This window comes from Hippocampus guttulatus, chromosome 13, assembly GCF_054856545.1.
Source record: "Hippocampus guttulatus isolate MCC_2025c chromosome 13, RoL_Hgut_1.0, whole genome shotgun sequence".
Classification (NCBI taxonomy): Eukaryota; Metazoa; Chordata; class Actinopteri; order Syngnathiformes; family Syngnathidae; genus Hippocampus; species Hippocampus guttulatus.
Window position 1 is genome coordinate 2530494 of NC_141273.1, and position 127898 is coordinate 2658391.

The 127898-nt window shown below is 42.1% G+C and overlaps 2 protein-coding genes and 1 pseudogene across 3 annotated transcripts in view; all 3 read left to right on the forward strand.

Annotated features, from left to right (window-relative positions):
- Positions 1 to 3754, forward strand: part of LOC147195941 (neurexin-3a pseudogene) — a 17196-nt pseudogene extending 13442 nt beyond the window's left edge. The window contains exons 2-3 of the transcript XR_015102705.1: positions 1760 to 2893; positions 3657 to 3754. The product of XR_015102705.1 is annotated as a neurexin-3a pseudogene (transcript). The remainder of the gene's footprint in view (positions 1 to 1759; positions 2894 to 3656) is intronic.
- A 34632-nt stretch (positions 3755 to 38386) lies between these two features.
- LOC147195942 (neurexin-3a-like) lies at positions 38387 to 94528 on the forward strand. The gene is given in 23 exon segments (XM_086126605.1): positions 38387 to 38688; positions 43686 to 43847; positions 53273 to 53566; positions 53935 to 54082; positions 54599 to 54982; positions 57469 to 57672; positions 59693 to 59719; positions 60945 to 61064; positions 61323 to 61443; positions 63497 to 63757; positions 65723 to 65913; positions 66127 to 66300; positions 76598 to 76717; positions 78753 to 78934; positions 80248 to 80419; positions 81671 to 81760; positions 82785 to 83086; positions 84168 to 84261; positions 93762 to 93804; positions 93806 to 93980; positions 93982 to 94033; positions 94036 to 94199; positions 94201 to 94528. Coding segments are annotated over 22 exon segments (3483 nt in total). The 5' UTR covers positions 38387 to 38688; positions 43686 to 43745; the 3' UTR covers positions 94264 to 94528.
- A 9881-nt stretch (positions 94529 to 104409) lies between these two features.
- dio2 (iodothyronine deiodinase 2) lies at positions 104410 to 112770 on the forward strand. Its single transcript, XM_086127455.1, has 2 exons — positions 104410 to 104803; positions 107161 to 112770. The coding sequence occupies exons 1-2, from the start codon at positions 104579 to 104581 to the stop codon at positions 107749 to 107751; spliced, it is 816 nt and encodes a 271-aa protein (XP_085983581.1). The 5' UTR covers positions 104410 to 104578; the 3' UTR covers positions 107752 to 112770.
- Positions 112771 to 127898: the final 15128 nt, after the last annotated feature.

Sequence of the window (127898 nt, forward strand, 5' to 3'; positions counted from 1 at the left end):
GGATCCAACCAGATGTAGTCAGTCTTGCCTCGATACACGGCTTGGGCGCTAGGAACGGTCCTCTTGAGAGGCAATGGACACCTTTCCATTCTGGTGTTGCCTTCAGTGAGAGGTGCCTAGCGAGTATGGGCTGATTTATTAATATTGCCTCAGTGCCTGTATGTGGACACTCAGGTAAAGACAATGACAGTGCTGTCAATTGAGTACCACCTGGTGGTGTGTTCATTTTAGTAATGTGGGAAGATACCGGTCAGACCTGACAGACCCATACTTATTTTGAGTGTCTGTTGGGAACTGGCAGATATGGCAGAGTCCTCCATGAGAAAACTTTCAACTCCCACTTCCAGCAGAATTTTGACTACATCTCCAGGGTGGTGGGGGATATTCAGTCTGAGTGATGTTCATGTTGTATGCATCCATTTTTGAGGCACCCAGGAAAAGGTGCTCCAAGGTGGTGCCATGGCAGCAATTCCCAAATCAGTTGGTGGACAATGCTGGTGAGGGATCCTGCCAAACTAGAAAATGAATCCTCAGGCCTTTTTTTTTTCCAACGGTGGGACTTCGGAGATAGCTGATGGGTTCCGGCAGGCCAAGCAAAATGAAAGCTTTGGTGGTTACTGAGGACAGAATTAGGGTGTAGGAGGCATTCAGTGAGGCCGTGGAGTTCGACTTCAGAAGGCTTTAAAAAGTTCAAGTCCACTAACCAGCATCTCAAGAAGTGAAAGGAGTACAACACCAACACAGACTATTGTGGGGATGGAGTGCTGCTACTAACCACGACTCAGGACTTGGGATGGTTCGGGAGAATACTTCCAAGATATTCTCAATTCCACCAAAATGCCTTCCTTTGAGGAGGCAGAGTCTTGGGACTCTGACATGGCCCCCTCTATCTCTGAGGTTGAGGTTTGCCGAGGTGGATGTAAAGCTCCTCGATATCATGGCTCCTGGGGTGAATGAGATCTGCCCACACACCCAAAACAAGCTCTGGGTGTGTGTGTTTTGAGATAGCGTAAAAAGCCGGGTTATCCAGGAGAGGCTCAGAGTACAGCCGCTGTTCCTCCGCATTAAGAAGAGCCCGAGGGTGCTCTGCATCTGGGTAGGGGGCCGCCTAATGACCCACAGGGAGGAGGCCCCCGGTTGATCAAGGACACCCTGGAGAGACTATGGGGTGCAGTGCATATTTGAAAATGGCCTGTGCTCGTATTTCGCTTATGTATTATGTTGGATGCGAACAACCGTCGAGAACCATTGAAACATTTTTATTTTCTTTTTGTGGCCAAATGCATTTGAAAAATGACAGCCTAATTTCTACAACAATGCCATGCCCTGTTTCTGTGATATCAGGTTTAAATTAGACAATGATTTTTAATAAAAAATCTGAAGATTGTTTTAGCATTGTGTGTGTGTGGGGGGGGGTAGAAAGTCGGAATTAGAAAAAAACCCGATAACAGTCATTATCTTTGCACTTATATGGATAAAATTGAAAGATTTGAATGTTCTTTTTTTTTTTAAATGAGAATTAAAACACTCCCTCAGTAAAAATGTCATACTGTACTGTATGTAGATTTGTGAGTTTTTAATCATTGTCTTCTAAATTGCACTTGTTTTCTTTTGGATAATTCATTTCCGGATGAAAAACGTACATATTTGAAAACATCTGACCGAACGTGATGGTTATATGATGAGGTTTAGAAGCAAGTTTGATGATATGTGCTGCTTTTGACCCTGTGTGACCTCCACTTTTTCTCTGTTTTGACAGTAATGGAGCAAAGAGAGACGGGCAGATCCCACGTCTGCTTAATCTCCCAGGGTGAAACATGAAGGAGAAAGTTCTGCTTCATAGTATAGCCAGCGGAGTTGTTTCCACCAGGGACCTTGCACCATGAATCTTGAAAGTATGTGCACAGAAGTGTAAAAAAAATTTTTTTAAATAAAGAAAAAAAATAAACATTACCTCCTCTTCCTGTGTGGACCCTCAGGAGGAAAACAAAGACCAATGTCTGCCAGCTACTCGACAATTTCCCAATGTGATCGGCCTCAAGACTGTTAACCGCAACGACTGTTATCCTGTTACTGCCCTTTTCCCTTTAGATACATTTTTTTAATAGCGAGACAATATTTATTTGAATATATCAATAAAAAAAAATACAAATCAGTCCAACCAATTCCAATCAAGCATCCTATTGGATTACTATATTTTTTGCAAGAATGGATCTCCTAAGTTTTTCTATCAAGCTGCAGTTGTTCCTCAGCACATGTATGGGACTGCAATTTTTAGGCACACCAGGTCAGTGGGCTCGTTACCTCCGCTGGGATGCCAGCATCCGTGGTGACCTCAGCTTCCAATTGAAGACAGAATTCTCAGAGGCGCTCCTGCTGTACTTTGACGATGGGGGCTACTGTGACTTTCTGCAGCTGTCTGTGGTCGAGGGTCGACTTCAGCTCCGTTTCAGCATCGACTGTGCCGAAACGACGGTTGTGTCCGACAGAAGGGTGGATGACAACAATTGGCACTTTGCGACTCTCAGCAGGTGTAACCTGCGCACCGTTCTTGCACTGGATGGACAGGCCAAAGCGGATGAAGTGCGGCCTCAGCGCCAGTTTATGAAAATCGTGAGTGACCTGTTCCTGGGTGGAGTGCCTCAGGATATCCGCGGCGGTGCGCTCACACTGCCCACAGTGCGAAACATGCAGCCCTTCAAGGGCACAATCACAGACCTGAAATATGGCAAGTCTCAACCTCTGTTCCTGGGAAGTCTTAAAGTGCCCTTGGAGTCTGAGGGGTGGTGCACTGTGAACCCGTGTGAGAATGGCGGCACATGCACAGTGGTGGACGGACAACCAGTCTGCGATTGCTCCAAAACAGAATACAAGGGCCGCTTCTGCACAGAAGGTAACAAACCTTACTTTTTAGTCTGTTTTTTTAACATCACCTTCACCATGTGGCCAGAATCCATTAAAAATAATGATGATATTTAGAATTCTTTGTTGTATCCACTGTATTGATGAAGGAATTGGGAAAACAAGTAACCTCACAATTAAATGGGTGGGGGGGGGGGGGGGTGCCAAGTCAAATCTGGGAGCGGGATGCAACCGGGTTGATTCTATTTAGATCAGGGGTGTCAAACTCATTTTTGTCACGGGCCACGTTGTAGTGACTGTTTCCCTTTGAGGGCTGTTTTGACAGTGAAACCCAAAAAGGATAACGGTTGAACTCTTTCAGGGAAAGCGGTTACTACAGTGGACATCTTCTCATGGGGGCATGAAAGGGTTGACTTACTGTAATGAGGAGTTTGATAACAAGAAAATGCTAACAATACCTCTCCAACTTATTATGTAGGAGATTTTGAAATGTTGGTACAGCTTTTAGCAAGCATCATGGATGTGGATGTGTTTGATTTGCTTTCGTGGGCCACATAAAATGATGTGACAGGCCAGATCTGCGATTTAGATCACCGGTGTCAAACTCAAGGCCCCGGGGCCAGATCTGGCCCGCCACATCATTTTCTTGTCACCAAGCCCCTCATGACAGTAACTTAAACAATTGTTGAATCAACCATGATTCTTGACTTATTTAAATGCTTTCACAGTCATAAAGGAAAACGGTCACTTCAATGTGGCCCGCGACAAAAATGAATTTGACACCCCTGATTTAGATGATGACCACAACTACATCTACCACCGCTACTACTGCTACTTTTATTCCTACCACGACGCTGTCTTCAAGCACCACCAACACACAGGACACACCTGACATTCTTCCTCATTAAATATATCATTGTGTTAATTTTGGATGCGGCTGTGCTGTAACAAAAAATGGAATTCCCCAAACAATTTAAACACGTCTGTCGACGAAATAAAATTTAGAGAGGAAATTAGGCGGTTTGCCAAATCTTTGATTGATTAACCGTCTTCTTAATGGCTTGTGTCCTTGCATCTGACCTTATAATGCCCCTGCACTATTGAGCGGTACTGCCTGTAGCTTTTTTGGGTTATCCAGGGCTTATCATTTGAGAACAAATAGGCGAGAAGTCAAGTCCAAATAATCAACAAGAACACTCTGTCCTTTCACAGTATGTATTTGTTGCGGCACCATCACAACAGAAATGATATGTTACAATCACAACACTTCAAATATAAAATAAAATAAAATAAGTCATTCAAAGGATTGTTTCAGCTAGTGTTACGGGCGCGTGGGTTATTTGACTTTGTGGGCTTGCCAGGATCACACTGTGATTGTCCCTCATGCATGCATTTGTGTAAATGTGCGCGTGCGCGTTTGCGTGTGTGCATGCGCGCGCGAGATGCAAAATCTGAAAGCTAATCTAAATACTGCTAGCCAGTACAACACACTCTCATGACATTGCTTCTGCAGTCACTGATAAGGATGCCTCTTGAGAGAATGGAGCTCACCAGGCCCCTTTTCATTATCCAATCACAAGATGTCAGGTGTTTTATATCACGTTCTTTTGTGCTGGGAATTGCAGTGGTGCACTGCTGAAAATCCCCCCTGCTCCCAGTTTCCTCAACAACCTCACCTTCCCATGTGATTTCTCCCTGCAGTCCAAACACAAAACACAGTCGCTTGCTTACACCGACCAGTCAAAGCAATACGAGCACTTTGCAATTTATAACTCAGGAGCTGCCTAAGATATTCAGCAGAACGGTTGCTAAAATAATGCAGCAGAGTTCTTCAAGGTACAACCCAATAATAGACATATTAATGCCTCTCTCACAACATTGTGAAGGCAGGAAATATGATACAGCTATTGTATTTTTATTGGATATTGTGAGGTTGTCCTTGGGTCCATTGAAAAGTGCTGCATGAATTTGTTTTCCATCCATCCATTCTTCTTAGTGGGATTATTTATTATTGTGTTTCCTATTACTGCGACTATGACGACTACGACTACTACTACTTCTAATTATAATTAATCAAAAGGTGGCATAGTTAATTCACCTTGCAGTGCAGAGGCCGTGGGTTCAAATCCAGCCCCGGAGTTTGCATGTTCACCCCATGCCAGCGTGGGTTTTCTCCGGGTACTCCAGTTTCTTCCCCATATTCCAAAAACGTGCATGGTAGCAGTGATAATTTCACAGTTTACCCGCAGCGAGTCCCAGGGACTCGCTGATCAGAAAAGTATGAGTCCCATTATGCATTTAGAGCATAGGTGTCAAACTCAGGTCCTGGAGGGCCGCTGTCCTGCATGTTTTCCAAGTCTCCCCTGTTGCAACACACCTGATTCAAATGAACAGGTTCAATATTAGGCTTCCTTGCTTGCTGGTGATCTGATCATTTGTGTGTGTGTGTTGCAACAGGGAGACCTGGAAAACATGCAGGACAGCGGCCCTCCAGGACATGAGTTTGACACCTATGATTTAGAGAGTCCCAAATTTCGAATTCTGAAAGGGTCTACTTATTCAATTGCATATGATAATAACACAAACAACAACATATACATACAATTTTAAACAAATGCTGCAAAAATTTAAATAATTCAGGAGCAGGCCTGAGGATTTCGGAAATTCATGGTAACCGTTTTTCGGTTCCGTCGGATTACCCAATGGGAAACCACGGTAACTAATTTTGGGTTCCGTAAACGTTCATCATGGGAACCCATTTTTCTATTTTGACTGATATTCATAATCACGAATTCTGAAACTCAAAAGTATAACGTTTCAAGGGTAAATGTTTGAAAACTATGCATTAACAATGAACATTCCATCAGTAGCTGTGTACTCCAGGTTTATTCCAAAAAATAAATGGATCAAAAACTGGTGTAGTCATGTGGCATCATCAGAGTATTTTTTCCAATCTCACACTGCAAAGATTAATTTACTGGTAATCATTAATACAGGTATGTATTGATGTGGCTTGACATCCTCTTCCCAAGACGATGCATGTGTAATCTACGATCAATTTGACGAAAGAATCTAACACTTTACCTCACTGAGCTTATCCGCCCCTACACACCTGCCCGGCGCCTCAGGTCTGCGGACCAGACATTATTAGAAGTACCAAGAACTAAACTGAGGCTCAGAGGGGATTGAGCCTTTTCTGTTGCTGGTCCCCCTCTCTGAAATGACCTCTCACTGAACATTCGGCAAGCCTCCTCACTGCCCATCTTCAAAACCCTCCTCAAAACTCACTTGTATTCTTTGGCATTCGACTCAGCATGACTTAGATTTGTGCTTGGTTTTACTGTTTGGTGCTTTCTACTGCCTTTATTACCGATTTGTCTTACTGTTTATTGTGCATGTTAAATTGCTCCATGTACAGCACTTTGTATGCAGCGATGGCTGTTTGAAAGTGCTCTATAAATACAGTTGTGTTGAGTTGAGTCATCATTAGTTCTACCAACATTAGCATTACTACACCTTGTGACCAATATTTTATTCCTAAAATTACCATGCTACAACCAGTAAATTATAGAATAACCAATACTGTTTCATAATAAGGGCGGCCCGGTAGTCCAGTGGTTAGCACGTCGGCTTCACAGAGCAGAGGTACCGGGTTCGATTCCAGCTCCGGCCTCCCTGTGTGGAGTTTGCATGTTCTCCCCGGGCCTGCGTGGGTTTTCTCCGGGTGCTCCGGTTTCCTCCCACATTCCAAAAACATGCATGTCAGGCTGATTGGACGCTCTAAATTGTCCCTAGGTGTGAGTGTGGGCGTGGATGGTTGTTCGTCTCTGTGTGCCCTGCGATTGGCTGGCAACTGATTCAGGGTGTCCCCCGCCTACTGCCCGGAGATGGCTGGGATAGGCTCCAGCACCCCCCGCGACCCTAGTGAGGATCAAGCGGTTCGGAAAATGGATGGATGGATGTTTCATAATATTTTTCATAGCGATTAGCCTATAGATCTAATGACCAACCTGCCTCGTAATCGTGCCTCCCGTCGTATCTCGCTCTCGTGTTCTTTGCATACATCCCAGGTGAGTTTCGTGATACGCCCTTTGGACGATTCATATGAAAAATCAGACTGGCATTTCCATTTCTTAAATGTCGTAATTAGTAGACCTTTGTGAGTTTTTTTTCGCCGCCATCTCAAACTTTCATCCGCGCGATTCCTCAGTTTGCAGACTAAAATAGCAACCCGCATGCGCACATAACATTATCTGTTGCGCCCCCCCCCAACACTGAAAACAAAACAAAACGAAAGTAAATTAGAAGAAACACACAAACACACTTACAGGCACAGTGAAATAGCGTTGATCACACAGGAGACATTTGATCGTGTACAGTCAACTTGTGTGTGTGTGGTGACTTTTATGGTTAAACAATTTTTCGGTACCGTTAAAATGACGCCACGGAAATCGTTACCGTGAAATCCTCAGGCCTGCCGTAGTTTTTGTTGTTGTTGTTGTTGTTTTGACCGAGAAATTTCCTTGCGTCCCAAAAACGCACATTATTTGGAACTGTGCGTCCCGCAGGATAATTATGCGTCTAGGACGCGGGACGCAGAGGTAACGAGATGGCTGTGGTAGATTAATGTAACACTCGAAATTGTCCCAGGCTGTGAATGTGAGTGTGAATGATTGTTAGTTTGTGTGCCCTGCAATTGGCTGGCAACCAGTTCAGGGTGTCCCCCGCCTACTGCTCGAAGATGGCATGGATGGGCTTCAGCACGCACCACAACCCTTGCGAGGATTGGCGGTTCAGAAAATGGAAGGATGGATGAATAATTTTGTTCGGGTTCATAATGCTGTGGCTGGTGGTGTTTGTCGAACTCAACATCTTGAGAGACCATTTGAAATTGATTCAATCAGCTCTGGGGTTTTTTTTCCTGTTTATATTAAAAAAACCTTGCTTAGTCACAATCAATAGACTTTGTTACGCATCTTTGAGTCAACAAACTCTTTCCTAAAATAAATTGGATTGGATTGGATTGGATAAACTTTATTGTCAAATGTACTGTATGTGTAACATACAGTACAGATAAAATTTCTTCCCGAAATCATCAGCAACAAGATAATGATTTTTTTGAAGGAACATTTTCCACTTGATTAAGAATGTTTTCTAAACTCATTTTGACTCAGTTCATCTCTTGAAGAGGTCTTTCAGTGCAGACAAATGAAAAATGTTGGTAAGGCAAACGATTAACCTCAGTTTTATTTCATTTATTTGGATTCTCATTAGCTTTTCTTTAGTAGGTGTTCTTCCTCGAGTCCACTTTGACCATGGGTATCCTTACACTGCAATACACTATTTCTTTACAAACCATAAAAATACAAAACTTAAATATTCTTGTTCTGAAAGAAAACTCGTACTGCTTTGCATGTATGAACTGCATGTATCCAATGAAGTTGGAAGACATGATACAAACATTTGTAAATCCTTTTTAACTCTATCTTCAACTGACTACTCTAGGAAGACAAGATATCTTTATTTTTTTTTGTTTTATTCTTTCAAACTGAGGACCCAAATTGTTGAAGCTTTGTCGGTGGAATTCTTTCCCATTCTTGTTTGATGTACAATTTCAATTGGTCGCTAGTCCAGGGTCTCAGTTGTCATATTTTTTGCTTCATATTATGCCACGTTTTCAACTGGAGGCAGGTCTGGACGGCTGGCAGACCAGTCTCGTACTCGCTCTCTTTTACAATGAAGCAATGCTTATGTAACCCAGAAGCAGAATGTGGCTTGGCATTGTCTTGTTGAATGAAGCGAGGATGTTTCTGGAAAACGCATTGCTTGGATGGTAGCTTAAGGATGTTGCAAAACCTTTATGAACCATCCATCTATTCATCCATCCATTTTCTGGTCCGCTTTATCCTCACAAAGGTCGCGGGGGGTTCTGGAGCCTATCCCGGCTGTCTTCGGGCAGTAGGCGGGGGACACCCTGAACCAGTTGCCAGCCAATCGCAAGGCACACAGAGACAAACAACCATCCGCGCTCACACTCACACCTGGGGACAATTTTGAGTGTTCAATCAGCCTGACATGCATGTTTTTGGAATGTGGGAGGAAGCCGGAATACCCGGAGAAACCCCACGCAGGCATTTCTACACTCATTCCTTCATTTCCACCACAGTTTAATCCACAAACAGGACACCACACTATTCCCACTTCCCTTCCAGATTCGGTTGGCGACATCCTGATCGCTCCATTCAGGAAGTCCAAACATGGCCGTAGACTAGACATTTTAGTGTTTTATTAAGGGGTCATATCATGTTATTTAAGCTTCCCACGGCATAGATATGATTATCTATTGCCTTTGGCACAATGGCGACATAATTCTTGGGTAATATGAGTTATTTTTGTGGCTATTTTCTCCTTGTATGTCTGCCGCACCTCTTTCATGATGTTGTCCGAAAGCTAGTTGCTGCGCGAAACACCCACGAGACGGTAATGAACAGTTGTTATCACTAGTCCGACGAGTGGCAATTTTCCATGAATGCCAAACAGCTACACACAAACCACACCATACGGACTCTGTTGCTGATGGGAGTGTGCTTGATGGTGACACTTGCAGGTTCTGCCGTAATAGTTCACATTCTGAGTCTCGGCCACTAAACTATGAATTGCCTTTTGCGCGATGTGGCCACATCACAAAATAAAGTGCATCAAATGCACAGAAGGAGAAGCTTTGTCCACGAAAGTTCTATTTCTGGCTTTATGCCAGTGAGACCTCATCCCCTTCAAGACATTTACAACAAAATTTAACCGCGGGAACCATATTGACAATTTCATATGTTCCATTGAGGAAGCCGTGTGATCGAGATTTCATTGGTTGGGTTTGGCACACCATTTTTGGCTGGTGCAGTCCTAACCAAGCCTGAACACATGAAGGCTGCTTTGGATAAGACGCGAGAAGCCTTCTCAGGCAAACATTCCAGTTGCAACCCAATCAAAGCCATGGAAATGAAATTACTTGAAATTTACTTTGCAAGCGGCACGCAAAGCTTACCGCCAGCGCTCAGACATTCTGAATGGAGGGCTCGTTGTCATTCATCGGAGTCAGCGGCTCGTGGTCTTCACTCTGTGGTGTCCGAAGCCAGCCGATGAGTGCTGAAATCCACCATCCCCAAGCGGTGTTGCTCCGCTCTGGCGGCTGGAGACCCCTGATTGGAGATCTTTGTTTTCAAATCTCTAAATGACCTCGCGCCACCTTACCTCTCTGAGCTCAATACAGTAATCTTGCTTTTGAAGCCCCTTGATGTTTTTTTTATTTTTTTTTTATTAAGCAAGCCTCTACAAACCGCCAGGTACATTAATCATGTTCCGTTCAAGCAACATTCAATTGGAATGTACAGTTGTACAAATTCTCTCAGTTGATAACCTCATTAAATGAGATGATATTCAATGATGAAGTGGTTTCTTTTAAAAACAACTCATTTAGCATTGTGTCTTGGTTAGATGACACATGGAGTAAGTGCTGTGCATGCAGCTCTGCCGTGCAATCTCGCTGCGAAAGCAATATCCGATTAGGACCAGTGTGAACAAGATGAGCTCTGGTACTCTTTAATCAATGATTAATTAATGAAGTCAGAAAGAAGAGGAAATAGTAGAAGTGCTGAACTGGATAAGTTGATCAGAGAAGAGAAAGCCAGTGATTCAACTCCAGATTAAGTGACTAAAAGTAACAGAAAACATTTGACAGCACCACATACATTACTCAATGCTGAGGGACAGAGTATTCGAGTATAATGTGCAAAATTAGCAAACATTAGATTTTATGTATTTATTTTTGCGCTCAGCCGAGTGGTACTGGTCAGCGCATTGGCCTCACAGTGCAGAAGTGCAGGGTTCGATTCCAGCTCCGGCCTCCCTGTGTGGAGTTTGCATGTTCTCCCCGTCCCTGCGTGGGTTTTCTCCGAGTACTCCGGTTTCCTTCCACATTCCAAAAAACATGCATGGCAGGCTGGTTGAACACTCTAAATGGTCCCTTTGTGTGAGTGTGAGCACGGATGGTTATTCATCTATGTGTGCCCTGCGATTGGCTGGCAACCAGTTCAGGGTGTCCCCCGCCTACTGCCTGAAGACAACTGGGATAGGCTCCAGCACGCGCCGCGACCCTTGTGACCCGCTCAGACCTGCTGCAACCATAGGTGCTTGCAAGGTCCCTCCAGTGTTCCGATGAATTTCTCCTTGCTTTTCCCAAAACCAGGATAAAGCTCAGGGAGGACCGAGCTTTTGCAATCGCAGCCCCAAAGCTGTGGAACGAGCTGTCCTTTTTTTCAAGCCCCTACTCTGTAGGGATACAAATCATGCCTGATGGCTTATTTTCACTCTTTGGCCTTTCAAACTCAGTCGTTACTTTCCCCTGTTCCTATTTGAGACCACGTGCTAAAGATTTTGGTGGCAACTTTTCTCATCTTTTGAATAGACTATATAAATAAAGTGATACCACTCCCAGGTCAAGAGCGCAGGAGCGGATGTCACTGGACAACAAGAAATTTCGTGAGCATTGAACTCCTCACCCGAGTAACTAAAAAATAGGGAAGGGAATCTTTTTTTCAAGAGATTACAGCAGATTCAGTTACACACACACACACACACACACACCTCACGGATGACCATTTGACCAAGTAATTTGACACCGTTACACTAGTTTTCATTTCAAAACTAATGAATAGTTAATGCATATCTGATTGACTTCCATCTGCTTGTGTTCATATTAAGTCACACACACCCCATTCGTCCCAGCCAAGGAAATTAAATGCATCTTTAAGAATTACCTTTCACATTATTTTGAAGCAACTTGATTTACCTGGAAATAAATGTATTTTGACCGGGGTATTTTTGTTTTTTGTTGACATCACAAGCTTCAATGCATGTATGCACTGTATACTTATTCATATTTTGCAATCATCTTAACTTGAAACAATGATGTTTCGTCCTTTATTTCGATTTTTTTTTTTACCTTCCACTTCTTTGTCAGCATAATTGTTACGAACTCTGATTCATGAGCTGAATTGTCTGCAGCGAAAGACAGACAGAGGAAAGAAAAGCAAAAGTTTCACTCTTGGTATTTTCACCCAAATTATGAACACTGTAATTATGATTGAACTGCTCACTGCAATGTCTTTTTTTGCTGGGTACCAAACATACACATGGCTGCGCTCACTGCCGGCCATTTGTATGGACGATGAGGAGTGCTGTTATTTGCATGACAGTCAACATGCAAGTCATATAAGAGTGTGTCTAATTCTTGCTTTGTTTTGCTTGTCTCTCTATCTTTTGTTTCAGAGGGCAGCAGCAAAACACCAGGTGAGTTGGAATGGGGGAAAAAAGGATTATTAAAAAAAACGGAGTGATATAGGCCACTGATGGAGGGATTTTAGTAAAGTATATAGTAACCTACTGACATTATTAAAAATCCGGGTAGAACATTTACTGTCTATGCATACATCCATAATAAGAATCTGTAGAATTTGTAGAACTGCGCCGCACACTCGTGGCGCTTTTCCATGAGCCCGCTTCCACACCAAGATGGTCTTGCTTGGCCACGAGTGGTCGCTTTTCCATTCGACTTCTGGCGGTCTAATGTGGATACAGAAAAAACGTTTTTCAGAACTCTGAGGTGCTTCGAAAGCGCCGACCATCTGGAGCAGAATAGGGCCATGTCGTCATTGTCATTTGATTGGTTGACAGCGACGCAGCATGCCAAATTTATACATTTCATGAAGAGGTATTTTTCAAGGAGAATTTATTTATTTAGTTGTTTATTTATTTTCCCGCCTCCAGGGTTCACTGGAGAACACAGTAAAATTCTGTAATTAAACAAGTTGATATCCCATTCAGTTTCACTGCAGGTTAGTAAAATCGGGGAATTGCAACTTATCCTGAACCTTCAGATGTTTCTTTTGAAGAAGAAACTGGAAACTTTGTGTTAACTGTCAGTGTGTCCTGATGTCATGCTTTCCCTCTTTGGAAAAACATGTCTCATCACAATACCGAAGTGTATTGAAAATGTGCTCAAGTGTTCTCTTCCACTTTTTTCCCCCCCTTCCTCTCTCTGTGACCTTTTCAAGGCCTTGCACACATGGTGGCAGAACAAGGTATGACTCTTTTTTCCCTTTCCCTGTCGTGATCAGTGTTTGTTTTAACTGCCGTAAGACGGTTACATGTTACATTGGTACGATAAAATTCTGGGCATTAAATACTTTCTGCATTGTCCTACAAAGTTGAAATGCAGTCATGCAGTCTTTTGTTTTTCAAGGCAGCAACAGAGCACGTTATGTTGTGGACCATGCACGATGTTACATTACATGATGTTACGCTACGCTTAGTTTACTCCTGGACTAGTTAGCTATAGCTGACTGTTCTCGAAGCTACAGGTACATACAATAATAACCAGTGTGTACAAAACCCAATTCCAATGAAGTTGGGACATTAAAAATATAAATATATAAATATAATAATTTTCATTCCTCTTCAACCTATATTTAATTTATTATACTACTAAGACTTCGTAGTTCAATGTTCAAATGAATAAACATTAAACATCCCCCCGCAACAGCAAAACCAGCACAAAAACATAATAAAACCATACTGGTTTACCGCATTCTTTTTTCTTTTTTTCAGTAGGGGCACCACACATTTTCAATGGAAGACAGCTCTGGACTGCTGGCAGGCCAGTCGAGAGTAGTAGTGACACTCTTTTACTACAAAGCCACGCTATTGTAACACGTGCCGTCATCAAACAAACACAGTGAAAACAGTAAGTGAATAACCCAAATTAATACATTTTAAATCAATTAACAACCTTAAGCAGTTAACTAATAAATTAACCAATCCATGAATCAAATAAGTTATTAATTAATTACTACCAACACAAATACAGCACACATCATAAAACACGAGAACAATACAGAGTCTCATGCTGAGTCCAAAGCCAAAGAATAAAAATGTGTCTTGAGATGAGTTTTAAAATTGGACAGAGAAGGACCTTATTCTGTCACTCTGTCATCGTTATTTGTAACGTGCTTCCTTCATCACAAAATTATATTTCATCACCACAATTTTATGACCGTCAGTAAAAATAAAAGTGTTTACAAGGCTAACAGCACACAATTTTATTCATTTCGAAATAGTTTAGACCATATATAAATTGGACCATATATAAATGATTTTACTTTTGCTGCTCCTCATCCTGCCTGTTGTCCCAAAAATGGCGTCTTTTTTTTGTTTCGGGTTCGTGGCGGTCCAGGGGTGGGTCGAAATTGCTTCCATCGGCGCTTATTCCGTCAGTGTTTCAAAGTTAACGTCAGTTGTCAGTCCGCCAGCGAAATATTCGTCATTGGTCAGTGGTCTGTACATGCTAAAATAAAAGAAATGAGAAGTGATAGCATCTCTTTTGATCGGGTATTAGTTCTACCCTTTTTAGGGAAGCACACCATTGAAAAGTGTGTGCTCTGTTGCTCCGAACTATGCTTTAATAAGTGGTGGGTTGATGTGGTTGCATGTTTGAAGTGGTTTTTGATGTATATCATTTGATGCAAATGAAAGATGTTCTCATGAGCAGAATGTACAATATGGGCACAAATGAAAGCCATGTAATAGACGAAACCCACATAACAATACCATAGGTGTAACTGAGTATGGGGCGGTCCAGTGGTTAGCGCGTCGACCTCACAGTGCGGAGGTACTGGGTTCAATTCCAGCTCCGGCCTCCCTGTGTGGAGTTTACATGTTCTCCTCGGGCCTCCGTGGGTTTTCTCCGGGTGCTCCGGTTTACTCCCACATTCCAAAAACACGCAGGGCAGGCTGATTGAACACTCTCAATTGTCCCTAGGTCTGAGTGTGAGCATGGATGGGGGGTTTTTTTGTCTGTGTGTGTCCTGCGATTGGCTGGTAACTGGTTCAGGGTGTCCCCCGCATACTACCCAAAGACGGCTGGGTTAGGTTCCAGCACTCCCCCGCAACCTTTGTGGGGATAAGCGGATCGGAATATGGATGAATGGATGGCTAAATGAGTATGAAATATTGTTTACATAAATGTGCTCCGTGATTGCCTGGCGATCAGTTCAGGGTTGACATGACCTCTCACCCAAAGTCAGCTGGGATAGGCTTCAGCACACCCTACAACCCCAGTGAGAATAAGGATGTTTATCAACAAACCGGATTTTCAGATTTTTTAAAAAACAATGTCATATGGAGAAGCAGGATGTTCATCATCAATCTAGCCATCAATCCATCCATTTTCTAATCCACCTATCCCATCGAGGGTCGCGGGTGTGCTGGAGCCTATTCCGCTCCTCATCGGGCAGTAGTCGACCGCTGTGCCACCTAGGCGGCAAGGTGGTCGACTGATTACAGCGCCGGCCTCACAGTGCAGAGGTGGACGGTTTGATTCCGCATCTGGCCTCCCTGTGTGGAGTTTGCATGTTCTGCCAGTGCCTGTGTGGGTTTTCTCCGGGCACTCAGGTTTCCTCCCACATTCCAAAAACATGCATGGCAGGTTAATGGAACACTAAATTGTCCCTAGGTGTGAGTGTGACCAGAGATGGTTGTTCGACAATGTGTGCCTTGCGATTGGCTGGTGACTGGTTCAGGGTGTCCCCCACCTACTGCCCGAAGACAGCTGGGATAGGCTCCAGCACTCCCCACCCCCGACCCTTGTGAGGATAAAACGGATCGGAAAGTGGATGGATGTATGGGCATGTTGTATCATGCTTTGGGACAAATTACATTGTTAATATTGCTGCATAGCCACCGTTTTTCCTGTTTACTTGTATTTTAGACTATTTTACTGCTGTATTTCAGTAGAACTGATGAACGATGGGTTTTTCCAAAGATCGTCTTGTAACTGCTCATGAGAATGCTACTTATTGACACGTATTCACCAAGAAGAAAGACAATGTTACGCTGTGTGTGATAACTCACAAAGTCTATTTTACTGTTCCCCGTTTGTGTGTCTTGGCTCTGGCTGTGGACTCTTCTCTCTCCACCTCCACCTGCTCTTCTAGCTAAAAGCAAAGGTACAGCTTTTTCGAAATCTTTCCTTTTTCGGCTTTATGAAAAGCAGCGCTTGCACTGTGAGTGTTTGAGAGGACATTATGCGTACATGAATGTCTTTCGACGTTTAATGTGTTTACATGTCTGTGCTCACCTTTTCTTCTCTAATGGCTGCTCGGCGGAAGATTAAATGAGTAATTAAGTCAAACTTAATTGAAGCGGAATGAAAAGAGTGTTCATTTGCTTTTCCTCTCTTAATGTTTGCTCATTTTTCTGAGGGTCACTTCATGTGTGAAGTGGGACCAATAGATATTTTTGACAAATCCAAGTGAACAACATTCTTTTACGAGAAAACACTTCCGTTAATGTTTCCTCACCTCAACAGTGGCATAATAAACATGACAGAAGATTAAATCAAACCATCAAAACCTTAAGGGCCATTGTTCAATTTGTGCGCGGACAGGATGCTGTGTGAGGGAGGCTGCACTTTTTCAAGGTTTTTAAAATGATTTAAAAAAAAAATCTAAACCTATCTGTCATGCATGTATAAATATGTAATAATGTGTAAAAGTGTATTTAAAGAAATACATTTTTACTGACCAAAAATGTACATGCTCTTTCTCAAGGATGAAGATTATTTGTAATTAGTTTCTTTCCATATTTTCGTCAGAGACTTCAAACTGATTGATGAACAAAAGCGATTTAGTACAGCCTGAAATTCATATAATGATATCCTGTACATAGAATCGCTTCACAGTCATGATGTGTGTCAAAGTGTAAAAAAAAAAAAAAAATCATAATGAAAGTATTTCTGAATAGTAATTTGCTGTTCATAGCTGGTGACTCTTCAGCCTGAAGCAGTTTGAACCAGATTTATTTGAAAAGTCTTCGTGTTCCTTTAGGATTAGCATTAGCTTCTCCATCTTCAATGTTATCTCTTGTTGCTTGGTGCGTTTGCATGCTTAGCTATTCGTCTGCATTCAGTAATAGCGCTCGTCTCATATGCACCTTACTAGCCACTGCAGAGGCAAGGATTCGGACTTCCACACTGCATAGCCCATGGCAGCTCGAAGTGGGCGGATTGGCTAGTCGCTGCTGCCCATAAAAGTGCGGTGCAAATTAGATGAGCACCTAGCGTTCGCAAGCAGCCGTGAAAGTAGGGACAGGATGGGCTCCGGCCTCTTGTATGGAGTTTCAATATTCTCCCCGTGCCTGTGTGGGGTTTTTTTTCCCGGGACTCCGGTTTCTTCCCATATTCCATAAACATGCCCGGAAGGTTGATTGAATACTGACTCTATGGGGAGTCATTATGCCGATACAATCCAAAATATTGTGGCAAGTGATTTTTGATATTTTCAGAGTTTGAAGTGGGCATGAGATCTACAAATCTACATGTAAATTTTGCTTACAACTGGTCATATTTTTTTGACATTAATCACTGTTAAGCATTTTTATATTAAGCATACAGTGGTACCTCTCCTTACGCAATGAATTGGTTCTGGAAGAAATTTCTTAACTAGATGATTTTGTAAGCAGAGTTTTCCATTTAAATGCCCTAATCCGTTCCAAAATTCAGACATAAATGTTTCCTAAAGCATACAAATGCGTCAAAATATGTAACAAATACATGTTCAAATTAGATTATTGCACAATAAATGAGAGTTGTGCATAATGTCAAAAAACAAAGAATAAAAATGATGGTCATTTAACTTTTAACTGAGTCCTCATCGGGTTTTTTTCCCCTCTTTAGTTCATGTTCTCTCTCAGAAGTGTTTTTTTGTCTGCCGTTTTGTCAAGAACTGATCCAAGGACGTTTGCTTTTGTTGGCTTTTAATAATCCTTCGAATATGTCCAAGGCACACAGCTTCACCCGACTGGTGAACACTTTTTCTGAGTGTTTCGCATTTACGTAAAACTATCGGAACGGCTCATGGCCAGCGGGGCAAATGACGAGGACGCTGCATAGACACACGTCTATCCCACAACACACATAGACACATTCGATAGAAGTTCCTCTTAGCCAATGAGATGCCGGGATGATGCTCAGCAATAGCCAATGACAGAGAAGCTATAAGTATGTTGCGTTCGGGAAACTCTGAGCTGCTGCGAGTGGCAGCCCATACTGTATTTTTACCTTTCGTATCTTGAAATTTCTTTCGTAGCAAGAGGCATTATTTTCCTGTTGAGGCGTTTCGTAACGTCAAAATTTCATATGAAGAGATGTTCGTAAGTAGAGGTACCACTGTATTACTGTCCCCATATTAAGTTCTGAGTCAAAGAGGAACGTATGACCTGTGAAAAGTACCCGTGTGCATTTGTATGAGCGATTGGTCAAGGCAGTGCAATGTCCGTGAGTTTTCCCCAGTGTAGTTTGTTTACTTGTGTATGACAGGGAAAAACAAGCAGCCCAAAGCCTTGCTGTCGCTTCACCCTTTGACTTGTACAGTCCGGCCAATTTCAGCATCTCAAATGTAGGCATGCAAGTGGGTCACATCCAAGTCCTTCCAACTGTCCCCATACACGGCTTCCCCTTTAAATATGCCATATACAGTAAAGACTTTTCACTTCAGATTATTGTGAAAAGCTCAAATGTTGATTTTTTTTGTCTTTGTTGACAGCATATCTGGAACCATTTTAGTTACGTGTAGTTTAGTAGTACTAAATCTATAATACCTTTCTATTTTTGAAAGGTATTGTCACTGGTGCGTTTGCTGGTATTGGAGAAACAAGTCACTGAGGGTGTCATTGTCATCAGAGAAGGATGCCTTATTATCTCACAACACACATTGTACTCTCTGTCTCTTCCGTGGTCAGAAAGAAAACCTTTTCTTCACCCTTTCGGAGACAGCGGTTACTACAGTGGACAGCTTATCATGTTATTTGGTTACTGCCTACTGCCCGAAGGGCTGGGATAGGCTCCAGCAGCCCCCGCGACCCTTGTGAGGATAAGCGGATCGGAAAATGGATGGATGTTATAGTGACCTTAGTAGCGTTCAAAACAAGCCGAAGAATTCCATGTAAAATGCTGATAATTGTGATATTTTGTATACAGCTGTAAACAGCAGAAAACAATATTGACGCCACATGACACAATTGTATGTGTATAGGAGATTGAAAACGAGTGAATTTAATCTTTAATCTCTTGATTCGGAAAAGTAAGTGTATTTGAAGCAAAAACAAAAAGTAATATATCCTTTTTCCTCCGTGTAGGTAGTTGCATAGATAGATAGATAGTAATTCATGTGTAACATCCATGCACCACAAATGCCTTCCAAGTGTCATTTGCTGCCATCTGGTCGCAGAATCAACTCCCCAGTCTGGAAAATAAATGGCCCAGTGTTGTGTACTGCGATTCAACTCTGACTAGATCACGCTACTGTATGTGTGTGTCTTAACAATGGTTTTTTCCAAGATTTTTGAAAGACTTTCATCCACACTCACTGGGAAAATATTGACACACTTTTTTTAGTGTAATTCATCAAGCCTACGCTTGGTTCGCTTCTCACACCTACTGTTTGACAGAAATGCCATATTGTGGGGTGGCCTGTGCAAGCAAGAATCGTGTGCCAAATAACAGCGGTGGCATCATCCAGACACCGGAACCAGACACAGCAGAGCGGGCAAAGCCCTGACAAATCATTCTCTTCACTGATTCCCTCTGCCATAGCTTGTCCCTCTACTCTTTTTTGAGCATACTGTATCGTGTTTTCTAGAATGATGTATTAGCGTGGCCAAAGGAAAACACAACATTGTGGGTCTGCATCTGTGCAAGCCAGTTGGCCAGGCAAAGCATACGATATATAATCAATATCATGCCTGACCCGCATTGAAAGTAAACACACACACACACGCGCGCACACATGCGCACGCCAGCACGAGACCAAAACTCAGCAGAATCCATCCAGTGACTTGTCAATAATCACAATCGCACAATGTTTAATAAAATATATCCATCACAATATTGGCGAATGAAAATGACGCTTAAGCGAAGCCAACTAAAACAACTCACAATAAAACAAGCCTGAAAGAGGACTCATTAGGACCAACATTTAATAATATTGGGCACTGTAAGGTCTTTTTGTCATTTTTGGGGAACAAAATATGCTAAATGTAAAAAAAAAATTTTTTAAAAAAGCTTTTGCATCGAAGGCATCCATTTGCTCAATGTTGTGGAAGACAAACTAGAGATCGTCTTTTGCTCTTACAATTGGAGTGCTACACGTCTGACCTCAATTTAAAATCCTTTCATGCACAAATTATGATAACTGACATCTGGATTTTTTTGGGGGGTGTACGTTCATGTAGGAGAGGGTAACTTCTGAACCACTGTCTCGGAAAGGGTAAACATAATTTTATATATTGAAAGGCACAGTTAAAAATTGTCATTATTACGGGTATTATGATGATGATGATGATGGTTATTATAATTATTCTCTTGAGTGAATTGCATTTTCGAGGGCCTAAACATGAACAGAAACTCACTCAACTTTGTGCAGTCATCGTACCAAAGAGAAAAAAAAAAGGGGTTGTAACACGTCCGATAGAGGTTTAATTATTGTTGTTCCTAAAATGTCCTTGCCCCCCAAAAGGAGTAAAATATATATTTTTTCGTCAGCTTTTGTCAGCCATAGGAACAATAAATATCATAAAATTGCCAAGGGGCAGCCCGGTGATGCAGTGGTTAGCGCAGTGGTGGGCAAACTACGGCCCGCGGGCCGAATCCGGCCCATTGGTCTTTTTAATCCGGCCCGCCGAAGGTTGGTCCACAATTAAGGTTCGATGTGAATGATTGCATTCATTTCAATTGGACTTGTAATGACAGGTATTTCACCGCCAGGTGGCGCATTGACTTGAAGTTGCAGAACACGGGGGGGCGGGGCAATATTTTCGACCACCGAGTACCTCTGTATCGCTCTACTTCTACTGGTCTGATCACAACCCATCTGCAGCGATGCACAGGCTAAAATAGGTCATCAACAACACTTTTGTCATTTAAAAAAAGTATATTAATACCGTACTTTCATGCTTTTGTTCTGTTGATGTTTGATATGGACTGTCAACAAATGCAGTTTTTTTTTAATGTACCATAGCTCGTGCATGTTCTCCCCATGCCTGTGTGGGTTTTCCGCGGGTACTCTGGCTTCCTCCCACATTCCAAAAACATGCATGGCAGGCTCATTGAACACTCTAAAAATTGTCTCTAGGTGTGAGTGTGAGCATGCATGGTTCAGCTGTATGTGCCCTGCGATTGGTTGGCAACTGGTTCAGGGTGTCCCCCACCTACTGCCCAGAGACGGCTGGGATAGGCTTCAGCACCCCCGCGGCCCTTGTGAGGATAAGCAAACTGGAAAATGGATGGAAGAATGGATGGAAAATTGCCATGATGCCTTATTCGCTACAAAGATGAAAGCGAGAGTTTATATTTTCTCATCAACTATATCCACACGCGGCATGCTCTTTAAACGCGGACATATGGACTTTTGAGCTAAGAAAATATTTCTCGAACGAATATTTTTTCATCAAATCACTGCTTTAAATTAAATGGAATTTTATGAGGTATTAATTGTCATTTAATGGCTAATTTCAGACATCATCATCATCTGAAGCACCAAACTATTGATCCCTGAGAAAGGCCCAACAGAGAGCGCCATATGATGCATTGGAGCACGTTTAGTTGAAGATGGCAGCCCCAATAGTGCAATTGCCCCCGAGCAAGTACATTTGAGCTTTAGAACGCTCCCCAGACGACATTTCAAAGAGGAGGTTGGGGCTATGGCGCGGGGTGTGTGTGTGTGGGGGGAGGGCGAGAACATGCTTCAGGGGAAGAAAAACATGCTGCTGATCTGGGAAACGATTAAACCGAGATTCGTACTGACAAGTTTTCTCTTCTCCCAGAGGGAGATGGCGCTGGGAGCCAGAGTATAGACAGTAATATGAGAGAGTGGGTGGGAGAGAAGGGGAGGGAAGAAAGAGATTATGGCCGAGGAAGGACTGGTTATCGTAATTAAATGGAAGTGTATTTTATCCTCATCCTATTGATTTGTGCCAAGGGCAGAGTGTGTGTATTACCAAAGGAAAAGGTGCTCTGCAATTCTGGTTTGGAGCCGGCATTGGTGTTTATAACAGATGTGAATATTGCAGTCAACAATCTATTTAGTTTGTTAGTTTAACTCCGAGCCACATTGCACAGCTGCCAGATGCAACCGGGCTCATTCAAGGCTTTGAGAACGCAAACATGATGAGATGACACATGGTGTGCAAAAATAAAGAGAAAAGACTGAAATGCATTTTTTTTTAACCTTCCTCCTTCCCTTTTTTGGTTCTCTTTCTATCCGTTTTGATTTTAGGAAGCGAATGTTAACCGTTGTGTCAAATGCTTTTGGCTCCGGGCAATGTGGATTAAGCATATTTTTGCAATTTTTGTGAACTGCGTTCTCTCTGGGGGTTTTTCCCATTAACGGGAATGACTTTTCATTTATCCCCCCCATCATTCATCTTTCCTGCCTCTCGCCTTTCCCACCCCGCCCCCGCCCCCAGCGCTCGCCTGGCCCTCTTTTTAGTTCTCTTTCTACTACTGTATGCCCATGCACTGTATTTATGAAATTCTCTTCTCATTTGACAAATGATGCTTTGACAATATTCTCATGAAAGACCATGGGCACAACTAGGCTGGAACACCCAAGTGTAATTTTAGTAAATGCATCGCCACATTGACAGTTTTTACAACTGTAAATCCCAAAGGCGCATCTGTACTCCGACATACAACAAAGCCGGGAAGACATTCCGCGCACGAGACAAATGAGTCTTTCAAATCTGCCAACCCTCTGACCGCCCACCCTGCAATACACGTGAAATTGTAACAGGTTTGGGCTGGCAACGACTCCCGTTCGGCCCTCCGCCGTGCCGATGACAAGCATTTTATTGAAATGATCTCTCTTCCAAAACATGGACTGTTTGTGTCCTTTGTTTTGGTGATTCACAAGTGAACAAATAATTTACCTGGCCTTGTTTGATGCATCCAGTGTGAGTGCTTGTAATTGTCTTTATAGTCTCAGTAAAATGTGGGACAATACCACCTTGACTGCTCAGCCTGGGTATTTTCTCGGAGAGTGAGACCTTGTTGAAATGGATTTTTAAAGGCCCCCGGTAAGGAAGGAATGCACACTGCTGAACACTTGTCAAGCTGTTCACATTTGAAGAAAATTAACTTTTATGAGTCTTCAAGCCAAAACCATTGCAGGATAAAGAGCCCCTTGGCTAGCAACAGAACCTATTGCTTGGTTGTCGACAGAAATGTCTGCTGTTTGAATTTTTATTTTATTTTGTTTTCTTTTTTTTTTACATGAAAGTGTGAGTGTGTACCACTGGACGTCATTGAACACAATCTGCTTCAATAAGAAGGTCGATCTGATGTGTTGTAATTTAGAATAAATATTCCGCATGCCAAGTTGAGCTTGAAAAAAAATATGATCCTCAGTGAAACCCTTTCAAAATAACACCAGCAAATGTTTTACAGTAATTTCTCAAAAATAACATGCACTCCAACATTATACCACACCCCCACTACCAAAAATCACCTTTCAAAATAAGATAAGACATCCTTTATTTGTCCCACACTGGGGAAATTTACAGTCTACAGCAGCAAAATTGGGCGGTAGAAGAAAAAAATTGTGTCTGCATGCACAACAATAAATGTTTCAGAGAGAGCTGTACACAGTTCAATTAAGTGCAATATAGATACGGTGGCTGTGCTATTTACAATTGTTACTGGTTTTTCACGTATTTTATTTTGTATTCAGCACAAAAAGCAATTTTGTTTTTCCATACTCATGTATGACTCAAAAATGAAAGTATAATCCTCATTGTAATTTGATATATTGATATTTCATGTGCTCAAGGCACGTGGGATGTGCAGAGAAGTCTCCGCAGATGACAGGGAATTGTAAAAATGGGGTATGTGTGGAAAATACCTGTACTTTTTGTCACCCGGGAAACCAACAACAGTATTATTTTTTTTAAAAAAAACTGGTAAAACCTGTTTGTTTATATTCATTGTAATTTATTTGTTTGTTGCCCCCAAAAATATGCAAAGCTTTTTCAATGATGCTATGATCAATGGGGAGCAGCGAAAATAATATTTTTGTGGGGCCCAAGAAAGGGAATCACGGGCTTAACTGAAAAAGGTGAAATTCATGCTGTTATATATTTTCTTTCTGAAGAGGGTGTGGTCAGCGGAGAGGGGCAGCCATTTTATTTTCTGGGACTGCATCAAACTAACGTTGGTGGATCGGTTAGCGCGTCCGCCTCAGAGCGCAAGAAGTTGTGGATTTGAATCCAGCCACGGCCTTCATGTGTGGAGTTTGCATGTTCTCGCCATGGGTTTTCTTCGGGTGCTCCGGCTGCCTCCCACATTCCAAAAACATGCATGTTGATTGGACGCTCTAAAATTATCCCTAGGTGTGATTGTGAGCGCGAATGATTGTTTGTCTCTGTGCGCTCTGCGATTGGCCAGCAACCAGTTCAGGGTGTCCCCCCCGCCTACTGCCCAATGACGGCTGGGATAGGCTCCAGCACGTCCGCAATACTCATGAGGATCAGAAGCGGATCAGATCATGGATGGATGGATGGATGCACCAATATAAATTTCACCTCGCTTTTATTCTATTCATTCGGCAGTCAGAATTTCCCTTCCACATCTCTCTCTACTTTTGGCATTGTTCTGCCTGGCTGCGTCGCAGTGAACATCTGATCGCATGTACTCAGCTGTAACTGCAGCAATCATGACTCTCTGGAAGGAGAAAGGTTTCACCGTGCTGCCTTGTCCTTTGATTTTGCCTGAGGAATTATCACGAAGGCTGAATTTATGAACTCCAGAGAGATACTATTTAATTATGTTGAAGGTGACCTGTGATCCTTTCCCATTTTGCTCCCGTAACTTCGAAGGTTGGCGGTATCAGATGGAGAAAGGCTAAGCCGATATACATGCTGCATGGTGATGACCGAGCATATCTATTACGTGTATGCTTATCGTTGATTGATCTGCCTTGCAGATGAACTTGTTTCACGTCATTTCCCATCAACCTAATCCAGTCTACTAAATGTACTCCTGAGGGCTAGGCCCAGTATATTCTCAGAGAACTAAATTCATGCTTGCAATTGTTATTCTCAATGAAAATAGCTTTTTTTTTTTTTTTTTTTTTTTTTGGACATAGCTCCAGGCGTTTCAGCCGGCCAATTGAGCTTTTCACCATTTAGTCTCTGATAAGGGAAGTCTATTGTACCTCATGCAAAATGCTTATTGCAGTCGGTGACTGGCTTCGGTGCCTCAGTATTGTAAAGAATTGTGAAGTGATCCACCTAATATAGTTCCAGATGGCCTACACGAAGGCCATATCAAATATAGCATCGAAAAAAAAAGGTTATTAAATAATTTCTGCTCAATGTAAAAACTCATGTCTCATCCGTGACTACTTCTCAGATTTTTAGAAAGTGAAACTACACGGCAAGATACGGGTTAGCATACAAAATGGGGTTGACGGGTTTGTATCTTAATCCTTTTATGCACCCGGTAACCATAAGCTGTCCACTGTAGTAATCGCTGTCGCTCAAAGGGTTAATTGGAACATTTTCATCTCGTAAGTAAAAACAGCAGTATCCTCACCATGAAAATATTGTCTTAAACAGTTTTAAGCCTGCAAGAAAGAAAACGTACACTCCTATGGGGACATATACTGTAGGCTTATATACATTGACTAGAATTCACTGAGTGGCTTTTACCTTGCACATGGACAAACATTTGCAACCTTTTCGTTTCGTTTTCGTTTGTTTATTGAACATAAAACATATATAGTAATAATTTGACAGAAAGTAAGGGAAGTAAAATAGTAAAAAGGAAAGAGAAATCAGTCATCATTCAACACAATTATTATATTTTAGAGTCAAGAGTCAGTTTACAGTAACATTTGTACATCATATCGATGGGCAAGTCTGTTATTATAAGCTGCGGTCGATGCCTTTATTTTTGACAGTATAGTTTAGCCATTTTACCATTTGAAATTTTTTTTAAAAAAGCTTAAAACTGTGCACTTAGCCCAAAAATGACATTCATATCGGCAGAGGCGAGAATAATGGATGATTATAAATGATAATAAATTCATACATGTAGCCAATATGGCAGTTGTTGATAAACGCTTACGAGACAGTTTTGCCAATGATGCGTGAGGCAATTGTGTCGGTATTTCTGCCAGATGAACGTTGTTTTTTGAAAGTGCTCATTCTGGGTTCGGTGAACAGTTTTTGAACGACAGTTCATTTTTGTGCCAAGTTTCATTAGACTTCCAACACGCCTTCATATGTAGGGGGGTAAAAAAAAGATACTATGGGGTATGAAAGTAAAAACTTTTCCCAATGGCTTTAATGAATCTATACAAAAGGAATGTAACTTTTCCACCATCTTTTAATTTATTGAGATGTTGGCAGTGACTTGCAATTGTATATTATCAGATTTGTTCATTGATTATCTTTTTGGTTCGGGAGTGCCGTTATTTCTATAACTGCATTTTTTCCCCTCCGTTTCAGGTATTTTCATAGACACGAATGCATATTGAACTGTATGTTTTGCGCCATAATAGTTAAAAAAAATCAACGAACATGGCAAACATTTTATTGACTGACTTCCCGTGATAACCATCGCATTATTCTGTCCTCAGAGGGACATCAGTGACCTTATCTGCAGTGACCGTATGCAGTCAGAGATCAGTGACAAAGGCAGACACTGTCCAGACATTATCTTCAAGATTCTTGAGAGCTGACTGTACTTGTGTTCTGTTTCTATCTCGAATTAATGCAGTGTGAGAGGTATGGGGTGGCTGGGGTTTTGCCTTTTCATCATACAAATCAGTAGGCAGACGCAGAGATGTTGCATGACGTGTGTGTGTGTGTGTGTGTGTGGGTGTGTGTGCGTGCATGCTCATGCCTGCGTATAAGCTTGTGCACAGCCAAATTATTGCAACTGCAAAGGGCAATCTGCAATCAGTGCTTTGCTCAATCTCCTCAGTTTATGCAATTACAAGTCTGATGAGGTACTGTGTGTGTGTGTGCGTGTGTGTGTGTGTGTGTGTGTGCGTGTGTGTGTGTGTGTGTGTGTGTAAAGCGTGCAGTAGATTCCATGTGTAGGAGTCCATATATTACAGTCTGACCAGTAAGACCATCATGCGACTTTGTTATTTGTTGATCAATTGAGCTTTTCTAAATGGTGCAGTGCCCTGCTTTTACTTCAGTTCATCATCAAAGTAGCCGTCTTGTTTTGTTGAGACATCACATCCCAAATTGGTTAACAATGACTCCATGTTAATGACTGGTGACCTCTGTTCAGCCTGCTTTAGCATAGTGTGGTGTTTTCTTTTACCTAGAACACAAGTTTCCTATCTGAAAATACATTTAGTTCCAGAAGTATTTAGAGAATGACTTTTAAACACCACAATGTATTTGTGAGATTTAATCGAGAGTCAGCTTTAATTTGGTGGCTTTACAAGATTTTTTGCTCCTCCCTGAGCCATCGCCTTTTCGGGGTTGTTTGTTTGCAATGGCCTTCACCCTGGGCGGCTTCTTCCTTGGCACGCACGACATCACTGTTCATGGCGGCCCAAGCGCGGCGATCCTGTGCCAGGTCAATCGACAGCCTCAGCCAGTCCTGGTTCCACCGTCGCAGACCCACCACCTGGGGGCCGGAATAGGTACGCGAGGTGTTCTTTCATCGTGGTGGCCCAGGTCTTGACTTGACCACCACGCCGCTTGCCCCAGGCTGGCAAAGGAGCAGGAAGGAGAACATCCTTGATCAACTCGCCCTCCTGGTGGCATGCCGTATGCCCGAACCAACGGAGTCGGCGTTTCAGGAGAATCGCTGGTAAGGGACGAAGGTGCAGGCAGCGGCTAAGGTCAGCAGTAGGGACCCAGTCCGATCGGCGGCGGCGGGGAATACGGCAGAGGCAATGTTGTCGAAGACTTCCAGCTTGCGCTGGTCAGCCACTCTCAAAGGCCAAGTCTCACAGCCATAAAGCAGCATGGTCCGCACGATGCAGATGGCGTTGTAGGCGCACGAAGGCGGATCTGGCGGCCCCGATGTGGTGATCGACTGCCGCTTCTCCTTGTCCCAACGGAAACACAGAGAAGCCGAGATACGTGAAGGAATCGACGTTTCTAAGGTCACGCCCTCCAGCGACAGCGGACGTTGGTCAGCTGGGTTGGTGAGGGAGGACATGATCTTGGTCTTAAAGGCATTGATGCGCATCCCAACGGTCAGGGCCGTTCGATAGATTTTCGTCAATGCGTTTTCAACCTCCTCGAACGTGTTTCCAAGTACAGCGATATCATCTGCATACGCGAGGTCCGACACTGCGACATCTCTGCCGACTCTCACACCCTCAAAGCCATGGAGGGCAGTGTTGAGAATGTGACCGATGGCATAGTTAAACAAGGTTGGCGAGAGCGTGCAGCCTTGTCGGACACCTCGAAGGCTTCTGATTCGCTGCCGTGGGCCCGCACTCGGACTCGGTTTGGCCGGCAGTATCCCTGGATGAGCCGTAGCAGTTGCACAGGGATCCCGTCAGCCTGCATGATCCTCCACAAGGCACCCCGGTCGACTGAATCAAATGCCGTGCCAAAGTCGATGAAGCACACGACTGTCGGTTGTTGGTAGGCCCATCATTTCTCCAGGGTGCGACGCAGACTAAAGATCTGGTCTACACAGATCAGATTGCTTTTTCGGGGGGAGCCATCCCAATGATCCCAGAAGCTAAGTTAGCTGGGGCGCTATGCCCCTGGCTGGGTGACCCTTGGGAAATAGGTTCTTATGGAGTATCAAAGTGTTTTTTTGTCCTGGCTGTGGAACATTGGAACTGCTCTACACCCTCAGCAGGGTCCTCGAGGATGCATATGAGTTAGCCCAACCAATCTATAGGTTTCTAGTGGGCTTGGAGAAGGGGCTCAACCTGAGGGAATTCTATGGGCATTGCTTTGCGAGTAGGGGGTGCCAAACCCCCTGACACGGGCTGTTCAGTCCCCGTACGACTGATGTCGGAGTTTGTTCCGCATTGCTCTCAGTAAGTTGGTTTCATTTACAGTGAAAGTTGGACTCGGCCAAGGCTGCCTTATGTCGCCGATTGATGGTGATAACCTTTATGGACAGAATTTTTAGATGCAGCTGAGGCATTGTGGCCATTTTGGTGGCCGAAGCATTGCATCTCTGATTTTTGCTGATGTAAGTCTGACCGTTCATCACACCACGATCTTCATCTCTCACTGGAGCGGTTCGGAGCACAGAGTGATCCAAGTGGAATGAGAATCTGCACCTCCAAATCTGAGACCATGGTCCTTAGTCTGAAAGGTTTTGAGTGCCCGCTCTAGCTAGGGATGAGATCCTGCCCCAACTGGTTGAGTACAAGTATCTTCGGGTCATGCTCATGAGTGAGTGAAGAATGGAACAAGAGATCAAGAGGCAGACCTATACACCATCTGCAATGATGCAGACTCTGTATCAGTCTGTTGTGGTGAAAAAGTTGAGCCGAAAGGCAAAACTCTCGATTAACTGGTCGATCTGTATTCCAAACCTCACCTATGGTCATGAGCTGAGATTTGTGGCCGAACGAACAAGATACCTTATACAAGCGGCCAAAGTTACTTTTCTCTGAAGGGTGTCGGGCTCTCCCTTAGAGATATGATAACTCTCGATCTTCTTCAGAGTCATGCCACTAATTGTCCGTGTTGAAGGGGGCCAGATGAGTTGGCTCGGGCATCTGGTTGGCATAAATCCTCGACGCCTCCCACCTGGAGCAGGCCCTAGGGAGGAACGACCTAGGACACGTGCACCTCTTCCCAGCTGGCTTTGAACCCCCCCCCCCCCCCGCCCCCCCCACACACACACACACCGCCAGAAGAGCTGGGTGAAGGGGTTGGGAGAGAGCAGCCTGGATTTCCCCGCTAAAAGATGATGGCCCTGCATCCTGACCTCGGATAAATGTAAGAAAATGGATGTATGGCTGGAGGAACGAAAGCTTTTCGGAAATCCATCCATACATCCATCAATTCTCTACCGCTCAGAAAACCACTCGGAAATACTGTATATCTTATAAAAACAGAGTACCTACATTTTAAGGGCATCACATGTATTTGGACTGAGTGACACAACGAAATCAAACAAAAAGCAGTCATCCGTCAATCCCTCGTCAGTAATTATTTATAGAAACATAATTTAATTTTAAATATAAACACATAATAAGATATCCTTTATTTAGCCTAAATGGCAAATGTCATATATTTCCCAACCTCTTACATTAAAGCTGCAAGTTGACACTTGCTCATCTTATTTCAGTTCTATTATGGTGGTGTACACAGCAAAAAATCGTAATTCCTCCCTGACCTACTTAACTATAATGAGATAAGGTGGGTGAAAAAAAATTTGGGACCACAGCAGTGGGCTATATCTCGGACTTCATAACATGTTTTCATTTGTTTAAAAAAACAAATAAGATCATCATAAAAATGTGACATATTTGATGTAAAAAGTGATCAGGCTGATAATCACTTGACCATAATGTAACGATACTTGGATGAATTCAAGTCAAATTTATTTATTTACTCCTAAATGACAAAAGAATCTTAAAGCTTCTTCACGGGCCCACATTTCTCAAAAATCAATGAGATTCTCTGGTCTAGACCACATAGAGCTGGTAAAAAAAAAAAAACTCATTTAGGGGCGCAGGGGAGAGACCTTGAGAAGGGATCACAGTTGATGGTATCCCTCAAGATGTTCAGGCTGAAATATAATCATAAATACAAACTGTATTTTTTTTTGACATCCTATTTGTGCTGTGATGCAATCTGGTTTCATATCAAACGTGTGTCCTCCACATGCATGTGCAAGTTAAATTCCTGAAATGATGCTTTTTGTTGGATTAATAGTAGCTGTTTACCGAGCTTGCAGGTTTCGATGAACATCTTGCCTGAGTAAATTTGATTATTGGAAAGATTTTTAGATGTACTGTATGTGAAAGTGTTTGCAGAGCAGATTATTGAAGCGGACCTCAGCCTATCTCTGTAGGCCAGGTGCTCACTGTGACACACCACTCACATGATGAATCAGAGAGAGAGAGTGAGAGAGCGAGCGCTGTTATCGCTTTCCCTCCAGAACACACACTTGCGCCCCCCTCTTTTGCCCCCCCCTCATCATTACCCCTCCATTCACATTACTTCCCATTGTCTTGTCTTTTTTCGCCATTCATTTTATATTCATGAAGGACAGTTACACTATCAATCAGTTGGATTTTTGATGCGTATTTAAATTGCAACAACAGCAACACAAGATGGAGAAAATGCACCGACAACTGCTGATGCCACTGTGACACTAATTTAACACTTAAGTACAAAATGTTCATCAACAGATCTGTACTCGTATCTGCCGACAAAAACACTGAGTAATAGAATGTGGGAGTGAAATAGAAGCTTTGTTTCAAGAGGAAAATCGGGAATATTGGCAAAAGGTGCTGCTCGAGGTGGTGGTGAAAACAAGCCAATCAAGCCTGCGAGTGTGTTTCGCTCCGCACCGCTGACTCCCACCTCGATAAACGCCCCCACCCATTGTTGTTCAGAACCCATCTACGCACACGTGTACACAACAAAAACATCAACCGAAAGCTTCATTTATCATCCCAAATTGCTTTTTTCCCCCTCCCCACGAACATTATTGGAGGAAATCTATACTGTAGTTTGAACAGTTTTGCTTTCCAGACTTCCATATTGCAGTACAAGTACGGCTGAACTGCAGCGGACGTCCTTCAAGTTTCTCTCTCATTCCGTGAATAGTCACGGGTGAGCTGAAGCTTGTCCCCAACTCTCTTTGAAAGAGAGGTGGGATATGACCGATCGGCGTTCATTCAAATGTCACACGTAGACAGACAACCACTCATACTTAGATTCACACCTACAGTTTGGACAATTCAGAGCAAGGGTCACCAACCAGCTATGCACTACCCCCCCCCCCCCGCCCCAATACCCTCACGCACACACGTTTACCCCCACCCCACTCAAAATAACCACATGAGTAGGCCTGCTAGCGTTATAGTTTACCAATGTATGGACAATGTTATTTTCCATCCATCCATTCTCTTCCACTCATCCGAATAGAAGATCAATTTCAATTATCAACACAAAAAGCGCAGTGTAGTAATCATCAGGGGAAATGATCAGCATGTGTAGTAGTGATTTGTCTGTACATCAGAAAATATTGTTGTGTATGCAAAGTGATGAAAATCCTCTGAATATCATCATTTTTTTTTGTTCAAGAACATTTTAAAATGAAAAGATTATATATTGAAATGATTTGTTATCCGTTCACAAAGGAGAAATTAAGCAGCATTGATAACTTCATGCAAGATTTATTTGGATATGTTGTATATTATTCAATCTGCCTTAGAGAAAGGAATAAATTATAATGGTTTTTTTTTGGGGGGGGGGTTAAAAGATAGGACTATTTTAAGTTTGTGTGTATGCAAACGAAATGTAACAGCAAATCATGACACATTTTAATTCTCCTCAACATAATTTAATAATAATAAAAATAGAATCATCATAATAAAAACAAATGAGGACAAGTTCCACAGCATATATAGCGCATTTGGGGATTTTTAAGAGTCGATGTTAATATGTTGCTACGATGAATTGTCCATAATGGGTTTTGAGTGTCATGCATTGTGGGGAGAAGGGGGAGGGGTGAGCTTGGCCGAGGTGATTATTAGCGGTCCTTTGGGTCTTTTGTCTAGGCCCCATGAGAGAAAGAGGTTAATGCCACTTAGCCTCGGGATAGCCGTCAGAGCTCCATTGTGTGTTTGTATAGTTGTAGCTCACGGATGTGTCTGGAAGATAGGCCTTCCCGCTGAGATCCAAAATCACTTACTATTTTCCTCAACCAATCACTCCCCCACTCTTACCCCTGCGGTCTCCATGCTTACACAAAGAGCATCACATTTGGGTAAACACTGCTAAGACGCAAGCTAATCACTGCATTTGTCCTTACACTTAGGGCCCTATTTTGTTCAATTGGCGCCAGTGCACTTGGCATGAAAATGGTTTTCAGTGTCTAACAAGGCCTTCCTTACATCCTGTCCATGATTTATGTTAGCTGCAGCAGGCAGCTAAAGCAGGTAGCTTCTTTGTGTCAACAGAAAAGGGTTGATTTGAGAGCCTTTATTGTATAGACCAAAACAGTCCAATAGGAAGAAGATTAGCAATTCAAACATGTATGTGTAAGTGACAACCAAGTTTTTGGGATGAGTACAGTCAACGTACCTTGAGGAACGTAACGAATCTGTACGTTATAATGGTAATTCGTTATTACCATTTCCAAAAAAATGGCCGCCAACTACGATATATATATATATATATATACATGAACATTTATAGATGTAAAAACATGAACATGGAATACAGTATAAAATTACAAATACGTTTATAGAGTATGAAGAAAACAAACAAACAAAACAACCGTAGCATTCCTATTTCATCTCTGAAAACATTCAGTCAGCAAATGAAAAGTGCCTTCTCCAGTTCAGGATGTGCCGCTCCCCGGAGCCGTTTTACGATCACCTTGCAATCTATTGGCCTCCAACTCTGCCATGATTTTGTTGCCATTACGGATGATTGTCGAAATCGTCAAATGTTCTCAAAACTCTTGAGTTAACCTAACAAAGGGATTCATTTTATGTTGTACTTTGAGTAGGCCTATCTCTGATCATGATCTTCATATTTTTCAAGGAGATGTGTTTTCTTAGTGTCATTGCCATTTCTAATCCTCATATCTAATCTTCATATGTTTAAAAATATCAACGTGTTACGTACCGTAAAGGTCAGGCACTCATCAAACGGACAAATCTCACACACTCATGTAGACACGCTGTCAAACCATGCTGTTGTCTCGAGGAGGAGTTTGCCGTGGAGGGTGACAGATGTCTCATCATCCCGACCTGAGTGTCCGTTCATCAATTAGGTCACCATGTAGATCCAGTATTAGCCCTGCCACATCTCATTTCAGGTATTTATTTCTCCTCTTGTGGAATCACTGCTCCCCCTGCACCTCACAACTGGCCTTCAGAAATGAGTCTAATGTTTATGATTATTCTGTCCCTTGTGTCATCTATCCCTCTCAAAATGCAATTACGTCTCTAAGGTAAAGGCCAAATCATCCATCAGCCAAACCAGAATACAAATCAGCATGAAACAGTGACTGGCAAAGGAGTCGGAATGGGATCAGAGCCAAGATTGTTTCGAGTCAGAGATGAAGGGGCCGCAGAAAAATGAATATAAAACGGGAATATGATCAAATCAAGGGATAAAAACCTCTCAAAAATACTCAACTTCAGTTCCGAAAATACATAGGAAGCAAACTTGAATTATTCTTTACTGACGGGCGTACCAAAACTGCTTGACCGAAACATATACGTACTTTTAAGGCAACAATGTCTACACATTTAATGTCTTTTTTTTTAAAGTGTTGCTGAAAATAACAAATACACAATTCATCAAATTTCTAGCTTTTTTTTTTTTTTTTTTGTTGAAGTATACTGTCCTCCTTTTTCCTACTCATCTCGCCCTCCGTCCCCCTGTAACCATGGTAACCATCAGCTGAGAAATGGCAACCGTGGCCCTTCATTAGCTATCAACACAGGCTCAGACGGTGCAGATAATAGCCAATAAGAGTGTGTGTGTGCGTGTGTGTCTTTGTGGTTGTGTTGGAGAAGCGTGGAGGGCACATGGATATGGCATTATGTTGGGCAGTAAATGAAAAGCCTCCAAGGGATAGAGCCAACCGCGCTGTCATGCTTCAGGGAGTTATCGGCCGAGTGGGTCTGTGTGTGTGTGTGTGTGTGTGTGTGTGTGTGTGTGTGTGTGTGTGTGTGTGTGTGTGTGAATGAGAGGTGGGAGGTGGAAGGGGGACTTCACATCTCCATATGTGGGAAGATACGCACATGTGGGTATGCACTCATGTAGACCTGCTTATCTCATATGCATATGAATGCACGTGTCTGTCATTGTCGATTTCGGTTGACCACCGCATGTCGCAACGTCAACCACACATCAAGCCAAACGTTTGAGCAAATAAAGGTGCTTTGTGTGTACCGTATATGCCTTAGGAGGGTGGCTGAACACAATAAAATGGTAGTTAGCTCTTCCCCTTTCCCATCACGAAGACGGCAATGCTTTAGGAGCTCCACCTCCTCTCTGCCGGCCCGCATTGTCGCTTAGTGCGGATATCCTACGCACCATTGGTCAAGCTGCCGAACAAATGGAAATCCACCAGCACGCTGAAATTACTGATGGTTATCTGCGCTACGTGTCATTGACCCCCCTCCCCACACACACGTGCACATTCACCCGGCCCGTCTTTACAGGCTCAATCCGAACGGTCTTTTTTTCTTGTGTCTCTGCCTCATTTGGGCGCTTTTCCACCCGGCAGTGGATACTCAGGTCGTTGTTTGATTTTCTTTTTTTTTTTTTTTTTTTTACTCCCCCAACACGATGGGTCTCTTTCCTGTGGAGATGCCATCCAAATGCCCAATTATGTTGCATCAAAGCTGTCTGTAGAATTGTATAATTCTGGTCACAAAGGATCCAACCCAATCATGTCATGCGGGTGGCTTTGGTGAAGCCGTCCTCCTTGAAAGTCTCGGTGATCATTTTCCCAAACATCACAGGAAACTGAAGGCAAAATGGTTCCGTTTCTTCACCCTAACATGGCTTCCCATTTTGCTTTCACCCTCGGCACTGTTTTTTTTTTTAAGGCAGCGGCCTTAAAAAAAACTAAACTTTGTACTCTATATGTTAATCAATCAACATGAAAAAAATACATCAGAATATGAAGGTTAATGTCATTTTTTCCCCCTGGCTTCTATCAGTTCCACTCCATCCCTGATTTCGTCAATCCTAAGCGTGTGACTGCTGGTACTTGCACAGGAGACACATTAGATGCTTAATGTGGCACCTGCAGTCATCCTTCACATCTCTGCCTTCCAGCCTTCTTTTCTTTTTTGCCATCTGTGCGTCACAGGCCATCATGTACTACATAATGCACTCAGTGGGCCATGTAATAAGTTTTCTGGTGTGTGTATGTGTCCTCATCTGTGTGCATGCAGAGTGTTGCCTTCATTCCTGCATTGATCTGCATCAACATCATTTCATGCAAATCGTGTTTTGTTTTTGTTTTTTTGTTTTTTTGCTGACTAAAGCGATCGCTTTCCCTCAAAGTGACGCGCTTTCCCACTCATTGTGTTGATCCTTGGGATTGGTTCGGCTCGGCTGTCCGTGTCGTCAGGATATCTCTTGATTCTTGATAGCCTTTGTTTGTTTTCCTTGAGGCCTTTCCATTGCCTAAAATGAAACGGTTTTGCTCACACACGAACTTCATTTCATTATACTGATTGGTCATACAGTGTCCACAGTGTACTTCACCTTACACACAGTGTTATATTGGGCTGTGTAACCGAGTGTAATGAAAATTCAATTCCTTCCTAGTTTTCCCTCAAACATTTCAGCTGCAATATATATGCCTGCTTGCAAATTCAGCTTGTCACTCTTTCAAAAATGCAAAAGTTAGAGAACTAATCAGTAATAACTAGCATCATTTTTTTTTAAACTAGTGTCCCCTACCATCATACTGTGGATGCTGTCTTTCCCTTAAATGCAGGCAGTGCTGTCCACTTAGGGAAAAAATATGCCTCGATACACGCACACACATAGAGTTCCCTTTTCCCTTTGGCGAACCCCCCCCCCCCCCAAAAAAACAGGTGGCAACGGTAAATAGCTCAGTTAATCGACGTTACTGTTCAGCTACAGACAAAGACAAGTTAACTGCTCAGTGCAATTTAACCTTTTTGCCTTTTGTAGCAGTAGAGTCGACTGAGGCACATAAACAGCCTCTCGGATTAATTATAGTGTTGGATCGGGAATAAGTTCCCATTGCAGGACTAAAGAGGATTTGAGGTTCTGCAATTTCCTTGCTGTCTTTCACCGCTGTACTTGCTCTGCACTATACGATACATCATAGGCGGTTTTACAGGGTGCGAAGGGGGTGGCAGCTGCCACCCTGAGCAAACGCCTTAAACGGGTTTCTTCCCACGTTCCAAAAACATTTCGCAGGTGTATTGAAGACTCTAAATTGTCCGTAGCTGTGATTGTGAGTGTGATTATTTCATTTTATATTGTTGTATTGTGTTTGTGTGAGAACAAGTGCCTGACATTTAGCTGGTGACAAGTTCAGTCGGGGTGTATCACTTGAATCTTGCCAAAACTCATCTGGATGAAAATGAATGGATGAATGCCTCCTGCATTGAGTATCATACATCAACATTCATGAATTGCTGTGGTTCTCAACCTTTATTCACTGATACAGACAAAGGGATTTTTTCTTTTTTCAGCCAAGTACCCCCTAACCATTTTTGGATGGAACAAAAATCTTGGGCGGCCCGGTGGTAAACTGGTTAGCGTGTCGACCTCACAGTACAGAGATCCTAGCTCCGGCCTTCCTGTCTGGAGTTTTTTTGCGTGGAGTTTGCATGTTCTCCCTGTGCTTGGTTTTTTTTTCATATACTCAGGATTCCTCCCACATTCCAAAAACATGTATGGCAGGCTGATTGAACACTCTAAATCAAGGGAGGCCAGCCCGCGGCTCGCTGGTTCCATGCGGCTCCAGGGCTTTCACACAACAATTGTCAAAACGCCTTGGCGATGGCGATGCCATTCAAACAACGGTGCTTGATAAACAGAACGTACTACGTCAGCCTATCATCAATCCCGTTACTTGATTGACATAGAGGGCAACTAATCAGATGACAACTGAATCACCGCTCATGCACAAGACAACGGTGCCCTCGTGGTTTCTGCAATTTGAGTAATATATTCATTATGTTATGTTAGCATAGCAATTGCTAGCATGTTGGGTTTTTACGATTCTCTACCTAACAACAGGGCAAAGTAAAATGCTCCTCAATGGGCTCTGATGGTTTCCCCGCTCATGTTGCTATATTGCTATGTGTTAGCATAACAGCTATTAGCATTTTAGAATTTGAGCTATACTCTTAAAAAAAAAAGCACCCGATCAAAAGGTACAATGTGAAATCTTTATCGCTCTGCCTCAGCATACTACTGTACTCAGGTTCGCTATCTTGCTAAATGTTAACATAACAAGTGTTCGCATTTTAGCATTTTATAAGTTCTCACTAGAAAAACTTAATTAATTTGCCTGTCCGCATTTTACCAACAGTTATTTAAAACTGGACAATTTTTAACTTCTCGAGGCCCAACTTTAAAATGCTCAGTGTGATTTTTATTTTTGTTTGTCATTATTATTGTTTCTGTGATGTAACGCAGATCTCGTGACTGAAACGAAGTTATTTCTCACCTGTGCTTTTTGGGGTTTTTTTTGTTTGTTTTTTCCTCACCGCAGCAAGGGAAGAGAATGTGGCCACGTTCCGTGGTTCTGAATACTTCTGCTACGACCTCTCTCAGAACCCAATCCAGAGCAGCAGTGATGAGATCACACTCTCCTTCAAGACATGGCAGCGCAATGGCCTTATACTTCACACTGGCAAATCAGCCGACTATGTCAACTTGGCGCTGAAGGATGGTGCCGTCTCCCTTGTGATTAACCTGGGCTCTGGAGCTTTTGAAGCAATTGTTGAGCCAGTCACCGGGAAGTTCAATGACAATTCATGGCATGATGTCAAAGTGACTCGGAACCTCCGGCAGGTAAGACCATTACGTGAAGTGTACCATGTGACAAAGTGACCGTTAAATTGGAGTGAATTGTAGAAATGTATTGAATTATAAAATGGCCATCGAAAGATTCTGGAGGCCTCCAGTTTTGCTTGGACAGTACCACAGAAGATGGTCTCATCCTTTCTTTGATTCAAGACAATAGTTCAGACACCAGCAAAGCCGTTTCAACACAGGATGAATTTGAAAAAATCTGGGATACACATGCAAACAAAAAGGGAAGCCGACTGGGTCGGCTTTCAAGGAAAGAGAATCAGAGGTGCAAATGATTCAGTTTAAACACTTGATGAATGTCATTTTAGCTTTACTTAAGACAAGTATAAATATAAAATACAGTGGTACCTCTACTTACGAACGTCTCTTCATATGAAATTTTCAAGTTATGAAACGCTTCAACAAGAAAATATTGCCTCTTGTTACGAAAGAAATTTCAAGACAAAAAAGGTAAAAATACAACACACTCGCAGCTCCGAATTTCCCGAATGCAACATAATTATAGCTGCTCTGCCATTGTCCATTATCCGAGCATCATCCTGGCATCCCATTGGCTAAGAGGGACCTTACCGTATGTGTTCATATGTGTAGAAAGATAAACAGATAGATATGTGTCTATGTAGCGTCCTCGTCATTCGCCCCTCGGGCGATGAGGCGTTTCGATAGTTTTACGTAAATGTGAATCACCCAGAAAAGGTGTTCACCAGTTGGACAATCGCTCACTATGCTGATGTTTGCCTTGGACATTTTCGAAGGATTGTTAAAAGCCGACAAAAGCAAACGTCCTTGAATCAGTTCTTGATAAAACGGCAGGCAAAAAACACTTCTGAGAAAGAACATGAACTAAAGAGGGCAAAAAAACCCCGATGAGGACACAGTTAAAAGTTAAATGACCATCATTTTCATTCTTTATTCTTTGTTTTTTACATTGTGCACTACTCTCATTTATTGCGCAATAATCTAATTGTAACAAGTATTTGTTCCATATTTTGATGCTTTAGGAAACATTTATGTTAGAATCTTGGGGTGCTTGGAACGAATTAGGGCATTTACATGTAAAACACGTCTCCACAAAATTTTCTCGTGAAGAAATTTCTTCCAGAACCAATTAATGTCGTAAGTAGAGGTACCACTGTTCCTCTATGCTGGTGTTATAAATCAAATTTAATCGTGTGGAATCACTCTATTGTTGCATACATGCTTTCAGAATCAGGATTGCATGTAACTCCAGACATCACCGATGGAGCATACAATTGGTACAAACCCCTGAGTTCAGTCAGAGAGGTTTGTTGCCACGCTTAACACTTGACGGTTGTTCGGAAGCAGTCCAGCATCTCTCCAACAATGATTTGCACTTTATTTTCAGCCACGGCAGGGCTTGGACTCCATGCTGCAATCCAAAGCCAAGCCACCCTTACTGAATGAACTACTACCATTAAACAGTATAGAACAGCGGTCACCAATGGGGTTGCCCCCAAGGACCACATACAGTACCCTGCGGGCCTGTTCTAAAAATCCCTTACCAGTAATGAGACATTGTGTTTTTCCAGGAATTTTGCGTTTAGTTATTTGAACTGTGCACGTGATATTTCTTTCCTAATAATAGTGAGAAATCATGACCCATATCATAAATAACCATCGTGTATATTATAAATTAATTAATAACAACATACTATTTGAAGGTCATTATAGCAAATGTGTAATGTCAGAGGTGTGTATCAAACTAGATGCCCTTTGCATTAATCAGTACCTCAGAATTAGCTCTCAGAACATTTCAACTCAACTTATATTTCTAGTACACTTAAAAAGAAAAAGGTCAGTCAGGTTGGGGTCACATTCTCCAGGGGGAGGGAAAGATGAAGGGCCATATAATCCCTTCACATTCCAAGAGTTCCAAAGTTTTATTCCTTCTCATTTCATGGTTTGCATATTGTGGAAAGTTGTTCGTTGTCGTTCGCCGACCATTATATCGGGCAGGATGCTGTAATGGTCATCTCATGATCACGGCTTGCATGATGTCACTCGCATTGCCGGCAGCTGATGGTTACACGCGTCAGCAGATGCCATAACTGCCACTTTTTTTTTCAAAGAGCTGTTAGTTTGTCATTTGGCAAGTAACCTCACATTGCTCAAAATGAAATGGAAGAAAACGGTTCAAATGACCTGTCTCATTCATCCTCTGGCACGTGATTGTATTTCCCTCTCCATATCTCATTGCATCCCTCGATGTATTGGGATCAAACAAGATTGCATGAAATAATCAATATAAAAATTTGAACAGTTTTTTTTTTTCTGAGTGGAAAGCTACGGGTTTAGCGTTAGCACACAACATAGACGGGCTTACTTAAGCATTCACCTTCATCGCCAACATTGTGCGGGATGTTCATTTGTTTTGGTTTTCACTAACATTTGTAATATGCAACTCATATCAATTTGTTTTCATTTGATTTGTTTGATCGCACTGACAAACTGTCGCTTCTTTAAGTTCATCTGTAACCTGCTTCACTTTTTTTGCAAAGCAACCAGGCACCGGATACGCCATGGTAAACACTCTCCATTGTCTGGTAGATATCAATCATTCATTACTGCAATAGTGTGGCGTTTGCTGTGGAATTGTTGTTCTGCTTTTGGATAGGAAGAACCCACTCTCAGAACAAGAAAATGTGTGTTTCTCACTGTTTGTGGTTGGAATAACTTCTTCCATTTCCTCTTTTACCTTGGTCAAACCTCCATTGATTTTAAGTAGAATGTTTACATGGACTGGGCCAACCCAAGTATTGATTCTATTCTAAGTATTCCGTTTTTTTAATTGCTTGTTTTTACGATTCACAACTCATAATGGTTTTTTTTTTCATTTCTATGGTACAATCGTGCCTACAGCAATGCAATCATAAACCACAAATTCTAAATATGACCTTGACCTTGATACAGTTAGAATAAAAATCAAGTGAAATAATGATGCGTCTTTCCCAAATGTTGCCTTCTTTGGGCTAATATTGGAATATCCATGTCCATGTAAACCCAACGACTTCAGCCAATCACAGTTTTTCCTTTAATTCCATCTGTTGCTTCGGTTTTGGTGACATTGCTGTTAAAACAGACATTTGATAGGGAAAAAAAACACGATAAGGCTTTGCACCCCGTATTTATTATTCCTATCCCGACAATGATCTTGAATCGCATTATTTGGTGAGGTAACCCACCAGTCAGTGACATATTTCGGAGTAGAAGTTGATGCCATGTTTTTCACAGCGTATGTCCACAGAAAAATGCACCAAGCAAACAATGTCAACTGAAAACCTCATAAAAATAGAGCGGCTTTAAAAAAAAAAAAAAATCAGACGCTATAGGTTTTATATTTGCTCTAACGTTAAAAATTGGTGCATTTCGATTTTCAGGCGAGCCTAAGTCTCATTTTGCCTGTTTGGGAATTTGATTCTTCTCACTGCGCCATGCTGGGTATTCTAGCATACGTTTGACGTTTCCTGTGGTACACCCCTGGTGCCATTTTGTCGCCTGAAAGTGATCTGAACTTTACATCTAAGTTTTTGCACAGGCATTCTAACGCGATTTTGGTCAATTCAAACGGATTCTGCGCTTGGTGGACATGTGGTGGTTATGGATGTCATCACATTTCATTCATTTATGTGACAGTGGCGTGCATTAAACCCTCTGAATTAATGTAGAGCTCAGCTATGAGTGGGAGGTTGACGAGGGGTTCACGAACGATCAGGGTCGAAGGTGATCGCCAACTTTTGTCTCATCAGTTGAAAATGTCATATTTTCATCACGGCAACCTGGCGCTACACTGGCTAGCGCGTCGGCCTCACAGTGCAGAGGTGCAGGGTTCGATTCCGGCTATGGCCTGCCTGTGTGGAGTTTGCATGTTCTCCCCGTGCCTGCGTGGGTTTTCTCTGGGTACTCTGGGTTCCTCCCACATTCCAAAAACATGTGTTGCAGGTTAATGGAACACTGAAAATGGCCTGAGGTGTAAGTGTAAGCACATGTTAATCTAAGTGTGCCCTGTGATTGGCTGGCAACCAGTTCAGGGTTCAGTTCAGGTCCCCGCCTACTGCCCGATGACAGTTGGGATGGGCCCCTGCACACACTCCGACCTTTGTGAGGACAAGCCGATCAGAAAATGGATGGATGGATATTTTCATCACATTTTATAAAGCTGTCCTGCAGTATGGATCTGCCATTTAAATTTTTCATTCAGTTTTGGTGAGTGTGACACTGACTCTTTACCTCGAGTGGGAGCTGTGTTGTTTGTTTCTGTCCATCCATTCTCTACAACGGAAATGCTGACTAAGGTCGCGGGGTGCTGGAGCCCATCCCAGCTGTCTTTGCGGGGTGCACCCTGAAGTTGAAGTGCAAAGGGAGTAGGCTGCTGCAGCTCCTGTGCCAATAAAATATCACTGCAGACGAAGAGAAATAGCTCTACGAGTGGGTGAATTTGTAATGGTAAAACCACACCCAAAGGGCAAAGTCATTTTTATATAATCGTATCATCATATGTCAGCCACTGGACTTCGATCACTATTGTGAGTTTGGTGAATAATACTCACGGTGGTAATCGATGGTGGTGTCAGAAGCTCACATCATATCGCATTTCGATGCAAATAAGCCTACGCTCTTGAGGCCCACTCTTTCTTATCATGATGCCAAAGGCTGAGTCAATCTGTTAACCAGTACCATGTACAATGCAGAGATCAAAACAGTGATGCCGTTGAAGCAATGAGAGATGCCACAAGATGAGAATATGCTAAAATAAAATAAAAAATCCTGGGATGTTGCTTTTTAAAATGGTTCCAGTAAATTCAGTAATAGGTTACATTTATATTTTACTGACCTGTGACTACTCATGGTGAATATTCAATTGTCCACATTACTAATTCCAAATGAACAATACAGTACTGTGACCTTTCTCCCTAGCTATGAAAACAATCCTTTATCATTTCACTCTTCGTTGTCAGGTGACAATATCAGTGGATGGAATTTTAACCACCACTGGTTACACCCAGGAGGACTACACCATGCTTGGTTCAGATGACTTTTTCTACGTCGGCGGGAGCCCCAGCACCGCTGACTTACCTGGATCACCTGTGAGCAACAACTTCATGGGCTGTCTCAAGGAGGTAAGGTGCCTCATTTACTGTTATGTTGATCAACCTTAAAAATGCTTCCACTAAAACAATAGGAGTTACAGCACAGATAACTGTCAGGGTTCAACCTTGTAATAAAAGCGCCTTGAATTTTTTTCTCATTTCTACATTGGTTTCCTTGCGGGGCAAAATATTATCCAGCACAATACTATTGAGCGCAACTTTTCACTCTCTGAACCCTTTCATGCACCAATAATGATAACCTGACAACATGATAAGCTGTCCACTGGAGTAACCGCTGTCCCTGAAAGGGTTAATCTCTCGCTGGCACCTTGAAGCACCCGCTAAACAATAGGGGTGTTCACACGGCACACATTTGCTCCGGCGCTGCACCGATGGATTTTGTTGCGATATATTTTGCACCGCAGCAAATTGTGTGGAGCGTTCACACGTACAAAGCCGCTGAGCGTGTCTGCACCGGCACAGCGTCGGTGCAGCCCCACTTGCGTTCACACGGCAGTTTCTGCAGCGGAGCAAAACGACAGAAAACAAATGAGCTGTCGTGTTGGTTCTTTTTAAAACGTATACACAACTCAAGCGACTACTGGACAGGCGCGTCCTTCTCCTTCTCGGTCTCCGTGCCTTCTGCTCGAGAGTGACCGCCCCCGGAAACGTAAATCTACGACGACTTCAATGACACTCAGAAAAGCAAATACGTAATGCGCCAAACAGAAAATCAAGAGGGGAAATCACAAAATAAATTACATGGGGGGCGGGGGGTTGTGAACACACAACAAAGGAACAAACTACACAAACAACTCCGAGACAGTCCAGTCTCCTACAAAAGGAAAGATGTTACCAGCCAAGTCTTGTGTCGTTATTAAACAAACACATGACGGAAGTCCGACAGAGCGCGAAAGCAACGCATTCTCGCCGTACGAAAACTCTTCACAAGCATTTGCTCTGGAGCAAATTTAACCCAGTTGCGTTCACACGTGCAAATTTACACCGGTGCTGCTTCGCTAACAAGCATTTGCTCCGGAGCAAATTTTTAAACCACCTCCCTGAGGTGGATCGAATTTGGTCCGGTGTAAGCTACGCCGGAGCTAATTTGCAAGTGTGAACGCTCTACTGGGGCAGCCCCGGCGTAGCACCAGACCAAATCTTGCCGTGTGAACACCCCTATATTAGACAAAATATGATAGGAGTAACTATGATCAAGGCGGTCCAGTGGTTAGCACGTCGACCTCACAGTGCAGAGGTTGGATTCCAGCTCCTGCCTCCCTGTGTGGAGTTTGCATGTACCCCCCGTGCCTACGTGGGTTTTCTCCAGGTACACCGGTTTCCTCCCACATTCCAAAAACATGCATGACAGGCTGATTGAACACTCAAAAAATTGTCCCTCGGTGTGAGTGTGAGCGCGGATGGTTGTTCGTCTCTGTGCACCCTGCGATTGGCGAGCAACTGGTTCAGGGTGTCGCCCGCCTCCTGCCCAAAGACAGCTGGGATAGGTTCCAGCACGCCCCGCGACCCTTGTGAGGATAAAGCGGTTCAGAAAATGATTGGATGGATGGATGGATAATGATGATCACTATTGATCACTGTGATACTAACCTTTCGAAATATGTTAATATACTGTTAATCCCTATACCACAAACCACATTGTACACTGAAACACACTCGAATTATGTCATATCTAACGCTTGTATGGAGTGGGTGGCTGCAGCAGATAGACGACTTTTTGGGTCACAGTTCTAAAACCGCACACATGCACACACATAAAAACAGTCACTGGGTGTGCACTTCGTCATATGGGCTGCAGGGAGTGCGAGGAATTGGTGCACTAGCGATTTAATCCCCCCTTGGCCCATTTCTGACTGAGCATGCTGGTCAGGTCCCGTATGGTCAAATCCAGGCAGACATTTCCTTTTGACTTGTTTGTGTACCTACTCACAGAGATATTGTGCTTTGCACAAAACAAAACATGCATGTTGTACACATGCTCAGCCACCCACACAAAGCCACGTACACACACAGGTAGAGTGGTGCGCTATTGACAAATGCTTAAGTCATTTTATATTCCAATTGCAATGTTGATCCTGATTTGGTATTTTCCTGAAGTGAACATGAAACAAATGGGAGTTTTCTAGAGAATATTGTTCAGGAGTAACCCACCTTTTTGGAGCAAATTGTCATTCCCTCCATTCAATTACTCCTCTCCATAGTGACTACATCTTTACGTGCAACTTAAAACTCGACCATATGTCTTTGGTATGTATTCAATTGAATATAGGTTGAACATGATTTTCAAATCATTGTACTCTGTTTTGATTTATGTTGAACATGATGTCCCAACTTCACTTGAATTGGGTTTGTAATTCTAAAAGGTATGCTAGGCGCAAGCAGAACTCTGCTCATCTCCAAAAGAACACTGTAGTGAAGTGCAGGGAAATGTGGTGGAGGCAAGTACGCATTATGCTTCAGTATAAGTAGCCTGATTATTAAATGTCCAAGGCAAGATGGAACAGAAAAACTCAGTCAAACATAATTCCTCCCAGAAGGTTTAATGGACACAAAGTGGAAAGGATGTGGAGAAGCTTTAAAGCAGGGGTGCCCAAACTTTTTGGTTCGAAGATCTACTTTTCGATCAACTAACCTCCCGGGATCTACCCTTACCGGCGCGCGCATGCGCACACACATACATACACACACACGCATACACACACACACACGCGCACGCCATGATGAGAAACAGCCTGAAACGGAGGGATGCGACGCACTTTTGCAGCCTGTTAACTATCGTAGCTCACACGTACCGTTTTAAAGTGCTTCCCTGGGCCCTCCTAGATTCCTATTCTTTGCTCGTGCCCTCGGTGAATTGTACACGAAGCAAACTCTGAATGAGAATCATGACGACAAAAGATAGAGCGCAACAGCTCTGATCACAAGCTGCAATTGCAAACTGCTGAGAGCTAACAACTTCCGGTGACGTAATCACGCGCCACCGTAAATTTAAGATTTACCTGCTTTATTTTATTTTTTGAATATTTATTTTGTGAAAATGAGACTGATAAGATGATTAGGGTGCAGTGTACATTAACACAAAAAATATATTACTAACATGTACAAAGTCACACAAATGGTTGTTTGTTTTTTTTCTCCTCGACACTCCTCGGATCTACTTGGGACCTGTCTTAGATCTACCGGTAGATCAGGATCGATCTAATGGGCACCCCTGCTTTAAAGCAATTTTTCAATAAGTCAATATTCCTTGCTTTTATCCTCTCCTTTGTGAATATTGTATGATTTCCTGATTGGACTCCTTCTTCAGTTTGACGGAATCCCTTACTGCCGGTGTCCACCAGCAGGGGCGGTTCTGGATCAATTTCACTGAGGGGGCCGGGCTGGGGCCAGGGGTTTTGATGGGGGGGCACATTCAACCCAGGGCTAAAAAGACAGATTCGAAATCTTATTTGACTTTTTATTTCTTCAGACTTTGAAATTGTAGTCATAACATTACAGTGATGAGAAAAAAACAGTGCTAAAATGTCTGCAAGCGTAACAATACGCCGTGTCCATCTGTTGAGAATATTCAAGACGGGATGATATGGTACCAGCCTGCCGGGGACAAAAATTGCAAATACACTGAAGCTAGATGTTTTACATGCATATAATTATCCAAATTTTAAAAGGCAATGTCTTATATATTGATCCTGTTAAATAAAAATAAAAATAAAAAGGGAGACTAAAAAAGTTACACACACACACACACGCGCGCACACACACGCAAATAGCACTCGTGTCGTGGTAATTTCCTTCTCTGCGGACTGCTTCTCATTTTCCCGCTCATTTTTAAGTGGCGCAGCGCACTAAAGGGTCCGACTAGAATGTTAAATCACGCACTTTGGTTCCACCTTTCGCGTTGGCGACTCGGCACGACTGCGTAATCTGCGCTCGGAGGAGGGGCCACAGGGGGGGCCAGAATCGGTGCTACAGGGGCACTGGCCCCCGCTGCCCCCCCCCCCCAGAACCGCCACTGTCCACCAGCGAGTTTGAAGGTTGCCGCCATGAACAGACACCGACTACATATGCAAAAATCTTCCCAGAAATTTTTAAACTCATTTACAGTGGTACCTCTTCTTATGAATGTCTCCTCATACAAAATGTTCAAGTTACGAAACGTCTCAACAGGAAAATATTGCCTCTTGTTCCCAAAAAAATGTCAAGATATGAAAGGTAAAAATCCGGAATGGCTTGTTACTCGTAGCTCAGAGTTTTCTGAATGCAACATACTTACAGCTGCTCTACCATTGGCTATTCTCAAGCATCATCCTGGCATCCCATTGGCTAAGTGGGACTGAAAGTGAATATGTGTCTATGCAGCGTCCTCGTCATTCTCCCCTTGGGACATGAGGCATTCCGATAGTTTTACGTAAATGTGTTCACCAGTCCGCCGACCGCTCACGATGCTGTTTGTCTTGGACATTTTCAAATGATTGTTAAAAGCCGGCAAAAGCAAGCGTCATTGGATCAGTTCTTGATAAAATATCAGGCAAAAACCACTTCTGAGAGAGAACATGAACTAAAGAGGGCAAAAAAACCATGAGGACGATCATTTTTATTCTTTACTCTATTCTTTGCTTTTTACATTATGCACAACTCTCATTTATTGTGCAATAGTCTAATTGTAACGTGTATCTGTTACATATTTTGATGCATTTTTGCTTTTTAGGAAACATTTATGTCTGAATTTGGGGGGGGGGGGGGGTTGGAACGAATTAAGGCATTTACATGGAAAAAGCGTCACTACTTACAAAATATTCTAGTTAAAACATTTCTTCCAGAACCAATTAATCTCGTAAGTAGACGTACCACTGTACCTAATAACTGGGGATACAGTCTATGTGTAACATTGATGTGCTCTGAGCATGAGACTAGAAATCCAAATAAACAGCAGTAGTATAATACAGGTAAGAAAGAACACGAATACATTATGACGTTTACTGTATTTTGTGGGTGTTTAGTATGTTATGTCATCTTCCTTGAAGATTTATACGATCTCCTTTGTACCATGAGTGGACTTTCCCTTGCACTGTCCCACATGCGTTCAGCACTCACCAGCGATCCTCTGCCGTCACACCCTCTCATCCTGCACCCCAAGCATTACGGGGATAATTTGCCTGCTTGCAATGCTCTTGCACTCGCCATCTAGAGTGGCATTATAGAAAAATGTTTTGTTACCATGGCACCGAATACTGGTTGCCCTAGGTAGCCCATGTGGCTGGCTGGCCCACGATTATTATGCTTTTCATAAGCCAGCAATTACAGAGAAAGGCGACATCTCAGAGCCTACAAAATGCATAATGGCCTACAATAACACATAATTGCTGTAATTGTCACTACTCCCAGTACCCCCCCCCCCCCTCCAACCTACTCCCATCACTCCCCAAATCCACCGTCTACCGTTCACATGTAGTCCTTTTACTTAGCGAATAGACTCGGAGATAGGGAAACAGAAAGGACTGAGCACAGAAGAACAAAACACTAATTACTCCATTCCATATAGCCACAGTGCTTAACTTGTCTCTCATCCCGTATTGAATGTATCTACTCAGCATTCTCACTGAAGAGATCTGTTCTAATTTATTGCAATATTAAAGACACATTTACATTGGCTCCATACACAATGCACTGCTTAAGCAAAGTATCACCAATAGGTAGAAGAGAACCATGCATACTAAAAGTTAATGGACACTATCATTACGTCTAATGTCTGCTCCTTGCAGATAAAACCTCAAAAAAAAGCAATGACAGAAACTTGATGTGCTGCGCTCAACTGGGTGCCAGCATGATAAAGCCTGCAAGAAGCAAAAACTGTGTTGCCCACAAAAGTGTGACAGGAGACTTACCGTATTTTCCGTACTAAAAGGTGCATTGGATTATTAGCTGCACCTTCAATGAATGGGCTATTTTTAATGTTTTTTTTCATATATTGCACGCACTGGACTATCAGGCGCAATCTACAATGCATCCACTAGATAGTGCTACAGCCCTTCAATTGACTCGAGAGGCGTTCCAGACCGCCTCCGAAAAACGTAAATTAATGATTACTTCAATGAAACTATGAAAATTGAAGATACAGTAATGCATCAAAACAGAAAATCACAAAATAAATTCTACAGTCCCCCAACAGAATTTATTTTAGCATTTCCTTGAGCGTAACTGCAACTGAACGATCAGATGTCAGTAAATTGTAGGAGACTGGACTGGCTCAAAAGTGTTTGTTTATTCCTTTGTTGTGGACTGCATTCACAAATGAGGAAATCACAAAATAAATTCTGTAGGAGGGGCTATAGAATTTATTTTGTGATTTCCTCGCTTGATTTTCTGTTTTGATGCATTATTTTCCATTTTCATAGTTTCAATGAAGGAATCGTGAATTTACGTTTTTCCGAGGCGGTCATGAAGCGTACAGTGTACATTTTTAAAAAACAAGGCCACAGCTCTCCTTTTTGCGGAGCTGCAACAAAAACGTGTTAAATAAAACAGTGACACAGTTCACTGAACCAACAGCAAGTTATAACATTGTAAGCATGTCTCCAGGAAGGAGGCATCTTGGGGTCGACATATTACCGTAATGACCATACACAAGGCGCACCGGATTTTAAGGGCCGCCGTAAGCTTATAAGAAAATTGAAGACTTTTCGGTGCGCCTTATAGTGTGGATAATACGGTACTCGTTTTCACATTATCTGAATTCAAAGCCAGTCTTAACTACCACAGTATAACAAGCACACAGTTACAACCCAAATACATGGGTAAAATAACTATCATACATTGAAATGTAAATACCCACCTTCGGTGTATTACCAGTCCCCCATTATTATTCTCCATGAGCACTTATAACATTGAAGGAATTCACAACAGAAGCTCCAAGGTCAAACATTTATGCATTCAAATTTTGCAGAAATGATGCCGACTGTATTATACAGATTCCACCCTGTGAACAAACGCATGAGTCAGGATTGAATATAAATAATTTCACCAAGATTTAACAGAAAAACACAACTAAAGGTTTAGATGTAAATTAATACACATATAGTACATACTCAAAGAATGTAGATTTGTGTTGTCATACCAAAGTGAAAGTGAGTCTCCAGTCGTCAGCAGAACGGGTATTTGTCAGTGACGGACAAAAAGGTCAGTCGGAACTTCAGACAGACGAAAACCTATTTCCCTCAGTGCTTAGTCTGTTTTTTGTTTTTTTCCTGTTTCCGTAATTTTTCAATGGTCAGTAAAACAGGCGTCCATCAGTGATGGACTGACGGACCGTCCGTCAGTACTGACAGAATGCACACCCCTGGTTCTACAGACTATAGTTAGCTATTTTGATGACAAATGGTTTTCCTGCACTTGAGTGTTGAAACTGTCAATCTTATTTAGGCCTTGATTTTAAACTACGCCCAGAGTAGCAGAGAGCATAGCTGGGGGTTTTGGGGGATGGGGGCGGGGTTATATTGATGTATGAGAGGAAAGAGTTTAGAGTGGAAGGATGAAACAAAAAGAGAAAGAATGACTATAAATAAAGGCAAGAGAGGAGGAAAATACCAGTTCCCAGGCACCTCGAGGGATGAGTTTATTTACTGTCAAATCTCCTGGTGGATTATTGATAATCTCAGCACCTCACGCTACCCACTCTGACAGAATGAATGTGTTTGTGTGTGTGTGTGTGTGTGTGTGCATATATATATATATACAGGTATATATATTAAAATATATATATATACAGGTATATATATTAAAAAATATATATATATATTTGAATTGAATACAAATTTATTGTATATATATATAAAAGAGTGTAATGAAAGAAAGTATGTTGTTTTTATGTATGCCTGTGACCAAAATATATCCAGACATAAGGAGTTACACTGCCCACAGAATTAGAGGTGAAAAAAGGGCTTCAATTTTCCGCTTGAGCAAATTTCAATTTGCACACAAACCCCTCTCCCTGACTCCATCCTCCCTTTGATATTGACAGCATTTAGAGCTGCTGTGATAAGAGATTGGTCACTTAATGTTTTCATTCTTTTGTTTTTCCTTCACTGGATGGACAATTGCTCATACATGAAGTAACCCAGTCTCACTTTTGATATTGCTATTCATTTCATCTCCAAATTTTGTCTATGTCATTTTAGAACAAAAAGACTAGGTTTTTCTTTGTGGTCCGTTCAATATTGTAGAATGGGGGAAAAAAACGGATGGGATGTTATATGTTGTGTTGGACTGTACACAAATCTTGGGTCACCATGAGCCTTCATGTTAGGATGACCTTGATCACAACAGTTATTTTGACAGTCATGTCAAGTCAAAAGATTGTTCAAATGGTGGGTCCAAGACAAAAATTCAGCAGTCTTTTACAAAACAGCCACATAGTCAGGTTGCTCTCATTTGAAATAGAACGGTATCTCTACAGCAGGGGTGCCCATTAGGTCGATCCTGATCTACCGGTAGATCTAAGACAGGTCCCAAGTAGATCCGAGGAGTGTCGAGGAGAAAAAAAACAAACAACCATTTGTGTGTCTTTGTACATGTTAGTAATATACCTGTATTTTTTTGTGTTAATGTACACTGCACCCTAATCATCTTATCAGTCTCATTTTCACCAAAAAATATTTAAAAAAATAAAATAAAGCAGGTAAATCTTGAATTTACGGTGGCGCGTGATGACGTCACCGGAAGTTGTTAGCTCTCAGCAGTCTGCAATTGCAGCTTGTGATCAGAACTGTTGCGCTCTATCTTTTCTCGTCATTATTCTCATTCAGAGTTTGCTTTGTGTACAATTCACCGAGGGCACGGGCAAAGAATAGGAATCTAGGAGGGCCCAGGGAAGCACTTTAAAACGGTACGTGTGAGCTCCGATAGTTAACAGGCTGCAAAAGTGCGTCGCATGCCTCAGTTTCAGGCTGTTTCTCATCATGGCGTGCGTGTGCGCGCGTGCCGGTAAGGGTAGATCCCGGGAGGTTAGTTGATCGAAAAGTAGATCTTCGATCCAAAAGGTTTGGGCACCCCTGCTCTACGGGGTTTTTGCAGTTGTATTTTATTGGTCGTGATCTTACAGGCAAGAGTTACCGATGCTGTTGTGGTACATTCACCTGACTTTGGTGCAGGCAGCATGGGTTCACTTGTGGATCCCACTCATCGATGACATTACATAAAAACGGTGACTGTCTGTCTCTACATGTACCCTGTGACTTACTGGTGCAGTCCAGATAAAAGTCTCTATTTTACCACCAGTCAGCTGGGATAGGCAAGACCTCCAAATATACCTCAAATATACAGTAGGTTGCATATTTGTGGAAATCTCAGCTTTATCGAAACTTATTTTCATTAGCAATGACAATAAAGGAACTCCTCAACCAAACTGACGTGATACATTTTTCTTCCTTCTTGTACAGGTGGTTTACAAGAACAATGACATCCGCCTTGAGTTGTCCCGACTCGCTCGGATTGTTGACCCCAAGATGAAGATCCAGGGCGAGGTGTCCTACAAGTGTGAAAATGTGGCAACCCTGGACCCCATTTCTTTTGAGACTCCAGAGGCCTATATCAGCTTACCCAAGTGGAATACCAAGCGGATGGGATCCATCTCTTTTGATTTTCGCACTACGGAGCCCAATGGCCTTATCCTCTTCACCCACGGCAAACCACAAGAGCGCAAAGATGCAGCTCGTAGCCAGAAGAACACTAAGGTCAGGCCGTCTCAGATGATTAATGTTTAACATAAAGCAATTGGGGTCAAGGTCAGGGCTCTGCACCAATGGCTTCTAACAATGGCCTTCAATGCCCTTTTTTTATTTTTTCCATTGAACACAGTTATACCGGAAGACAAGAGTCTTCCCTAAATTGTTCACGCAAAGAAACAGAGCTTGCAAAAGTTGCCTCTGTAATCTTATTTGCTCCTGTTCTTTGACCATTACTGTCTGTCCTCCGATGCAGTGTTGGAGAAACCCACAGACCGACTCATTTAAAATGATGGCATTGCTATACTAAGAAGACTACAAACAGTTAGATTTTAATGAAGATGTCTGTTGGTGTCATTTTAAAACTATTTTTCTAGGTGGATTTCTTTGCTGTTGAGCTGTTGGATGGAAGTCTGTACCTGCTGTTGGACATGGGCTCAGGGACCATAAAGGTGAAGGCCACACAAACAAAGGTCAATGATGGTGCCTGGTATCATGTTGATATCCAGAGAGATGGCCGCTCAGGTCAGTTGTCAACAATTTTGCAAAATTATCGTTTGTTCGCCTGAGATTTTAATTGGACATTGGAACCTCTGGGTCAATCCCATCTTTTCCATTTTACTGGCCGTGCCCCATTTTTTTTCTTTTTGCCAAAGGGATACAACATTATTCGGTTCCATACACAAACAAACTTTTAATTTAAAAAAAAAAACGGCTCTGGACTTTTTGATCTACTTTGGCCTTCAACCGGCTAATGGTTGAACCCCAATATAAATATATGTGTGTGTATGTGTGTGTGTGTGTACACATACACACATTTCTCTCTTTGTTCAGAATTTTATCAGCAAATCACAGATATAATCAGCAGTAAAAACAAAACATTCAACTTGCAAAACATTCTGACGTTCAAGCGTGAATGGCAGCTAAGTCATGCGTTATTGCAAGAACATTTTTGTTTATTTCGAATGACGAATGTGTTCTGAAACAAACTGTCGTAGCATTGTGACTCAAATTTTGATGTCTACTCCATACCCATCACAGGTACCATCTCTGTAAACAGCAGAAGAACCCCATTCACAGCAAGTGGTGAGAGTGAAATACTCGACCTGGAAGGTGACATGTATTTGGGGGGGCTTCCCACTGATCGCACCAACCTAATTTTGCCAACTGAGCTTTGGACAGCAATGCTTAACTATGGCTACGTAGGCTGCATCCGTGATCTCTTCATTGATGGGCGAAGCAAAGACATCCGCCAGATTGCTGAGGCACAAAATGGCGCTGGTATTAAGCCTTCCTGCAACAAGCAACCTGGCAAGCAATGTGAGAGTTACCCATGTAAGAACCGAGGTGCCTGCAAAGAAGGCTGGAATCGATTCATCTGTGACTGCACTGGCACTGGTTATTGGTCCCGCACTTGTGAGAGAGGTAAATATGTGCGATAAGCGCTTTCATCTTTTACAATGCATTGAAAACACAAAACTCTGATGGAAAGTGAGTACAACGCCTTTTAGCATGCTTTCTGTGCAGGGCTTGTTAAAAATACCCACCGTTGTCTGTGGAGATCTTAGCGAATACTCATTCTCAAGGAGGATCCTAAGGGCTCCTTTTTTCGTACTCAGGGCAAATCTAGTGCGGTGAGCTCTCCAACTTTGCTTGGAGGTGGACTAGATGTAGTTTTAGTATTTTCACACACACACGCAGCTTGGGGCAGTTAAGAATGGTTGTTGTGCGCCGTTGTGGGTGTGAACACAACTGACTTCATTCACCATTAGCCAATGGAAGCGCCTTCTTTCATTCTCCTTAATATCAGTATGCGAGAGGCACAGAGCCGTTTATATGGCGAAAGAAGAAACTGATTTCCCGGAGGTCAAAGTGCGCAAAGCAGGAACTGCAAGCAGACCTCCACAAGTGGATGATGTCAAGTTAGCCAGGTAGATCACAGATTTGATTTGGCAAGTGGACATTTGAAGACCGCCTTCCACCCTGACCGTATGTGTCCATGCGCACACCCCAACCACAAACACCGCCACTTCAATGATTTATCCAGATCGACATTTTTAACTGCACTTTAAAAAATGTATGGCAATCCAGATGATTCTATTATGTGCAGCCACTTGACAAAGTAAATTTGTTTTTTTCAGTGCACATTTTGAATTTACTCACTCTCTCTCTCTGTATCAAGCCGCCACATTGGCACATGTTTTAGCCTGCTCTAGTCTACTTAAAGTCTCTTTATCCATGGCAAGGGAGTAGCGTAACCCACAAACAGTAGCATGATAGTAATAGTAGATTACTATTCAAGAAATTGAGCTAATTCTATAACAGGTTGGAGAGAGACAGTTCAGACCCGGTCTTGTCAATCTTATACAGGCATGCACAGCTGCCTCTGCCTGAACATTGCACCGCACTGCTGACCAATTTTCTTGCAAGGTGTCCATTTTTTTTTTTTAAACTCTGGGTGAGAAAACTAATTAACTTCCTCCCCGAGAGCCACAAATTGTTCCAGATTTTTTTTGCATACAAAATAATAGCTGCTCTATCATATCACGTTTTAAATCAGACTGTTTTTCTCTATCCTTATCTTCTGGCCTGTAATTAAGTTCCCAGAGAATCTAATTTTTATTCCTTAAAAAGACAAAAATACATGGGTCAATCAGATATAGGATGCGCATATCCCTCTAAATTGCATTCCAAGAAATAATTAAATGAAATATTGCAATATGATTATTATATTTTTTTGTTCCTGCCTTTGAAGATTGACATGCATTTTGATGCATTTGTCAATGATGAAGATATAATCACCCGGAATGTCACTCCATACTACGATGCGGAGGAACATGAAGCCACTGCCAACTGCAACCATAATAACAGCAAAGTATTGAATAATGCATAGCTCATTGACAGTGTCTCTGTGAGAGTGACAGTGGCTATCAAAACTGAGCTTTGTTAGCTTCCAGAATTGTTCATTTACCTCTTGCACCAGAGCTGAGCTTGTGTGGGTGCCCTCATTATTTCTCTCAATGAGTGCAAATTTATTTCAAGTTTTACGTGAACATTGCATATCAGGAAATGTTGTGGCTGACTATCATAGTCATCCATAGCATGCAAAGGAAGACAATGGAATTAGTTTGGAGTGTAGCTTCCCTTTGAAGCTACGTACCTTCTGTACTTATAGTACGGAGGGTCACTGGACCGCAATGTACAGGGTGGTTGAAAAGTAACTAAGCATTGGAAACTACTTATAAAAAAAAATGTATTACGTTAGTCATTCCAAAAACTTTTTTTTTTAAACAGATAACACAAATGCTAATTTCTTGCTTTGATACTTTCATCTTCTTCTGTCACTCGACTGCTCAGGAACAAGCTGAGATAGCAGCTTCCATGCTTTTTCTAATCTTCTCATTTCTTATCATATTTATCTTCATTTTGCCATGTGATAGAAACTCGCATCATTTGTTTCATTGAATTTGACATGGTAATATGGATTTTAGAACCAATTTTAATGGCTGGTTACTTTTCACACAGTCACATAGAACCGCTTGACTGACGCAATGTTGCCGAGGAAAGTCTCTGACACCAAGAGAGCAACTTGCCATCCATCCATCCATCCATTTTCTAATGGACTTCTTCACAAGGGTCATGGGGTTGCGATTTGCCAAATTACCCAATTTCCACTGAGCTATCTGTCTCATGGGACAGGTCATGGGACTCCTGTCATAGTTAGTGTTTGGCCACCAGAGTGCACCGTGACTTCACCTTTTTTTCAACACAGTGATACCTACATTAAGATGACAAATCTGGAAAAAATTGGATTTGCATGTATTTGTGATTTAACCAGGAAATGAGCGTTTTGAATGCATAGTACGGAATTGACTTGAACCTGTAAAGCGCATCCGTCACCTCTCTTTCAGAGGCTTCCATCCTCTCCTATGACGGGAGCATGTATATGAAAGTGGTGATGCCGACTGTCATGCACACCGAGGCGGAGGATGTCTCGCTACGCTTTCGATCCCAGAGGGCTTACGGCCTCCTTATGGCCACCACCTCCCGAGACTCGGCCGACACGCTCAGGCTGGAGTTGGATGGAGGCCGCGTCAAACTCACGGTCAATCTAGGTATCGTAGGCACCTCTCTCCATCTGTGTCCGCACCTCCACTCTCTCCATGCGATGGTTTGTCATTGAGTGCTAATATTTCCTCACGGTTTCTCAATTGTTTTTGTTCACGTCTTCTCATCACATACCATACTCGAATCCCTTAAATGTTCATATTAGCTTCAGGAAAACAATCGGAGCCGCATTACCTAGTTTGCATGAGTGTCTATGCAGTGTGTACGAAAAGAAAACGATCAGGGTTTTCGTCACTGCAGCTACGGTGGAACCTCAAGTGTCGACCGCCATCGTTCCGATGCACTAGTGGACCGACAATTTCTTATTCCCAAAACAAAAGGTTTGGTAGTCACGATGCGCGTGCAGCTCACGTATCGTTCCTGAAAACTGTAAACTGCCAGACAAGCAAAACAGTAAGGTAGCAAAAGATGAAGGTAAATCGTAGACCTTTAACACGTATTGACATCTGCTAATGCTGGATTCTTACGACTCAGAATGTCAGTCGGCTTACTTTCAGGCAACTTGTGATGTCAGTTCAGCATGTTGTTTTTTTTAAATCGCGTTCTGTTCGCTAAACTGAGGTCTCCTTGGGTGCGCGGGAGAGCCGTGAAATATCTTGACGTCTTTCTTAAGTGACATCATGAGGCACTTTTTTTTTCCTCCAGAAAATTCTGATTGCATGTTCTCAAGATTTTGAGGTTCTACTGTACACTTTAAGATGTGTTCGGTTATACCATCACATTTCATTTCAGTTAAATGTTTGGAAAAGACAAGCGACAGGAATACCCATAATCCCCTGAATCTGCTTCGATCTTTTGAGGAAGTCACAGCGCTAAAAGCACACAAACACATTTTGAGAAGATTGTGTCGAGAGGCCTACTTGCATGTCAAATTTCCAAATTATGAGGGAAAAAAAATCTGCTGAGACTTTCTAAGAGTTGACTTCCACAAAGTATGTCCACCGATCAACAAAACTTTGATTTGCTTTCACATTATTCTGTTGTGTATTAATATCTTCCCTCTCACCTTTCTGGAGTGTCATCTGCTGACTATGGTGTGTGGAAGTTTTGGTTTTCTATGTAGCTCTCAACGCCATTTTCCATTATGCTTTGTCAAAAGATGGTATTCACCCCTTCAAAGGCCTTAAGCCTGCGGCCCGTCAGGCGAACAGCCCGAGAACAGAGCCCAGCAAAACCTACAGCTGGCTATGACCCCCAAGCCTTTTCCCAAGGTCAAACCGCTCAAATTGTACAATCCACACTGACTATTAAAAAAAAAGAAAATCCTACGTTGTAACATTACAGTATGTAATCATCGCAGATGCACAGACACATGAATCCATTTTCAACTTGTTATTTTTTGACGCCCAATAAACGTTCCCACTGACAAGCATACACACTCGCACACATGACACACTGACACACATTTCTTGTAGTTATCAATATACAAGCGTATTATAGCACAGCAGATCTGATGGCTGGGTCTTGCGCCTCTGCATGGTGCTGGTGCTGACTGGATCGTGGCTGTTTGCTCCCACTTTTCTGTTGCGGTTGACGGCACATGAACCTATCAGCCTCATGGTGACCAACCCTTCATGGCTTCAATGAGATGATTGACAAAACTCTCATGTTCAAATTCATATCATTCGATTGACTTTGAAATTTAGTGATAAAACGATATCAATCCAATCCAAGTCCAATTTTGTGGGTTGGAAATCGAATGCAGCTGGTACCAAAAGTGGCCATTTTAGTGTTTAGTGTTGTTCCACATTGAGTAACACCTATACTGTAGTTATCAATACCTTGTGATAAAACAGTCTTCAAATAAACACACATGGCAATGGTTTGTTTAAAATGTGACTTTGTCCGAGAAATAAATAACATGTTAGATATAAAGATGCAAGTCATAAAATGGCCGTCTTTCTACATGTGTACGTCCCCGGAAGGGTGGAACTTTTGTTTTTGGATGTCTGCAGCTGTAACCTTGAAGGATGCAATTTCATCTGTCATTTATTCTTCCCCATCTAGACTGTATCAGGATAAACTGTAACTCCAGTAAGTTACCACTCAAGTTTCATTTTGCTTTCTGTGTTGATGATTTGTTGATGCAATATATGCAAACTGCTTTTTCTTTGTCTTTTGAGCCACCTTCCACTTTCTCTTAAAGAGATATATTTTGCGCCCACCACTCCCACAATGAAAACGGTTACTAGGTGTCTCAATATCATGTCTGTGACTTACTTTTGTCAAGGATCAAGAATTTATAACACCTATTATTTTTGCCTCTCAATTTTGAGGGGGTGGTCTTGTCCCACTAATATAGATATAAAACTGTCCTGTCTAACCGAAACAGTATCATAGTACGTTTGGGATGGCGACTAGGGGCAGATATATGGCTCGGTGACTTATTGAGCAAAAAGCAAAGCCCTCCCTCACAAAGACAACGCCGATTTTACTTTCTGTTGAAATAATTCACCTGACTGCTAAATTAAATTTGTCAACGAGATTAATGAAAGATGAATTATATCTCATACGCTGGAAAAATCACTCAACCCTTACGGCCCATGATGTAACAGTTCAGCAAACGTTCAGAATAGACCGACAAATTCACAGAAAAAGGCAGCCCTCAAGGATTTACCCAGTTATGTCATTTCACACTTGAGATCCCTGTGAGCAATTTATTTGTTAGCATAATGTGTCCCTTTTAAAGCAGAATGTGGAAGATGAGTTGGTTAAAAAAAAAAATCAGATTTAATGAAAATATTTGCACCATTTTGAATGACCACACCAGCCCGATTTTTTTGCATCGTAAAATGTTTTGTCTAAAGTTGCCCTCCGTCAGAGAGCAACATTTTTGAGGATTCATATGAACATCTAGTAAGTGGGAAACGTGTTCTCATATACAATGGGCTGAACTTTAGCAAGCTAACTCAGCTGAGCAATTGTGATAATGTAGACCGTTTCTTCGACTATATGTAATCAAGACAGAAAAATAAGGCCAGGCCAGTCATGATAGGAACATACCTACCGGTACCCTTTTTCCTCTGTTAAGCAACGGTATGAGAACCGTCACTGCTCAACGAAGGTGCAGAAGTGTCCCTCAAGAAATGTTATATGTACGGTATATGTCACTATTTGAACCAAACCTTTGGTTCCCAACTAAGTCCAGATAGCTTAAAAGCTAGCTTTACAGTTATCCTTAACACTTCAAGTCGAATGGTGGGAAACCAAAGGATTGGTTTGAGGATCAGGATGTGTTTAACTTTGTGATTGTTCTCAGGCAAAGGACCGGAGACGCTGTATGCTGGGCAAAAGCTCAATGATAATGAATGGCATACAGTACGTGTGGTGCGTCGCGGCAAAACCTACAAGCTAATCGTTGACGATGATGTAGCAGAAGGTACTTAACTGCATAAACCCGGGTTTATGATGTTCTTACCTTGTTTCGCCAAATGTTGCCACTCGTAGTACCAATGCAGTTCTGCTTTCAACTCTGGCAACTTTGGAAATTAGGAGTGGCAGCTTGCATCACTCTAATACTGTTAATTTAATGTCCTCCTTAAATCAGCCCTTTTGTGTTAGTGTCAGACAGTGTTCTCTTTTCTTTTTGTTTTTGTCTTTCTTTTCAACCCATCCCCTGCACCCTCCCCATCTTCAGGCCAAATGGTGGGTGACCACACACGTCTGGAGTTCCACAACATTGAAACAGGCGTGATGACAGAGCGCAGATATGTTTCAAGCATCCCATCCAGCTTTATTGGTCATCTGCAGAGCCTCAGGTATTTAAAAAAAAAAAAAGTCACTGGAAATAGTTCAGATTTGGATAAACAGTGACATCTCGTTGGACTTTCAGAATAGTTGTGAAGCCAAACTATCCACGTGGGACGAAAGCAGACTTTCAGCTTTAGCTGAAGTCGATTGGTCGAAATTGTCACATTTCAAATTACGGGGAAATAAAATGGAACCACTGTTCCAAGACGCTGGTTGACCTCTCCTTTGTTCAGATTTGGAATTCATAATTGTTTATGAAATGGAAATTCGTATTACTAATTTGTTCCAGGGTCCAACTGTGGCCATCATAAAACCTTTTTTTAAACCATGTCAGCAATGTCAGCGAGACAGTTTGGCATGTTTGACTGTCGTACAAAGCTAAACAGAATACACACACTAACCATTGTATAACAAAGCATAAAAACAGTAAGCTACATCCCCCACTTTGATGATGCAACAGACAAGTTGCCTACCAGGATGTGGACAAAGAGGATACTGAAACTTCGCTCATCAAAATTTTGTAACATGCTCAATAGTCACAAAAATCTAAAAAGAATTGTGTACAGTATTGCCAGATCAGAAAACCTAACTAGCGGAACAGAACTTAAAATGATTGTCTTTTCGGGAATTTGGAAGCCCTCCCCTCTGTTCCATGGGACCTTATTTCAAACATAGTTGTCAATTGTGTATGAAAAATATTTCCCTATTTTCCGCACCATAAGGCGCTTCGGAGTGTAAGGCGTACCTTTAGTGAATGGCCTATTTTAAAAGTGTTTTCATATGTAGCTACAATAATGTCTGCGGTTGCACTATGCATCCCCTAGATGGAGCTACGCTAAAGGGAATACAATACAATACTGCTTTATTTATAAAGAGCCCTGGCTGCGGTTGCGTTATGCATCCCCTAGATGGAGCTACGCTAAAGGAAATACAATACAATACATTGCATCTTCATTTATATACAATACAATACATGCGGATTTATATAGCGCTTTCACAACAGCGACAGCTGTAACAAAGCGCTTCACAAAACAGTAGAGCCTTCACAACTGCTGCAGCTGTAACAAAGCGCTTTACAGAACATTTAAAATACTACGTGCAAGAAATCAGAATATGCTTTTGGTATTATCTTTGTTCCATAATGGCTGCGCAGAGCTCACAAAGTAGTTGTCTGAGTGTGTGTTGATGAATGCACATGTCAATTAGTGTCACATAGAACCTTCGTACAATTGGTTCCTGCTAATAATCACCACTGGATGGCATAGGAACACTGTACTGTATCACCATTCATAAGGCAGATCGGATTATAAGGCACACTGTCGGCTTTTGGGAACATTGCATGCTTTTTTAGGTGCACCAAATAGCGCGGAAAATACGGTAAATTATAAGTGTACTAAAATTGACAGTACGATATATCTCTAATTAAGAATTGATTTGAGACGTCTTCAAAAGTCATTGCGTGACGGTGGTCGGCTTCATTTTATGAGGGGAGAAAAACACTTTTGGATGACTGACACACTGTACATTGTTTCTTATGAAACATTCTGATGTTTTAAAAAATGCTAATTCATGAGGATTTTCTCTTTCTTTCATTCCTGCAAATTCACTGCGTATTTTACATTACTCTAAATACTAAACGTTTAAAGAAAAAGCACTTTTCAATGACTTGATTAATATTTTTTTTAATGGCATATCTTTACTCGTTACTATAGTTAGTCATCAGTCTGTCCATCAATTTTCTGTACTGGTTATCCTCACAATGGTTTTGCCAATCGTTTTATGGTAAAAAATCTGTCTGAACTCATTTTTGTATTTAGCTGAGAGAGTCTGGGATTGTGCTTTATGTTTTTTGCTCTATTCCTTGTTTCAATGCTCTATTTCAGCATAGTTGTTGGCTCCTTAGAAGTCATGTAAATCTGAGTGGTTTGAAATATCAATTGTTGTCTCGCAATACATGCCACATATGACCTCTGATGTTGTGTGTAGTAAAAACATATTTTTCAGAAAAACATGACAAATGCATGTTTATCTAAGTCTTTGTTTCTTTCCTTTTTTTTCCAGATTCAATGGCATGCTCTACATCGACCTGTGCAAAAATGGTGACATTGATTTTTGCGAGCTAAACGCGCGCTTTGGGATACGTTCCATTATTGCCGACCCAGTCACCTTTAAATCCAAGAGTAGCTATCTGAGCCTGGCCACCCTACAGGCCTACACGTCCATGCACCTCTTCTTCCAGTTCAAGACAACCTCCCCCGATGGCTTCATACTATTCAACTCAGGAGATGGGAGTGATTTCATTGCAATAGAGCTGGTGAAAGGGTAGGTTTGAAAATGTAAAACCATACTAAACTCACAAAAATGACACCAAAAGATCGACTTTTGCAAAGATTGTAAAGATTGTATACCCCCTGCAGCTTAAAATGGATTACACCCAAAAACAGCAACAAAACAGAATTATTACCGGACAAAAAAAAAAAAAAAAACTTGCGGCACCACAAACCCAGAACCTGCAATGGAGGAGGCTTTACTGTACTCCAACACCAAATATGTTTCAAAAGAGACACACAAATATCAATAGGATTATATATTTATAAACATTTGTGTGGTCTTTTCTGTCTTATGAACATTTGATATGCATGGTTTTGGAATGCGGTAGGAAGCCTGAATATCTCCAGTTCAAATCCAAAGGACTACAACCCAGACATGCTCGCCATTAGTGTGCAGAGATAGGGAGATAGATAGCTATAGATAGACTTCATCCAATGAATAAAATTAGTCTTAGTCTAAGTCTAGTCTCATAAACTTTTCAAAACTTTCCACATGACCAGTGGTTGTTATAACAAGCACATGCGCCCATGTGTCTTGGTGGTTTCACTTTGTGAAAGCACCTTTGCTGCGATGTGGCTTTTGCGTGATGGCAGATCACGATTATTCCCCAAAAGCAATCCTCATGAGTTCATTGTTTTGATTCTTCCATCTCTACTGGTTCGAATGCACTTTCTACTAACTAGACGCTACTCCATAACTTGCATCCCTCCTGCTCTACTTTGACTAGTTCTGCCACATGATCCTGACTGATCCCCTTATACCCGCTGCCACCTGCTGGACAGATTTTAAATGATTTACAATGCAGACAATCCTGATCCTTACAGCCATGCAAAGACTTATTTACAAGGACCAAAATAAAAACAAATTATAAATACTATTCACAATTAGCTCAGCTTCAAAGAGTCGCGGCCCTTTGGCATATGCCAAGAAATATTATGACAGGTACACCAGTGCAGTGTGGTGTTTGTTATTCTATGATGAACAAAGTTGTCATTAGCACATGGTTGTTTCATTATTTGGACATTCTGTAATAATCTGGCGATGATGCTTCAGCTTCGGTCACTGCCCTTGTTCTTCGCCGCAGGTAAAAATAGCAAGCCAGGGTGAGCCTCAAGACATTAGCTAGCTTTTCGTTAATGTTGGACTCATCTGCTTGCTAGCCATACACGCTACATGACCAGATCCACTGGAAGATGAATACTGCGTCTGTGACATGTTATGCAACATACATTCCAATTATCTACTAAGTATTTCTGCCCGTGTTCAACCTGTTTGAGCAATGTGACCCGTGACCTTTTTTTTTTTTCAAATATCCGTAACAGCCAATGTTGTGCGCATAACAAGGCAACATTAAGTGATACAGTATCTGTAACAAAACACAGACAATTCATAGCAGTTGCCGGATCTGGCGATATCTCCATGAAAGACTGTGAGTGTGACACATTTCAAGGGAATGAGAGAAGACACGTTTTTGTGATGGCGAATGAAGTCAAGTGTACAGACTCCCACAATGCCGTCACACCCACCTGTGGAATTGCCTGGCCACGGCCATTCACAAAACTACCAACACTTCGTCGAACCTGCCTCTGTGCAGTTTTATGCCGGTCACACAAAAATAAAGCCTTTTGGTAGCCATTTTTCTTTTTCTTTTTTTTTTTTTTTGGAGGGAGGGGGAAATAATGTTTGCATAAACCATGATGACACCATTTGAGTGTCAACGCTCTCTGTTGTCTTTCTTTGCAAATGTAACCATTATCAAAGTATAGAACAGAGCTGATGTTATTCACTTTATATCTGCTCGATATTGAGCATATTTAAATTCAGATAATTGAGTGGTTCATAAGTTGTTGTTTACTCCATCCATGAGAAATCTAGCATTTGTATTCATCATGCACATGTCAGATAAGATTTGACAGGAGGAAATTCTGACTAAAATGAAAATGTTCTCCCCTGCAGATATATCCATTATGTTTTTGACTTGGGAAATGGCCCTAACTTGATCAAGGGAAAAAGTGAGCGAACCCTAAATGACAACCAGTGGCACAATGTGGCAATCACACGAGACAACAGCAATACCCATACTCTGAAAGTAGATGCTACAACCACATTTCAGAGCATAAATGGGGCCAAGAACTTGGACCTGAAAGGTATGCAAATAAGCCTGTTTGTTTGCGATGATGTTGGTTAAACATTCATGAATTCACCACGTTACCTACAAATGTATCTTATTTGATATACCATAGCAGCAGTTTTACATTTTGAGTCACAAAATTAACAGGTATAACAGTGCTTATTATTATAATATAATAATTTTGGATTGAAATGAGTCTAATCTAAATTTATTTTTTTAATCTGTTCAGGTGACCTATTCATTGCTGGATTGGGTCCTGGCATGTATGGTAGTCTGCCTAAACTGGTAGCTTCCAGAGAAGGTTTCCAAGGCTGCTTGGCTTCAGTGGACCTAAACGGACGTCTGCCAGATCTCATCAGTGATGCCTTGTTTCGTAGTGGGCAGATTGAGCGTGGATGTGAAGGTACACGGTCCCTCAGGTCTGAGCCTGACTTAGACTACTACAACATTAACTTCAACTCCAGCTCCGGGAGCTCATTCTATCTGCTCAATGCAAACAGTAGCACCGCAGCCTTAAATCCATATGGACGTTCTTCCATCGCCTTAGCTGTACTTGTTGCCTCGCTTCAGCACTGCTAAGGCAAAGCCAACCTTCATACAACTCCTACAAAAAGTGTGTTTTATCAGCCACATTGGCTGCCATCTGACAATTCAATAACACATCCATCCAGTCGGACTGACATGACTAGGTGATCCACTTTTGGAAAGATTGGGAGCTACAGTGAAACTCCTCAACAACGAAATCATGTTTGCAGCAAGAAATTTTTTACAACAGGGGACTTTTCACTGCAGCAAATTTTATCTCAGATGTAAACACGCACACACACACACACGCACACACACAAAACGTATATGCGTACTCTTTATTTTGATTCCAACAATGCATAAGTATGAGCATACACTTATTTGACACTTCATATAGCCAGTGTAGAAAGAAAAAAACAGGAAAGAAATTGCAAAAGCATTCTCTTTCACTTACATCAATTTCTTGCATAATGTCTTTTACTTTGCCTCCTCCATCTTTGATTTTTATTACTTTAATCCTGTCTTCAAGCATTAAAGCTTTTCTTCACTCCTTGGTCTGCAAAGGTCCGTTTTGTAGCCATTTTAGCAATGCAACGTTCGTGCTGCATCTGAAACTAACAATAATAAATACTTCCTATACTACTGCGCATGTGTAAACCGGTGTGGTGGTTGCTGTTGCCGATTCGGAGCGAAGCAGTAGCAATGGCTGCTGCAGGCTGAGGTCGGATTACACTTTTGCGGAAGTCTTGTTTTTGTTGTAGTGAACCTCGTTGCGACAAAAAGATTTCGTACTATGCAACAGGGGGACTTTTCGTTGTAAGAGGAACAGAAAAGTGGTAGTGGTTTTCGAAAGATGCATGAAGATTTTTTTCACACAAGGTATTTTCGCCCATGTAGTTTTCGTTGTAGAGGAGTTTCACTGTACATTCTTATATCGGAGCATACTTAATCGTGTCTAGTCCATTTAGCAACTCCAAAATGTATTGCTCTGACAGAGGTGCATAAACCTTTGAAGGCTGCAAATGTTTTAGTTGATCCACTTTGCCCAACTTCTTTAATTACCATGAAATCATTATCGTAACTATGTCTGTTCTGAAACTGCACATACTACAAATATGAAAATGAATATTAAAAGTAACGGAAAGGAATAAGGGCAGCGCGATGGTCTACTGGTTAGCACGTCGGCCTCACATTGCTCAGGTGCAGGGTTCAATTACGGCTCTGGCCTTCCTGCGTGGAGATTGCATGTTCTCCTTGTGCCTGCGTGGGTTTTCTCCGGGTACTCCGGTTTCCTCCCACATTCTAAAAACATGCATGGCAGGTTGATTGGGCACTCCAAATTGTCCCTTGACGTGATTGTGAGCGACAGTGGTTGTTTGTCTCTGTGTGCCCTGCGATTGGCTGGCAACCAGTTCAGGGTGTACACCGCCTGCTGCCCAAAGACAGCTAGTATAAGATCTAGCACCCCCGGCGACCCTTGTGAGGATAAGTGGATTATAAAATGGATGGATGGAATGATGGATGGAAAGGAATATGTTAAATGAACTTTTAAAAATGAACAATGATTCTTAAACTGTGTTCCAAATAATTATGCAACTGACAATTTTCCCTGATTTTCCAAATTGTGAAGCTGCTATCAAATAAGAGGTCTGTGTTTATGTGTAACTTGACCTATTTACATGCTTTTGATTCCAATAGCATTTTGAATTCAGTAACTATGACTTTCTAATGCTAAGAATTTATGAAGTGACTATTTTCAGTTCTTTTCAACCTATAAAATGTTTTCAGTCTCTCCTGTAAGAATTTGAAACATCCATCCATCCATCCTTTTTCTAATTCGCTTATCCTCACAAGGCTCACAGGTGGTGCTGGAGCCTATCCCATCTGTCTTCGGGCAGTAGGCGGGGGTTGAACTGGTTGCCATCCAATCACAGGGCACACATACACTAGCAACCATTTGCACTCACACTCACACCTAGAAAAAATTTACAGTGTTCCATTAGCCTGCCGTGGGAGGAAACCGGCATACCCGGAGAAAACCCACGCAGGCATGTGGTGAACATCCAAACTCCACACGGGCATGTCGGAGTCAAAATCAAACCCTGCATCTCTGGACTGTAAGGCGGACGTGCTAACCAGCCAACCACTGTGCCACACGAATTAGGAACTGTGCATTTTAATTGTATGTATTTTTTTTTTGTCCCGTTATCATTGGGAGGTTTGTTTAAAACCATTTCTATTCTTCTCTAAAAGTTGAAGACTTGGAAATTATGCTTTCATTTGCATCAAATATTTCAGAAAATGAGAGAAAAACATCAGTTACATCATGATTTGGAATGCAATGTAAGCTCAGTACCAGTAGTGATGATGAAGTCTGTACCTTAGCCTATTTGCTAACTAACTCACTGGAGAGAGTAGTTTAGTGTCTATTGTTTTTGAGGGTGAGCTGTTGATTAGACCAGATATTTATTTGCACAACTGCACTGCACAGTCATATTGAATGATCATTTAAAACCGTTTTACTTTCAACTAACAACTAGTTAAGTGATAATTCATCCATCCGTTGTCTACGGTTTATCTCGTTTGGGTTTCGGGTGAGCTGGGGCCCAACACAGGTGACCTTGGGTTGGTCGCGTATGAATAGCAGGCCACGTCCAGACAAACAATTCAAACCTCATATTTTTACTTTTAAATCACGGAAAAGCACACATTTGGAGGCTATTATGATTAGGATCTTTTACAGACAAGTGAAAATTAAGTAGCGTAAAACACACACACACAGAAAAACCCAGACAACTTACAATGGATATGTGATTATTGACCTTACTCCGACAGTCTCAAATGTTTAGGGGTGTTCACACCGCACACATTTGCATCGGTGCTGCACCGATGTATTTTGTTGCGATATATCTTACACCGGTGTAAATTTTGCGGAGCGTTCGCACGTATAAAGCTGCTTACGAAGGAGAAGCGTGTTAAACCCCGTGCATCCCCACTTGCGTTCACACGGCAGTTTCTGCGTCCGTGCAATACGGAATAATACGGAAATAAAACATGCGCATGCGCAAAGTGTACTTCCCTTTCCCCACCTTGTTTGTGACGTATCGAAAAACCATGTTTTATACTTCTCCAGACAGATCAACGCTGTGGTCTATCAGACACCGTAAAAGGATGAGAGAGAGAAAGGAAAGATATAAATACAAATATAAATACCCAGGATGCAAGTTACACAATACCCATATGTAATCAACTCTTCTCACGCGTAGTGAGTCTACCCCTGTAGCGTTCACACGTCCCATTTTATATCGGTGCTGCCCCGCAAACTAGCATTTACTCCGGAGTAAATTTTTAAACCACATCCTGAGCAGGGTTAAATTTGCTCCGGTTTAATCTGTTTTTAGGGGCTACACCGGTATAACCTTGTCCGTGTGAACGCTCTACTGGGGGCAGCCCCGGTGCTACACCGGAGTAAAAGTTGCCGTGTGAACACCCTTATAGTTGGGCTTTAACTGAGACAATGGCGTCTCATTTGTTTTTGTGAATTGTACTTACATGCAAAATGCTAATGAAAACTCTCCAAGGAATGTCATTGTAGAATGTACTGCTTCTGATTTTGGGTTTGGTATGAAAAGGAAAAAACTGAACATAGTCCAGTATTAGTGTACCTCAAAACATGCCAACGCACCAATTTGTTTTCGACTTCCAGTTTTAATTGACATTATAGCTACTTATTTTATAATAGCTGCATCGAAAATGGGCTTTTCAAAAACTTTGCATGAACAAGAAGATGTCATTGTGGCAATATGTTTCCATCCTTCTATGCAAGTTGTGCTATCTTTTATGGCTGTTTTTGTCAACTTCTAAAAGCTTCTGGGTTAGCTTCCATATGTTGTTTGCATGGAAATCATTTTCTGTACAGTAGTTTGTTTTGTTGTTTGTTTTTGTTTTTTGCCTGCCACATCATTCAGCTGGGCATTGAGTGTATTGTATTTTTCTTTTTGTTATGGTGGCTTACGGACTCCCATGTTCGAGAAATGAATGTCTGTTGACAGCAAGTGACAAATGTGTACTTGTCTGTACTCACTGTGGCAATCTGAATGAGGTTGATAATGATGTTTTTCATTGTACAACAATAAAAGTAATGGATGATTGATTCATTTTATCAAATAAAATCTCATCAATCACAGTTTTTTGGTCTTGTTTAATGTCCATGGCAATGTAGTGTCTCATTTTTTTATGTGTGCTTGTATGTATACATTTTTTTTCCAAGCCAATGCATCATGATTTGTCATTCAAATCGCATTGTCATTTCCTGCCTCGACTTCACTGCAAGCTTTTGACACATGAAATTGATTTCTGCTTTTTCAGCAGCCTCCATGCCATTATAAAAGCCCATTAATGATATTTGGTCACAATGCAAGACTGTACAATTTAGCTGGACTGTATCGGGTGAGATTAGCAAGCAAGTCATTTTTGACGCACACAAAAATATATACCCCTCCAAAAGTGCTGCAACAATGTAGCCAATTCATTTTGCTCTAAACCGGAAGCATTTGGGTTTGACAGAAAAAGATGATTTGAGAAAGACGACCAAAAGACTAGCTTCTATTTCCAGGTATTGATATCCGACTTTCTGATTAAACTCGCATTATACTATGTATTAAGTTGCAAATATTTTGCTTCCATCTTTAAGCATCTTTTGGTTATTTGTTTTGAGAAGTGTGTGTCAGGGATGAGATTTTTCCACTCTTTGGCGGAATTACGCTTTTTTCCAGTCAAAATGGACCTTTTTTAAATTGTTCCAAATCCGTTGAGAAATTTTTAGGGGGGAGGGGGGGAGGGGTCTGGTGTTATTTCTGGGCTGCCGGACTTACTTGTCTTCGGCAGACTCGGGACTCGTAATGTTTACAAATAATAATGTTAATACTGTTTTTTCTCGCGAAGCGTTAGTTTGTTGTTACTTCGTATATGGGCTAAGCCAATGTCTTCCTTGATGTGATTGGTCGCTAAATCCGTGTTCCCCTTCCTAAACCCCTTTCCCACGAATTCTGAATGGTTTTTCACGAGGGATGTAGTGTATTGAAATCACTCGTATATGTAGTCTGTATTAAACAAATGCCGAATTTTATCGAGACTCGTGACGAAGCTAACGTGCGTCAGATAGATGCGTATCTGAAAAACAAGTTCGATGGGACTGGTTGCAGGGGCGGTTCTGGATCAATTTCACTGAGGGGGCCGGGCTGGGGCCAGGGGTTTTGATGGGGGGGGCACATTCAACCCAAGGCTAAAAAGACAAATTCGAAATCTTATTTGACTTTTTATTTCTTCAGACTTTGAAATTGTAGTCATAACATTACAGTGATGAGAAAAAAACAGTGCTAAAATGTCTGCAAGCGTAACAATACGCCGTGTCCATCTGTTGAGAATATTCAAGACGGGATGATATGGTACCAGCCTGCCGGGGACAAAAATTGCAAATACACTGAAGCTAGATGTTTTACATGCATATAATTATCCAAATTTTAAAAGGCAATGTCTTATATATTGATCCTGTTAAATAAAAATAAAAATAAAAAGGGAGACTAAAAAAGTTAAACACACACACTCATACACACACACACACACAAACACGCGCACACACACACACACACACACGCACACACACCGCACACACCGCACACACACGCAAATAGCACTCGTGTCGTGGTAATTTCCTTCTCTGCGGACTGCTTCTCATTTTCCCGCTCATTTTTAAGTGGCGCAGCGCACTAAAGGGTCCGACTAGAATGTTAAATCACGCACTTTAGTTCCACCTTTCGCGTCGGCGACTCGGCACGACTGCGTAATCTGCGCTCGGAGATGATGTAATACATCCAATGATGTATTGGAGTAATCTTTCTAGGTTTTTGTTGTGTTATTACCGTACTTTGTAGAATATTGGTACAAAACTGCTCCAGAGGATGTACGTGGCTTCCATAATTGCAAAATGATACCGGTGGTATTAAATTATAATCAAATTCCACAGAATCTGAAGGCCCAGGTACGAAATACACCACCTACCACTGGTTTCACAGATGGGGTCGTATGTTGGGGATCATCAGCAGGTCATTTCTTCCCTAAAACTTTAGCCTTCGCATCACTTTGGTAAAGGCCCATCTTTGTATCATCAGTCTATTAACCTCAATCCAAAATCCTTGGGGGCTTGTCCCTGTACATTATGGCCAAATTCCAATTCTTCTGGCTCATAAAGCCCCTTTTCCATTGTACTGGTTCTACCCTGAAACTTCCTGGTTCCGCCCCGTGTTGTCCATGACACTTTTTCAGGGTGATGCGGTTCCATAGGAACCGTTCTTCAGATCCTCTTCCGACCTCGTTTAAAACGCAGACCGAGCAGGGCTGTGCTATTTCTGTCATCTGGTTTGCTGACAGATGTATGTTTTTTTTTGTTTGTTTGTTTGTTTTTAAGTGATGCCACAAGGAACTCCGCTGCACAGGGCAATTTGCTGGTTTTAAACATGCGAGACAGCCTCCACCAAGTCATAAAATTACAAAATTTAATCTGTGCTGTTTGTTACACATTTGACAATAAAGTTGTATCCAATCCAATCCAATATATGCAGTACGCAGTGTGTACAATTTCATACCTGATGTGTAATTTTTTTTTTGATGAAATAAGTAAAGCTTGTGGTCAAAAAAAATTGGCAAGCCATGCACACATCGCTGAATCCATTCACTTGAACGTGAATGAGAGCGAGTGGTGTCTTTTAATGTAGCTACACTTTCTACTTTCGGGCCAAAGCACACTGTCTGATGTCAGACAAGGGACACACAAGTTGCTCCACAAAAAGGACCTACATCCATTCATCCATTTTTCTTGCACTTTTCTGGGATTGGGTCGTGGGGACAGCAGCAGAAGCAGGGAAACCCAGACTTCCTTCTCCCCAGCCACTTCATACAGCTCCTTCGGGGGAATGCAGAGGTGCTCTTCGACCAGCCAGCAGACATACAGGTAGTCTCTCCAGCATTTCCTAAATTTGTACCTGGGGCCTCCTCCCAGTGGAACGTCACTGGGGTGGCGTCTAGGGGGACTCTTAACATTTTGCCCGAATCACTTCACCTGGCTCCTCTCAATGTGGAGGAGAAGTGGCTCTAGTGTAAGGCCCTCTCAGATGACTGAGCTTCTCGAGCCAGGCCACCCTGCAGAGGAGACACATTTGTATCGAGAACTTTGCTTTGTGGGCCCAGTTCCTTCTTCACCATGACAGACTAGCACCAGTCTACTGCACCGAACCACCTGTCGATTTGACGCTCCATCATTCCCTCACTCGTAAACAAGACCCTAAGATATTTGAACTCCTCCATTTGGGGTTCGATCTCATCCCCAAACTCAAGAGGGCACGCCACCCTTTTCTGATGGAGGAACATGATCTCAGATTTTGAGGCACTGGGAATTAGAGATTGTGGCTTGATGAAGCCAACAATACCGTATCATCTGCAAAAAGCAGAGATGCAATACTGAGGCCTCCAAATTAGATGCGCTCAGTGCCATGGCTGCACTGAGAAATTCTGTCTAGAAAGGTTATGAACATGATCTGTGACAAAGGGCAGCCTTTGGCGGCATCATACCCTCACTGGACTTAATGCCGGAAAAGGGGACCAACCCCTGATATTGGTCAGTCATTCTGGGACTATAAAGCGGGTTTGGTACCCCATAATAACATAACTCCCCAAGGGACATGGTCAAACGCCTTCTCCTAGTCCACAAAATACATGTAGACTGGTTAGGTGAACTCCCGCACAGCCTCGAGGATCCTACCGAGGGTGTAGAGCTGATCCGTTCTTCCACGATCAGAACAAAAACCACACTACTTCTCCTGAATCTGAGATTCAACTCCGACATGCCCTGCTCTCCAGCAGCCCTGAATAAACCTTACGAGGGAGGCTGAGGAGTATGATCCCTCTGTAGTTGGAATGCACCCTCTGGTTCCCTTCTGCACCCATTAAATGCCAGCCATCTTCAACACAGCCAATCCACCGAGTGCCAGGCATTTTAGAGGGTTTTAGCCTATCTTCGAAGGCACACAGAATGTTGTATTCTATGGCTATATAAACATGGAACCTTACCAAAAGAAAGGTTTAGACTCTCTTCAAATGTATTTCGACCATTTGTCATGCTTTTGTAATTTGCCGTAGAAAATAGGCAAGTTACCTGAAAATCCTGTTTCTAGGAGAAAAAAAAGAGAAATCAAGGTCTTTGTGAAAAGAACTTCAACTTTCAAATCAATTTTTTTTTTTGCTTTTTTAACAGCGCAAATATGTAAACATGACTTTTCTTCTAACAACAACAAAAAATGTTGATGGCCATTTTGATGTATTTTCAAGTATCTATTTACAATCTTAATATTTGCCAAAAATTTATGAATATTGTTCTGTATACGGGCACGTACATGCGTGCATATTAAATTCCATCCCGAGGAGCATTTTTGGGGGGTTGGGGGGTGGTGGTAAGATGGAAGCACACAACAGGATTCACACCATATTGTTCAACACCCCAATACATGGTGAGCATTGTTTTTTGTAAAAACGCAGCGATAAAAGTCAGTGCCAAAATGTTTTGAGTTCATTTACTGAAATGGGGGACTGTCCCAGTTAGTATGACACCAGCCAGAATCATCCAGACTTCTGCTACTTGTATGACCTGCACAGTATACAAATACATAATTACCATAAAATATACAGTATTTACTTGGTGGAAAGTGAAGTAAAGAAAAACTGTTAACCTTGCACAGCCAACAGTAGGAATGGGAGTGTTCCTTGTGTTTCTTGTTCGTTTTTTCGGTCCAACTGGACTTGCCCGGTATCCCGGTACCTTATGGGCTCCAATAAACTCCCTCCAACCTTTTGTGTATTGTCAAGATGTTCCTTGTTGTTGCATCAATTTGTCTGTATTTAGTTCCATGCTTTCTTTTCGGGGCGGCCCGGTAGTCCAGTGGTTAGCACGTCGACTTCACAGTGCAGAGGTACCGGGTTCAATTCCAGCTCCGGCCTCACTGTGTGGAGTTTGCATGTTCTCCCCGGGCCTGCGTGGGTTTTCTCCGGGTACTCCGGTTTCCTCCCACATTCCAAAAACATGCGTGGCAGGCGGATTGAACTCTCTAAAATTGTCCCTAGGTGTGATTGTGAGCGTGGATGGTTGTTTGTCTCTGTGTGCCCTGCGATTGGCTGGCAACCGATTTAGGGTGTCCCCCGCCTACTGCCCGAAGACGGCTGGGATAGGCTCCAGCACCCCGCGCGACCCTAGTGAGGATCAAGCGGTTCGGAAAATGGATGGATGGATGCTTTCTTTTCGGTCGTGGCCAGTTCATTTATATATGTCACAATTCACATCAAGTTGCGGTTTGTTTGTCCGCAGTCTAAGTCCTTTTCCCACCTTATTTTTGTTTCGTTACTTTTATCTTGATTGTTTTGGACTTTTGTTCATTTCGTATTTTTCATAACGGCAGTGTTTTGTTTGCCTCTTTGTTTTGTTCTTTTGGAAATTGAACACATTTTGTTTTGAAAGCCAACCCGCTTCTTTGCATTTGGGTCTACCTACATGCCGTACCCTGACAGGGCCTGGCTTACAATCACCATTCTAGTCCATTTCCAAGTGTTTGATGGGTTTGAGATTAAAACTGTGTAGGCCATTAAATTCCACTGTCACACATTTCCAACCATATGCCTTTATTTTTTATTATGCTTGCTTTCTTCATGTTGGAACAGAAAAAGGCCCTACCACATCTTTTTCCACCCACAAACTTGAAACCATACAATTAACTGAAGAGTTTTGACCCAAATCCAAGTGACATTTTTTCTCGTGTTTTTTTTTACAAATCTTTTCAAATATTCCAAAACAAAAATAAGTTTCCCAAATTACTTTCTAGCCTCGCAGAATTCAGTACATTATGTTCACGTAACATGACTTGTCTTGAACCTGCAAATGAATATCTATGGTAAGTCAAGCTGACTAAATCTTAATTAAATTGCAAGCACCACTTTCCAAAATATCTCCTTATTTTCTCAATGGAATAAATTCAAGTGTGTGCCAATCAAGACAACTTCAGTTCCTGTTAAATCCAAGTCTGTTTGTTGAGAATATGGCTGTGTGTGATTGTGGGGGCTTGTGGATTTTGCAGGTCCCAGCACCACCTGCCAGGAGGACTCCTGTGCCAACATGGGGATTTGCATCCAGCAGTGGGAGAACTACACTTGTGACTGCTCCATGACTTCCTACACGGGGACGCAGTGCAATGACCGTGAGTGCTGATGTGACATACTCTTACCACACTTTCTCATCATGGGGAAAAAAAACACAGAAATATGGCTAATTAGAAGCGGGAGGGGACTTGAGTCATACAACGTGACTTGTGTCAGACTTGAGTCACAAAATTTAGGACTTTCAATTCAATTTTCAATTCAATTGTATTTATAGAGCACTTTCGAACAGCCATCGGGACTTTCTTGACTAACATTTATGAAAGACTTTGAAAGTTTTGAACAAACAGCTCTTTTAATTCTCAGGACTGTAACATGTGGTGTAATTAAATGTGTCCCGTGGCATACTAGGTGCGCTGTGGGAAGTGGTCCAATTTCACTTAATTGGTCAGAAGATTATTTACTGAAAATAATGTATCTTTTATTTCAACCTATCCCAGTGAACAATGAAATGCTCTTCCACTATATGGCGGAAGGTACCAAATTAACCAGTCCATCCTCTTTTCATATACTGTACTTTTGTATGTACTGTATGTTGGGGTGTAAACTCCAGCTCGGAAGTCGCGTAAAGGTATTGTACAGTGTGTGTAATGTAGCGCCATTGAGTGGTGAACAAGTAGAATGCAATTAGACTTCCCACAGGAACGTCGGCAGCCAAACGTCACACGAACGCCCTCCGCCCCCCCCCCCCCCCCCCCCCGCACACGCACCCACAAACGCATAACCATGTTAATCTGTGTTTCATTATCTCACAACAAATATGCAGACCCGTTTATCGCGTTATTTACGTATGCATTTTTCTCATCAGTCCTTTGCGGGCTAACGCGTCGAGCTATTGTTAAAATGTGAAACATTAACCACAGCCTCATCGTTTGGCATAAACTTTCTTAAATAAAAAGAAAATACAAATAAAAAACAATTCCAATGAAGTTGAGGAATTGTGAAGAATGTAAAAAAAATGTGAAGTATTCATTTGAATGTAGGTTGAAAAGTATTTGCGAATTGTTGAATATTCTGTTGTTGTTTACGTTTTACACAACGTGCCAAAAGCATTGGAATTGGCGTTTTAGAAACGAACGGTACATCAATGTCTTGATTTCCCTCAATTTCACGATGGAAGGCATTGAGGTGGCTTTTAGAATTGATGGTGTTTTTTTTTCCTGTGATTTTTATGGCTGCATTTCTCCCTATCTTAAGTCTTTTCACAACTCATTCTGTTTTCTTCTCCAAGTATGGTAACAAAAGTGTGTTACCATTGTATGGTAACAAAAGTGGGTTGCGTGTTAATTTTTTCATATTCTGTTCCTCAGTTGTGGTATCACTTTTATTTTCCATACCATTTAAAGTGCTATGACCACCCTCATGAATTTTGAAATGTCCAGCGTCTAACCACAACACTCAAGAGTTCATTCAATGCAGGTGACGCACATTATAGGTTTTTACGCAAATGTCATATTTACAAACCAAATTTCTAAAGTTCAAGACACGTTTTGAGGTATTTTTGATTGATATTGATTGTTACATTGAGCCTCTCAAATTTATCGACAAGAAAGGCAAAACTGTTTTGGGGCATATGCAAGTTCTTTATTTGAAATCTGTCAATAATTTGTCAAGACAGTATACGTATTGAGCTGAGCAGGAATGTCTGATTCAAAACAGTTACATTCTCTCTTCCAATTTGTTATACAGTATTGACTAAGTTGATGTTACTGAATTGAACTGAATAATGTATAATTAAAACGTTACGTTAATTTCAAGTTAATTCAGCATGCCACATTAGGCTTATTTATTTGTTTATATTAATTTAAATCTATTCCTCTTTCATCTAGATTTCAAATTGAGAATGCGTACTAATCGTTTGAATATCATTTTCATGGAAGTGAAATTTAACCAGGTATTTGGCGCCCCCTACAGTCCACGACGCCCTTAGAATCTGTCTGTCTCGCTTCAAGGACGAACCAGCCCTGCCAGCAGGTGTCAGTACAGGGCAGAACACTGTTACAGTGTGTTGACAATAGCCTGCCACATTGATGTTGCAATGTCCTTCAACATGAAACGTTCTTCGACTCTACTCAGCTGGGACCACGTACATCTTCGGCAAAGGAGGAGGCCAAATAACATTCAAGTGGCCGGCCAATGAGAGACCAAGCACCAGGACTGACAGGCTGACTGTTGGCTTTAGTACCTCGCTCAAAGATGGCATCCTTGTCAGGATTGACAGCGCTCCTGGTCTGGGGGACTATCTCATGCTGCACATAGTAAGTTCATAGCCAAGCTTTTTCTGTGATGCTACTGAACCAACTGTCACACTCCCAGGACGCAAGAATACGGATCGCAATCTTTTTTTTCAATTAAAGTCAATCAGGGCTCTTTAAAGTGTGAGACAGTGAGCCTTCCCACACGAAGTACTTGGCGTGAAAGCGTTACTTACCCATGCAGTGCCCTGACCTTCACCTCATTTTTAGAAATGAGGCCTGCTTGTCCTACATTGGTTAGATTAATCACTGTGTGGAAGATGATGGAGCTGCAAAAGAAAGACCTGCTTCATATTTTTGTCATTTACGCTTGGTTTAATCACTAGGTGTATTGATACTTTTGTCCATCTAGTGCAGTGGTTCTCAATTATTCTCTGTCATGCCCCCCCTAGGAAGAGGAAAACATCTCGCCCCTCCTCCCCCGCATGACTATAAATAGTATCATTTTTCTATAAAATTGTAAACGAACACCATTGCATAATACTGTATCCTTATTAACATATAAGAGAAAAAACATTGCTGTTGCATATAAAATTGGCCATCAATCAGACAAAAATGACATCACTGTTTCCTGATATTTTTTATAAGCAACTCAACATTAGTATTTTACAACACAATAATAGCTATTACGATAAAATAAAATACGAACAACAAAAAATTAAGAAATCCGTTTCTCAAATGGGGGGCTACAAGCATCTTGGTGAGCGGGCACGGGCCCCTGTGGCCCGCCCTTTGTGATGGGTCCACTCTGGTGGACACAAAAAAATGTACAACACCCCTATTTAATTTCAGTGACATTTAGTCTGTCACAAAACATACTTGGACCTTAATTTAATTGAGACATATGACACAACCTACAGTATAGACTAACTCTCATCCTAAAATTTATTTTGCAAGGTCATTACAATACTTATTTTCCAAATTCAAATGCATTATTCATGCAAGTGTGTTAGCCGCCTGACTTTGGTGCAGGCAGCATATATTCAGTTCGCACTCAGTGACGGTGTAAATAGGAACAATTGTTGAACTCACTGTGATTGACTGGTGACGATTGCAAGCTGCAGTCCGCTTTTTGCCCAAAGTCTGCATCGGATCTAACTCCCCACAACCCTCACCAGAAATTGGAAGAATGAGTTGTATCAAAGTCCACCAAAAAAAAGCATTTCAATCACAATACTATGTATCCTGTGCCATAAATAGTTTCTGCAAACAGTACTTTTTTATTTTTTGTATATATCATGACTGGCAAATATTCCATTAGCTACTCTGTGTTTATTCAAATAAAATCAATTGATTTTGTGTTTGTTTCATTTTAGCAACAAGGCAAAATTGGTGTGACATTCAACATTGGGACAGACGATATCAGTGTACAGGAGAGCAGTACCCCAGTGAATGATGGAAAGTATCACGTGGTCCGCTTCACCAGAAACGGTGGTAATGCTACACTGCAGGTTGATAACTGGTCCATCACTGAACGCTTCCCGACAGGTACCAACCCACAAACCACACTAATATATAGTAGAAACAAATGTTATTTGTCGTGTGTAAGACTTCACTGCTCTTTCAAATATTTTGGTTACCTTCGGAGGGCCAATATATTAACAATAACTTTGTACATAATACAGTATTGTAGTCACTGTCAGGTATTGGGTCTGTATTAAAATAAATAAATGCTGCAAAAATGAATATGGTACAGAAATCCCACCTCCATCGTATGTTTAGCAGCCTCACTCATTTTCTTGAACAGCTAATAATTCTGTTTTGGTCTTACGCTTATTTATTTGGGGTGTAATTCCTCACTTGACCACAAAATGGGGTCACTCAATTTCCTTTGAGAGGGTGTAAATTTGAAAGGCAGCCTAGTTTTTGTTGAAAATGTAGCCTGTAGCCTGTAATCCTGATTTAAAAGGCCAAAGAAAGTGATGGCCGTAGGTTTCCTTTATAGTGTACATTTCTGATGACAGGGTTGGAAGATATTGGGAAATCATGCGATATGCAATGTGGATGTTGATTACAAAAGACAAAACGTACCTAAAGAAATGTCATTCTTATTATTTAATGATAGAAATATATTCAGGCTCAAAGTCTGATCTAATTAATAAATAATAAGGCGTGGGGGTGGTCTGGAACAGAGCATATTTAAATAATAGGTTTTAATTATAAAACATAATATATTTTCAAGGGCCCCTGTCAGTCACAGGCCTTAAGAATCATCATCACTTTTCCTCCCCTGCCACTTTTCCCCTCCCCTCCATGAAAAACCGATTGTTAATTAAAAAAAAATTTTTTTTGATCTGGATTGAAACTCCGCTTTCGCCCCGTATTCTCACCTTGAAGCGAGTCATTCACGGCCGTTTTCTGAGTTTGGTTACGTGACGTTCGCAAACTGAGCCTTTCCGGCACTGTGATGTCATTTTCAGTCGACAGCAAGTGGCAAAATGGCCGCCACTTGAGGTAGATAAAAACGGTGGATTTTGTGCTTAACTAATATCCCACAAATGCAATATTAATCCGAATAGTCGGACCGCATAAAATATACCATTGTCAAGGAAACTTTTGACTTGACTTCACCTTGAACTACATAAAGGTCCTTTGCCATTTTAGCTTAACTTTCCATAGATTTTGGAACACTCTACACATTAAAAACAACAACAACAACATCGAGTTACAACGTGAAGTGAATTTTTACATTTTTGTCTGAATGATGACAACTAAACCTCTGTAAATCTTTTGTTACAGGGAACAGTGACATTGAACGGATTCAGTTGGCCAATAAGAAAATTCCTTTCAAGTACACCAGGCCAGTAGAAGATTGGCTACAAGAAAAAGGTATTCGCAAACATTGATGCATTTTAAAATGTGTTTCCTTCCCTCATGGCCATTTCACTGAATCAGTCCCATTTGCTTGATCTAACTTGAGAAATAAACTAAAAGTTCTGTCATTTTACTGAAAACATTTTTAATGTCAATATTTTATGTACCACCACTCCTCATTTGAGTAACAGGAGCGTGTTGTTTTAGCATAGAATGGCAGTGTTGTCAGCCAAATGGCATTTAAATAAAAGGAACATCTCTAAATGATTTCAATAATTATATTTCATGGTTAAGTGACCAGAAATTTTCAGTCAGAATGATTTCAATCAGAATGACAAAAAAAACTCCCTATGTAAACCTGGCTAAAGTGGGGCCAGACCAGCATGAGATAAACAACACAAAGCAAGCAAGGTTGTATAATGGTGAGTGCATTGATTAGTTTACAGCTGTTGAACTGTCAACAAAGTTAGCATTTAACATTAACCTAAGTAATAACACAAACACCGGTCACCAGATTGACCTGTTTAAAAAAAAAAAAATGTAACGTATGTCGGAGGAGCCCTCCCTCCACTCAAAGTTATTCCTGTGTAGTTGCACGAGGAACAAAAGCAAGCGAGACACACTACCTGGTATTTCATGTCTCTTGTTGCATGTTTTCTTGACAGTGAAGAAATTTCATCTGTGCTGTATGATGCACATACAGCACATTTGACAATAAAGTTGTACTTGACTTGATGTCCAGTCTAACCTTAGCATAAGAGCGCTAAAGCTATCAAATAAACATATGGTACAATTAGAATAAATTAACATTTAATGCCTCACAAAAATATTACGCCTTATGATCAATTGATATTGCACGGTGCGGCTAATGGTATTTTGAAATCTACGGGAAGGCAACAAACTTTCAGAACAAGGATTTAGTCTGACAATCGCTGGACAGTCTGTTGCTCTCACTGCCAGGAAACATGCTGCTATTTGGTTTGAAAGGACGTTGGGACTCTTTTTTTCTGGTTTTAATATATGTGGCTGTCTCTTCTAGGACGGCAGCTAACCATATTCAACACTCAAGCCACAGTTGCAATTGGTGGAAGTGATCGCGGCCGGCCATTTCAGGGTCAACTGTCTGGGCTTTATTATAATGGCCTCAAGGTGTTGAACATGGCTGCTGAGAGCAACCCTAACGTTAAGATAAATGGCAGTGTGAGGCTGGTTGGTGATGTCCCCAGCGGGGCAGGCTCAACCAAGTCCACTGCCATGCCTTCGGATGTCTCCACTACTTTCATTGAGACGACAACCATGATGTCCACCACCACCACACGGAAACACAGGTCCTCTTCAACGGTATGGGTTAAATACCTCACACACAATGGCTAAAGAACACATTTAGAAAGTATTCAGCACCTTTTGTTGCAGCCTTAAACCACAATCGTCCATCTATTACTGTTGAAAAATATTGAGCGTCATTTTTCATGAACAATATCACAGAGCCATTATGGTCGACTGGTTAGCACATGGGGGGCTCGGTGGTCGACTGGTTAGCACGTCGGCTTCACAGTGCAGAGGTGCAGGGTTCGATTCCGGCTCCGGCCTTCCTGCGTTGAGTTTGCATGTTCTCCCCGTGCCTGTGTGGGTTTTCTCTGGGTACTCCGGTCTCCTCCCACATTCCAAAAATGTGCATGGCAGGCTACTGGAACACTCTAAATTGACCCTAGGTGTGATTGTGAGTGTGGATGGTTGTTCGTCTATGTGTGCCCTGCGATTGGCTGGCAACCAGTTCAGGGTGTATCCCGCCTGCTGCCCGAAGACAGCTGGGTTGGCTCAGCATGCCCCGCAACCCTTGTGAGGATATGCGGATCAAAAAATGGATTGGATGGATGGTTAGCACACTTCCCACACAGTACACAGGTCCAGGGTTCGAACCCGGGCTCCGTCCTTGCTGTGTGGAATTTGCATGTTCTCCTTGTGCCTGTGTGGGTTTTCTCCGGATACTCTGGTTTCCTCCCACATTCCAAAAACACGGTGGCTTGGTCGGTTAATGGAACACTCTAAATTCTCCCCAGGTGTGATTTGTGAGTGTGGATGATTGTTCGTCTATGTGTTCCCTGTCATTGACTGGAAACCAGTCCAGGGATTACCCCACCTGCTGCCTGAAGTCAGCTCCTGCTAAAATAATGACATACAGTATGTGCAAAACATTTGCTCAAAAGCTTGTGGTCATTATCAATCTTGGCTATGGGGAAAAACAATATCAAGCCATGATCATCTGTATACGTAATATGTATCATGCTTTTAAAACTGGGTAGAAATAAACCTTGAGTGAAGATCTTTTTCGAAAGTGATGAAATAATGGATTGTGTCTTTGTTTTGTGGGTCCTGACCTGTGGGGGTTCTTGTTTCTCTTGACAATCAACTTCTGATAAAGAAGCATGCATCAGATGACATTGTGTCATCTGCGGAGTGTTCCAGTGACGACGAAGACCTAGAAGAGTGTGAAACTGGTCATCCAGGTGGGCTAGGTTAGTTTGCATTTGCTTGCTTTCTATGTGCGTTCATGCATCAGCACCAGTATGGATGATGGCAGTCTCAAAGCATCACAGCCCCCATGGTTAGACAAAGTGTAGCTGAATTTGAAAATTAAAAAAAAACATTGAACTGGCTATTCAGAGCTGCTTTTGTTATCTTGCAAGTCGTGTCAAGAAGAGCATAAGATCATTCCTGTCATGAACTACACTTGCACATGGGGTCATCCAGAGTGGTCAACATGGTCACATACACACATACAAATTTCGCCGGCTGAGATCAAAACAAAACAAAAAAAAAATGTGAGTGTGTACATCCAATATAAGTGAAATTTGTATCAAAGTGAACCATTATGAGCCAGTGATGCTGCCATTCATCGCTGCCCTTCTTTTTTAAACAATACACTTTATTGATTTGTTTTGAAGAATCCCATTATCTTTTGTGTTGTTTTTTTTGTCATCACTTCATATGCATATTTAATTGTTCACCTGTCCATATTTATAGTAGTTGCTTGCATTTTTTTTTTTTGCTTTAAAGAGAGAGAAAACAGAGAGAACAGATATCATTGAATTTCTGTGCATATATATTTTTTTCATTTTTGGGTTTTGCTTTCAGACACACTTGCTATTCTGTCTTTTTTCATTTCAACACAAATAAACAGCTTTTATTTGAAACAAATGAGTATATTTGAAAGAATTTGGGAATTTCCACATTATATCAGTAATACGTTTACCCAAATTTAACCCCACCAAAAAAAAAAAAAAAAGTTTCAGTTAATGGTCAAGGTCATATTTTTTCTCTCTCTCTCTTGTCAGGCAAACAGTTGGCCATTCCCAATTTCTTTTAAAGAGTATGCAGGAGATGATCATGTGAATGACTTAAAAGATGTGCTGTGTATTCAGAAATTCGTGGGGATTTGTGAAGAAAGACAAAGACAGGGCCCCTTGTCATCCACTCATGTTTCCACAGAAATTCATGCCATCCTAACCCTGACGTTATTTTGCCGTTGAGAGTGGCATGCTCGGTGGATTCTTTTTTTTTCCTTTCCTTTTCTTTGCTCTGTCAGTATTATGACCCATTTTCTAAATTTGATGATTTAGCCAAAACCATCTGTTTGCATGTACATATTTTAGTTTCATCACGTACGGCAAAACAGTCCATTGTTTTCATGGGTTTGCTTCAGCCTTTGTAGCACGCTGATGAAAATGTTCCTTCTTTCAATGCAAATGTTTATTATTCTTATTATTTTTAATACAAACGTTAACCCTTCAAGCCAAGAGTTAATCCAATTGATGACGCTTTCATTTGAGTGAGAAAAAAAAAAGAACGTCAAACTTGAAAAGAAATTGCCCTTGCATTCGCATATTGTATGACAATTGACCACGCATTTTATACTTCACCATCACAGGTATGGAATTATATCTTGGAAAAATACAAACATCCAAACCAATTTATGTTATGATGATTGGTACTATGGTTATGAAAGCTCTTCATTTTGCTCAGAATGAATTTTTCTCATCAATGTGCATGATCATTTTTCTTTTAACAATATCGTCACAATTGCTTTCTTTGCATTTGCATTTTAGCTGAACGACATTTTTGCAGTCACAGCAACATCAAATGCAAACCCTGCGTTATCTTTATTTTCCGTGTGCTTTTCTTTGGTTCTCAAGTTGTTTAGTGATACTGTTCTGTGTTATCCATTGGTTGTGTCCTTAATTGATCAATTTCATGAGATGGCAATTAGTAATCCTTGGAAAGATCTCAATATTCTTTGATTCAGTATCCAGTGAACATAAAACGACAATTAGTAAAGGAACTTATTTATGGCACAATACATAATGCAATCTGATTTTTTAAAAATTCTGTATACAAGTACAAATACAATTTCTGGTCAATAAATTGTGCAAATTTCAAATGTAATCCATATAAAAACGGTCATCAAATGCTTTGCCTTTATACGAATCCAGCCATAAATGCTTTGTGGTGTCCCCCACACCACCCCTGACAGAAATGAACAATGTCTGAGTATTTGTCAGTTTTACTTTATTTTACAAAATAACTTGTCAATATTGTTTCCAAAAAAAGAGGCAAATAATAATTAAGTCTTTATAAAACAGTAAGAATGGCACCAAATACTCAAATACATAAAAAAAACAAATAATTAAAATAATAAAAATGACAATAAATGACACTACTATTAACAGTGAAACGTACCGGTAGTTTTGAACCATTGTACAAACATTTTCTAAATTAATTATGTTACCGTTTCACCAATAGATGTCGCTCTTGGCCTATAAACCTCTCAAAAATGTCAGCATAGTCGTTGCATATAAAACAAGTTTGTCTCGTAATATTCCATTTAATTTTCAGAGCGTCATCAATGTGCAAGTCACAACTTTTGCACAACAGCGTTTTGGGTTGTTTTTAGGGAGCTTGTATAAAGCAATGAAAGAGAGGGGCCTGGGGTGCACCAAAGGGAGACCAACGAGAGGGCCACAAGGGCGATTAATCTAAATAAACCTACGTTATTTTAGTATTACATTGATTTATTAATATACTTTAGAAATATTTATTTGACATATTATAAACCAGCGGTGGGCAAACTTTTTGGCTCAGGGGCCGCATTGACTTTTAAAATTTGACAGAAGGGCCAGGTCAGCATGAGATATGGTACATTTAAAAAAAAAATGCATTTGTTGACAGTCCATATCAAACATCAACAGAACAAAAGCATGAAAGTACTGTATTAATATACTTTTTTAAAATGAGAACAGTGTTGTTGATCACCTATTTTAGCCAGTGCATTGCTGCAGATGGGTTGTGATCAGACCAGTAGAAGTAGAGCGATACAGAGGTCCAAAGGTGGTAAATAAGATCTCTTTCCCTCCGTCTCCCCCCGCCCCCCTGTGCTCAGCAACTTCATGTCAATGCGCCCCCTGGCGTTGAAATGCCTGTCTTTACAAGTCCAAATGAAATTAATGCAGCCATTCACATCGAACCATAATTGTGTACCAACCTTTGGCCGGCCGGATTAAAAAGACCAACGGGCCGGATTCGGCCCGCGGGCCGTAGTTTGCCCACCTCTGTTATAAACTATTTTTACTATAATTCCTATTGTTATGATTTTTTTACGAGCTTGATTTTTTTCGTACCCCCCGCGCTGTTGTTAGTGCCCTACAAGCAGTGCGTGATTCAGATTAAGATTAAGATATCCTTTATTTGTCCCGCAATGGGGAAATTTACAATCAGAGTTCAGAAAGGAAACCACAAGGTAGGGAGAGGGTAAAAAAAAAAAAAAAAATCAGTGTGTGATCAGTGTGTGCCGAGTGTTGTGCCTGTTTACAAACCTTAATTATAAATATTATATACTGTTTTTATTATAATTCCTATTATTATGATTTTTGACAAGCTTGATTTTTTTTGGTGCCCCCATCCCCCCAGGCTGTTGGTGCCCTACACGCAGCGCGTAATCAGCGCATGCCGAACGCCGTGCCTGTGTTCAAGTATCGGGCTGACCAGATAAATAATGGATTCATCGATTATTCGCTTGATTGTGTGGAACTGCATGTTGATTGTTCGTTTCATGTTCTACAGAAGAACAGCTTGTCATCTGCTCACTAATAGAAGTTCTCGTTAACCTCTGCTCATTCAACTGCCAAATTGAGAATGGGAAATTGAAACAGGAGGTCAGAACCGTCATGGAGATAGTCTAAAAGCAACGCAAGAGCTGCCATGGAAGAATTTGTCGAATGGTATTAATTTAACTTAAAACACACGTCTCGTGAAATAATATTCCCAAAAAGTTGAGATAAAACCAACCACGTACAAAACACACAACACAAAAATGAGTGCCAGGACTGAGCAAAGATTTTCATCAATGCCATCTCATGGAATTTTTCTCCCTTTTATTCCTACGGCTTTATATGCCATCCCAAAAAAGAAAAAAAAGGTTGGGTTGAATGTCTATGAATGTCAAAGGACACAACATATGTTTTAAAAGTGTGTATCCATAAAGCCTTGAGTAGTGGTGACATTGGCAATTCTTTTGAGTTGAGAAAAATTAGCTGTGGGACTCAACTGTTTAAAAATCAATGAAAGTCTTCACAATGAATTAATCATAGTTATCATATCATCCAGATATCATCCATTTCTGCACGCTGCTCCAGACCGTCGTCGTATCTGCTAATCCAGGGCTGTTGCCTGGACTTGTTGCCTCCAGTGCAGAGCTTTATGTCTTAGTCAACTTCTTAATCGTTTACGCGCAACATTTACAGACTTAGATGACATCTCCTGCAGTCGCTACCACTCAGGCGACATGAGAATAGACATGAGGCACCGGCACGAGTGCTGAAATCAAAAGTGCTGTTCGATCAAATTGATGTGTCCTAAGTTCAGGCACTAGTAGAAACCTCCACCGGGAATTGTTTTGAAGCAACGCAAATTGTGTTTTATGGATATGCACTGTAAACTTGTCATTTGACATTTATCGTACATGACATAATGTACTGTGCGGTGGAAATGGTCAACACACCCCTTTTTGTCATGATTCATCGTTTTAATGTTATGTAGTCGTAATATGCCCAATCTTAAATGTATTCTTTTATTACCAGATTCAATCTTTTGATTTGGCGTCTGTCTTAATAACATGCAGTACGTATAATCGATAGTTGCTCACTCTTCTCTATGGAAGCACGACATATCTGATGACTAGATTTGAGTTAAAGGTGGATGAATTTGAAACACACTTGTGCTAAAACGATGCTATTTTAAATAAGGGCAAAATACATGTAAATAGTAAGCGCAAAATATGTGCTCATAAGTCTTTTTTTTTTTTTATCGTACATTTGCAAGAGAAAAAATCCACAATTGTAATGCAACAACAAAGCAAATTAGCTCATTTTTTCTGTCCAGAGTCAATGTCTCTTTTGCATACAAATTATCATTCAAGGACGGTACAAAACTGCTAAAAAAAAAAAAAACCTTGAGTGCAAGAACTCATTCCCCCCCCCCCCCCAAAAAAAATCAACTCACTCAAAATGTTTATATTATTAGGGTACTGTGTTTACCCTCCATATCATTGTAAATCTGCAACAAAATGATTAGGCCTACTCACGTTGCAGTATTGGGCAGTATAAGACCCAGTGTCAGCGCATCCAAGACATGCCTGCTATCCAGTGGTCATCGCTCACATTACACCTTAAAACTCCAGTCAATCCCTGCATGTTTGCACTTTGGCACCTCCAAATTCATATTTTTCAGATTTTTTCTCCGAACTCGCTTTTTCCCTCTTTTACGTTCTGAACTCCAGCTGATGTCATGATCAAATTATCAAGCATAGAATTTAAAAGGGGTGTATCACATTTCCATATCCATTGTACGTTTAATGTCTGTATTTTTCTTTTCTTTTATTCTGTTCCCTACGGCTATGAGTTCAAATTGACCTGTATCCCAATCATACTGCCGTAAACAAATAGTCATTCTTCAAATCCTCACCAAAGTGTGGGGCGGGAGAATATTTTGAACAGATCGACGACAAGCTTCTATACAAACATTTTCCTTGTGAATCTCGCATTGTCACTGTCTGTCGTCTTTGCTAGAATATTTCGAGTATGACTTCAAGTATGGCATTGGGACACAGAGTCTGTCACTTAATTTGGTCAGTCTGGCCTAACCTCCCCCCCGCCCCCTCCAGTTTTCAATGTTGTTTCTTTTCTACTTTCCCTAAATGCAACTTACTTTAAGCATGCATCAACATCCTGCAGTATGACTTAACCTAAACCTAAAATGACAATATTAACTCATTCTCAGCCAGTATTGTCACTGTACACCCAGACTGCACGGCCGGTTCATGTTTAAAGATTAACATTTCTGATCTAGTTGTCATCGAGAAACACATGAGAGAGGAGCCCGTCTCCAAGTCGAGTCCCTCTCTCGACAGTGTCTGTTTTCTATTGTGTGCATCTGGTTGTAGTGTGTGCAAACATTTGAAATGACTTTGTTCACTCATCTTAATATTTTTCATTTGATACTTTGAACAGGTCTTTTATGATTCTCATTATTAATCCAAATGGCATTTTGGGTTTTATTATGGTGATTTGGCTTTAACTGTTTAGGAAAATTATTATTCTTTTTCTGAATTGGATTCCGACTAAACAGCATTGGGAACCTTTGTTATTATTTTTGTTATTACTATTTATTTATTTACTTACATTCCATATAATTTGACCATTTCGGATTTGGAACTGCTTCTACTACTAACTATTACTGACTACCTTGTGTGGTTTTTCCATCCTTTTTTTTTTCTTTACTGCAATCCCCCCACATCCCCCAAATTAAATAACTAAATAAAAAAACCTCAATAGGTTTTCCCAATCCCATATAATTAGTAGATGGAGCCGTTCCAGATCCTAATTCCATTTTCCTCTCCTTTTTAATCTTTGAAAACAAACCTTGAGAAAAGGAATGCCTCTTGAATAATACTTTGATTGTCAGACAAAATGTATTGCATGGCTAAAAAGTTGCAGTTTAGGGTTTGTCAAAACTGTCAGTGTTAGAGTTCTTCTGTTCTTTTATGTAGATGGGCATGTATATGCTCATTGTTTGTATATCCCCATCCCTTCCTTACAGCCAAAAGCTCTATTGCCGCCCGACCGCCTCGTTCTGCCTTTACATGGACATGGCAACTGACTTACACTGTCACCCTCATCAGCCTCATTTCCTATGTAGTCTGTTCATAGGTCCCACCCCCTTCTTCACCTGCTCCCTTGTTGGTAGAGTTCAGTCAAATAAAACGAAACGAGAATTGAAGAGTTTCAATTTCACTCCAACATGAATAGATTTTAGCTACTATCGAAGTCTATTGCAATGGGAAATTGTAGATAAACGGTTTGTAAAAACAAACGAGAACAAAGCAAATTATTTACAGAGTCAATAGATATTAATAAAAAAAAGATCTATATCTATATGATGTTTATTTTTATGTTTTGTGGTGTGGATGTGTGTGTTGTTGCCTCCCTGTACTGTCATGTTTAATATAGAACACACTCTCCAATGGAAAATAATGCAGTATTTTTAATGGTACAAAGTTGATATCCATTATTATTATACAATTCTCTTTTGTAAATTCTTTTCTTCCTGCCAAATTCATGCGGGCAATATGTTGATGTAAGTGGCCCCAATTATGGATGTTGATTTCTCTGAAATTGCCATTCAGTAATGCAGTTTGTAACCTTGCCTAACCATTCGTCTCTTTGCTTCTCAGTTCCATACAGTAAGGTGACGGATCGGGTTTAGAACCGAAGGCCTTTGTACGAAATAGGAACTTTAGAAAATATACCTTGAAAAACTCATTTTTAATTGTTGCGGCACTACTGGTTGTTTGTGACAAAATTGTGGTTCAACACATCACTTGTCTGCACTTGAAAAGTTTATAAACTGCATCGCTGACCAATTTGTGGAAACTTGTCAAAATGAATTCTTGAACAGTGTTTTGTTTTTTATGATTTCATGTATAATAAAGTGTCATTGATTTTTTTTGATAGAGCTGTGTGCTTGTGAATGTATATGGTGATGTTTGGTGTGATTTGCAACGTGCATCTAAATATTGAGTGTGCGCAGCGGTGGATACGTTGAATGTCAATGGCAGTTTGAATGCTCGCTCCATTCATTTTCGGCTTCAAAACAATTGCAAGTTGTTTAGCTCAGCGTTTTGTTTCCGCTTCCAGTTCAGAGTAGAGATGGGATAATACCGGTATTACGATATACTGTACAATATCATATCATAATCTCTCACAGTAAAATATCAATACACCAACATCAGATATTCAGGTGTTTTCTAGTCCCAGCCATTACTAGGTGAATTTCTTTTTTAATTATCGGTAATTAAAAAACGTGACTTTATGAATGAGTTCAATGGGGTAGAATGTGGTTGTGACTCAAATAAACAATTTCTGATGTAGCATAATGCATCGTTTATACAAAATTATTTTGATAAAGATGAAAGCTAGAGTCACCCTCAAAAAAAGAGTTCAATCAGAAGGACTTTCCAACTAGGGCGGGGGTCGGCAACCTGCGGCTCCAGAGCCGCCCAAGTGACTCCTCTGGAGCTTTTTCAAAAAATGTTTGAAAAAGGAAAAAGATGGGGGAGGGAATTATATTTTTTGTTTTAATACGGGTTCTGTAGAAGGACAAACATGATACAAACATTTTTGATCTTAATATTTTCCAATGCTGTAAAATGTGCAGAATAAATATTACATTTCAACATTTCTGTCAACGAAGATTTGTGACCCATGTTTCTATTAGCAAGGCGGGATGCCAGGCAAGTACTTGACTGTTAAAAAAATAAATAAATACCGGTAAATAAATGGTGTTTTATGTACAATTCATCGAGGGTACTGGCAAAGAATGGGAATCCGGAGGGCCAAGAGAAGCATTTTTCAACGGTACATGTGAGCTACGATAGTTAACACGCTGCCAAAGTGTGTCCCATGCCTCGCTCATCTCTAATCATGAAAGCTCATTGTGTATTTGTAGCCAATGTAGTCATTTTGATAGTCGGCTAATATAGCGAGTATAGATACATACAGCATGTTTTGCCTTTATTATAAGGCTTTTGATTTTTTGCAGCTCCAGACATATTTGTTTTTGGTTTTTTTGGTCCTATTTGGCTCTTTCAACATTTTGGGTTGCCGACCCCTGCTAGGGCATTATGGCATGTGAAATAATCCACTACAAAATGTTGTCCCTTTGCTATTCTCATGAGAAAGCGCTCACCGATTAGAACTAAAGTAGATCAGTCAAAGGGTGAGCATTCAGATGAGTTCTGCCATTGACATGGTATCGACATTTTTCTTTGTTACAGAGCTGCACTTGTGACAGAGCAGCTGTCACATTTGAATGATGACAAATACATGGCACATCTCGGCGAAAGTGAAGTGAGAGTATCAAAAGTAATCCGATCATGATGGATGAGGTTGAAAAACACACTCTCTTTTATTACTGTTCCTTCCACATTCACTTATTTGTTCTGACCGCTTAACCTTTGACCTTTTAAACACTATGACAGCGTTCAGCTCTGTATCACAGAAATATTCGAGCAACCAAGAAAGGTTTAAGGGATTTGGAGAGCCATTGATTGGCGACTGTGCTATTATGTCTCGTCGAGTATAATTTGAAAATGTCCTTCTTGATGAACTCCAGGAGAAAAATAATAGTGAAGTGAAAGCTGTGGTATTCTTGGAGTGCTCTCTGGATAGCATCTTGTTCATCTTAGACGTACATTTGACTTCTGCGGCTCATCCTTACACACCTCTTAAGCCTTTTGAGATTTCAAATTGTCCGTGGTATGCGTTCTGAAAATGCGTGGCTTGATTATATTTTTATTTTGCAGTCTTTGCATCCATTTTTTTTTTTTGATGGAGTGGTAATAAATTGTTGTTGCAAGGAAGCTATATCGTCACCTGACGTCCTGTATGTCTGTGTCCAAACCCAGGAGCTGAGTTAGTCATCCCAGTACTTGAGGATCCAATAGTACATCCATTTGTCGATCCTCATGCACCCTTCATTGCCACTCCCTCAACCCACCGCTCACTCCTCTCCATTACTGAGACCACCAAAGAGTCCCTGTCCAAGGCTACTGAGGCGGGGGCACCGTGCTTGTTGGACCGAGGCAGCGATGATTGTGATGATGATGGCTTGGCAATATCGCGGTTATGGCTCAGGGGAAGAGTTCAAGTCTAAGCAGCCCTCGACCGCTGATGAAGATTATTTTACACGCCCTTCTCCTTTGTCCACGTCGGGCTACACGGTGGCTACAAAGCTCACTCGCCCAGGACTGTTAGACATAACAAAGCTTCAGTCTCCAGACGCAGTAGGACTATCACTACCGCCATACCACAAACCGCCAGAGCCGCACCACCGCCACCTCTGCCTTTACCGCCACCCTTCACAATGCACCCGCCAAACATGATCCGACTGGCAAAACGAATAGCTAAAACCTCTCTGCCAGACCTAGAGTTGCTTCCATTGCCCACATCCTATGAGGTAGACGGCACCCAGCTAAGGGGCCCATGATTAACCTCCCCCGTGTTCCGTAATATACCCACAGCACTTCCCACAGAACCAGGCGTCAGGCCGGGGCCTTCAGAAGTAGTCCGGGAATCAAGCAGCACCACCGGGATGGTCATCGGAATAGTGGCGGCCGCTGCCCTGTGCATCCTCATCCTTCTTTATGCCATGTATAAGTACAGGAATAGGGATGAAGGCTCCTACCAGGTGGATGAGAGCAGGAACTATATCACCAACTCAGCACAGAGCAATGGTACTGTCATCAAGGACAAGCAGCAGAGCTCGAAAGGCAGCCATAAAAAGCAAAAGAATAAGGATAAGGAGTATTACGTGTGACTGAGATTCGCAGTCAATAAGAGAGCCAAAAAGGAAAAGACAGCACTTCAAGTACGTATGACTTTTTTTGTTGTTGTTGTTTTGGGGGGGGTTTGGGGTGAGAAGAAATGACAAATGATGGTATTACAATGGAACTTGAATGAATGATGCTTTACTCTGCTGAGTAGCTGAACTGATGACATGTACTGTAATATAAAGCACACTTACTTCTGTAAGCATACAGAGGAGGCTTAATAGCGACTTTAGAGACCTTACTATTCTATCTGGTCAGAGACATTATCAGTATAGAACTATTTCCCAGCTACATCATTCTCCTAAGTGACTTTTAGAGCAATGTGATCTGTGACGAGGCAAAAAAACAAAACAAACAAACAAAAAAAAAACAACAACCTATTTTGTATGTTACAAAAAGACTCATAGGCTTGACCATTATCGCATGTAAGCAACTTGTAGTGCTTAACAAGAAGGGGTCAAAGCGTACGGTCGTTGTTCGAGGTTTCAACGACAAAACAAACACACACAAAAAAAGGGGACTCTTGTTGTATCAGAATATGAGAAATTTGTATGGTTTCTAAATAATAGTGTGACGTCTTATTTATTTTTGCTTTGAGCAAAAGAAAAATGGAGGTTAAAAACAAAAAGAAAACAGCTATTTCTGTGTATAAAATGAAATCAAGTGAGCAAATGGACAGCACTCAGTGAATCTGTTCTCGTTGAAATCGTATTTAGTACAATTATTCTGATTGTCTGACACGGTTTGTTTAAAGTTGTGGGGATTCTCTTGGGGAAAAAAAAAAAAAAAAAAAGCAAATGATTGTAAAATGCATGTGATTCTAACTTGCAGTATAACCGTAAAGTCTACAGTCTTCAACTTGGACAATATCCTATTTGATGCAAAATGACTGAATTTGACGGAACTAAACCCCACCCACATTTGGACATCCCAAAAACATGAGCTCTGGGGAAAAAAATAGCTCTGGTATTCCCTGCACAGCCACTGGTATTCTGATCTTTTTTTTTTCTTTTCTTTTTTTTTTTGCAAAACTGTATGTTAGTTTCCTTGCCTATTATTCTCTTTTTCTATGGAAGTGTGAGGAGAAACACAAATGCAGTACTATAACATTGTTAACACGTGTATACGGAAATAAATTCAATGGTCAAAGTGTGAATTCTAATCAATCGTCACAGTCAACTGTGTCCAAAAAAACCCCCCAACAACAACAAATTTGTTTACATATTTTATTACATGCTAGCTGTTGTACTTTGTAGGTAGTAAATTGTACATATACCAGACGACGGTGGTCATTTTTAGTACCTCTATTGTACAGACTGAACGCGATGATCAGCATATATCATGACAAAGTCCATCAACTGTGACGCTGAGAAAAAGAATGTGGAGAATAATCTTGATATTTCGTAAGAATTCAAAGTTGTATTGTTAGCCTTAGAGATCTAACCAGAGATGTTTCTAAAGTTGCATGAATATTTATCTACTTGCAGTGTTTCAAGAAAATAAGGTGCCCTTCTGTATCGCGGCTATACTGTTTTGGGTTCTGACAGTCTTATTCCTTTTGAGAGAAAATAAAGTCAGGAATATGACAAATGCCATCAAGATTTTAACGTTCAATGTTTAGTTCAGTGTGGGCAACTGAACTTTCTTTTGGTCTTATTATTGTGTTTGGTACAAATTTTCATTGGTACAAACCCTTCATTGTTAATTCCGCTGACACTCTTACGTTTATATTCACATCACATGAGTGAATGAGTGATGAGGCAACTCCAACCCTCCAGTTCCAGTTTCAAATTCCTTCCAGATGAGCAACTGCCCAATTAAAGTCTCTGAAAAACATTTTTGAATGAATGATTTTTTTGTAGACACCATTTTCTAATTATAAAGCCTGTATAGCTTTAAGTGGATAAATTCAAAGTACAGTGGTACCTCCACTTAGGAAATTAATTGGCTCTGGAAGAAATTTCCTAGCTAGAAAATTTTGTAAGTAGAGACGCGTTTTCCATGTAAATGCCCTAATTCGTTCCGAGCCCTCGCAAAATTCAAACATAAATGTTTCCTAAAGCATACAAATGCATCAAAATATGTAACAAATACATGTTACAATTTGATTATTGCACAATAAGTGAGAGTTGTGCATCATCTAAAAAAAAACAAAGAATAAAGAATGAAAATAATGGTCATTTAACTTTTAACTGTGCCCTCATCGTTTTTTTTTTGTTGCCCTCTTTAGTTCATGTTGTCTCTCAGAAGTGTTTTTTGCCTGGCGTTTTGTAAAGAACTGATCCAAGGACATTTGCTTTTATCGGCTTTTAACAATCCTTCGAAAATGTCCAAGGCAAACATCACCATCTGGTGAACACTTTTTCTGGGTGATTCAGATTGACGTAAAACTATGAATGAAGAGGGCCCTGCATGGACACATCTATTTATCTATCTCAACAGTGTAGATATACTGTGTAGATTCTACACACATAGACAGGTGCGGTCGAGGTCACTCTTAGCCATTGGGATGCCAGGATGATGCTCGGTAATAGCCAATGACAGAGCAGCTAAAAGTATGTTGCGTTCAGGAAACTCGGAGCTGCGAGTGACAGCCCATACTGTATTTTTACCTTGGGTATCTTGAATCTTCTTTCATAACAAGAGGCAATGTTTTCCTATTGAGTCATTTTGAAAATTTCGTCTGAAGAGACGTTCGTAAGCAGAGGTACCACAGTATTCCCTTTTCACTTAGACAGTACATGTAATTGTACAATATGTTTCTGGAAGTTTTGTCAATACAATGACCATCACTTTGAGCGTGCCATTTTGACACTTTACGCATTATGGACGGAAAGAACTTGAACTGGTACCGTTGCTCAGGTCACCCACTGCAAAGATTGGTGATGCACTGCACTAAAGTGCTTCGTTTTGTGATGGAAATGCTCAATTTGGTCATGAATACAACTCATTTGCAGTGACATGAATGTCATACTGTTGTTGATGAAAGACGCAAGAACCTGTTTTCAAGTAATCCAAAACATTTTAATCTTCCTGACAACTGTGGAAGAAAGTTAACGGTTAACCCTTTCGTGGACAGCGGTTACTACAGTGTAAAGGGTGGATGAAAGGGTTAATTAAACTAGAATACCCAAGGTCCTCCCACCGTATGCATGAATACAAATACAACAGTTCCCAAGTTGTTTCGATTTTTCATCCAAATTTTTATTTTAACAACAATGATTAGAGTCTAAAATTGCCACACCCTCTTTTTTTTTTTTTGCGTGTCTGAAATTTGCCTGTTTGAGAGGGCCCTTCGAATGCAAACGACTTAATCCAATCCCCCTATACCAGGGGTGCCCATTAGGTCGATCCTGATCTACCGGTAGATCTAAGACAGGTCCTAAGTAGTTCCGAGGAGTGTCGAGGAGAAAAAAAATCAAAACAACCATTTGTGTGTCTTTGTACATGTTAGTAATATATTTTTTGTGTTAATATACACTGCACCCTAATCATCTTATCAGTCTCATTTTCACCAAAAACTATTTAAAAAAATAAAATAAAGCAGGTAAATCTTAAATTTACGGTGGCGCGTGATTACGTCACCGGAAGTTGTTAGCGCTCAGCAGTTTGCAATTGCAGCTTGTGATCAAAGCTGTTGCGCTCTATCTTTTATCGTCATGATTCTCATTCAGAGTTTGCTTCGTGTACAATTCACCGAGGGCACGAGCAAAGAATAGGAATCTAGGAGGGCCCAGGGAAGCACTTTAAAACGGTACGTGTGAGCTACGATAGTTAACAAGCTGCAAAAGTGCGTCGCATGCCTCCGTTTCAAGCTGTTTCTCATCATGGCGTGCGCGCGTGTGTGTGTGTGTGCGTGTGCGCGTGCGCATACGCGTACGCGTGCGCATGCGCGCGCCGGTAAGGGTAGATCCCGGGAGGTTAGTTGATCGAAAAGTAGATCTTCGATCCAAAAGGTTTGGGCACCCCTGCCCTATACGCTGCTCGGCCAATGTCTAGTTGTGCGTCCATTACCATGGATGGCAGAGCCTGGGCCGAGCCACGCAAGCAGCTGGAGCGTGGAAAAAAAGTGACTCCAGCAAAGATAATATAAATAGCTCACTATCCAGGGCACAGTCAATTATTGTATCATTTGTATCATACCTAAAATTGTATGTACCCTTTCGTGAGTGAAAGAAAAATCTCAAATAACTCCATACGAATGTAAGTCATGATCAACGAGCATCGAGAATTGAGTGATGAAAATCGGGAATTGATTTAAATATTTATTTATTGGACAATGACGTGGAGAACTCATTGCCAAGATTGAGATAATCCATCCATCCATCCATTTTTCGACCCGCTTATCCTCACAAGGGTCACGGGGGGGTGCTGGAGCCTATCCCAGCTGTCTTCGGGCAGTAGGTGGGGGACACTCTGAACCAGTTACCAGCCAATCGCAGGGCACACAGAGACGAACAACTATCCACGCCCACACTCACACCTAGAGACAATTTTGAGTGTTCAATCACCCCGCCATGCACCTTTTTGGAATGTGGGAGAAAACCCACGCAGGCCCAGGGAGAACATGCAAACTCCACACAGGGAGGCCGGAGCTGGAATTGAACCCGGTACCTCTGCACTGTGAAGTCGACGTGCTAATCACTGGACCGGCCCGGTGGTCCAGTGATTAGCTCGATTGAGATAATGTGAAAAAAATTTCACGTGTAATAAAAGCAATCTTTGCAGACTAGACTTGCTAGACTTGACGGACAAGTACCTCGGTATACCACAAGCCAATGGCAACCTCGAACTGGCAACAAGGAAAGCGGCTACGGCCAAATACCTCCAGCGAGTGAGGCAAGTCCTAAGAAGCCAGCTCAATGGCAAGAATCAGACCCGGGCAATAAACAGCTATGCCTTGCCAGTGATCAGATACCCTGCAGGAATAATAAGGTGGCCAAAGGAAGAGATTCAGACCACGGACGTTAAGACCCAAAAGCTCCTAACCATGCACGGAGGGTTCCATCCCAAATCCAGCACCCTGAGACTGTACGCAAGCCGAAAGGAAGGAGGCCGGGGACTAGTGAGTGTGAGAGCCACTGTCCAGGATGAAACATCCAAGCTCCATGAATACATCAAGGAGAAGGCTCCAACGGATGACGTACTCGGAGAATGTCTCAGACAATGGGGAACAGAGGATGAGGCGCTGGAAGAGGGACCATCATGGGAGGACAAGCCCCTACACGGGATGTACCACCGGACCATAACTGAAGTGGCTGATCTCAAGAAGTCCTATCAGTGGCTAGAGAGGGCTGGCCTCAAGGATAGCACAGAGGCACTCATCCTGGCTGCTCAGTAGCAGGCCCTGAGCACCAGAGCCATCGAGGCCCAGATATACCACACCAGACAAGACCCAAGGTGTAGGTTGTGCAAAGAGGCACCTGAGACAATCAAACACATAACTGCAGGGTGTAAGATGCTGGCAGGGAAAGCCTACATGGAACGCCATAACCAGGTGGCTGGCATAGTCTACCGAAACATCTGTGCAAAGTATGGACTGGAAACCCCAAGGTCAAAATGGGAAACACCTCCGAAGGTGGTGGAGAATGACAGAGCGAAGATCCTGTGGGACTTCCAGATCCAGACTGACAAGATGGTAATGGCGAACCAACCAGATATCGTGATCATAGATAAAGGGCAGAGGAAAGCCGTTGTAGTGGATGTAGCGGTCCCAAGTGATGGAAACAATTGGTTTCGGGCGTGTTTGTACAATGCCCGATCTCCACTTCTAAATGCGGCCTCTTTCTCTTTCCTGAGCTGCCTGAGTTTGGGAGTAAACCATGGCTTGTTATTGTTGAAGGAGCGGAAGGATTTCGTTGGTACACACATGTCCTCACAGAAACTGATGTATGATGTTACAGTGTCTGTGTATTCATCCAGTGTGCCCGTTGAAGTTTCAAAGACGCCCCAATCAGTGCAGTCTAAGCATTCTTGTAGAGCTAGCTTTGCTTCATCTGTCCATTTTTTCACAGTCTTAATAACCGGTTTAACACATCTGAGTTTCTGTCTGTATGTAGGTATTAAGTGGATTAAATTGTGGTCAGAAAGACCCAATGCTGCACGGGCGATCGATCGGTATGAATTTTTGATTGTTGTATAGCAGTGGTCTAGAATGTTGCCTTCTCTGGTGAAACAGTCGATGTGCTGCTTATATCTGGGAAGTTCACGGTTAAGATGTGCTCTATTAAAATTGCCCAAAATGATCAGGGGTGACTCTGGGTATTTTAGTTCAAGTTTGTTTACTTGTTCAGCTAGCGTTTGTATCGCCGTGTTAGCGTTAGCTTGTGGCGCAATGTAAACACCGACTAGTAAAAAGGAGGTGAACTCACGTGGCGAGTAGAATGGCTTGCAGTTTAAAGACAGTGACTCCAGGTCCGGGCTGCAGTGTGCGTCGAGTTTTGTGACATCATTGCACCATTCTTCGTTGATATAGAAGCAAATCCCACCACCTTTCGATTTCCCTGATAGCTCCGTGCCGCGGTCGGCTCGGAGAAGGCGGAAGCACGGAATCCGGGTGGCGGTCACTGAGCCAGGTTTCAGTGAAGCAGAGCGCAGCAGAACGTGCAAAGGTTTTGTTGGTCTTTGTGAGGAGAAGTTCATCCATCTTGTTTGGCAGAGATCATAGATTAGCAAGATGGATCGATGGGAGCGGGGTTCGAAATCCACGCTGCCGGAGCTTGACGAGCACGTCGGCTCGCTTCCCCCTCCTCCGGCGGCGTTTCCATGCTCCGTACAGCGCAGCCGCTCCGTTCGCGATTAGCTCCGAAAAACCTTGTGGATTTTCGTGTGCTGGTGAAAAAAGACTGAACATAGACTCCCCAATGCTAAGCAACTTTTCCCTCGTGTAAGTAAGCCGCTCAGGGTCGCCAAAAACTAAGGAAAATGACAAAAACAGCGATAATACTAGGGAGCGTGTAACCGAGGCTGCCATACCTGTCGACGCCTGATGATGTCTTTCGAGCGAGGTTGAGGTCTGGCTTGTTTCGGCAGGTGGCATCGTGTCGCTCGACGCACTTCCTTATAAAGACTGTGTGGCGGGCTTTTGCTGCGTCGAGGCCCCCTGGACTGAGTCAACGCAGCAAAGACTGAGTCGACGCAGTTCATGTGTTGGGTCACGTGATCGTCACAAAGCAGCACGCGCACCGACACGTGGGTTGCTCTGCGAGCTTGACGCATGCGTCGACGCATCGGTGTTGCTGGACCCATCACTACTCCTCACCTTTTGCAAGCGCTTTTGGTTTGTTCGGCATTTTCCTGGTTCTTTGTTACCAGCGTCCTCAGTTGTGCTTTGTTGCTCCTGCGTTGTTTTTGTTAATAATCATATTTTTGTCATACGGTCTTATCCTTGTCTTCACTTGTGGGATCCACTCCTATCCCTTCCCGGAATTTAAGAGAACCAACCTTTTGCATCCTTTGGGCCGCCTCTCTGTTAGCATTTGATTTGCCGTGTCATTCTATTGCTGAAACATCTGCTAGTGTCTGAACTGCATATGTCTGTAATGGCTTTGGTAAAACCACTCTTGATTAGCATGCACCTCGCCAATGCCAAATAGTGTGCGCCAAATGCCCTCAGCAGTGCCATTTTGATGTGGCAAATATGGTGCTGATGTCTCATGTTTGACGCTATTTTTAGTTCGCAAGCTTTGGTAGTCTTTATACAATACAAATTTTAACCCCCAGAATGTTTTCCATTGTCAGATCAGATACATTTGACCTTCCCGTATGGGGCTGTAGCTGCCAGGAATTTTTCAGTTGCTTTCACTGTGTGTTTCATGAAATACACAAACACTACAAGGGTATTCCCTTGTAGTGTTTGTGTATTTCATTTCAGAGGTAAATAACAAAGCAAAGTGATTGATTCCGCATATTTTGGTCCCGCTACCTCTCACATCAGATTCTCTATTTCCAGTTTGAGTAAACTTAACTGAGCGCACACACTGTAATGTAGCTTCGTCAATTTTACTGTCACATCTCACAACACCTTTTGCCTTGGTCATCGTTGTCACCATTCACAGTGGAGAAATAAAACAGCCTATCGTGTTTGTCAATGTGGAATTGTGTCGCATCTCCGTGTCTTACAACATCACATCTTATCTTCAAAATGACTGTTGCACCACAGGATGTAAATGTTTGCACAGAGAACATGTCCCGTGGGAAGAAGGAAATATATCAAATAACCTGTGGCAGTATTTTCTTGCCGTTGTCTGTTATTTGCGCTCTGCTACGCCTGACAGTTTGGAAGTAAGAACGTTATAATACATAGCAACAAAGAATCAAAGGAACAGTTTTGTAACAAAAATACATGCAACTCTGTAACAACACACTCCATTTGAGAGCACCCATCTTACCAAACAAAAATACATTTTCACATTGTGTGGAGTTTGCATGTTCACCCCGTGCCTGCGTGGGTTCACTCCAGGTACTGCGGTTTCCTCCCACGTTCCAAAAACATGCATGGCTGGCTGATTGAACACTCAAAATTGTCACTCGGTGTGAGTGTGAGCGCGGATGTTCGTCTCTGTGTGCCCTGCGATTGGCTGACAACCGGTTCAGGGTGTCCCCCGCCTACTGTCCGAAGACGGCTGGGATAGGCTCCAGCACTGTCATTGCGAGAGTTTTGTGTTGTGATGCGAGCACGTGTTGTGATGAGGCCACTTCTGTTTATTTGCGAACCACGGTCTCTCGTGGCCAAAACTATTCACGGCCTCGTAACGAACAAAAAAAAAGGTCAGCGAGAGAGAAGCCCGACCCAACCCGCGGGCTCGGGCGGCCCGATCTTATCTCTATCAGTGTCACCTGTCAGCTGATTGTCGTCCCGGTGCGCCGAATTTATTTCGATTCACCCACGAAACTATTTGTTGGCGGTGACGTAGGAATCCCGTACCGCGAGGCTTCGGGCGTGGCCACAAGCGTAATCGACGCACGCCTTGATGCGCGCTTCGCAGATTTTCTTCCGGTTTACTCGGTTTACTCACTACGAAAAACTATATACAGTACAACCAAAAGGAAATCAACATTACCTGCAACACAGTATAGGATAGGTGAAGTCACTGGGCTTTTCAGTCTCAAAAGTAACTGCGCAACAAAAAAAGTACCTGTTAACTCAATGGATAAAAACTTTCATTCGACAAAACTTAAATAACGACACAAAAAGCAATGTGGACTCGGAACAAATCAGGGAACTAATTAAATACACAGCACCGTATAAAAAGGAAAAACAAAGTGAAATATTGTAATTAAACTAGAAATGAATCCGGACCGTCAATGAAATGTGCCTTCCCCTGTGACTTCCCTGGTAGCTCTGCCTAAACTACGGCGGGAAGCTGGTGCCATACTGTGCGCTGTTGCGTCACTTCCGTCATAATTTAAGTTAAGATAAGAAAACCTTCATTAGTCTCGCAATGGAGAAATTCCAGATTCACAGCAGCAAAGTTATGAAAGGAAGAAGTAGAACAACAAAATATAGGAGCTGCTGGAAAGGCTGCCACTCACGCGGCGCCATTTTAAACGCAATATATCACTCCGTTACACACACACACACACACACGTCGTGTGCGCAAGCATCAGACAGCGTGTGTGTGTGCGTGTGTGTGTGTGTGTCTCTCTCTCTCTCTCTCTGTCATGTGTGTCTGTGAACACACACACACACACTCGCACACACACACTCGATGACTTTCGAAATGTTGTGATGACGTAGTGCTCACCCCCCTGTCTTGCGCATGAAGTTGCAAGCGTGCACGGCGCCGTGCTGAAGGCATGTGGGCAGTGTCTGAGCCGCACCAGAGTGTGTCGCGGCGCGCTATGACCGGCAACTTGTAGCAGCTGTGAGCGATCGCGTGCAGAGAGACAAGATGGGGATGGGCAGCGAAGATCTGCTCGTGACACTCCAAATATTACCTGGTTTCTTTTCAAACTGCCTCTTCTTGGCGCTGTACGATTCCATGGTGTTGGTGAAGCGCATTGTTTCGCTTTTAAGTTGCTCCAAGTCCGCCGGCTCGGGAGAGTGGCGTCGCATGTTGACAACGGCTGGGCTCCGCTCCATCTGGAACAGTTTCTTGCTGGACGCTTACAAAAAGGTAAGGCGATGGAGAGACTGAAGGATGGCAGAGTAACCGACGATACAACGGTAAACCCTCAAATTAACACATATGCCTGTAATTAATCAATACGCCATCAGTGCGACTTTCTCGGAGTTTTACTGGGATATAAATGAACATATGTCATATGCCGAAATAAGCACAGCTGATGTCAAATACTGTATTGAGGTCCACTTTTAATAATAATAATAATAATACATTTTATTTATAAGCGCCTTTCAAGACACCCAAGGACACTTTGAATTCTGATTGTAATTTCCCCATTGCGGGACAAATAAAGGATATCTTATATCTTTCCGATAATTGTGTTCATTTTGTCATCTCGAAGTATTGCATGATCAGCTCCGCTGCGCCGTAAGCACACGTGTGCTCGCGTAATCATATTTCATTGTCGTTCTGTAATCTGACCGCAGAACTAGAAATAACGTGTCAGGTTAAACGAGAGCTGTGCCGGATCTGCCCGCATCAAAGTGCAGTGTAAGATCTAGTGAGCAGAGACGTGGCAAATGTTATTTCCTTATTGAGTGATTGATTTTTGTAATTGTTTTGTAAAAACGAAGAGCAGTTTTTTTTTACGTTGGCGTGCCAGCAGGAGTTTAGGTTGCGATTCCGGTTTGCGTGACACAATTTAAAGTAAACAGTGGCATGATGTTTCAATCAGGGGTGGAGTGGGCGCGTTACGCGGGGGGGGGGGGGGGGGGGGGGGGGGGTACGCCGTCCACCCACTTCTCCCGACGCCAAATTCAATTTTTATTGAAATGTTTGTTGATCATTGTTCTAATGCGAGTTATGCTTAATAACGTTGGCCTGTGATTATTTTGGAGTAGTAAAACATTAAATTTAACGTTAGTTCAACTGGTGTTGTAGCCTATGATTGATGTTCTGTATGGATATATAGAACATCCCAGAATCGCGTACACCCACTTAAAAAATCCCCACTACACCATTGGTTCCAATTGTAAATATTTGACCAAAGTCACAATTCCTCCTCGGCTAATCTTATCATAGACTGTTGACCTATGGATGAAATGACAGAAATCTCGTCCAAGAGATCAAAAGAGGTCAAAATGGAGAGGCGCAGTCGTACATCGTGTACCACCAGCACTGAAAGTTATACAGTAAATATTCTCTAGTACGGACTCGTGTTTGCGCTGTCCAATTTGTCCTGATAACAGAAATTCCTCATTTGGGAAATGAGCATGGTACATGTCCTTTATGAACCTGCAAGTATGTCGACAAAATGCACGTGTAACAACACAATCAATAAAATACAAAAAATATATTGTCCAAAAACTGTTTATATAACAAAAACTGCAATACAGGTGCATTCCAAAAAAATCACAACAGTAAAATACGTACAGTATTTTAATGTTTATTTTTTTCTGTCTTGGGAAAAAAATTTGTATTTTGGATTGTTTTGTTGGATGCGTTCTTTGGCTTATGACAATGTTTGCCTGCGTGTCATACAGTTTTCTTGCTAATTGCAAGTAACTGTCCCGTTGATCACCGATGTCTGGTAATTCTTGTGCATACTGAAGGATTTTTGTTGCCATTTGCATTGCTTCCTTGCTGGATGGTGGCTTGTCATCAGGGGTTGAATCGATGCCTTGTTGTTTAAAGTTTCGTAGATTTGCGTCTTTCCGACTCCAAGTGTCTGCTGGATCTTTTTAAATTTGTGTCCAGCCTCGCTCAAACGGATGCATTTCACTCGCTCCGCTCCAGTCGTTACAGTTCTTCTACGTTTCGATGCGATGATCTACACGACGCAAGTGAATAAAGTTAAAATCTTTATTCGCAATTACAGTAAAACGCACGCCAATAAAAAGTCGCTTACCCGTCTTCGTTTCGAATCGGATGAATGAAAACGGCAAAGCGAACACGTTTCTTCGGTCGTGTCGACTGGGTGCTGCCTTTAAGCTAGTGCCGCGTTCTCCAGGACGTAAGTGAATAGTTCAAGTTAAAACCATTCACAATTACAGTAAAACGCACGGCAATGAAAACTCGTCGTCGTTTAGAATCTGATGATCAAAATACGCGAAGTGAAAACTTGTTTCAGCGTTGCGTATTTTCCGTCGCATCGGGTGGGCGTTGCGTGTACTTAAGCTCCCGCGGCATCACACCTCCATCCGGGTTACGGGTAGTGGAATTTCCGCTTACGCAAGTTCCGGTAACACGTAATATCGTAGTCAAAAATGTTAATGCATAGGTTTTTATTACGAGTGAAGGATATTCCTTTCCATAGAATTCCGGGGATGGGAATATTTACTGTATATAATGGCACCGCTTGGTCACTGGATCTGGGAGGTAAATGCCAATTATTCTTCTTGTTTCTTTAGGTCAAACTTGGCTGTGAGGCGCCTAACTCCAAAGTGGTGAAGGTGTCGGCTAGTCCTCGGTGGAGCAAAAAGGTTACCCCGACACCTGATGAGCAACGTAGCGCGCGGGTCCGAAATCGAGATGAATGCCGCCTCTTGGATTTTGAGTCGTCAGATCGCCCTCTGGTGGTCAACTTTGGCTCAGCCACATGACCCCCTTTCGTCAGCCACCTGCCGGCTTTCCGGCAGTTGGTGGAAGACTTCAGTGATGTTGCTGATTTTCTGCTGGTGTACATTGACGAGGCTCATCCATCTGACGGCTGGGTGGCCCCACCTATGGGCTCTTGCTCTTTCGACGTGCGCAAGCATCGGAGTTTAGAAGAGAGGCTGGGAGCGGCGCGCAAGCTGATCGATCACTTTTCTCTGCCCCCGCAGTGTCAGCTGGTCGCCGACTGTATGGACAACAATGCTAATGTGGCTTACGGTGTGTCTAACGAGCGCGTGTGTATCGTTCAACACGGGAAGGTTCGCTATCTGGGCGGCAAGGGGCCTTTTTTTTACAATCTGAAGGAAGTGCGGCAGTGGCTGGAACAGAGTTTTGGTAAACGGTAGAAGTCATCAAAAGCAGGTGAAGAAGAGGAACTACAGTATCCTTTTTTTTTTTTTTGTTTTGCTCCTTAAGATAACTTTGGTTTTTCTTAGTGTCTGAAACATGACAAATGAACTGACTGAAAAAAAAAACTTTCAACGCTTCATCGTGCCGATGACGAAAACTGTTCTCTGCTGCCACAACTCCTGTTGATTCCAGAAATTGAAGAGAGAGAAATAATTCTGAGAGAAATAACAACTTTTGTTTGGACAGCTGATTAAGGAGGGCGTATTGGTCTTTAAATGTGTTTTTCCACGATGATTCATTGTAATAATTCATGCATACCTTTACGTGGGCCTTTCTTAGCTATATGCCAATTCATACACAAGGTCTTGGCCATAATTGTCAACTCACAGTTCTTTCCAGACCAGTTAAGACCATGACTGGGTTTTCTGACCATGTCAAATTAAAAAGTCATTGTTCTGCAAAATTAAAACAAAACACTCTAAAGTGATGTAACATTTCTGAAAAAAAAAAAAAAAGTGTCCTCCAAATCAGTATTTGGCAAACTTCCTTGGTTGGTCAAATTAGGTCACTGCAATATTTCCCCTTTGTGTCTCCACTCACTGGCACATTCAGAAGGATTGTAAATGAGCAGTCCCGCCCCAGATTCACAATTCCATCTCACCGTTATTCTGACTGTTTTCTGGTTCCACTTCTTCAGACTTTTGTTCTCGGATGGAAAGCCCTCATCATTTTCGTCTTCCGACCTCTCATAAACTTGTGATATATGAAACATCTGGAGCAAGTGCTATATTGACTCTCTGCGATTTCATTCTCTGTCGCTTCATGCATTCTTATGAGGCTCGAGAGTTCAGTCTGTTCCTTGTCAGAGCTCCAGTTTAACTTTGCTCTTTCTCTTCATGACTGGTTTACTTCTCTTTGAACAGAAGTTTTAAAATCTTTTCTTATGATGTTGTTTACCTGTTTTCTTCCCATTTTGCCACATTATTTGTGCATAGTACAAGTGTCGCCTAACAAATTGTCCTAAACAATGTGTGTGTGTGTGTGTGTGTGTGTGTATATATATTTCCCAAACCAACAATGGGGATATAAGCATTTCTAACCTTTCTAACCTCCACCTAAAACAAAAACAAAAAAACAACATAGCACAAAATTCAGGTTCTCATTCATCATCCGCGCCCTGTTTTTTCCCGCAAACGTGTAGGAGCAAAGGACACTAAACGGGGGCGCGATGAAAATGAGCTGTTTTAACATTCTTGCTTTACAACTTGAAGTACTCAGCAGTAAGGAGTCATGTTTTAACATGAATTTGACCAAACAGATTCAGATCTCTCCTTCCTATTAAAAAGCCAGGTGCACTCACGTTGGCATTTTAAGGATGGCGAGCGCATGTTGCAGGGTTTCAAGTGGGGGCGGGGGGTTGTTGCTCATAGAAAACAAACAAAGAACTGGACTTCAGATTCAGTTTAAGGACACAGCCTATTTGAAAGGGTTACGCAGTAATACCGTACTCAGTAAATATAAATTGTGGGGTTAGGGTTAGTGAATAGCTATTCATAGAGCGTTTATAATATAAATTGTAGATTACATCATCGCCAATTGGGAAACCTTTTACATTGCACGTCTGGCGCCGCACACCTTGTCTCCTGCACAAAAATGCTTTTGTCAGATGAAGACGACACATATGTCACCTCGATTGTTGACTCGCCCCACTCAAAAAGCATGTTGAAGGAAATGTTGCATTTCATCCCGTTTGTGGATAATAATTCAGGGTGTTTCACGATGTAAGACACCGAGCTTGAAATATTCATGTTAATTTATTGGCGAAACTGCAAGTGTGCTCAAGTGGAAGCCGGCGGAAAATTCCATGACGGTCATTAAGAGCAAACAGATGCATTACGGGCAACAAGACAAGTTTTGACAACTCTTTGAATGGGTACTTTATCTATGCAAACCAATTACATATCCATTCCACGTTTGTTGTCTTGCCTTTTGAAACGGGTACCTTAGCAAGCTTAGGCAAAATTTTAGTGCATATCTGACGGTATCTGCGATCCGTTGTCTAGTTGGTTGATTACATTCCCTTTCAACTGTTCTCCCTGACAAAAGACTTTGGCAGTGAACCAACTTATCATGCCGGTCGAAGAGCTTGTTGTTGATCTGTATTGTGTGTTTTTGGAACTGGTATCTGTCTGGTGTGAATGTCCACTAATCAGATGCTTGGTCCTCCTTCTCGTGATGATTAAGGTGTATGATGAAAACCTGCGATGAAAGAGTGTCTCACTCAGTCTTTGGTTGGATAGTAAACCACGCCTGATCAGTTTCAGAAGGAACAACTGCATCTTGTTCTTTTATGTCGAACCTGAAACTTTTTTGTCTCGACAAACCATATTTTATCATCGGGTTTAATTCATGTTAAATGCAATACATTCTTATCTATTTTTTGTTGTTTTTGTTTTTGAGGGAAATAAAGCGGACAATAAAGCCAAATGTATTCAATAGAACTGTGGAGGGCCGTGATGACTGAAACTATATGAAGAAGTCAAGAATAATGTCTTATTCAACTATTGTAACTGTAATGAGGGGTTTGGTAACAAGAAAATGCTTACAATCTGTCACTGCTTTATTACATATGAAAATGTGAAATTTTGGTGCACATTTTAGCAAGTATCATGGACGTTTTCATCTTTGATTAACTTTCGCGGTCCACTTAAAATGATGTGATGGACCACATCTAGCCCCCAGGCCTTGAGTTTGACACCTGTGTATTACAGGGTTTATATTCGGTTCACTTTCTGTTATAGACGACAGGAAGAATATCGGGTCACTTTAACCCTTTCATGTACCCTGTAACCCGATAACATGATAAGCTGTGCACTCTAGTAACCGCTGTCTCTGAAAGGGTTCACATTACATCCCTATTTTGTTTGTTCCCTCTGAACTTTATGCCCTTCCAAAACTGGGTGGTTTCATTTTTATTTAAATGAGGAACTCCTCCTCATGTGCTTCGATTGGTTGAACACTGTTAAGGCAAGTATGCCGACTAGTTATAAAGAAGTCCAGAGAAACCTTGATTTAACAGACTAATTGGAGTGACGGGTGTTAAGGAATTATTCCGCTAGAAGTAGTAGTAGAACATTGTTGAGGAATTTCATCTTGCTATGAGAACTATTGACACTAGTCCCTCCCCAGTCACCACAGGTGTACCACAGGGATCTGTCCTAGGTCCCCTTCTCTTCATCATCTACCTCCTGCCTCTTGGCCATATCCTCCGCAAATTTAATATCCACTTTCACTGCTTTGCTGATGACACCCAGCTCTACCTCTCCTGCAAGCCAAACTCCATACTCCCACCCCCCTCCCTCACCTCTTGCCTCTCCGAACTCAAAACATGGTTCACAACAAACTTTCTTAAATTAAATACTAATAAAACTGAAGTCCTCCTTCTTGGCACCAAATCCACTTTATCCAAAGTAAACAGTTTTTCCTTCAACATTGACAGCTCCCTAGTGTCCCCCTCCCCCCAGGTTAAGAGTCTGGGTGTCATCCTGGATAGCATGCTCACCTTCCACTCGCATATCAACACCATCACCCGCACTGCTTATTTCCACCTCCGCAATATTACCAGACTTCACCCTTCCCTCACCCCCCGCACCACTGCTATTCTTGTCCACAGTCTTGTCACATCCCGCCTTGATTACTGCAACGCTCTCCTCTTCGGCCTACCTCAAAAGTCCCTTCATAAAATCCAGCTGGTCCAAAACGCCTCTGCTTGCATCATCACAAAAACATCTTCCCAGCAGCACATCACCCCCGTTCTCCAACAGCTTCACTGGCTCCCTGTTCAACATCGCATCAATTACAAACTGCTTCTATATACATATATGGCCATCCACAACCTGGCCCCTCCTTACCTATCCGACCTTCTCCAGGTGCATATCCCCTCTCGCTCCCTCAGATCCTCGTCCTCCCTCCGCCTGTCAGTGCCCCCTGCCCGACTGAGCACCATGGGAGCCAGAGCCTTCAGTCACGCTGCTCCAAAGCTCTGGAACAACCTACCTCCGGACCTCCAAAACTGCACACCTCTTTCCACTTTCAAGTCCCGTCTAAAAACACACCTGTTCAGGATTGCCTACAACACATAGCTCTTCCATTTCCTATGTTTTTATGATTTTATGATTTTATGTCCTGTTTTTATATAATATCTCGTTTACTAATTTTTACATTGTATTTTCTTATTGTCTGTACAGTGTCCTTGGGTGGCATGAAAGGCGCTTTTAAATAAAATGCATTACTAGTCTCTGTCCTGAACATCTGCTGAAGTACTTAAAACAAAGATTGTAGTGTGAAGTTTAGTCCTATTTTCACTTGGTTAATTAACAGCCCCCCGAGGGTTTTCTTGCCTCCACCACCTCTTAAAAGTCCCTGAAGGCTGTCAAGTGCCCTCAAAGAGGAACCCTAATCTCAAGATCTGTGACCAGCAGCAGTGGTCTATACTCTGTCATCATATCAAGATCGAACTTTGCTTGGCCTTCTTTGTCTCTACTTTTTACGTAGTTAGGTTTAATGATTATGGTGTTATTCCTCTCTGTTAGTTGTGTTTGTTCAGACACTTGAAAGAAACAATGTAGAATGCTGTTGAAGGTATTTCCTGCTCACTGTTTTTACAATCACCTTTAGTGCCCTCGAACCCCACCACTTTAGGGCCCCCCTCCACAGGACATGTTTAACATCAAAAGAGGAACTGTTATCTCAAGTATCTGTGTTCCCGCCATCACACCAAATGGAGTGGAGGTCTGGTCTCACCTCACCGCTCCCACCTTCTTCCAGCCACACCGGGTCAGATGACATGTTACTTTCTTTGTTTCGGGGATTTGCATGAGAGGCGTACCTCCCTGCCTCTCATTATCATATTGTCTCTCATGAATGTGTTTCTTTGACGCTGCCTGATGAAATCTGAGACTCACAGGAGCCCGAATCGATTCGTGTTGCGTTGTGATAAACTGAAGAAAAGACAACGTGGTGTTGGGTCTTCTTCCACATTATTGAGAGATAAAAGAACCTGTGTCCAAGGAGGACCAAGAGCAATTTGACCGCTCCCATTCCTCAACAAGGGCTTGTCCATTGGGGCTGATTGTCCTGTTACATCAAAGTACTTTTTTCATCCCCTAAAAACATCGAAAGCTTGAAACTCTTTGAGAAAAAAAAATCAAGTTAATCCAGACTTACCTTGTTTGTGCTCGGGGGAGGATAATTGCACATCTGGGCGTGTTCAGGAGCCACAATGTTAGTCCTTCCTTTTTTCACCCATTACACACAAAAAAATAAAACAACCAGAAAAAAACCAACAACTGTGTTCTATCTGGTCGACTCCTAGCTGTTGTCTCATTCAAAATTGGGGTGTAAAACAATTGCTTATCACTCAATGATATCATGCAGGAAAATGCAGACGTACAAAATAAAATTAGCGCAGATTATACGGTAAACTATAAAGGTACAAACAAAACGAGGGAGCAATCCAGGGTGTTTTGTACTTATCTTCTTGTCTGGCAATAACTACTAACAAGAACACGGTAAACTACAGCACGTCTGCGTTTGTGTGAAGCTCTCTCAGGATGCTAACCGATGGCGACGTTTGTGGCTCACAGCCAGAGCAAGAGCTTAAGGTCTGGTGAAAAGCAGGAGTGGATAGCCAAAGCCCCTTTGTCGTTCGCTTTTCTTCTGGGTGGGATTCCAATCCCTGGTTTGTTTTGGGATTCTAAAGAAAGCTTTTCCGCCACATCCCCCACCCCCAAACAACTACGATAGCCAATAATAACACACGTATAAGGCATGACTAACAGTAAATGACGCTTTGTTAGCGGGGCTAGCCCACCTAAATGGCTACCGGCAACGTAGTATTGTGGGAAATTCTGAAAATCATGAACTCCTTCACACAGGAAATTTTGCATGAGTTTCAAGATGGCGCCGTAGTTGCCGGCCATCTGCAAGAGCTCTTCAACAGCTCTGCTTTTTTGTTGTTGTTTTGTTTATCTTTTGTTTTGTCATATGGTGTTTGCTGTCCTTCGTGGGGATCTGTTGTGGACTGTTTTCAGCGTTTTGGCCATGACATTCTTTGCAGGAGAAGAATCTGTGCATGACACTGATTTTGATATGGGAAATGTCAGCGCTATTTGGCTGTAGCTGCTTAACAGCCCCGGGGCGCTAATGCGTTTTGCGCAAGTAATGGGCAGCATTTTTTACTGCCCTGTTTTGTTCAGCAGAAATGTCAGCACTGTTGGACGGTCTGCGTTGGTGCCGCTGGATGGATGGCTGCTGCCGGACCTCTTTATTCTCACAAGTGTCGTAAGTGTGCTGGAGTCGACCCCAGCTGTCTTCGGGCAATCGGCGGGGGACACCCTGGACTGGTTGCCAGCCAATCGCAGGGCACACATAGAAGGAACAACCATTCATGCTCACACTCACATCTAGGGATAATTTTGAGTGTTCAATCAGCCTGCCACACATGTTTTTGGAATGTGGGAGGAAACCGGAGTACCCGGAGAAAACCCATGCAGGCACGGGGAGAACATGCAAACTCCACACAGGAAGGCCAGAGTTGGAATCGAACCCTCAATCCCTGCACTGTGAGGTCAATGCGCTAACCACTATACCGATATCTATACCTAACCTGTACTTATACCTAATCGCCTGTCTTTCTCTATCTCTCTCTCTGTATAAATATATATATATACACCTGAAAGGTACTGGAAAGGCATATGGGAGAAGGCGGTTGCACATAGCAGTGCACAATGGCTGGTGACCCTGAGAGAGGAGCACAGCAACCTCCCTGAACAGAACCCAGTTACCATAACAGTGGCAGACATACAGGAAAGAGTCTCAGATATGAAAAACTGGACAGCACCAGGCCCGGACATGATCCACACCTACTGGCTAAAGAAACTCACAGCACTCCATGAGCGCCTAGCAGCACAAATGAACCAGCTGCTGAGGGATGGGACTCACCCAGGATGGCTAACCGAAGGGCGAACGATCCTGATCATGAAGGATCCCTCAAAGGGTGCAGTCCCATCCAACTATCGGCCAATAACCTGTCTTTCCACAACATGGAAGCTCATGTCAGGCATCATTGCGGCTAAGATAAGTGGACTTATCTTATCTCTAACTTCCCAGATATAAGCAGCACATCGACTGTTTCACCAGAGAAGGCAACATTCTAGACCACCGCTATACAACAATCAAAAATTCATACCGATCGATCGCCCGTGCAGCATTGGGTCTTTCTGACCACAATTTAATCCACTTAATACCTACATACAGACAGAAACTCAAATGTGTTCAACCGGTTATTAAGACTGTGAAAAAATGGACAGATGAAGCAAAGCTAGCTCTACAAGAATGCTTAGACTGCACTGATTGGGGCGTCTTTGAAATTTCAACGGGCACACTGGATGAATACACAGACACTGTAACATCATACATCAGTTTCTGTGAGGACATGTGTGTACCAACGAAATCCTTCCGCTCCTTCAACAATAACAAGCCATGGTTTACTCCCAAACTCAGGCAGCTCAGGAAAGAGAAAGAGGCCGCATTTAGAAGTGGAGATCGGGCACTGTACAAACACGCCCGAAACCAATTGACAAAGGAAACTAACATCGCTAAGAGAAGCTATGCAGAGAGGCTGAAAAACCAGTTCTCTGCTAACGACTCTGCATCTGTATGGAATGGTCTGAAAGCAATCACAAACTATAGAATGCCATCCCCCCAAACAGTGAACAATAAGGGTCTTGCTGATGAACTAAACATGTTTTTCTGCCGATTTGAAAAGGACACCCCCATTTCCCACACACACCCACCTCTACCAGAAACTACTCTATCGACCCCCCCACCCTCTTTTTCTCCACTACAGATCCACGAACAGGACGTGAGACGGCTCTTCAAGCAGCAGAAGATCAAGAAAGCTGCGGGGCCCGACAAAGTGTCCCCCTCCTGACTGAAAGTCTGCGCTGACCAGCTGGCTCCGGTCTTCACACAAATCTTCAACAGATCCCTGGAGCTGTGTGAGGTCCCATCCTGCTTCAAACAGTCTACCATCATCCCAGTTCCCAAGAAATCGGCAACATCGGAACTGAACGACTTTAGGCCTGTCGCCCTGACGTCTGTGGTCATGAAGTCCTTTGAACGCCTTGTGCTGAACCACCCAAAGAACGTCACCGGACCCCTGCTGGACCTTATTCAGTTTGCCTACCGGGCAAACAGGTCTGTGGAGGACGCAGTCAACATAGGTCTGCACTACATCCCCGAGCACCTCGACAGCACAGGGACCTACGCAAGGATCCTGTTTGTGGATTTCAGCTCTGCGTTCAACACCATCATCCCGGAACTCCTCACCCCCAAACCTCTCCACCTCGGTGTGTTCCCTACGATCTGCCAGTGGATCCTCAGCTTCCTGACGGGAGGGACACAACAGGTGAGACTGGGAGCATTAACATCATCAACACGCACCACTAGCACTGGAGCCCCACAGGGATGTGTCCTCTCTCCACTGCTCTTCTCCCTCGACACAAACGATTGCACCTCAACAAGTCCAGCTGTCAAACTCATAAAGTTTGCAGACGACACCACGGTCATCGGTCTCATCAAAGACGGCGTTGAGTCTGCGTACCGACAACAAGTGGAGCAGCTGGAGCTCTGGTTCAGCCGACACAACCTCGGGCAGAACACGCTCAAGACTGTAGAGATGATCGTGGACTTCAGGAAACATCCTTCTCCACAGCTGCCCCTCACACTATCCAACTGCCCTGTGTCAACCGTCGAGACCTTCAAGTTCCTGGGAATCACAGTCTCCCAGTACATGAAGTGGGAAGTCAACACCATCTGCATCCTGAAAAGGGCCCAGCAGAGGATGTACTTCCTGAGGCTGCTGAGGAAGCATGGCCTGCCACAGGAGGTGCTACGTCAGCTCTACACGGCAGTAATTGAATCAATCCTGCGTTCTTCCATCACGGTTTGGTTTGGGGCCGCCACAAAAAGGACAAAATCCGACTTCAACGGACAGTTAGGACGGCGGAAAAAATCATTACAATACAATACATGCTGATTTACAGTTTATAGTTGGCACCGCCCTACCCACTCTTGAGGACTTGCACACTGCAAGAATCAAGACAAGTGCACGGAAAATCCTCCTGGATCCCCCGCAACCTGCCCACCAAATTTTCCAGCTACTCTCCTCAGGCAGGCGCTACAGATCCATGCGCACCAAATCCAGCAGACACTTAAACAGCTTCTTCCCTCTAGCCATTAACTCCCTAAACAGTCACTGACGTAGTCACTCTTCTTGTACAACAAATATTGCTCCTGGTCACTCTAAAATGGTTCAGTAATTTTCTGCACCAACTGTACAAATTGGCATAGTATTGTATTCTACCACTGATCACTTTAGCTCTGCTTGATACTTTGCACATTGTCTCACAGTTGTCACTGAGTGGTACCACTACACTACGGTTCACTTACATTACGAAATGTCCTTCCATACCTATTTGTCATGTCCTTGTTTACGATGATACTAATGCAGCGTGTTATACCGGAGACAAATTCCTTGTGTGTTCTACATACTTGGCCAATAAAGATGATTCTGATTCTGATTCTGATAAAAATATATATTTGGGCAAAAAGGAAAACACAGATTATCAGAAAAACGTTTCCGTCTGACTTCGAGCGTCATGTCGGCTAGGCTAGGCTAGCTTAGCTGTTGTCGTAGTTCAAAGATTCTTGAATATGTGACGTGGGTTGCATCAGCGCCGTGAGTACGTGCACAAGCGCGCACAGCAGAGAGCAGCGGACTATCGACTGCTGAGGCGTGCTTCACTCGAGTGACGTTGCTACAGTACGTGCATATCATGGAGCAGCTTGCGGACAAACACAAATTGTCCGGTGTAGAGCCATTTTGATCTCCTTTTGGAGAATAAGGTATTTATTCAAATCTCCTTGTCTCACCAAGCGACGCCATGCTGAAAACGTGCACACGTCTGCTACAAGCTAAGGTTGAAAGTAAACAAGAAGCTGTCGCGTCCATTGACGAAAAAAAGAGACTGGTTCAATTCTCCTGTCCCATGTAAATCCGTTTCATTTCCAAGCGGCGACTCTCAGTTCCAAATACGCATCCATGCTCTGCACCAACGCTCCTGTCTTCTCATACTCGGCTCCACAAGCTATCCATCCAGCCGCACCAACGCAGACTGTCAAACAGCGCCGCCATCGCCGCTATACAAAAGGGGGGCTATGAAAAATGCTGCCCATTACAGGCACAAAAATACACAAGCGCCCCGGGTCTGTCCAGCGGCGACAGTCAAATAGCGACATTCCTCCCAATCAAAATCTGTGCTGGTACATGCGTGCTGCCGAGAAGGTGCGACCACCAAGCACAGGATTCTTCTCCTTTGATGAATGTCGTGGACAAAAACGCTGAAAACGGTCCACACGAAGTGGCAACAAACCCCATGTGACAAAACAAAAGATAAAAACAACAACAACAACAAAAAAAAAATCAAAGCTCTTGAAGAGCACTTGCCGAATGCTGCCAACGAGGGTGCCATCTTGTTTTTTGGGGGGTTTGTTTGTTTGTTTGTTTGTTTTTAGCCGAGGCCCAGAATCGACCTGCTAACCAGTAAACCACTGTGCCACCCTTATTATTATTATTCATAATATTATTATTATTTTGATTATCATTGGTGACCTTCAACGTTTAAACAATATTGTAGAGTAGTAGAGTCATCCAGTGAACTTATTTATTGGTTCTACCACTAGGGCACAATACACTTTGGGTCACATTTTTAACTGGATTTGGCCTCACGTGAGACACTTTTTGGGTTGCTGCCATGCTGAAAGCATTTATTTTTATTTTTAACTTTAAACCCCTCAAAGTTGTGTGGCAAAAGACTGAAAAAAGTGACGTTTGACAGTGTTCAAATTTCCCTCAAACTTGTCAGAGCCCATGCAAATAGATGAACTCAACATGATGACGGAACACCTTTAGGGCAAATACCATCTTTCTGTGAAAACTACAAGTTCATTTTGAATCTGCACTTCTAAACGTAAACTTTATACTTCACACCCATTGGTGTGGTATGCAGAATCTTTCAAACGCTCTCCTTGCCTGATGCATATGGTCTTAGTATCAACCCTCAATATTTATATTCCATCTCAGACTTCCTGAAGCGAGTGGAGGCTTCCTATTGATATAGTCTTGTGCAAGGGGACTACGAAGAGCCATAATGCAGACATGGCATCCATCCATGTCCCACAAATCGTGGCTGAAAGCTGGGCTTGTTGGCAAGATGTTGAGAGTCATGGCTAACAAATGCACCCTGTGCCAGCGTGGGAATTAGACCACTATGTTCAGGAATGACAAGATTATGTCACACGTCCGATGCACCGTGTCAAACAAGTTTATCTTTATCACATCAAAAAAAAAAAAAAAAAGGAGAAACAATACTGCGGGACAAGCCATTTTCCAGCCAGAAGACCACCAGGGCGACATTCATCTACAACACCCAAATATGGTACCAGTAGTCCCTTCACAGAAACTCATGACTCTTTGTTTTCATTCGGGCCCGGGGAGCGACCGCTACCCTCGATTGTTTTAGTAGGAATTATTTTTAGGATTATTATGATTATTCATTTTTCAGGGCCGTAACATGCATGAAAACTCACCACATTTTGCACATTCATTGGGCCTGGTGAAAATGTTGATATTTTAAAGTCATCATGCACAAGTACAAAAAAAAAAGACCATAGCCGCACCTACAGTGGAAAAATGAGATCTAATCCTGGTATGTTTGACCTAGGCCAGCACAAACTGGGAGGCACATGTAGCACCCCGAGAGGTACGAAAAAGTAAATTGCAGCCATATGCTAAAATGAATAGGAAGTAAGCTACGGTACATATTTTTTTGTTTTGTTTTTATGAAATGTCCAATTTTGGCCCATTTTTTGCATATTTGCAGGGGTCATATTTTTGCATTCTTGTCCTAGAGCAGGGGTGCCCGAGTCTGGTCCTTGAGAGCCCCTGTCCAGCTTCTTTTCGATGTCTCCCTCCTCCAACACACTTAAATCAAATGATCAGGATGGGTATCAGGTAGGCGGCCCGGTAGTCCAGTGGTTAGCACGTCAGCTTCACAGTGCAGAGGTACCGGGTTCGATTCCAGCTGCGGCCTCCCTGTGTGGAGTTTGCATGTTCTCCCCGGGCCTGCGTGGGTTTTCTCCGGGTGCTCCGGTTTCCTCCCACGTTCCAAAAACATGCATGGCAGGTTGATTGGACGCTCTAAATTGTCCCTAGGTGTGAGTGTGGGCGTGGATGGTTGTTCGTCTCTGTGTGCCCTGCGATTGGCTGGCAACTGATTCAGGGTGTCCCCCGCCTACTGCCCGGAGATGGCTGGGATAGGCTCCAGCACCCCCCGCGACCCTAGTGAGGATCAAGCGGTTCGGAAAATGGATGGATGGATGGATGGGTATCAGGTATTCATTTGAATGAATTTGGGTTGATCATTTGAATCAGGTCACACACCTTATGGAGGAGGGAGACATCTAAAACAGGCTGGATATCGGCTCTCGAAGATAGGATTTGGGCACCCTTGTCCTCAAGGGTTCATCCGACTCACTGCAGATTTGGCCTTTAATGTCTTAAGACCAACCAAAGGAAAAATACCTTGAGCTTTTGTAATACTATATGATGGGGGCGGGGCATTAAATTGTGCATTTCATATTTCCGTCGCAACAAAAGAAGAAATATTTAATAACTCCCCTGTACATGCTCCCAAAAAAAAATCCCAAACTTCATGTTAATAGTCACAGCTCTAAGACATCTATATGCCAATATTCTGTTATGCCAGTAGCGCCACCTAGTGGTGATAAGAAATTAAATGTGATTTTTCAGCAGAGGGCGTGGTCTAGTCAGTATTATTTAGCCTCAACTTTGAAAAGTGACAAACAGGATCAAAATATGTGAAGCTGTTTTCTGTCCTCTTTTCCCGGACTTCATCACCTAAACCCTTGACTTGGCAAATATGTAAGTAATAAGGCCTTGCTAGTGGCAGAACCTTATATAATGTTACGTAAGAGTTTAGTATGACAAGAGTTCATCCTCTGTCTGCGGTATGTTGTATGTTCCCGTCTGACTATTAGACTTTGAAGCAAGAAACAAAATTGAACATGGTTAGTGCGTTTGATTTGTAGTACAGCGACAAAGCCAGATTGGCAAAAGTGTTTCTATTTGAAGAAACAAAGTTCATCAAATGTAAACTGCTCCGAAAGGTGCAAACGTCTGCATACAATTACATCTTCTATCAGTGAATATTATATTTTTACGTCCCGTGTGGTTCATAAGGATTGAATGATGGCAGTAATTCGATTTTGGAATGGATTTGTTTACATTTATCTCACTCACACACACTGTTGGGAATAATGCATTAAATACAAAATTACTGTAATGAGACAAAAAACATTTTTCTGTAGTTGTATGGTAATTCAAGGCATTCGGAATACAGTGTTAATGATATTAGACCATGGTTCCCATGATGAACGTTTACGGAACCCAACATTTGTTATCGTGGTTTCCCATTGGGTAATCCGACGGAACCGAAAAACGGTTACCACGAATTTCCGAAATCCTCGGGCCTGCTCCTGAATTATTTAAATTTTTGCAGCATTTGTTTATCATTGTATGTATATGTTGTTGTTTGTGTTATTATCATATGCAATTGAATAAGTAGACCCTTTCAGAATTCGAAATTTGGGACTCTCTCAATCCATAATGGCACTCATACTTTTCTGATCAGCGAGTCCCTGGGACTCGCTGCCGGTAAACTGTAAAATGATCACTGAGAGATTACCGCTTTTTCTGCAGTCAGTGATTGACTTCTATGCAAAGTCATTTCTCAACTTGTGTTCCGTGCCATGTCATGCCTGTTGAGTGTTGATTTACTTCATATTAAGAACTACTGCACTAAAACATTAATTCATAAATGTATGCCATATGATTTTATTTTTTTTCTCAGTATAAATAACACGTACCCTGACTGTTCTACTCTTTGAATAAAAACACTTCATTCAAGCGTTAGGGAGCGCAAAGGGTTATGATGGAGGGGTGTTGCAAATAATGAAGACCTGCCAAGTGGTATGATAGCATTGCTTTATACATGTCCTCGGCTAGGCCTCAGTTTCAAAATCAGTCCTTGGTCCTTGGCCTTGGCCTCGGAAAATTTCTCAAGTCCTTGGCCTTGGCCTTGCCCCGGGAAATTTTCCAAGTCCTTGGCCTTGGCCTCGGAGTCAAGTCCTTGGCCTTGGCCTCGGGTTGCCGGTCCTTGGACACAACACTGCAAGTAGGTTATCTCAATGTGTGCAATTTACAGCACGGCACTCGAATTGCAAACTAATCTTGATGGGTCTCTTCTCAACTCCATGTCTGGCTGTTAGAGCGCAACTTGATCTGCATCTTCAGCATATGGCTGTTACATGTATGGTCCAACATGCATCTTGCCAACAACCTCATCTTCCTCCAACTCTTCAAACACCTGGATCCCCTCCAATAAGTTTGAAACATCGCTTTCCAAATTGGTTTCTGACCGGCTTTGTACACTTTCCATATTGAGCCTTGCTACAGTTCTCCTTGAAGTAGCATCACATTTCCGGCTACATCGCCTGCCAGGATGTCACTTCGGGAAAATGATTAATCTTTTGAATTTACAAAATATAAATTATTTTTTTCATGCCTTATGTAATGTATCTTGTTTTATTACTTTACTTGTGACATAAAAATATTTCATTTGTGATAGGCTCCAACACACCCGTTACCCTCGTGAGGACAAGTGGATCAAATAGCAGATGAATGGATACGTTTTCAATGTCTTTTGGATATTGTTTTTGTTGTTGAGCCATAACTTGCTGTCATGTGAAATGTTGCTACATTTCAAGGTCTTGTTGAGTTTGTTTTTAGATGCTTTATATTCTTCTTTTCTTGAGCACTTCTTTATAGAATTTTTTTTTTTTGCAAGCAACGAATAACCCCCTAGTTCACAATGGTTTCTCTGAATACTTTTATGACAATACATTTATTTATTTTATTTTTTTAAATACAAAAATGCACCGACAAACTCTCGACAGGTATCACTGGTCAAAAGAACCAACAAAACGATATGCTTGCAAAAGGCAAGGTAAGTAACACCGCGAATACAAACGAAATAGCTCATGTCAAGTTTCTCAAAAATAAAAACATGAACAAAATCAATGACCAAAATTTTTTACCAATACTTACAAAGTGGGCGACTCGAATGCAAAAACGACCATGACATTTCGAAAAAGACGACAAGGTGTAAAAAACAACACCATGGATAGGAAACGGTTTCCAAAAAGATGACCGTGTTTATTAAGGTGTTTCGAAAAAGACGACCATGAAAAGTAAGGTGTTTTTTAAAAAAAAGACTAAATATAGTCAGGTGTTTTTTAAAAACCGCTTTTTGCCGAAAAAAAGAAACCATGTATAGGAAGGCTTTTTTAGCCCCCCCCAAAAACGACCAAAAGGCGTCTTTAACTCCCCCAAAAAATGACTAGGTATGGAAAGGCATAGCCCAACAAAACGACCATGTATAGTCAGGCAATTTTGCCAAACAATCGACCATTATAGTAAGGTGATTTTAGCCCCCAAAAATGACCAAGTTTGGTAAAGTGTTTTTAGCCACAAAAAAAAAAAACAGAACATGTATAGTAAGGAATTTTAAACCAAAAAAAAACGACTATGTAAGGCACATTGCTGAAAAAAACGACCATGTATACGAAGGCATTTTTAGCCCACAAAAAAACAACCATTTAGAGGAAGCCATTTTAGCCCCCCAAAAACGACCATATATAAGGCGTTTTTAGCCGAAAAAAATGGCCATGTATAGTTAGGCGTTTTTTGCAGAATATACATAGTCATTCCAAAAAAAAAACCTTCACGTGCAAACTTCACAGAGGAAGACCAAGACCTGGGTTCAAACCCTGCACCTCTGCGCTGTTAAGCCAACGCACTACCCAGTCAACCACAGTGGCGCTGCTTTACTATACTTTACTAGCTTCGTGTTTGCTTTCAAAACTTAGCTTGTAGCAGACGTGTGCACGTTTTCAGCACGACGTCTCTGATCCACTGGTGAAAGGACACTTTGATCCTCTTTCATCTATAACTGCTTCAGACAACAAAGTGTATGCAGAAAAGTGGTGAAGATTGCACGACTGTCTGTGTCCTATGTGTTGTGTTGTGTTATTTTTGTTATTTTGACTTCAAAATGGCGCCGCGTGAGTGGCTGCAGCTATATTTTGTTGTTCTACTTCTTCCTTTCATAACTTTGCTGCTGTGAATTGGGAATTTCTCCATTGCGAGACTAATAAAGGGTTTCTTATCTTATCTTATCTATGTTTGTAAGTAACAATGATTTTAGCCGAAAAAAACCACGGCGTTTTGTGCCGAAAAAAACGGCCATGTCTCGTAAGGCGTTTTTAGCCCCAAAACACAATCATGTATCGTCAGGCATTTTTCGCCAAAAAAAGACCATGTACAGTAAGTCATTTTTGGCCCCCCAGAAACGATCATGTATAGTAAGGCCTATTTTTTCGTCTAAAAACGCCTTCCTATACATGGTCGCTTCTTCTGTGCTACAAACGCCTTACTACACATGGTCGTTTTTTTTCCGGCTAAAACTGTCTTCGTATACTGTACATGGTCGTTTTATGGGGGCTAAAAACGCCTTACTACACATGGTTGTTTCTTTGGGGGCAAAAAAACGCCTGATTATACATTGTCATTTTTTTGGGCTAAAAATGCCTTACTATGGCGAAGAAAACAACCACGTATTGTAAGGCTTTTTTACCCCCCAAAAACGAGTTTTGCGCCGGAAAAAAAAAAGACAATATATAGTCAGGCCTTTTTCACCGAAAAACACGACCATGTATAGAAAGGCATTTTTAGCCCCAAAAAACGACCATGTGTTGTATAGTCAGGCGTTTTTTGCTGGAAAAAAACGACCAACTTGAAGGCTTGAGCAATAGCAGCAACAAGGTCAATAATCCGACAAGAGACATGGGATCTTGGCAGTCCTTAACTACTTGGCTTACTAATGAACACATTGGCAGCAGGTATGCACGCTGGAGGAAAGGCCCTCCACTGCCACCTGCTGGAGACACGAAAGAACAGCATCGTGACAGAAGTCTCCTTCAGCAAGATACTGAAACCCCATTTTTTTCTGATGCGGAGTCATCAGCAGGTGAATGAAGCGAGGCTATCAAGCATTTTGAGTAGCTTGAAAATATAAAAGTTCAAGTCCATTTACCACTTACGATTTTATCGTGTCTGACATTTATGAGCATGTATATCACCTAGTGTAGCACTGTGCACAGTAATTCTGGTTGGCTGGGTAATGTTGGAGTATAACATATTATTGAACATGGAGTTAATTAATTCCGTTGATAAATTATGTTTGTGAGGATTGAGCAAATCAATGTTGAGGTCACCACAGACAGAAAACATTTTCCAGTCACTGGTATTGTGATCACGTTCAAGCAGGTTTTGAATTGTGACATTTTAGAAACGTGGTGTGAAAGTATGGAACAATTTTGAGAATCTGAAAGTGTGCCAGACAATTTTGGAGTTCAAACATTTGTTGAGGCTATTGAAAAACATGAGAAAGATGATTGTTGTCTTGATGTTGTTTTATGTTCCTGTAATTTTATATTGTGTGATGTTTAGGTTAATTGTTCTGAATGCAAAGTGGTCAATGATCATCTCAAAAGGTTTGGTGAAAAAAAGCATGAGCTTCAGTCTGTGCTACCGTATGTCGCTCTTAATATAATGAAAAGCAACTTGGCTATATTTGAGCCCCCACACCAAGTCAGGTTAGTGCTTTCCTAACTCAGCTTTATTGCAGGAACTGATAAAGCCTGCACAGATGAGTGGCAAAATTGTCCAGTTGAGTTTAATTCATTGTGGTGGGAGCCGCTATTATTCATTCAAAATCCGCCTGACTCCCCGGGTCACTTTTTTTTTCTTCGATTGAGCGAGATTAGAAACTAATCTTTCCAGATTTAATCCTGACCGGTTACCAGAATATTATGATTACCGGTATTTAGGAATAAATCGGTATATTTTGTGTGGCCGCCATATTTGAGGAAAGTTTAAATCAATATGCAAACACATTCATTGTTGTTTCCTGTTGACCAGAACATGGTCAAGGACATCAAGGTTTTTTTAGATAACCTTGAAAGGACATGTTGACCAGATGTAAAATCAATTTCAAAATAAATCGCATTCATTTAAATAACCAGCTGTGTTGCCTGTCATTTAATTTGTTTGCTTTCTGTCTGTCCTTTCAGACAGGTCAATAGTCCTCTCAAACTCTCTGCCAATGACCAAGCCAAACAATTCATTTCTAAAGTACATTGAAAAACAGCATTTACCAAAATGCTGTACATTCCCAAAAATATAAAACACTGTAACATTACAGAACAAGAACAAACAAAACAGTAAGAAATAAAAACACAAACCTGGCAGCTCTTATGCATGGTCAGGAAAGTGGGTTTTGAGAAGGAATTTAAAAACTGCCACTGGATTGGTCTAAAATTTAGATCTAAGATTTAGGTCTAGAATTTGTTCCAAATTCTGGGAGCCATCGCAGCAAAGTCCGCGGAATTTAATCTTGAGCAGGGCAGCGCCAGGAGGGATGTGTCTTCAAATCTTGTCATGTCCGTGATTGTGACAAAATGGGCGTGAGGTGCTCTCACAAGTACAGGTGCTGTATAGAATACTGCACGAACTCAAACCGCAAAAGGGCAGCACGGACGCAGACGGTATTACGATAATCGAATACTGCGGGAGATACCCGCAAGCTTTATCAGTTGGTAAAGAAGGCGAGCATGAAATCCACTGAAGTCAGGAACGGTTCTGTGATAACCTCCTTAGAGGAACGACTACAACGTTGGCGCGAACACTTTGAAGTTCTACTCAATCACCCACCACCAGTGTTAGCGCCTGTGCTTCCTGCAACTGATGAGGAGTACGACTGCAGCTCGGACCCGCCTACGGTCGACGAAATTCGAGGCGTCCTGCGGCATCCCGACGGAAGTATACAAAAGCGACATTGACGTCTTCGCAGCGAGGTTTCATTGTGTCTACAACGCCGTGTGGACGCCCGAGACCATCCCGGATGACTGGAGCGAAGCAGTGTTACGACCCCTTTTCAAGAAGGGAGACAAGAAGCTGTGCGCCAACTACAGAGGCGTTAGCCTTCTCGATGTGGCTGCAAAAGCATTCGTCGTCCTTCTGCTGAAACGCTTCCAGATGGCCCATGACCGCCGGACTCGCGCAACTTAGGGTGGCTTTCGCCCCGGAAGTAGATGTGTAGACCAGATCTTTAGTCTGCGTCGCACCCTGGAGCAACGATGGGTCTACCAACAACCGACAGTCGTGTGCTTCATCGACTTTGCCGCGGCATTTGATTCAGTCGACCGGGGTGCTTTGTGGAGGATCACGCAGGCTGACGGGATCCCTGTGAAACTGCTTCGGCTCATCCAGGGGTACTACCGGTCAACCCGAGTCCGAGTGCGAGCCTACAGCAGCGAATCAGAAGCCTTTGCGGTGCGGTCGGGTGTCCGACAAGGCTGCGCGCTCTCGCCAACCTTGTTTAACTACGCCATCGGTCACATTCTCAACACTGCCCTCCATGGCTTTGAGGGTGTGAGAGTCGGCCGAGGTGTCGCAGTGTCGGACCTCGCGTATAGAGATGATATCGCTCTACTTGGAAACGCGTTCGAGGAAGTTGAAAACGCACTGACGAAAATCCATCGAACGGCCCTGATCGTTTGGAGTCGCATCAATGCCTTTAAGACCAAGATCATGTCCTCCCTCACCAAGCCAGCTGACCAACGTCCGCTGTCGCTGGAGGGCGTGACCTTGGAAAACGTCGATTCCTTCACGTATCTCGGCTCCTCTGCGGTTCCGTCGGGGCAAGGAGAAGCGGAAGTCGATCACCGCATCGGGGCCGCCAGATCCGCCTTCGTGCGCCTACAACGCCATCTGTGGGATCGGCGCGACTTCGCGCGCCCCGTTGTGCGTGTCACGACA